Genomic DNA, 120,364 nt, shown 5'->3' with positions numbered 1-120,364 from the left:
TGTGTGTGCAGTCACAGTAAACCAAACATCTGTACTTACAATGACAATGTGTAACCACTTCAAGTCAAAACTTCATAAAGGTACAGCATATCAATATTTACGGATTATAGTCTTCTTCATCATCACTGTTGCTGCTGGATTCTTACAATTCTTAATAACAGGGGAAGTCATTGAAAGGAGTTGATATTGAACAGTTTGATTCTCTAGGTGCTGAGCCCGAGCTCTGGTGCAGGGAATAACATAGGGAAATTTGTCACGCTCGAGCAGGCAGGAAACAGGGAGGAGGACCCATGTGCAGAATATACTAATGTATTTAACAAAAAGGCAAACCAAAAACTAAATCCAAAACGTCTCAAAAAAACAAAAACCAAAATCCAAAAACCAGGAGACGAAAACACAGGGAACAACCAGAGATGACGACATATGAAAGACACTGACAACGACAATGACCCGACAAGAAACTGAGGCAGACACAGAGACTAAATAGACATGGGGTAATCAGACGCAGGTGAGACTAACGAGACAGGTGAGGAACATCAGGGTAATCACTAAGGCGGGAAACACAAGGAACAAAGAACACTGAGGACAAGTACAAAGTACAACCTGACACTGACACCACAACCAAAACCAGATATACAAAATAAAACAGGAAACACTAAAGACTAGACTTGGAAACATTAAACACCAAACTAAGAAACTGAAAACACAAGTAACAGGAAAACAAGCCTACAGACAACGTAGAAGAACACAAGGACACAGGGAAACACACTAAGGACAGAATGAAACTAGAAGAACCAGAAACAAAACCAAACCATGACAAAATTCATGCCTTGAATTTCCCTTGGGATCAATAAAATTTCTATCTATCTATCTATCTATCTATCTATCTATCTATCTATCTATCTATCTATCTATCTATCTATCTATCTATCTATCTATCTATCTATCTATCTATCTATCTATCTATCTATCTATCTATCTATCTATCTATCTATCTATCTATCTATCTAAAGAAAAAAACAAAATCAGCAGCACAATTCCAATAAACAGCAAATTTATCATAGAAGAAAGAAAGAAAAAGCAGGAGTCATTAAGAGGGATATTACATCCCGCATTGGTACCCAAATATGTGCTTTTGGGGTCTTGACAAGTAATACAGACAGAAGGGTTAACAAAGAGGTTGAGACCTTTTTTTTTTTTTTTACATGTACACTGATCGAGATCGAACACAAAAAAAACATTAGTCGGTGCAGTAAAGGTGTGAGGATCACGAAGAACATAATAACTTCCGTTACATTCTTCCTCCAGGGGGTAAGATTCACAGTCTGAGTCTGATTTCTTTTCCAGTGAAAAGGTTGAGTCTGATTTCTTTTCCAGTGAAAAGGTTGAGTCAGATTTCTTTTCCAGTGAAAAGGTGTGGAGTGTGGTTGCTTTTCCACAGTAGGAAAACAGAAGTGGAAACGTGTACTGAGGCGGGATAGGGAATCAGCAAGCAGTTAGAAGGAGTGGTTTGGGGCGATAATCCACAAACTATGCGGTTGCTGAGTGTTTCGTGTTTCCACCTTTGGTGGGAGACGCATGGACAGGGTCTCCCCAAAGGGACCCCCACAAGGGGAGGCACAAGATGGTAAAGGCAACAGCTCCAATGGTGGCCACACAGGAACGCTCTGAGCACCTCAGAGTAATTATGGGGCTGGATTAGGGTCAGCTACTGGGCTCTCCAGTGAAGAGGCGGCAGTGGCTGGCGTGAATCCACGTGGCCATCTCTGCGACCTTCAAACGGTGTGGGTCAGCAGAACCTGGTTCGGACCTAACCGGCGCTTGGACTTTCAGTGGCGGTGCCTGTGGTCCTTCACAGCAACCCACTGTCCTGGCCAGAAGGTGTAGAGCGGTCCAGAGGCCGCTGGAACGGGTAGTGCAGCTTTCACCGCCTGGTGGAGACAGAAAGGGACCGTGACAGACTTTTGCAATATTTCAACATGTTACGTTTTAATAAAGCAGCAGATGTAGGAGTTAGTTTTGTGCTGGTTTCCCTCCAGTGTTCTCTAGATGTTCAAACAATATTTCATAAAAGTTAAGTGAGGTGCGTGCACGTGTGCGTGTACGCATTTACTTGAGAACAAGCGGAAGTGCTTTCGTCTAGGATTACTTGGTGTCTTCACAACATTTAGCCAATCTGCTTTTTAAGTGCCATTTTCACGCTCACATTGCCACCTGACTGTAGATGGGAGGCACAGAGTGTTTTTAGCTTGAACCCCTACAGAGCACTTACTTCTTGTTCGGGCTTTCTTAATAAAATGGATGCCACTATCACTGGAATTAAGGTTTAGGTATGTCCCACCTTGGAATGATCTCTGTCAAAAGAGCTTTTGAGACGGCACTTCTGTCAACATGTTTAGTTAGAAATGCTTCGACACACATGGAAAACCATGTAAACCACAGTTTCGAATATGTTTACAGTCAGATTTCAGAGAACAGAGATGTTTTCATAGTGCTTCAACATCATGAACTACTCCGAAGGGATAAAGGGAGTTAGTGTAGATCATGACCGTTTTAGATGCTGATTTGCAGGCCTCAGTTAAAGCCAAAAGTTCTGCTGTTTGTGCAGAGTAATTAGATGACAGTGAGCCAGAGGCCCACACATTGTTTTTAGAGCAGACAGCGTATTCTACCCTCTTCAGTCCGATGTCAGAGCAGGAGGAGAAACCATCAATGAACAGGATTAGGTCAGGGTTAATCAGCAGTCGGTCAGAGAGGTCAGCACGAGGTGTGCAGACCTGACAGTGACATTGGGAAGGCCAAGCAAGGTGGTGGAATAGCGCAATCACCTGGCAGCAGACAAGTGTCCTGCATTTTGATCAAGCAAAATAATAAACAATTCGAGAAACAAGGACTGTAAGATCGAAGCCAAAAATGTCACGTGAAGCTAAAACAGCTTCTTCAGCTGCTGCTACAGCTCTAAAAAAAAAAACAGGAAGTTCTACAGCCACAGGGTCAAGTTTGGATGAAAACTAGGCCACCGAACGGAGTTTATCACCACACATTTATAACAAGACAGAAGAGAGAAATCCTCCCTTTCGTCCACCGTTTGAACAAAAGGGCAGGAGGGGTCAGAAAGACCCAAGGCAGGTGACGACTGAGACAGGGCTTGTTTTAGTCAAAATCAGAATCAGTTTTATTGGTCAGGTATGTTTAACACCCAGGGAATTTAATTCAGTAGACTGTGCTCTCTCTCTACAAAATAAACATTAAATAATAACAAATAGCTAAAATATAAACAATAGCTCGAAGGAGCGCTCAGCTTCAGGAAGAAACATGCAGAGAGAAACTGTAAACTCTAAACAATCCTTCCTGAGGCTCCATCAAGGACACACAGATAGCAGCCACGTGGGCGCTCCAAAACAATGTTGTTAGAGTCAGTCTGTCAGAGGATTGTTTGTACCATTGTTTTCCATAAACATGGTCGAAGTCATTAGACGCATGAGAGGTACAGTGTAAGTCAGTAAGTCGCTTGAAGTCTGAGTCAGGAGCAACTTTTCTTTTGTCATTTTAACAAGTTGCTGGGTCGATTGTCCTAACTGTATTCTCAACTCATAGATATATTTCAGTTCAAATGGGGCCCATTGTACAGCTGTAACACGTGTCAGGATCATCATCAATCATTAGGTCCATGATGAGAAACCAGAAATGAATGACGTATCTTTAGATTAGAAACCCTTTCTCTAATGGTTTCCCCAGAGGCAGATATAGAATAAATCTATCTGCCACTATATCTAATTGGGGTAGACAAAATAAATCTGTGATCTATGATCACAGAATGAGTAGCCTCAAAATCAACCATAAATTTAACCAGTTTCCCCAAAATTTCTATCGTAAAAACACAGGTTCGTTTTGAAATGCGGGAGAATCAAAATAACATAAGTACCCAAAATAAGTAAATAAACAAAAGTTCCTAAAACATAAGTGAATAAACACAAGTTTCTAAAAAATAAGTAAATAAACACATTTCTAAAAATAAGTAAATATGTTTCTAAAAAATAAATAAATAAACATATGTTTCTGGCAGGGGTTGTGTTTGTAACTCTAAGTGTGTTAATGCCTCCTGTGTGTGTAACCTATGTGAATCAGTAGAAGCAGGCGCCGTTTCAACAGAGTGTAGCAGTGTGTGTGTGTGTGGTATCTCACGCCCCTGGGCAGGACCCTCAGCAACCGGGTTGACGTCTGCACCTGGAGTCCCAACCTCCCGTCCGTCCCCACCGGTGGCTCCTCCTTCAGCTCCTCCTCGCTGCGGGCAATCGTCCCTTCAACGGTCAGGTTGCCAGCAGTAATGGTACACGTCAGAATGTCAGTCAAGGGCTCGGCCCCCTTCGCATCCGTGTCTTTGGGACAGGCCCTGGAAACGGGCAGCAGCTTATGCAACAGTGTCTCTCTTTTCTTTTCTGCTCCCTTCTCGCTCATTCACCACGTCCTGAGCGTGTAAAACGTGTCTTTGGAGCTCTCCATACCTTACACCATGACGCCATGTCTGCCTTGCAACATCCATAATCCATAATGTGGTTGCAAAGGAGGCCTGAGTGACGGTTAAAGGCTTCCGTCAGGCAATGCAGGAAATCAGTAAGCTTGCTTCTCTGGGCTGCATAACACTCCTGATATCAGCGCCGGTATCAGTGTTTCTGAAGAATTCATCTCTCAGGTCTCGGGTCAGAGTAGCAACAGCAGCTTTGTATTCCAGTGTCTGTGTTATCCCAATCCGGATGCTTTGCTCTTTGGTCTGGAGCTGGCAATGTTAGGGCTGTCATAACGTTGCGATGTTGGAGAACCGTCAGCTGGGCCCTGTTGACCACGGGGAGGAGGCTGGTCGTCTGGTTCCGGCTGGTCTGGTTCCAGTGATGGCAGGGACGGCGGCATGGGAGGGTAGGAGTCCAGGTCCAAGTCCGTCACCCTGAGGGCCTGCAATGGTGCCTGCAATGGGGCATATAAGGAGACAGGCGTGAGGTATCACTAGACCTATATGGAGGTGGGCTGAACTGTTTTTTTCTTCCAGTTACATCTCCACTTTAAACTCTTCCCTCTGCCATCCTTTTACATGACCTTTTTTCCTCTCTCTCTTTTGCAGCGAGTCTCACTGCAGTTTTCCACATTGTCATGCTTTTGCTATGACTCCCATATCTTTCCAAATCCTTAACTTTCACCTTTACCTTTTTCTTTTATTTATACTGTCTTTATTATTTATATTATTATTATTATTGTTATTATTATTATTATTATTATTATAACTGATTTAAGTTCAACGAAACTCATTCTGGAAATCCATATTCAATCATCCACTCATTCAGACATTCGAAACATTTTTCACCGTATTTGTTTTTTTGTTGTTTGTTTTTTCCCTTTTTTCCTGTTTTCTCTTTTTCTTTTTTTTTATATCATAATATTACACAATGGACTGTCGGGGAAAGGTACTTGACACTTAGTGGATCCGGACCCTCCTGTTACAGTCAAGACGTCTCTTGCTGGCTTTCCTAACTTTATAGTGCCGAAATGCTAAGGGCACTGGCTTGCCACGAGAATATTCTCACACTTTGAACATCCCTGGAAAGTCCCCTGATTCTTCACTTTTATAGTGCTCGAAATCATAAGAGCACTGAGTCCCCCGGAGAAAATCCAGAGCTCTTACCTTCATAAGTTTGAAGTACTAAGAGCACCTTGAATTTTCCACTGGGAAGTCTGATTCCTTTTATATTTTTTTAGTGCTCGAAATCATAAGAACACTGAGTCTCCAAGGAAAAATCCCGGATTTCTATTCTTTATAGTGCATGAAATCATAAAAACACTCAATTTTCCCCCTGGAAAATCTCCGGTATTTCAGATTTTATTGTGCTTGAAATCATAAGAGCACTGATTTTTCCTTGGAAAGTCCCTGATTTTCTCTCTTTATAGTGCTTGAAATCATAAAAACACCCGTCTTCCCTTTCCCAGAGAGTCCATAATTATGATTTGAATAGTATCTCACCCAGTATTCTCTCGGATCAAGTCCGTTGGATCCAGGCGGCCGTAGACGCAGGAAACGAGATTCCGGCTCCCCTGTTCAAACAGGTGGACTGAGTTTTTTTTTCCTCAGGCTGGCCAAGCACCGTTCTCCCGTTCCCCTCGTGTAGCAGCTCGCTGGATCCTGCCGACAACGCCAAATTGTTGTGGATTTTTTCCCATTACCAAAGAGTGAAAATAAAGAGTGAGAAGATCTATTCAAAAAGGAACCCCAAGATCGATCTGGTCTCAATGAACATTTATTCGAAGGCAAGAGAAGCGTTCGAAGACCCCTCTCTCACACGGTGAGGAGAGAAAGAGGCCCCGAGTAAAGGCAAACATGAAAACTTATACATTTCCATCACATTACACAGATCACTGCCCCATCACGCCACATAGAGACACTGCCCACCTGGCAGGGCACAATCTATCCCCTAGTGTGAGAAAAGAGACTACATGACTATTTACCATCTCCCAAGGCTGAGAAGGAGCTGGAGTCCAGTGAGAAAGAGCCTGGGTGACTCTTCCCACATCTACAGAGTGTGAGAAACAGAATAAAGGGAACAAAATGATGGGAAACAAAACACCCAATATGCTGTGCATGTAGTATCTTAAGACATTTCAGATACATTTTATATGACAGATTCTATGAGACCTTTGTAGTACACATGGTGTAAAATTTTCCATAACACATACATAACTGACTTTTATTTAATCTGTGTAGGATTAAGGACAGGAGACACAAGAAAGAAAGGTTTTGCTTCCAGGATAAAAGTTTGGAGAACATTTTTGGTGCTCGGTTTTGGACTATTTCTGTGGGGTTTTTTTGACTATTGGTTATGGATTACATGGAACTATCTGATGAAACACTTGCCTTAAACATTTCCTGGTTAAATGCTGATTTTTGGAAATTCTTGGACTGAAAGAACGGAGCTAAGTGGGCGGCTTGGATAACAGCATACGCATATGAAACTTTTTAAAGGGGACATTATGAAAACATAAATTAAACAGTTATTTGGTTAATCTAAGTGTCTATTGACCCACAAAAAGTGAAATAAATCCGTCCAGTCAAAAATATTAAAATGGATTTTGCTTAATTTTACTGTAATTAAGCACCATTCAGAGTAAGTGGCTGACAAAATTGATAGGTACGTAGGTAGGTGGGTGGGTGGGTGGATGGATGGATGGATGGATGGTCGGTCAGTCGGTCAGTCGGTCGGTCTAGATACTTTATCAATCCCGAGGGAGATCCCGAGGGAAATTCAAAATTCAAGGCATCCAGTTGCAATATACAAGACATGCAGGACACAAGACATTAGTTAAACGTGTTGAGAGTGTAGTGTCCATCTGTTTCCATATCAATGAATCATTGATATCATCAGACAGAATCAATGTAGGAGTGAAACATTGAGTCACATAGTTTAACCTTTGCGCCAATTATTTGCATGTCATCACAACTGACTGTTTGTTCTGTAGTTATCTTGTATAATGAATACAAAAATTGCATGAACATCCCATATGTTTCGCTATACCTCCATTAGGGGGTCCTTAGGCCTCATGACAACTTCCATATGGGGCTGTCTAGCTTTCATATAGACAGTAAAGGTTGACTTTAAAACATGCAGTGTTGAAAAACAAGGCCAATGTGAACGACTGTAGTTCTACTGGTGTCCACTTGAGACTGGCTTCAAGAGACCCCGAAGTGTCATATACACCGCAATTGAAAAATGCCTGTTTTTCAGTGAAATTAACAATTTACAGCCTGTTTCAAATGAAAACGATTGTGTTCTAGTTATAGTAGGCTATACAGCCCAGACTGTACGGGACACATTTGAACTCATTTGTTTTGATTTTATAAAGGATACAAGTTATATTTAGGCTCCTGTCTGACCTAATTGATGGGCGAGCACGGTTTGTCAAGAGGTTTTAAACACTTCTCAGCTCCAGAGCAGGCTGTTTTTGGGTTAACCATTAGTAGCCTAGACATTAAATTGAGACATCATTTCCAACATCAGGGATTATAAAGCCTCCTGCAGCAACAGTCTATGCTCTAAAAGCATATGCCTTCCCTAATAAAAAAAAGAGGAAACGTAGCCCACAAAAATAGCATGTAGAGTGAAACAGACATTTAATATTAGCATAATAATGAATTAATAAACAATGGCTGATTGAAGTGAAAGTCAACACATTGATCATAGGCTACGTCACATCAGCAAAAGGACCCTTCCAGCAAAATACCATTAAAGTGATTTTCTATTTTTTATTTTTAAAGTGCGCAGTTCGGTGCAAGGAGCTTAGACTTTTAATTTAACACTGCACATGGAGTGTCTAACTCTTCAGAGTGATTTCTGTGTGGTGGGCGGCCCTGTCTTACCATATAACTAGTCAGCTTCTCCCTCTTCCGCAGACAGACACAATGAAGGGATACTCTGAAAAGTGCACTGATCTGAAAAGACGATGGAACAGGACGACTTCATCGTGTGTGTTGTGTGAACTGAAGCCAGGTAGGACTATATAGCCTAGTACATTATAGTTTGTCGATATTATAGGCTTTAATCGCCACTATAATTATTAAAGTGTTTTATGTTAGCCTCCACCATCATCATACTTTAACTTTAGCCTGTGCTTATTTTGTTCTTCGTCGTTTTTTAAATGTTGTAGTACAGTGTCCTTGTGTTTTAAATAAAATGTGTTATTATTGTTATCACAGGATCTGAAGTCACTCCTAACTGTGGCTATGATGATAACGGAGGGCGACACGATGGTCCCTTCACACAGTGCATCAATGGGACCTTTAATGATGGTAGCGAAGCATACTGTAAACCTTGTACCTCATGCCCCCGCGGATTGATTCTTTTGAGCCAATGCAACACAACTACCGACACCAAGTGCGAAGGAACAGGGTAAGAATGACAAAGACTTGTCTTGTCCTTGACAGAGGCAGAGGTGCAGGTCTGTAAACTTTGTGTCATAAAAGTCAAAGGCTGTTCGGTGTTTTCTGATTTTCTCCAGAAACCGGACGAAGGAAGTTCCAGTCGAAGTAAGTACACTATGTGGTCTACATGGACACTTTTAGGTCTATCTACATTCCTAGAGAGATTCAATAGAATTTGTGATTACGACAAAGTTATTCTATTCTATGATCATTTTAGGAAATGATGAAACCATTTCAGCCCCCGACATTTTTCAACAGAACGAAGAAGGTAAATGTTAAGTCATTATTTACATGACCGATTACTAAGAAGAACCATGACGTTGTTTAGGCTAGAAAAGAAACACCCACAAAAAAATTCCCAGTTTGAGTCGGGGTTTTTTTTGTTGTTGTTGTTGTTTTTTAGCTTTTTGTTAATAGAAATGTTCGAATGCCTAATGAAATATTTATCAATCAAAATATCACAATCTCGTCATCTAAATATACCCCATGTATTTCCAAGTGGAAAAAGTAATCTAAGGATTGATCATGTATCAAATATGTATGTAGCAAATATATATATCAGCAAATGTAGGCTACAAGTGTTTTGGTGAGAGTTGACAGCATACAATGAAACAGAAGCAGCATGTCACAAAAACGTAACTTTTTTCCATTTCAGAATCAGACAGATCAAGGATCCACTTCATCGCGAAATACAACAACTCTTGAATCAGTACCATCTTTTCATAGTGCATTATGTAAGCAAAATAAACCATTGTTTATGGAATTAGATGTTATATATATTCATCACCTTCATCTAACCCAGACATTTTACATTTGCAGGGGCAGCCCCATTGGCTATCCTTGCTATGGTTGTAGTATTTTCTGCTTTCATCTTTTACATGAAGCGGAGAAAGGGTAAGTATGTTTGTTTTTTTATCTTTATCTTGTCCCATTGAGATTAAATTCTCCATTACAAGAGAGACCTGACCAATATAGCTGCCAAAGACTATTACAAGCTCATACAACATAACGCAACATGGACAAATCACGACATCATAAACAACACAGCAGGCAAAAAAACACAAGCAGTTCTTAAAAGTAACTGCTAAAAAATTCAACTAAAAAAAAAACATTTTATGGGGAGCTTATAGACTGACAAACTGCATACCAGCTGACCACTGTCTTTTTTTCTTCTTTTTTTTAGAGCAAATGTTATTTTTCAGAAATGTAATACTAGAGTGGAGTATGTGTGGGTTGAGTGTAACTTGTACCGTAATTATGTCGCAGTTATGTGCGTCTCTTATGTTTGGTCTCATCACAGGTCAGAACACAGCAATGAGTTACAGCAGAAGATCATCATGCATTAATGCAGGCTTCACTCCACTTTCTGCCCAACCTGGAAGCAATGATCTGGAGGATGTTCTGAGTGAGTGGAAATAAGAAAGCCTAACTCTTTAATTCCAGAGGTATCCGTGAGAGCAGTTTTCTCTGAAAACTCTGACTGACTTCTTGGACCATTTTCTGTTACATAGTGCCTTTTTGTAGTTATCATTTAGATTTTCCCTGGAGCAGTCACATTTTGTCTCATTCACCAACAACTTCCTACATTTTTTACCCTTAAAAGGTTGGCTTGGTCAGATTTGTGATGTGCTGCAAATTGTTTGCATCTGTTGGTGAATGTGTGCTGAGTTGTACAAGCTGTTCCAAAAAAGTACAAGTTTTTTGGAACAGCTCCACAATGCGAATAGAAGGTAATGAGACTGCAGGGCCTTATGCACACACGAAAGCAACATCATGAAGTGTTATAACAAAAATGAAGTTTTAGAAATGGAAAAAATAGTAGTAGTGTGTCTGGCTTCAGGAAGTTAAGGGTAAACAAGCTGACATGTTTGGTGTCAGTAAAGGATGTAGTATAACAAACAACATATTATAATAGGATTGTATTTCTTAATAAAATGCTTTAATTGGAAAAGGGAGAAAAACAAAGAATTTGAAACAAAACCGCTTATTCTCACAACAATGTTTCTGAAGAAACAGAACTCTTCTGCCATCTAGAGTGTTTTAGAAGTATTAACATTGTATTGTACTATTCTAAAATATTTAAGAACAGGACACACCAAATGTACATGATGTCTGCTCTAACACTTGTTTTGATTGATGAGCTGTATCAGTAGATGTGAAGCCTGCAACCTGGCCTCTGTGCAGCAGCGATGCAGTTCTTCTTTCCGCTTCCTCACAGCTTTTCACAGCACTGGGATGTATAAAGGGAACTTAAGGCTTGTGCCCTTTTCTTTCCTTAGTTGAGGTTCAATGGTGACGGCTGAGGCAGAAGGAGGAGCAATAGCCTCCTTCTGTCCATATTATTGATGCTGGTGTGTGTGCATGTGTGTATATGTGTGTAGGTCTGCGTGTGTGTGTTGGAGAGTGGGGTGGCTTGTGAGTATGAGTGTGATACTGTTTGTATGCGTGGGGGGTGGGGGGAGGGTGGGAATGATTTTAATGTGATTTTAATGTGATCTAACATGTAAAGCACTTTGTGCTACTTTTAAAGTATGAAAAGTGCTTTATAAATAAAGATTGATTTGATTTGATTTGAATACTCAATGGTTACAGGGTATATATAAACCGAGGCACAGTAATAAAATGAAAATAAACAAAACAAAGTGAAGAAACATGTTAGAAAGGTTGGGGTTTTAAGGCCTTTTTTAGTGAGTGTGGCAAAGGGTAAAGGGTTGGAATGGGCATTATTTTTAAACCCATCATACGAGTATGTAAATATAGGGAGCTAGACGTAACATTTGCTATTGAAAGAAGCATAACTTTACAGAAAATATGTTTCTAAAAGTTCAGCACCAATATTTAGATAAGCAGGGAAATGTGAGTGACGTGAAATGTACACACCATTTAACAATGACAGTTAAGTCAACAATAAAAGTCTTAGGTAACAAAAGATTTATTTTTTTTACCAAAATCTGTGCATTAGCACTAAGATAGGCCAATATTATAGCAATGTTTAAAGAAGACTTTCTAAAACTGAAAAATGCTTTTTAACAACTCAAGTCTTTCTCTCGTAGGTCCCAACGTCCTGTCGGCACCGTTACAGACGGTCCTGGACAACCTGGATGTTTTGGAAGAGCTGATGATTTTGTTGGATCCAGAAAGCCATGGAGTGAAAAACACCAAACATCTGGCTTCTCATTGCTCCTTCACCTCTACCTGGATCACTTACACCTACTCAATGAAGGACAGTAAGAGCCCTCTGAAAGCTGTGTTGGAGGGGGTCACCAGTAAGCACCCTGACTGGACAGTGGGGCACCTTGCCAAGTTGCTCAGGCAGATGGAGCGTAACGATGCCATTGCTGTCCTCACCAAAGTCAGACTGACTGAGATGGACGTGTAGCAATGCTTCCACCTGTAAAGGCTTTGATTGCACTTTCTGTTTACTCTTATCATTTTTGTAAGATTTAAACTGTTGATGTTTACCAAATTCCAGGGATTGACATAGACCATTTCCTGAAAGGATCAGAAGTAACACAAAGGACAAATGAAGGGGTCCTGGTTTGATGAAGAAGGGTTAACAACCTACACAATTATCTGTCTCTGGATTAGCTTTCTAAAGTATAGGGACAGCTTCAACAACAGAGAGCTCATGAACAAAAAAACTACTTTATTTAAAAAGCCAAAACTGTATCTGGAAATCCCACCCTCATTCAAAGACAAAAAGGCAGACGTTTCATCAACAGAATTCAGGTTTCAAGATCATTAAAACTTAACTTAGTGAAAATAAGGAAGGAAATCATGACATGTTCAAGGTAAGACATGTTTGATAATCCTTAACTTGCTAATTAACGTTCAACCAAATCCTACCTGAAAATACCGCACAACAGTTACAAATTATAACGGAATATTAAAGTGAGCTCGTCAGCGGTAATGTTAAATAGGAGTTAGTTGGATGCCAAGGTTAGCTGTTAATAGCTTAAAAGTCACAACACGTGTGAACTCACGACGGCAGGAAATTCTTTTATTTGGTCTGTCGGTCGTGATTCCAGACACAACATAGAGTATTTATCTGACAGCAGAAGGCCTCGATGAAAGCTGCGAAGTTGCCTCACAGGAAGTTTAGGATTCAGTGTTTTTGATAATAAAAGAGACTAAAAGTAAGGTCAGTCCATTCATTTAGAGGGTTATATACTATATATACTATACTTACATGAAGACTGATAGAACAAAAGGATCGGCCTGTACTCGGCTCCTTCATGCTTTCTAATGATTTTACACAGGGAAACAGATGAAGAAATGTAACACAATTGTCTTCTGATTTATTTTACAAAATAAGACAAGACAAATCATGACTGAAAAAGACTCTTTTAGAAGCTGCAGACCAGCTCGTCAGTGTGGTTTGGTCTTTTAATGTTTTTTTTCCTTTCTCTCAACAAGCGGAAGTGATTGGAGGTGTTGCAACAGTGTTGTGCTATTTGTGTAGTTCCCCATCTCGAAACCAAAATGTTTCCACACATCCATTTTAAGACGGTGATGCATCCTCAGTTTTAAAATCTTAACTCTTCAGCTGCTGATGCCTACGATATTATTGCGATACATTTTTCAGAGCACGTGAACATTGAAACCTGTAAAATCCACCATCACGATTTTACGATGAATCTGTATATCCTCAATTGAACCTTTTTTTGTACTTGGTGGCATTGAAATTCACAACTGCTTTTAGGAATATTAAACATTTTATGCATCATCAACTGTTTTATAACAAATTAAGACTAATTAGTTTTTAAAGTCGAAATATAAAAACAAGAAGCCATTTTACATCTATTGTTTCCAAATAAACATGAAATTGTTCAAACATCTTAACATCTTTATTAAGCAAATAACATTATAAATAAAAAAAGTGCATAGAAAATTAAACAGGTTTAGAAATATGTATACAAATATTTACAAACGCAATGTTTATTTGTACATTGTAACAAAGACGTAAATTTAAAGATCACATATTTTCTCATTTTTGTCTTTTATACACTTACTTTAAAATAACCCTACTTTATATATATTTATTTATATATATATATATATGTGTGTGTTATATAACATACAGCTTTCTTAACAGATTCTGGGAGAGATGGTCATGATAACTTAAGGTTTTAACTAGTGCTTTGCATCCTTCATTGCAAACACACAAAATGACCAACAGACGCATCCAAACACGCACACACACACACACACTCACGCAAACACACTAGTTCTGCAGGACTGTAAAACCAAACTACGCTTAAATTATCATCCTCTCTTTTTGCATCAGTATTCCCAAACATCTGTGTACACAGCTGAGGTAGAATCCTTGCAAGGAGTTGGGAGTGACTCTGCTCTTGTTGTCAGCTGGGTGATTGACACAAGGTAATCTGGGCTCCATCCCAGTGATTGGACATGCAAGAAGGAAAGAGGATTAAGATGAAAACTCAACATGATGAACATCGTTACAATGGGTTTGAAGAGAAAACAAGAACAAAAAAAAAAAAAGATGATCATGGGCTTGGAGAGGCAAACAGTGCTCACTTAACTCCTGTGGCAGATTCTAACAACGTCAATATTGCGCCGCAAGAACGAAAAATGAATAAAACGGATTCTTTAAAAATACCTGCTTAAGAACAATTTGTCATTAAGGCTTAATGCATGACAAGACTGCCCAACAGAAAAATTCAAGTAAGGAGGTGAAAAAAGGACATTATTAAAATAAAAAAGCGAAAAAATTAAAATAATAAAAAAGGATACATTTGAGGGAGATCGCGTAATACACTGGACCCCCACCTTTTATACAGAGCACAACCTTTAACCGTTAAAAATAAATCAAAACATGAATAAATAGAACTACCAATTAGAACAGTGTGGATTAGATTAGCCTCATCAATGACAGCACTGAACGTCAACTAAGAACATGTAAGATCTTTTTAGAAAGGTGCTGAGTGCATCTCTAGGCCCCGTTTTTAGACTGAATGTTTTCTGCAACATCTCGAGAAATGTGCGTTCTCAAACAGACTGCAGCCGGAGCTGAACACCCACACAGTGGCGATGCTTCTTGTTTCTTTTTCTTTTCTTTTTTTTTTTTTACCAGTGCTTTCCCTGATTAAAGATCAACTGAAGAAGGTTTCACAAAGATGGAAATAATTTCAATGTCTGATAGTGATTTATGTGCAAGTGTAGGTTAGCAAAGTCTTATTGCAATAGGTAGTCAGCATCTGCCAAGACAGTTATAAAACATATATTTTAAAAACTGATATTCACCACGACTCCTTACTTTTGGCTTCGGTAGTGTCTGCTACATACACTGTACATCAAGAAACAAACGCGTGTTCAAGACATGTCTCTGTCTTCAGAAATATGACACACTGTTATTGACTGAAATGGTTACTTTGCTCGACTCTCTTAAACCTCTAAACAGGAAGAGCATAGGTGTAAATAGCATATCATGATGTGAGGTGTGAAAGTAAGACACATAATAATCCGATGATTGGAGTACTGCTCGAGTGCATGAATTGAAAAGAAATTGCCTCATTAAAAAGGTAAATGAACAGCTAAATAGTTCCTGATTTACTTATGACTTTAAAGATGTTTCAAAGCTTAGCACCATGGTTAATTCGTTTTTCACGATATAAAAGTCGAAGAAAAAATATCTACAACATGAGAAATGTAGGATGTAAGATAAAACACAAATGAAGAATTGGATGAATGTATGGCTCAAGAACTGACCTCTAAACTGCATGGGGGGGGAGGGGGGGGGGGGGGGGGGGGTTACATTATGGACTGGAGGATGGAGCAACCATCATTGCAGACAAAGATCCCCCTCCTCAGAAATGAATTAAACATCTTCGGAATCTCTTGAAGTCCAACTCTAGGTTTTCAGCAATGATTTGAACAGATAAGGCTTGACGTGTTAATCAAATAAATTCTGTTGGTTTTGTCCATATCGATCCAGGTAACCCCTCCAGTTTTAAATAGTGATTTTAAATGTCTTGTTCTCATGAACGTCAAAACCACATCTGCTGTCGCCGTGCCGTTGCCGTGCCTGCTGCACATCTGAACTCTTAACAGGCAGAAGTACCTTGTGAACACATAAACCAGGTAAGACACTATCTCAAAAGTTAATGCATGATCTCTGCAGGATGTCGTCCTCTTCTTCTTTTGTTCCAAATTCCAAAAATGTCCACGTATCAAATTTTTTTTTTGCCAGAAAATATTACTGACTGGTCACATAGTGGCTTTTCCCCTGTTGTGCAAATGCACACTTCCTCACCAAGCCCAATCCAGTGCCACCTTGATTTAAGGCTTACTAGTAAACACGTTGCTCCTCTTTTTCTCAAAAGAAAGAAAGAAAGAAAGAAAAAAAAAAAAAAAAAGGAAGCAAAATCTCAGTTTAGGAAACGGCGACAGCGCCGCGCCCCACAGTTGCAATTGAGTTTGTTGCTGGCGTCCTCAATGGGGAACTTGTAATCATAGGTGAGCTCCTCCCCTCTGTAGATCTTCCTCAGGGCGAAGATGACGATGTGCTTTCGACCCTCCACGTTGATCACTCTGGAGTAGCAGTTCGGTTCACAGGAGTGGTTGATGAATCTCGCAGCGTTGCCGTGCATGGTCGCATCCACCACGTCGAAGTCGTCAATACGAAACATGTAGCAGCCAATACCCTGAGGAGGCGGGGGGAAAAAAAAAAAAGAGAACACCCTATCGTTACAGCTTCTGACATACAGAAGGAAAGTGGCTTGTAGGAGCGTAAAAGAGATGAAGAAAGCAGACAGACCTTGCCATCGTAGTACTTCTCTCTTTTGTCAGTGAGCACTGCTCGGATGACGATGCCAGCGTATTCAATCACCATCTCCCCTGCTTCAATGTTCCTCTTACAGAACAGGCCGCGCCCGTGGATCGCAGACCTGAGACACACAAATACACACACAGGTCAGCCCTGAACTTGCTGTTTTGCTGGGGTCATACTGAGAAGTTTTTTTTTTTTGGTTCAGAACTTAAATGGGCTGAAAGATGAGTGTAAACTGAAGTCATTTGAATTAGTGACAAGGGAAAGTACAAGAGGGATTATTATTAGAAAAACTATATTTAAAAACAAGGGCTAGAACACCAACACATCCAATAATGATATTTTTGAAAGTAGCTTTGTTTTTATTCCTCGACAAGTTCAAAGTGAACTCTTTCATCTGTCTCTTATTACGATCAAATACCTGCTGAACTATTGACATCCTGTCAGCCTCTGCTCCACGTCTTCTTTAGGGCTCAACAGATCATGTTTACGCATCATAACACTGGAAGCTACAATAATTACTCGTGTTTAAGTTTGCCTTCCAGAAACCAACATATTACAAGGTTCAATTGGGAGCATGATGGCATTTTTTACTTGGATCATGTTTCGCAGTAAGGGTGGGATAAACTATTGGCCAATTATCAGTCCTGACTCATGAGATACAATTATGAAGTCACTGAAGCGCAAATGTTGATATTTTAGTGTTAAAAATGTGGAACTTTTCATATATTTCCCTAAAAAATATGACTCACTGTCACTGTGTTCCTCATGACTCCTTGTGCTGGTGCTTATGACATCAATAAGGGTAAACAGGATCTAAAGGGGTGTTTTCGAACATATTTGAGTAATCTGAGTGTCTATCGCTCCGCAAAATGTGAAATAAATCCATGTTCTCATTTTCTCCACATCCAGTCTACACCAAACCTTTTGTGCAGGTCTGCCATTTTTATTCTCGCTACAGAGGAGTGATTCCTGACAGGAAAACTCAGGGGGCTCATTGCATTTAAAGAGACGGAGCGTTCTGAGAGAGCAGGTTTATGCAGGGTCACACACCTCTGCTGCTTGACTCATGTTGTATTTTAAACCAAAGCACAGCACAGATGTTTGCTTTAGAGCACAGGAGACTGTTTGAAGAGGGGAAAAGGGGGAGGATATGTCCTCTTTATATGGACAGAGAAGAAGTTGTCAGCAGGATAAAAAATAGAAGGAAAAGAGAGCAGGATCAAGTCTGGTCTCAGCGTTGGTCTTTATGAATTATGAATTCCTCTCTTTCAACATCTCCTTAAAGTCAAACTGTTAGCACATCTGGGCAACAGCTGTTACGAGTCTTTTCTCACCATCTCTTAAGTAATTCTGTGGAAACCACAGATGCCAGAGGCTTCTCTGTGGTTCTTAGTTTAGCTGTGCAGGGTTATACACGAGGACAGGAGTCGACCAACCAGCTCTCATGTGGCTCCTCAGTTCATATTGAATTTTGTGGGTTTTGTAACATTGAGTCAATTATTCAGTTTGTGAAACAGAGAAAAATCACTGTTGACAATGACTGACCTGTGATCATGTTGGTGTGTGACATTTACAGTAAATGTGAGCAAAGGTGTGTGGGTGTGAGAGAGAGAGAGAGAGAGAGAGAGAGAGAGAGAGAGAGAGAGAGAGAGAGAAATAAAGATGAACATGGAGAAAGGCAGAGAACAAAATTCTAATATTATTTCATATCTAATAATGTATAAATGTGTTTTATTGTTTCCACATGTTTTATTCCTCTCCTGTTTTTCCACCTAAAGATAAAACGATGCAACTTCAATATCTGCATGCAGTAACATACAAGGTGTCAATGTAGATCTGTGCTGACCTGTACACGCCTACAGCCTCCTTGGACGTTCTTTCCAGATGTCTGAAGCGCATGGCCATGGGCAACTCCAAACTAGTAGCCCGTCTACGATGAAGAGCAAATCATGATTCACAAAAAAACATTGAGCAAAAAAAACGTTTGCAATATTGTCAAAGAAAAAGGCTGGAATGTTTTAAATGTGTTTACAGTAAAACATGCAAGTGAATGGGTGAAACCTCACCTTGTAGACTTCAAAAGAACCTCATCTTCCTCGTCATCATACGGCCCGATGTCATCAGGAAGCTGTCTATGCTGAGAAGCCAGGAAGTTAAAAATATCAAAGGTGGACTTCCTGTAGAGAGGCAGAAAATGAACCCACGGTTATGATGTAGAGGAGTACATCAATTCACACTCACAAAGTGAAATAGTCCTTTTTTATGTAATACAACATTGATCTGATGAGTAAATACAAACAGATCCAATTCTTTCACTGACTGGTGTCAGTTTTACGGGGTCATTAAGAATTATAAAGCCTTCCTGTGGACTACCACCAGCAATGAAGATATTGTCCAGAGTAAACTGTTAAGCTTAAGGAGCATTGCTGTGTGTTTTTTGTACACTGCGAAGTCAATTGGTGCACATACCTCAGGTAGAGCTCAGAGCGGGCACACCCGCTGGGATTGACAGGAAGGTCGTCCTCCTGGCTGAACTGCTTGAAGAAACGGAAAGTATGCCGCTGACAACGGTGGGCTCCCTGAAGTTGCTCCAGCAAAAACAGCACTGCGTCGTGGACCAGACCGAACATACGGGCTCCAGTGATCCTCTGAAAGGTCAGCGGTCTTAACCGGGCAATCGCTCGTGCCTCCTGCACTCCCTCGATCACTGCTTTCCAGGCCACTGAAAGGAGTGAGGAGAATTAGGTGATACAGAATGAAAATCAAAACACTCCAGAAAAACCTATAAGGATATTGACTATTAACTGAGAACACATTAGATAAGTGGTTAAAAAAAAAAAGAGCCTTACCCTCGATACTGTCTGCCTCTACACTGAAACCATCATCGCTGCTTATCTCAAATCTTAAGTGTGGCATGTCTTTATTGGTTCGATAGTCCTCGTCTTCATCAGGTGACGGTGGTTCATCATCAGATGTAGAAGCAGCACCTGAACAAGACACCATTTATACAAAACTGTATTTAATAATACAGCTAAACACATCATCCAGTAAGTGCTACACTGTATGTGGCAGACCATGTGATGTTCAAAAAATGTTTCAAAGTATGCAGTTACAACTACCAGAGTATTTCTTCCAGTCGGAGAGAGCGCTGTGCCCCACAGTTTCCCACGCCTGCTGATTGCCGTGTTCCCCCTGAGACATGTAATCCCACGGCTCTGACCTGAGACAAAAAAGAGAATTCAAGTTTTACAGACAAGAAACTTACGTAACACAATAATAAAAAAAAACCTTGTATATAAACAAGGTAACCTCACGTAAAGGAGGACTCTTTCTCGTGTGCTCTCATCATCGCCAACAATGTCTCCATTTACTTTCTTTACTTGACTTAGTGTTTTCTATAGTACGTCCAGCATCTTTAAGGTTAAGGTTCATTGCTCGTACCCGTCAACGAATCAGTACTGAAAAACAACCTTAAAACATAGATGAGTCAAATCTTACCCTGAGCTCTCAGAATCGCTCACGTGCTCCTTCTTTAACTCGTCTAGGTTCAGCACACCTTTCACCGTTGGGGTCTTGATGCGGACCCCCGACGCCCTGCTGGAGATGCTTTGAAAGGTTGGCCTACGGCGTTCCTCATCCTCACTGATGGGCTCTGGTTTGAGGAAGTCAACCTTCGACTTCTTTGTGACGATGCGGTCTGAAAGCGAAGACACTCTCTTCATGCGGACGTGGGTACGAGGGCGAGGTGCTGCGGGAGCCTGTGCTGGTTTCGGCGAAGGACATGGAGGAGACACTGGGGGCTCTGGTTCAATCAATAGGCCGGGTGGCAGAACCAGTGAGGAAGGACTTAGCGTTTGAAGTCCACTCCACTTGGGTGTGTAGTTACTTGCCATGGCTTGATTGATAATTGCTTGAGCACTTTGAGCTGGAGTGGTAGGAGGATTCTCAGCAGATGGAGCAGGCTGACCTGAGGTCTTGGAGGTCTTGGATTTTTTGGATGTACTGGGCTCTTTCTTTTTCTTCGTCTTTTTCACCTCGGGAGCAGAACCGTCTTTTGGTGTTTTGGAGTTTTTCTTCGCCTTCTTCGCATTAACTGAAGCCGCCACATCGTTGCTGTTGTTAGAAAGCAGTTGTGTTATGGAGATCGGATTCTGAACTGCAGGTGTGCCTGACGGAGGACCCGCCGCTGCCACACTGGACCCGGGGAGTGGAGAGCTCATATTACCAGCTGCAGCTAGTGTGGCGGACAGTGCATTGCTTTGCAGCAAGTTGGCGATCTGAGTGACGCAGTTGTAGGAAGGGGAGTTGGGAGAGGGCAGCTGGAAGGTGTTGCTCTCTGGGTTCTTCACAAAGATCTGTCCGAGACGGTTCACCAGCAGGACATGAGGCGTGGGATCAACATTCGGTCCTCCAACCTCCTTCACAGTAAGGATAGCATGTCCGGGCAAAGCCGGGTGAACCACTGGCTGCTGTGGTTCCAAAGCTGGCCGAGGGGTGGAAAAGTTGATGGAGATGGTGTGTCCGGAAGAAGCCACCGACGAAGAGTTGTAACCATTCAAGATGACAGGGGCCGATGTGGTTTGGAGAGGGGGCTGAGCTGTTGTGAACTGTGTTGAGAGTCCAGTCAGTGAGGATATCGACGCAGATGAAGACACGATGGTGACACCTGTAGGACCCAATGGCTGCGTTTGTGTGGAGAGGAAAGGTAAAGAGACAGTCCGACAAACCCCTGCCGGGGGACACGTGCCTGATGTAGCGGATGCCACAGGATCGATTTGTGGGGCGGCATTTAGCAGCGTTTGTGTCAGATCTCCGACCGGTCTGAGGGTGGTGAGTTTGGCAGACCCTGTGGACGGGAAGGTTGTCGAGTCGTCTAAGGACGTTACAGGCTGAAGTGTGATACTTGTAAGGGGAGGCTGACTTATTCCAGGTATACAAGGAAACATCTGCAGCGAGTCTCCATTGCCTGGAGAGGGATTCTGTCCATCTGTAGACACTAAAGGGGAAGGCTGCAGAAGATCCAGGAGGGCGCCCTGACAGTTTTCAGCAGACTCTGCAAATGAGGGTACCTCTGCATCAGCCGTCACATGGTTCACTATGGTCGACCCCTCAGGAAGTGACACAAAGTTGCTACTGCTGGGCTCCAAATTCAGAGGTTTACCGTCAGACTGTTGGGCATGAGGTGTTCCCTCTAACAAAGAAACCATCTCGGTCATGTGTGAACTAGACTCACAACTCTCAAGAACGAGAGACGTTCCAGAAGGGAGTAAATGAACTGGATTAGGAAGCACATTTTCCTGATTCCCCACAGGATGCGTCAATCTCTCCTCTAGAAGTGGGGAGTTGTTGGACTTAGGGGAGGCCTGAGGGGAACTATTTGTAGAATCTTTGCTGGGAGCTGAGATTGTCTTATTTGACGATGCCTCGGGGGATCGACTCGGAGCTGCCTGTTTGCCGTTAAGCGTTTCCAACTCAGGGGCTTTCTTGTTTTTCAGACTTTTAGCTTGTATCTGAGCTTGACCAGAACCCTCCACTTTCTGAGCGTCATCGTTGGCGACTACACTTGCGTCACTCTCGGTGCCGTCGTCTATGCCGTCCAGCTGAGCCAAAGGTCGGGATGAGGGGGAGGAGGGAGACTTGGAGCGATCTTTTGAACTGGGACAGGTGACAATGGTCCTTGAGAAGTCAAAATAGTGCTCCATATCGTCATCGGAGGAGTTGCCCAAGTCATCCCTGGCTGATGCTGCGGAGCGTGGCAAGTTTGCAACAAGACTCTTCCTCTTAGGTACCTCTGGGGGTTTTGGCCAAAATTCCTCTTGATCATCCCCTTCCAGCACAATCTGCCCGCCGCAGTTCATTGCCACACCTTCATTGAGGAGCGTCTCTTCGATCTCAAGTTCTGTCCGCATCTCCTGTCCGAGACTGATGCTTGGGTCCTTGTGGAATAAACCATAGGGGAAGTCTTTGTCACCTTTCTGTTGGTTCAAGTCCTCTTGGGGTGACGTCCCATTTGCTGGAGAGACGTCTTCAGGTTCTGGGGAAGCTAAGAAGTTGTGCGGCACCTCTACTGAGTCTGGCTGGCTGAGATCAAATGAAAGGCGATTTCTGGGTAGATGTACGGACGAGGAGAAAGACAGACTTGGAGAGGAAATGCCTCCTGCATTGTCCTGCCAGCCTGACTGAGGGAAGAACGGCGAGGTACAACGGGTCATTGCATTTCCAGATGAACGGACTGAGGAAGCACTTCTGCCTGCCACTTGGCGGGCCGACGGAGGATTAATGGAGTTGTCTGCAGCACCGAGTGGGAACAGCGGGGAGGTCGGCAGGGAGGACTTTCCAGCTCGGAGGGTGATTGGTCCACTCAGGGGGCCGAGATGAGGGGGGGACATGTGACTGCGGGGGCCTGTGGGCTGAGGGTGTGGGCTGTGGCGAAGAACCCTTCGAGTCTCTTCTAGATCACTTATGGTTAAGATGTGATGGGGTTTTGCCTGGGTTAGTCCTGATAATAAATCAAAATAATGAAACAGAATTTAAAAAGTTTTTGATTGAATCACATTTTTTTTTTTTATTAGGGAAATAATTCTTACTAAAAAATAAAACAGGAATTATATTCTACCTGGGGATGGTAGTGGTCGGGACATTCCCCCAGCTGGTCTCCTGGTTTGGGGATAGCTGGGAATCTTTGGCCTTGCACCATGATCTGATTTGGCTGGAGGTCCTGGCACAAAGGTTTCCTCCGTCAGAGTTTGGGACTCAATGATATCAGTCTCTTGGGGTTCAGATTCTGCAGGGTCATAAAACATTTGTATAGAACGACTTCTAATTTGGTCTACCTTGATGTACTGTAGTGTTTTGTCGTGTATACACACCAGGCATTGGACAGGGACTGTGAGCGATGGTGTGATTGTCTCCTCGGTCAGGCATCTCCTCGACTGGCTTTTCAGGGACAACTGGCTGGACCTCTCGGACAGTACATGTGTATTTGCATCGACGCAATGGATTAACTGTACTCCAGTACCAACGAGAACACCTAAGGAGAAAAATGAGATTTTTTAAGTGCCTATTTCACACTGAACATATTTTTAGAACATTTAAACATAAGTGACTACTTACTGAAAACCAACAGGACACAGTTTTCCTTTAAATGCTGAAAGTTCAGTCAGTCTACCCAGTCTGTCAATCTGAAGGGAACCTATGTGGAGACAATGTGGATACAGCTTACTGGTTGCACACCAACAGTTCAGGAGAGTTACAGTTCGGTAGTGAGTACAAAACCAGCAGTAAAAAAAAGGCACTTACCGATCATCACGTTGATCAGTTCTGGCTCGAGTCCAGTCAAGAACTTTCTGCGGAGGCTGATCCCCTCAAAGTCCACGTACACCCTACGGTTTACTTCAAATTCTTGACCAGTAATCATCTGGAGGATAAAGGAAAAATGAAGACATTACCATGTAGAATGGCTAAACTTTGAGCCACTTAATTAGGAAACAAATAAAAGAGTCAAATTTACCCTGCCGCTGATGAGATGTCGATGTTTGTAGCAGTAAACTTTCTTATCATCCTGGAACACGCAGTGACGGGAGCGGGCACACATGAAGTGGTAGTTGCTCTGACAAGATGTCAGGCAGCAGCCCACTGTGGCACCCGTGTGGTTGCAGCGTTCACATCGCTGCGGAGAGGGTTTGGATTCAAAGTGTCAGACGCAATCAAGAATCAGACAAACTGGAAGTTTTACTATAATAAAACTCCTGATTCCTTGTTAGAAATCGTGAGCAACGAACAAGTTAATTAATAAATACGGTAGATTAATGACCAACCATTAAGCGGCCTCTTGTGACCGCACTGTGTACATGTAGTAGTGACCCGTTGTCCTCTTCAAACACCTCAGCCGACCACAGACAGCAGTTGACATGAGCCCACTCGTTCTGGCCCAAGAAGAGCAACCTGCCAGCTTCCTGTGAAGTAGAAGTAAGTAAGTATTGAGTTAATCGCAAAAGTATTTAATAAGTGATGTTTGTATAGGGTTTACAGGAAGTTCCCCTTCTAGTTTATACATTTGTAGTCAAAGTTATGAACTTTTTGTATGCTTTAACACACAACTTACATTTGGTTTAAGGTCTCCATACTTCTGGCACAATGAGCACTGTCTCTCATCATCCTTCGACCATCCAGTGTCTAGATCAGTTTTTGAAAGACGCCCTCGTCTCCCTATTCAAAACATTCAAAGTAAAAACTTTAGGGGCCAAACCTCTGCACAAGATCAGAGTAAAATACCCACAACTTGCTCCATCCTTCCCATTCAGTTGAGAACATTACCTTTGAACTTGAGCCTTGCAGCCCTATTGAACTGGCTGCGGCTTATTAGCTCCCCAGGTATTGGAGAAAGAGGTTCTTCTTCCTTGACATCTAAGCTCTGACTGTTGTCCTCTTGAAGGAGCCCGAGTGGAGCCATCGATGCAAGCTCCTCCCTCTCCTGCCACTGTGCGTAAATGTGCTCCGTCGTAGGAGGTTCAACAGCATGAGACAGCATGCCCCTATTTAAAAGAAGCATTCAAGAATTCGTGGGTTGGTTTTTTTTTTTGCATGAGACATTAAAGCATAAAGGGATTTCAAAATAATGTTTACTTGTAAAATGTCACTTACATGGGCAAGTCTTTGGTACAAGAGTTCCACACCTTTGGGTCTTGGCTGCTGAACCAATTAAATACCTCCTCCAGGAGCTGAAGAGAAAAAAAGTGTGTTTTAAATAAAGGTTCGCCTGCATTTTAAAAAGTTCTCAAAGCTTTATTTTGTAGTAACTCAAATTCCCATTAGCAACAAATAATGTAAGATACTCTAACTCTTCTCATCCATACTTTACCTTTAAGTAGTAAGAGCGTGCAAGAGCAGTGGGTCTCTGCTCCTCTGGTAGATCCTCCTCTTGCTCAAGCCTCTTTCGCACTACCTGAACCACATCTTCATGGAACATTTTCTGAAGGAAAAACAAACTTTTCTCAGCAGCCGTTCAGATTGCATTGTTGGAGTCCTACAATTATTCCTACGGAACATTTCTTATACACCTTGGTGGACATTTACAATGTAGTTCTTAGACAGTAAATCAGAGGTTGTAAACTTACCAAAGTGGTATAAAGGCCTTTGTCAAACTTCTTGCCAACAGCACGGAGGTCACAGGCCGGCTGCCCTTCCGTTCCACTTTCAGGATCTGCCAAGTTCTCACACTGGAGCAAAAAGCAAAACACAGTTGAAACACTCTAATCAATAGGAATACAAATCAAACATCAATTCAAGTAAAGTTGTTAATGAAATGTAAGTGTTCAGGGGGCTGGAACAAAAACACAACTTTTTGATTGTCATTACCTTTGAGCAGGTAACAAGGTGCTGGGTGAGAGTGGAGGACAGCAAGCAAGCGAGCACCTTTTCCACCCCAGACCTGAGCTCAATATAGAGCAGCTCTCTCCAGGCACTGGGCTGGGTCACACTACAGGGCCGACATGAATATACCACGCTCTCAGGCAAGCTGGACAAGATCTCATACAGCTCATCTGAAAGGATCAAAGAGGGGGACAGGAAGTTAGCAGTGAAATAAACTCCAAACCAACATGCATGCGAATACGGACTTTCTCTTTGGGTACTTTTGTCTTCCGAGGAGTCAAATATGAAACGCACCTGTTAGGTCCTCACACTTGGCGTGTACCCAATGGTTACAGGTGCCACACTGCATCATCTGACTGTCATAGTCATTGTCCTCGTAGCACTTGAAGCAGATTGGACAGTAGTTACCTAATAAAAAAAGGAGGCGTTGAGAATAGTACTGGTGGATGACGACGGACACGGCAAAATGTATCAAGGCTGAATTCTTACCCAGATCATAGAGCTTAGAACAATCGGGACAGAGTGCTTTGTCGTGGTTCCAGTCAGTGTCCCAACTCTTTCCCGGCGTGACGCCACAACTTTTACACCTGATGCACGTCATACAAACCTGCGCAGACAAGCTCACGTCAGGACCAGCAATCAATGAAACACAATATTGGCGCACATGCAGTTAAAACAGTTATTTTCGGTTTTAAGAAAATCTGAACCAACCCAAGCTTTCCTCTTCTTGTTTTGTTTTGGATAGTTTGGGCCCAGACAGGAGGTGTGATAACAGTTCTGGCATCTGTCACACTCCAACAATGGCTGAGAGAGACATGACACAAGTAACACTTAGAAAACTGAACCAAAGCACACCAACATAAAAATACAGCAAAACAAGCCAAATAAGCAGGTTGTACCTTTAAGTGCTTGTTTTTCCTACCACACACGTGGCAGAACTTGCAGCGACGACAGCACCAGTTTTCCTTATTGTCCTCTGAGGGACGCTCTGCTGGTTCCAGGCAAAACTGGTGGAAGGGCTCGCAGCATACTTGGCAATACAGCATCTGCACAAGGAAAGGGTTCTCCAACTTTACAATGTAGTGAAAATCTGAGTCATTAAATAATATGGTACAACACAAAAGTAAATACCTTAAAAAAATAAAGAAAAGTTAAAGATTTAGCTGACCTAAACAAACATCTGTAATAAATGAAGAGAAAGAGTGTAATGTAGTTACCTCATGTTGCCCTTTACTGGCACAAAGAAGGCAGACGTAGGGTGGCATCAGCGGCGCAGAAGTCAATATACTTAAACCACCCATATTCCAGACATTCTCCAAAGAGCAGTCCTCCTGAAAACAAGAAGACCATTTCTACAATCAACAACTGAGACTGAGGCTATAACTGCTGAGAACATTTATAAAAAAAAAAAATTAAATAAAAAAAAAAAAAAAGAAGAGAATGGGGGGATTAACAGTTTAACTTCAGTTCACTTCATGTCAAAGTTGTGGTCATTCATCATGGAAGAATTGTTGAGTTACATTTCAGAGGTCAAGCAGTACATTGATTTTTGAATAGAAGTATAACAGGGACCTCTAGTGGATAAAACATACAACTAGTAAATTACTTAAGACGAAGTCTAGGAATCTATACAGTAACAGTGTGAATGTGTAATAGTTCTGAATGCCAATCACAGCACCTGATAAAAATGTCATCCTTTACAGAAAGAGAAGTGTATTCATGAATGAACATCGTCTCATTAGGAGTGTGTCAATATCACAATACGTTTCATGTTCTGTGCTATGTGACGTACCTTGAAGTCAACCCGGATTTTGTGAGTAGGTTTAGAAGACTCAACTTCTCTTTGCTCAAATCCATGGGCCAACGCAGCCAGGACACTGGGGGGAGTCTGCTCCAAAGAACCCTGAGAGACAGCCATCACGTAAATGTTCAAACACAATTTCTCAGTGTGCACAAGGCTTGAACTAGGTCTCACTTATATGGAGGTCACCTCAGTGTTACACACCTCAGTTAAATAGAGCGTAAAGAAGAACTGCAAGGACTGGGTCTATTGAACTCATGTCCAAACCTTTGTAAAAGAAACTAGAGGAATGAGCTAGCCAGTAAGCTACACCATGCCAAAACCTTGGTTGGCAGCATTTAAACGGAACTACAGTTGGCATCTTTCCCCAGAGAGAATTGGCAGATTTGCATTTCCGGGTGTTGAAAATATATCATTAAGTGGGTTAAACAAACGCTGCGCCCATGTTTACCAGCAGCTTTTACAAAGCCTTAGCATTCAAAGTGTGATGGAGCACATCAAGTGTAGCATAGAGATACAAATTAAAGTATGTGTAGGCGAATGAGGTTGTTAGCATCGGTAGAGAAAAAAAGAGAAATAACCACCTTCTCAGGTTTACGTCGACCAGATGGTACTCGGTGTGAGCTGGACTTTCTTTGCCTGATATCATCATCTGAAATGTCTCCAAGGAATCCATCTAACGACACAAAGTCTAAGGAAGACAGGAACAATAATGTTAAATACACATATATAGGGACAGATGGCTCATATGGTGATAGATGCTAAATACGTATACAAACAATTCTAATTGTTTGTATACGTTTGTTTTTCCTCAGATGTTACCTTGACTTAAACGGGGCCCTGCACCTCTTCTCCTGGCTGGTGAGGCGGAGTTATGGACAGCTTTGTCGTCTAGATCAGAGTCGTAGTCCACTAAGTCGAAGTAGACTCTGGGCTTCACAACACGCTTTGGCTGTTTACGCACTGATGGACTGCTGCCATCACCATGGAGACCAGATGGTGAATCCGCAGCACCGTCGTTCCCTTCGTCATTACTTGAATGACCCCCACTTGGAGAGGAACGCCGTCGCTTAGAGGAGCCTAAAAAAAAATAATAAAAAAACCCCCCAAGAGGTAAGAATCTAATTTGAAAAAAGAAACAGGAAAATGGCACTGGCATGCTTCAATGAAAAATGACCTTTGGGTGCTGTTCTTCCACTCAGTCTTCGAGCTTTTCTCTCTTCAATTTGATCGCACCTCTTGTATCTTGAGTTTAAAAAAAGAGAGTTCTTTATTATTTTTGATTCATTGATGTACTCACATTACTACAAAGGGTTTAGAGTGGGTAAACTTACACACAACATTGCCGCTTGGTATTGGGACCACCAAACTTAGGCTTGTCGAGGCAGTTCATGCATCTGCCACAATCGTCCTCGTGGTTGCAGCCTTTGCAAATGCCACACCTGCGTGAGCGATACCCAAACGGCCCGAGTCCTTTGCGCTTCACAAAATTTGACGGCTTCTTGACCTTGGTGACCTTTGCATCCGACAGTCCGGGACTATCCGACTCAGAGGGAGACCCAACGTCTGCGAGGAGAGACGTTCGTCCGTCAGTCAGTTAAGTGATTTGTTCAGAATTCAACATGCAGCTAAAGACACTTCTAAAATGTTCTTAAGATTATAGTTTCAAATAGAATCACAGAAGCTCACAATAACTCAAATGTGTGGAATATCAGGATTTATAGGAAAGCCGTTTTCTAAATTCAATCTTTCAGCTTTATAAACACTCATTGTAAAAACAACTTTATCAGATAGACTTAGTTAATATATTTGCATTCTATAAATAAAGGGATCCAAATTGCTGCATACAAATCATTCACTTTAATTTTCTCTAATGACAGCGACTCCCGATGAGTCGATCAGCATGAATGTACCTTTAGCGACATCTGAGGGGGAAATGCCTGTTCGTTCATGCAGAGGCAGGGCGCTAAGCCTGGGAATGTCATCTGGTACTAAGGCCCGAGGCTGGCCCAGCACCACAGACGCAGCACGACACACGTGCTTGATGCGTGGACCTCCTGCTCTACGGAACTCCTGGCAGAGAGGGGAGATGACCTGAGGCTGAAAGAAGGGATTTTCGTTTAAATATCAAGATAGAGAGACTGATGAAAAGACAACTAAAAAAAAACCCAGACTGAACAGAGACTTATTCTTGAAGATTTTGAGTAAAAACAAAAACTTGTTATTTTATAGATTTGTATCCTAGATCCATGGGGGGTTTTTTTCCACTTACGAGTCCCTGAGGTGACTCAGTCTTGACAGGAACATTAGGATCAAGTGGAACCCTCTGCTTCCTCCTCTGTCTCTTAGAGCTTACATCCCGGGACCTGGCACCACTCGGGCCAGATAACAGCTGCAGGATCAAAAGGCAAAATCCTGACATGAATATAAACCTTACAGATTGTCTTGACAGCATGCGATTCCAGTGAGCATCAGCGACAAAATCAGCTTGATTCTATTGTTTCCAATCACAGCGTCCTGACTGCAAACGAGCTGCGACGCGCCGTTTTTACCCTGGCGCGCTGTTTCTACTTCCCTCTCTGTCGCTCGCGTAGACGGCAGCTAAACGGGGAAGGAGGTGGTTTTAAAAAGGACCTGGCACTCGCTTTCCTTTTCTCACTTAATAGAGCTTGTTAGCTTGTTTTACAAAGTGCCATCATGCCCGATGCGACACCATATCTAATGCTTGCGTGCTGTTAGAACAAGGTAGTCGAACACTCTCTCCCCCTCCCTTCTCATTTATGACAAGATAACACAAAGAATCTAAAGAACAAATGATTGAAAGGATGTGATGATCTTACCCCCGAGGACTTCAGCTGTTTCTGCTGGTCGATCTTAATGAGCTGGACCTTGGCTTTCTTGAGCAGATTGAACATTCTTTTATTTGCACCAGTGAGGCGCGCTCTTTGTGAAGCTCCCTTCTCCATGAGTCCAAGAAAATCAGCTTCTCCTGCACCAGAGGTCTGTAAGGACTGCAGCTCGTCTGTTGAAATAGTCACCAATACCAATTATTTAATAAATATATATCTTAGGGAATATTTCATGAAAAGGCTTGTGTTGCTTGGTATTTAAGAAAGAAGTACTTTTTGAAAGATTTCCTTACCTGACGGATGTCGGGCGGTGTCTTTCCCTGCTACGTCCTCCTCTTTACTTTGCTGAATTGTGATGGACTTGGATTTTGTTGCTCTCACGCACACAGAAACCTTCCTCACCACTCCAGGGGAATCAAGGTCTTCGATCTTGAGCTTGGATTTGCTCCTCTCTGTGTTGGTATTCCTCTGCCTCAGGCTGATGCTCATGGCCTCATCATCCAGCCCTTCAGCCAAATCTACGGGAGCTTGAGTGGGTTTGCTCACACAGTCGGCGTCTAGTGGGGTTTTGCTTTTGGGAAGCCCCGTGTGGTTCTTATTCAGCCTTTGATAGATCTTAAGGTGGGCCATTTGTTTACTCATCTTAGGGGTGCTTTTCTTTTTCTGGTGGTCCAGGGGGTCAGCAGGTAGCTCTGTGGGCGTGTCGACTGGTGTGGATAAAAACAGACGTTCACATTCACTCTCTAGAGTTTGGTCAAGTGTAAACATTTCCTCGCTCGACTCTTCAGGCACGTGCCAACTGAAACTGGAGTTCTTCGAGAAAGGCTTCCTCTTCTCAGCACTGCTGCTCTTTCTCTCGGATAAAAGGCTGTCAGCTAAATCGATGTCATCGTCCAGATCCTGAGCGGAAAACAAATCCATGTCCAATTGAGCTTCACTCAATATGTCCTCCTCGTCGACAGGTAGGATAGGAGATATTGATCTGCACGTCCCATCTTCTCGCCTCTTTGCGGGACGCATTTGCAAGCCGAGCTGTAAGCCCTTCTTTGGGGAGTTTCTTCGCGGCAAGACCGACATCCCGGCATCGTCCATAAACCTTTGTGGGGTCTTGATCACCCGCGAGGACCTGGCACTTACAACAGGCATGATGAAGTGTTTGATGTTTTTCACAAACTTGCTTGATTTAACAGGATGGGCTTCGACGACATCCGGTCGTCCAATGTCCACCAACGTGTCCGTTTCCTCTTCCTTGAAACTTTCTTTGTCCAGCCCAATTTCTAACAGCTTAGAAATGATTTTGGCTTGGGGTTTGGGTCTTTTAGACCCAATAAAATGAAGGCCTGCCTGTCTCTTTTTATACATTTTCTGTATCCCAATAAGTTTGGTGCTTTGGGTCTGTGGGCTAGCTGCCAATGGAGTAGGAATGTCACCCTCCCCTTCAACAATGTTTTGACTGTTTTCCGATCTTTTGAGTGGAGCAAACTTGCCGTCTCTTGCCCTGTGTTTGTGTTTCTGGCGCTGCCCAATCAAACTTTTACGCCTCTTTTTTACTTTCTTGTGAGACTTCTTTTGTAGGCACAATGTTTTTGGATCGCTCGTTGGGCACTCGGGTGGACACACCGATGGCTGACTATCTATCAACTGGATATCTGTTTCCTCTTTAACTGGTGGATGTATCTGCTCTTCTTGCACTGACACAGTGTCCTGTTTTTCTTCAGGCTGCGAGCAATCTTGTGTTAGTGACTGACTCCCCTCTGTTACTGGAGGAGGAGTATCTTCCTGTAGGACAGATTCAGGGAGAGCAGTTTCAACTGTTGTCAACTCTGCCTCTACAGCCGTTTTAGGAGAGACGACAGGCTTCTTCCTTTGAACAGACTTCTTTTTACCTAATTTATTATTCCTACATCTTCTAGGTGTGGATTGTACCGGCAATGTTTTGGCCTCTTTGATCTGCGGTTCGACCTCATTCTCCACTTTCTGTGGAGACACTTCAACTGGCACCTGTGAGGCCTCATCAGCGACCTCAGAGGAGTCCTTTTCAGGAACTTTAGAGGAGGTCAAGCTTGTTACCAGTAAGGGGTCCTCAGCCAAAAGCTGGCCCGCGTTTTCAGGAAGACTGTGTGAGCAGACATCTTCAGTTGTAGCCTGAGAAGGATCTTCAGCATGCACCTGTGGGGTCACCTCATCCAGTGGACTCTTTCTATTCCTGCGTTTGGGAGTGCTCTCTGGTTTTTGAATGCTGGGTTTTTTCTGTGGCGAATCCAAGCTTGCTGTCCTCCTTCTTAATCTCCTCGTAGGTCTGACCTCTACGTCAGGAGTTAATGACTGTTCCTCATTATCTTCACTGGGATCTTTCGGAAAAGCCTCCTTCTTTTCACTCACGGGACTGACCTGCTGAATCAAAAAGGAGGGCTTTGAGCTTTTATGTTTACCAGGAGAGGAGACCTTTTTGATCTGCAGGGGTGGAACTTTCCCACTGTCAGTTTTGGACATTTCTTGTGGAGGTGTTTCATTCATGTGTTGCACTTCATTTTCCACCTGTGAAGATAGCTTTTCCTCAAATGACACGTCAGCCATGTTTTGAAAACTCTTCTCCTTATCGTCCGGGCTTTTACACTCCTTTGGGGCAGAGTTATCCAGTTTAGATTTTTTATCCACCCCCTTTAAATTCTTGTTGACGCTGATGTCACATAATGTCAACTCCTCCACTTCACTGACAGGCTTGTCCTTTCCTTTAACAGCAACGTTGGCATCCTGTCTTTGACTTTTCCCTTTTACTAATGTCAGGGTCCAAATAAATTTTCTCCGCTTTTTCTTCCGAGTCGAGTTCTTCCCACTGGCCTGCACATCATATTTTGGGTTTCTGATCTTTAGAAACTTTAAACTCGGGACCTTCATTTCTTCTTTCTTTAAAGGCAAACCATGACCGGTTAAGTGATCAGTCTCTGTGGATGATGAACCTTGGTTCTCTGGCGCTGTGACATCCTTGTTCAGCCTCCTACTTTGCCTTCGTCTTCCACTCTTTGCAGGTGGTTTGGCCTCAACTGTATTCGAGACTTCCGTCGTCGACTCTGTCAAAATGTTATCATTTTGACTCAGACTTTGTGGTTCAGCTGCAATGTCTGAGCTCTTTTCAGCGAGAGGTTGACTGACTCTACGGCTCCTACGAGTCACTGCTTGTTTTACATCAGGACCTTGCTCTGTCACAATGTCCTTCTGCTTCAGCATCTTTGCATTTCTTTTTGGCTCGACAGCCTCGCTGTCTTGTACAGGTTCAATTTGATCCGCTGATATTCTCTCTTTTGACTCTCTTTGTTCATCCACCAAAACTTTGGCAGCTGTCTGGCCAACCGGCTCCGTCTTTGAAGCAGACCTCCCGCGCCTTCTAGCAGGTACAGTGCCTCCTCCTTTATTCTGGTTGCCATGTTTATCCTCCGGTGGTTCGGTTTTTAATTTGACGCGAGCACTTGAAATCTGGTCACCCTGAATGTCCTTGGCATTAGACTGATCCTGAATTCCCTTTTTCTTTGATTTCCTTGACGATTTTAGATGGGACTCCTTCAAAGTTTTCATTTTCTTTTTGGCCACCAACTTTATAGTAATCCTTGGTGATGCTGATGAAGCTCCACTTTTAGCAGACTGACGAACCATGGTGTTTTTTCCTTTCGGGCCTTTCCTGCAATCCTCTGCAGGCTCTACCTCCGGAGATAAAACTTGTGTATCCTCGAAAGGTTTAACATCTTTTAAAGGGTCAGGAGGGGTGATAGCTGCTCCCATTGCCGGTGTTTTAAGTGGTAGCTTCTCACTGTGTCGTTTGGATTTTGCGCTGAGAGCATCACCTTTGAAAAAAGAAAAGAATCACCGGTTAAGTGCAAATCTGTCAGAAAACAATCATCCTTTTTTATTTTGTTGCATGCTTAATTCTTCAGAAATATGTAATGTAATCAATAATACACAGTTGTATACCTTTGGAAGGATTTTGTCGTGACCTCACAGGTCCTTTTGAGCTTTTCCTCTCAGCTTCAAACCCTCTAAAGTCATCTCCCTTGAAAAACAAGAAGAAGCAGTTAACACCCAACGCGTTTGAACACCCTCCTGCTGGAGTCTGCAACAACGTCAGCACGGCCATAATCAAAATGTTTTTTTATTTGGTAAAGTGTTCATGTCAAGTTTCAAATCATCTTCCATTATATGCACCAACCAGATCTCTCTCTCTTTTTTTAATAGAAATAAATATACTGTCTTAAAATTAATAATGCATGACAATATTAGCACTTTTGATCAATATCAGTTTAATAAAACAAGGCAAGCAAAAAAAAGTTTAGGTTTAGGCATCAATGCAAAAATAACAATGACAGACAATGGACAATTACTTTCATTTATCCACATTCAAACCAAACACTTTCATTCGTCTCATCTTATTTTTAATGCACAGCAAGAATACAATTGACAGACGATTGGAAAACCCTATTGAACTTTAAATGTTAAACGTTGTTTTATGCGTGGTTAATTTAACATCGTATATAATCTATAATATTAGCTTGAACCATACTTGGGCTGTTTCCGTGAACACCTACACTGACTTAAAAAAAACAACCCTGCGGTAATTCGGTTCCCTCCAGGTAACCTTATTGAACATTATTCTCGTGCTTGAAAAACAGCTCTACTGTATTATAACACAGTTAGACATACGAGCCGGCAGGTGTGCTGCTCACGTTATTACTAGTGAGCCACTGGCTTTGGCACACTGCACCACCATTTAAACATTTCGTGCTTTGTAACACAAGCTAGCAATTAGCCATCCCCTCCTCTGTACAGCAGTTAGCCCACTCCTTCCTTCAGAAGAGACAATTAGTTTTAACCAAGATAAGAAAAATAATTGTGTTTATGTTGCCGTTAGACTAGAAGTGGGCACCTGCAAGATTTGAGTTTGCTGTCTGGCAGAGAAACGCAGCACGCATCTGGACAGCGTATGAAAACAGAGAGTTAGCAGTTAGCATGTTTGTAGGCTAGCCCTCCCGTTCTTTGTGTTGGTACTTTAAGTTGGCTGCTGCTCTGGCCTGTTACACAGCGGGCCATGAACACTATCATTACGGTGCTTGGTAACACATTGGCATACTCATTCACTGCATCTTTAAATCATCATTTGTTTTCATTATAATAGTTTAAATTACTTGTGAATAATTGCTGTGCAGCGCAGGGTTAAAATGAAGCCCACTGGTGATGTTTTGAAGAGGTATCGGGGTCCATTAAACGTCAGGGGAAAGCTGCACAGTGCTAACATAGGTTAGCATGTGATGTTAGCTCACCAAGCTTGACGCTAGTTATCGTCGGTGTTGACATTTCTCCAGGACAGTAACCAGTCACACACAGCACTCATTCACGCGCATTTATAAACGGACACACACACAAACACACATGAGAGAAAATGAAAATAAAGATACTAACTCCTGGGTCGGTTTGGGACCTCACCTCTTCACTCCCACTAGAGCTGTATCCAGACTGACCGAGAATCCTGTGGCTCGCCTCTATCCCGAGTAAGCGCAAGTGAGACTGGTCTTCGTTTAACGACAGAACCAGGTTTGCGGGCCTTGGCCCTCCGTTAGTCACATCATCAGCTTCTGAGCCTGATCGTCCAAGTTGCCACCGCTTCTCGGAGCGCAATCGACTGCGTGACGACCAAGGACGACCGGGGAAACGACCTCTGGCCGTGGCGGTTCCACCTTGGCCTCCTACGGCAGCCGCGGTTGCTGATCCGCATCCCGCTGCCGCCATCATTGCTTCAACAACAACACACTCCGACGGCTAGCAGTTTGAGGAGAAACAAGAGGGAAGGCGCGAGATGGGAGGGGGGAGCCGCAATGACTCACGGGAAACTGAGTTGTTGAGGTGAAGCCCTCAGTTAGGGGAAAGCCCGGGCGGTGGACCTCTTGTGGTGATAGTAGGCTACTTCAGCTCTCCATTCAGAAACGTTAACATGATTGAATGACTCTCCTCAAAGTCTGTGATCGTATTTGTTCATTTTTTCATGTTCAGATCTATATATTTTTATTTTTTTTAAAAAGAAAGAAAACATATATGGTCTATGGTTGTTATAGCAAGTGACGCAGAAAACAGATTGAATCGGATCTGTAAGAATCCGATTTGAATCATATTTAAAACCATCTATATACTGTATGTGGTTTGAATCAGATTTGGAAAGATCAGATCGTCCAGAGTGGCAAAAAGAAAACAAAAAAACAACTACATACAATCTGGATGTGGCAAAAAATTGATTTGGAGGTGCATAAACAAAGCCTAAGCGCTTATCACCACCTATAGTGGTACTGCACGTGTCTACACGCTAGGGGGCGCTTATCACTCAATCATTTAGAAACACTGCATGCTAATACACAGCCAAATACACTATGAATCGTATGTCAAGTCTATCAGTATTCCTTTGACATATTATTTGCTGTAAGGAAGACCATAAAATCCCAAATTAATTCAAATAGGCCTACGTCGCTTTGAGACAAAATACACCCAAGTTTTCATGATCAGTACCTCTTTAATAAATCAGAAAGCGAGATTATCCGGCTCAGTAGGGGGCGGTATGGAGCACGACTATCAGCGTTCTTACCTAAAATAACAAAAAGAGAAAAACCAAAGCAGAAGAAGAACTCCGAAGTAGGGAAGTGTTTTGTTGTTCAACCATTTCCTAGATTAGTTACTAGCGACGCCTTGGTCTTACATATCAGGTAAATCGTTATTTGAATGCTTAATGTTCCAGTCGATCATATATTTTACTTAAAATAAACTCCTTGCAGGAAATATTAATTGATGTAACTCACCACTACGGCTTGTCCTAAAGTCGGAGCTAAATCACTTTAAGCTACCAAGCTAACGACATGCTACAATTAGCCTGAGTTGTCCAGAGTCACCTGACAACGAACATCACCAAGAGACAGAAGATTTTTTTTGTTTTAAAATAAAGTTATAACCAGGCAGTACACGATGCCATCTTAAACCAGGATCAACACCTTCCGCCTACAAAGTCTGTCATCACTTAAACTAAGGACTCTATAGGTTGAAAGTCTCTAGTTAACATGTTTATTGTTTAAGTCATAAACGTGTTTGGTTTAAAGTCGCTTTGTTTGTTTACCAGGATCAAGATGAACCTTGAAAGGCTACCAAACGAGGAGAAACTCGGCCTGTGCAGGAAGTATTATTTAGGTGAGAGATGGATGTATTAGTGGGACATACATAAAATATATTCAATCACACATCCTTGTGTTTTCCTTGATAGTACTGGTCACGTATACTTGCTAACACCTAGCTCAATATACATGTAAACATGGTGTCGTCAAATTGTCATGAGCAGTAAAGATGCCTGTTATTTGCTTCTATATCGAGTGGGTCAGTCTTTACAATAATTTAAATACATTGTCATTGATTGTGTTTTTCTGTCTTGTGTTTCAGGGGGGTTTGCGTTTCTCCCATTTCTGTGGCTTGTTAATGTTGTTTGGTTTTTTCGCGAGGCCTTTGTAAAGCCGGTCTACAACGAACAGCTGCAGATAAAGACCTGTAAGTGTCAGAAGTGGTATTTTAATGCTAGGGATTATACAAAACAATTAGAGTGAAAAAAATAATATATAAAATAAGATGTTTATTCATGAACATACTTTAGACGGGTTTAATTTTAATCCAGTGCTATGGTTCGAGTAGGACTCTGTTCATTGATTGATTGAAATAATTTACTTTACCTTTTCTACTTTCACTCTAGTTTCTCAAAAATGATGAAAGCATTTGAAATGTTGACCCAATTTGTGATTTGGAGAAATATGGTTAATATATTGATGTACTATATTTACAGTAGAACAGGGGTGTCCAAAGTGCAGCCCTTGAGGCAATTTTCTTTGCGTCCCCCAACTTCAGTTGGGGAATCAGAAGATTTTGGCCCGAGGCCTCATTCTGATAAAAAAAAACAATGTATTGGATTTCCTTTTATTTAAGGGTTTCTTTTGTGAACCTTTTTGATTCTGATCTACAAAGTGTTTACATTTTTTCAAACAATTAGAACAAAATAGATTATCACTGTAATTAGTTATTGTGGTTTTATATTATTTTTGTAGAGGTCAAAATACAAAAAGTTTGTTCCAATATTACTATTAAAAATACAAAACCTGTGGCCCGCGAGCTAATTTTACACATCAATTTGGGCCCGCAAGAAAATAAACCATTTTCCATTGTCCTGTAATTTTAGCGTATCATTTCTGTCTGAAAAAAAAAAAAAAAAAATATTTATTGACCAATATTTGTCTTTAATTCCAGACGTGAAGCGGTCAGCATTGGGGTTACTGCTTTGGACAGCAGTTCTCACAACGTGGATTACAATTTTCCAGCATTTCAGAGCAGAGTGGGGGGAGGTGGGAGATTACCTCTCTTTTACCATTCCCCTGGGCATTCCCTGAGATGTTTTTGACAGATGATCTTTTAAAAACAATGATCTACTAGTTTTTCTTTTTTTAACTACAGGAGAATAACATAAACATAGACCTCGAAAGTCATTTTCTTTAAAGATGCATGCTTTGAAAATTCCTGCTTTCAAGAAATCTGAGAAGATTCTTCAGGTGAATTGTAAGCTAATCAACCCCCCTGACAATGTTATCTATCAATGTACGTTCACATCAGCTCATTAAACAATACTGTTAACAACCTTTTTTTCTTGTCTAAAATACCTTGATTATTGTGCACCCAAAAACTATTTTGTACTTGTGTATGATGAATAAAAACAGTTACAAACCTACCTAATTACATTGTTGTTACTTCATACTGTGTGAGTCAACATTTTATGTTTGTGTTCGAATATCATTATTCAGTCAATGTTTATAGGTCTGTATGGACTTTTAGTTTGGTGTCCCATCCCTAAACTATTTTCCCCCTACATACTACCAATATTTCACATAGTTATAGTAGTCCCCTAAAGGCTGGACATTGACTGGCGCCTGTAATGAAATCCAATAGCTTAATCCGGCCAATGTCCCAACTTCCCTGTCTCCTATATGAGTCATAACATAATCAGAGCCATTTTTAGTCACAACAGTTAAAGCTTAAGTGACAGGATTCACATAACCAACAGGGAGAACATGCCCCCCCCCTCTATTAACTGCTGACTTCACCATAGCGTGCCAGGAGCATGTCAGAAGTATCCACACAATCTGTACTGTGAACAACAGAGGGAGACACTTCATAAATCAGATTTATTGGGAGTGAATACAAGGAGTCCTTTTATGGATATTGTACCTTGTTTGTGCGTTATTTTTTTAGAGCGTGTTACGGGCATGATTCATTACTTTTGTACAAGTACTATAAGAAGAATATTTATCTTGTTTTTATTTCCTGATTTTAGGATTTTACAAAATAAAAGTTAACCAATCAAAAATTAGACCCATTGTATACAAAGCCAACAAGATGTAATTAACAGCTCTAGCTTGACCTCTTAAGCATTTCAAGTAATGTTATTACCAATACACTACAATTAAGTCTTCACAAAAAGAAAACGTGATTTATCAACCCGGGACCATATTGTGTATAAGGACAGCTGTAGTCTATTAATTTATTGTGACATAAAATCCCAGTTTTACTTGTAACCTAATGGTTTGTTTTAACATGAAGGTGTACTGCATCTTTGACTTTGGTAATTGATCTGAGTAGTGTTTTTATCACTGACAGTTGAGGCTTGTTGGCAGTGCACGTGCTCTGGCATGTGTTTGGGACGTTCCTGCTGTCACTGTCTGTTCGGCATCAGACCACGAGAGTCAACATCCGCCTTTGAACTTATTTTTGGACGGACCTTCCCTGACAACCGCCTATTAGGGTTACTTTATAACAAGTCTTATTTGTTACCAGTCATTTTGCATCGGCGCCATCAATACAAGGGATCAACTAGGCCTATGGGTAACGTCTAATTGACACGTTATTGCCACATTCCCGAGACAGCTGCGTCACTCTAATAACAATACACTCTTACCCTGTACGGCGAACACTCAAGGGTACGCATTAGTCCGGATCATAACAGAAGCAAGGTGCCCCACAATGAATTCCCCAACTCATTATGCAACCACAGTAGCCTATAAAACACATACCCACCACAACAGTCCCTCACGTCAGGCAGCCACTGCAGAGTCAGAGTCAGTCAGGCCGGCGCACCAGTTCATCATACTGTAGGTATCCACTGGACCTCGTTCAGAACCTGACACAAGCTGGTCAACAAAGCTGTCTTTTCCCTTTCACACACTTTATTGGTCAAGGAATTGAGGAAGAGGTAAGTAGTGAGTTGTGTTTTATGTGTTTGTGATCCAGTATGTTGTAGCCTCAAGTTCTTTAACGCCAGTTTATTTATTTTCCTTATTTCTCCCGTTAATAGATGGACTTCATCCTGCCACCCACCCTGCCAGCTGGTGATATCCAATGGGAGAAAATTTTGCCACCTCTTATTCCTCGCCTAAATGGGACCTATGGACAATATAATTGGTCTCCTAAATTACTTATTCCAGAAATTGATAATACCAGTTCTGCTCAGGTAGGTCGCTTCAAGTAATTCTATTACCAATGCATTACAATTAAGTCTTAACAAAAAAAAAAAAACTTTATCACAACACACATAACATGTTAGATAAGGTGGAAATCTACAGATTAGAAGTTTTTTCCTGAAGTATGTGATGTAATTGAAGGTCAGCTCAGAAGCCAAAATCTGATTCTTCTAAAATAAATGATGTATTAGAAAGCTTAAAAATGCCCCCCCAAATTAAAACCTAAATACTTTGTTAAAGGTCAAAAGTGTCTTATCACTAGCAAATATTACAAATTGTATGTATCATGTTTAGAGCATGCAGTCGCATATTTTATGATGCCCTTTTTTGCTGTGATTATGGATGTTATTTCCATGAAATAATATAGTTTAATTTTATTATGGCAGGTCAACTGTGATGACAGTGGTTTTACAATTCAAGTAGATGTAAAGGACTTCAGCCCACGGGACCTTACGGTGAAAGTGATCGGAGACTTTGTTGAAGTGCAAGGAAAGCATGAAGAGAAAAAGGTTGGTAATATGACAGAAACAAACTGCATTCTTCAGGTTATGTTCAATAGTTATTATCTCTGTTATCTGCTAAACTTCTGCCTTTTTTTTTGTAGAAGAATGGACCAGGATTGACCACACGACAGTTTAACCGTCGCTACCGCATCCCAAAGGGGGTAGACACCATGGCTTTGGAGTCGGCAGTCTCTCCAGATGGCATTCTTTTCATAGCTGCACCAATTGTGCAAACCACAATCCTTAACTAATGGAAACAATATCAAACTCTCAATTTATGTCATCTTCACTATGAACTATAACAAATACCACAGAAACATTTGTGCACACAAAGAAATGCTGCTTCCCCTCCAGTCTGAGCAACGTTCAGCATGTGCCAAAACATTCGTTTGTTTAGTTCCTGGCACAGTTTAATATTCCCTGCTCTCTGAGGTTTGTATATACTGCTCTGATCGTAACTCATCCTTCTTACATAATGTTTCACAGAACCATTCTTTGTAAATATTCTAACAGTTCAACGTGCTGACTTCTTTGTGCAACTTTTTGTAAAATGCACTGTGTAATGTTCGTGATTAATGATGCACACTAACATATCTCTAAGCTTTTTAATGTGGAAAATATTTCATGAAAAGAGAACAAATAAACTTTATTTCTTCATAAAATCAAAACTACTGCGTCACGGGTCTCTTCTTCTTCGTCAGGTTCCATGTTGCTCGTCCAGAAAATCATTCAACAAAGAGTCGACTTCACTGAAAAAAAGACAATCACAGTATTGTAGAAGACTGTTCTTAGATTTGATTCACATGTCTTAACATCACTGAAGGATTTATAACAAGTACCACATTTAACTGGATTTTAAGATTAAGAAAATTGACATCAGTGATAAAAGAGCAATTTAAGTAAGAGCTTATTCTTTTACCTGATCTGTTCCTTTACCCACTTTCTCTGTTTGCGAAGGACTTTTAATAAAGCATCATCTTCATACTCTTTCTCATCTGAATCTGAAAAAGAAAAGAAAACACATTTCTTCAGGTTATGGGAATTAAATGGCAAATACGAACAGATGGTCAAGACTAGTTTTTGAGTCATCCATAAAAGCATACTCGAAGTACGCACAGCAACTTCATCATGTAATAGAAATTATTCCAGCTTAACACCCAAACAGCAAGCTCACAGAAAAAAAAAGACTTTAAGGGTTTTGGAATGCTGACAGTGAAAGTTATTCAAAGGTCAGAATAGATTTTTTCACAATTAATTGCAGGGTAAAGGTTGGTGCTCTTTGCTGATGTACACTCACCTTCAGCCTCTTGCAGAAGCTGTGATATGACCTCTACAGAGTTCTGTTCATCACAGGGAAGAACTGAGGACTGAGTCCGAGCTGAAGAAGGGCAGGAGGGAGAGAAGGGGACAGGCATCCTCGGAGCAGGAGATGAATCCGTCACAGGAAACAAGACCTCGGAAACTACCTGTCAATGTCCAATAACAACACTTTACTGGATAATTCAGTTCTTTATCACCATAATGACATCTTAACATTAGATTATGCTAAAGTATGCAAATAATATAATACAAACAAAAAATACATAGAACCCCAAAAAAAGTTACAATGCACAATCAATTGACAAAAGTGGGATTAGCAGTCATTCAGTAACTTGTGATTTTGAAAACATTCTTGAATACATATCTTAATACCGTTTATAAATGTTACTTTTCTGATACATTATGTTAAAATGTAGATTTGTAATGTTAACCTCTAGGACTGCAGGATATGAGAAAATTCTGGGATGTAGAAGCTATAGCTAACAGTTTTTTGTCCACTTTCTGTTGTAAATTCAGAATTTTGTGTTTATCCAATATGCAAGTGTCAAGATAACAGTAAAATGGTGATTCATTGTGCAGACCAACTTGCGACTCAAATCTGAGTTATTTTGATACCAAGAAGAGCTATTTTGGGCTCACAAATGCTGTCACTTAAGAATTTTTTTTCTCAATAAAAATTAGACAGCAGGATGAAGTGTGGACAAGATCTCAATTTAAAACAATAAAAGTTCAATATTTTTGCATCCCACGCCACCATGTTTTGAAACTAAGGCCTGTCAAACACCAATGTTATTATATGTCAAGATCTGACTACGTCCATCTGCACATAACTTGGAAGGATCACAACTTGTTTTGTAGGATATACTTCCTGCAGGCTATCAAAATATAACATCAAGATTTATATTGTGAATACTATGCAACCAGTCTCATAGGTTGCCTGTTTTAACCGACTTCCTAGAGTAAGAATAAGTAAATAAAATAACATGGGAACAGTTGAGAATATAAAAACACTGTACAGCTTGTGTGAATGCTGACCTGTCCTAAGGCACTGTGTATTGGAGAATGTGGTGGTGCATGATCAGTAGAGCTCTGGCTGGAAAGATCCTGACGTCCCTCTTGTTGCTGCTGCTCCTTGGCCAATGGCAAGATCCTTACAGGATATGTTTGACGTGAAGATCTCCTATTTAAAGAGCCAGGGCCATCGGTGTGTTCCTTTTCTATAGTATGTCTGCAAAAACAAGTCAGTAAACTTAGATTTTTTTTGTTTGGTCTTCCACACAATGAGCATGTTTCAAAACCTGACCTTGTTGATTTCTTCTGCTCTCTGACAGACATCACTGTCTCCTTCTTGTTGTTCTCCGACACTTTCGTTGGAGCTTTCTCCCTCTTCTTCTTCTTCTCTGATTTTTTGTAGTTGGATGGCCTTTCTCCTTTTCTAGCTCCAGATGAAGCATTTGATAGGGTTGGAATATGTTCGAGAAAAGGCTCATTAGGGGCTGTGTCCATCTTGTTTTCCGGAACTTGGGCCTTTTCAAAAACTATTTTTGTCTGAGAGTCGTCCATACTTTGCAAAATGTTGTCATGTATACGAGCATGAGATGTCTGGCTGGGACACGGCATGACATCACAAAGAAAATGCATATGGGCAGGAACATGGGGTTGAGAAACTGAAGAACCAGAGACACCAAAGGCAGGTAACGGAGCTGGACCTAAAGATGGACTAAATGATCCAGGAGTTCCTTTGGGTTCTAGTCTGGCAGCAGCAATCTGAGGATGTGTCACTTTTTCTGAGAAATCTGGAGGTTGAAAACATCCCTGTTGCAAGAAACGAGACATAATAATTATCCAAGGGATTTTGGAGAAAAAAAAATACAAAATTGTGGATATACATACGCTATTATCATTATTATGATTAATATTGTACCAACCTTGTAGGCCTGTCCACTAGCTGAAGTCTGGCTTAAACTTGGTGCCTGCCTGTTAATGGTTGAACTATGAAAACCGGAGTGTAAACCTGAGTGTTTCTGAGGCCACTCCCTGGCCTGCTCAATCTTTCTCCTTAAACGCCACTGAAACAAGATATCATCTTCCGGTCGGGTGGGGGGCTCCAGTGAAGGAACGAAAGAGGGTCTTTGGTAGAGATAGGCTTGAATCGAGTCTGAGCTGACCATTTCTGTTAATTTTGAGACAAACAAAAGTTTTCACAAGCATAAAAAAGAGGAATCTTCTTTGACAGATTGCATTAACAGGAACATGATTAAGCAAGTTTAAATTTCAAGAGACCATCAACAAAACTCTACAGAAGTCCACGCTGTTGCATTACCAGCAGCAGATGTTGTAACTCCAGGAATCAAAGGTCTTCTCACTGGCTCCTCTACACTGCATGGAGAAGAGGAGTCGGAGGATGCAAGACCCTCTGAGCTTACATGGATAGATCCACCATTCAGAATATATTCACTGTCACAAAGACAAAGATCAAACTCAGCTGGAGTAATTTGTTCCATTTATCATTAATGTAACTTTGATGGTCTTCATACTCTCTCAGCAGTAGTCTGTTGGCCCTATCTTGAAGTTGTATTATCTCTGTGTCGTCATATTCCCCCCGGGAGGTGTCTGACAAAACCTGAAACAAAATATGGATAGGTAGAAGATCAAAAGGGTACAACACTCACAATGTGGTGTGATAAATGAATAAAACTGGATGAAAACATTTTCTTAGATTACTTAGAAATGTACTGAAATTCTATCCTTCTTTAAATCAGGGCAACTTAATCGACATGAGGATGAACCAGCCACATTTCTCAACATGGCTGCCAAACCAAAGCTGACTTGACACTTAGTAAACAGAGCTTTTTAAACAGATGTGATGTTTTGATGAAGTGTTAATATTTGTAGGTGTACTTAGTCAGACATACAGTATTCTCTCCTGCAGTCAGAGAAACCTGGCATGAACCATAGCAGGTTGCAAACCCAACAACCCATTATGCACGACACGTGCAAACAATTATATCCATTCAAAAAACGTTATTTGTCTACAGGGGGCAATTCTAGCACTGGAGTAACTGGATTAGTATCTGGTGGTTTTCATTAACTCATGAATGCACTCACACTTAGAGATCTTCTGCATGGGGAGAGGGATCTGTCACGTTGATACTGTACAGGACTGCAATTGAAAGCTCCATGTGCGTCTTTTAGAGGCTGGACAGAATCTGTTTAAAGCAAAGGATTTCACTGTAAAATTTCACACAAAAAAAGCTTTCTTCATTGAAATGTAGGATCCTGTGTGAAAAGTCAGGAAATATGCAATCAGTGACCATACGTACCTGTGCCTGTTTTTTTAGTTGGTGTTGAGCTGGAGGGTAGAGTTGAGGATGGTGTCCACCAAAAAGGCCCTGATTTATCGCTAATGGCAGAAACCATCTGCTGACGCTCCTCACGACTTTGCGGCCGACCATGGCGAAAGCGATCTATATACCTGTGACAAAAAAAGGTTCCTTAGGACTAGTGATTCCAATATCAAGGTTATAAAACCACTATCTAGCTTCTTCATATCTGAGGCTTCTAAGCAGAATCACTATTGTTACGTTTAGTGACCCCTTCACTTATTGCTCTAAACCAAATGAAAGTTAAACCCACTTTGCTAGCACTGAATCCTGCTGAACTCTTGGTTCAAAGGAAGCCATGTGTTTTCCTGTTCTTGCAGACTGTTTGGGCGTCACCATTTTAGATGAGATTGAAGCTCTGGCTGTAGATGCTCCACAGTCAGAGGATGACCATGACTCTTCAAAAACAAGAGGTCCCTCTGTGGCTGTAAAACGGCCGTCTTGTTTCTCAGTGATCTCTCGGTCCCCTGGGCTCAGACTGATTATCTGTATACTGGATCGCTTGTTAAAACGTTCAGGACTGAGAGTCTGTAAAAAGAATGACCACGTGTTATCACAGACTTGGAAAAGTATTGTAAAATTGTCTTACATTATATGTAGAGTTTACTTGCCGTTTGCTTCTTTTTCTGTGACCTGCTGGATGATGGGAGGTAGTTCGTCTTCATCACTTTGGATGCTTGTTAAGGAAAGGGATTTTGCCTTGTGAAAACGGGACCGCTTTTAAAAACAATACATTATCAATAGCCCTACATTTTTTAAGGGTTCTCTCAAAATGTTGTCCATATGACCTTACCTGGATATCATTGCAGCTTTAAAACAGGTGTTTTATAAAACACACAGGATGGTCCGCAGCTGATGATGCGTTAGTGAGTTTGACTTGTCAACAAAAGAAAGTTACTTTGGCACTGAACGCCAACTCGACATCATTCGTCTATGAAAAAGCAAATTCAGCCCCTAAAGTGGAGCGTTTTATAACTCTACGTGCTCGACATCCCACCTTAGTCAATTGAACATAATTACCTTGTTCTTTTTTTATAAATACACCATTTTATACACCATTATCGCCTAAACCAGAACCGAGACACAAACTGTTTTGGCGATCGTTATTTACAGCAACACATGCAGCCAATAGGTACTAAGTAAAATCTGATTGACACGTATTCAACCCAATCACGTAGTAGGACCTCCTTAAACAAGCGCCAATCAGATCATAGTAAAGGGTCAGCGCGCGGAAGAGGAAAGTCAGCAGAGACCGACGTTCAAAATAATAAGCCAGCTAGCAACCGTAGCTTAAGCTAACGTTGTGTTGTGATTCATTATTTTTACTGCCCAGTCTAAAGAGCTACCCCCTCATCAATTTTCGACAAAAACGTTGAGATCTTAGTCAGCAATTCGACCAGTGAGGTTGTTGTTATAAAGTAGCATTAACGTTATTGAACGTTAGCTTACCAACGGCCGTAAGCTCCCCGCTGTTAGCAAGCTAACGTTGAGCTTGCAGCGTCCTGGAGCAGCCGAGTCAGCTGTCGAGATCGATCATCTTATCGGTTTATAAACGTTATATAAACAATCTAAAGAGTGGAGATAATGCACCACGTCAAAATCAAGACGGAAAGACCAGGTAAGAGATGAACTTCCCCACAACAACAGGCACTATGGTTGACATAACCTTAACACCTAGCCCATTGCATTTGGTACATTTGCACTTCTCTAATTCATTAATTCATTTTGAACCAATGATGTACTCTTACTGATATCCGTACTATGGACTTGTGTTCGTTGTTCTGTTATGCAGATGTTGAAGCAGCTGGAGCACGCGGCAGATTGGATGCTGTGTTAAAAGGACTGGTTGAAAGGACGGAAAATGAGAGGTTTGCGAAATTAATATGTAATGTTTTTTTAAAACCAATGCCAATGTAATCACTCTCCTGTCATACTAACATGGCTGCATTTTGAACAGGGAGCAAAATGAGAGCGACACTGGGAAAATATCTACCGACTCTTTAAACAAGTATGTACCCCTACATCATTGAACAATATGTTATTTAAAACCTGCCCATCCAGCAACTGTTATATACTGTAAAAGCTTGTTTCATATTTATGTACTACACGTTTTCTGCAGGGATTTGTCTCCATCGTCTGCTGGAAAAAGGCAAGTGTCTGTTTTTCATCCGATTCTAACCATAAACAATTTCACGTTATGTTTTGCATACTATCATGGCTGGAAAAAACCCCAACTCAAAGTGGACCTGCTATGTCATTAATTATAAAATGAAACATTGATTGTTGGGTGTCTGAACTCTCGAACAGAATTTATCCGCAATAATGTTGGTGAATTTTCTCAGTAAGCTATAAACTGCCTGTCCTTGATCTGTTGTTTTTGCAGGCCATCAGCTCGCTTCCCACAGCATCGGAGGAAGAAACGGAAAGAGATGGATGAGGGCATACCAGAAACCAACCAGCATAAACAAAGTAAACCAACTGCTAATATTTTAACAATATTTCAGCTCGTTAGGTGCAACTATTAACATCATGGTACGTTCTTTGACAATATGTGTGATCACTTTCTCTGTCACCTAACGTTTTGTTGTTTTTCCTTCTTCTGTATTTTCCATTTTTCTAGACTCTTACATCATAAAGTTGTTTGATCGCAGTGTTGATCTGGCTCAGTTTAACACCAGCACCCCACTATATCCTATCTGCCGTGCCTGGATGAGAAACAATCCTTCTGTTCGAGAGCCCCTTGCTTCTCCGAGCCCCGAACACAGCATGGTAGAGGAAGAGGTAAGAGGCTACAAAGTTCTGTCAAACAACGTACATTTTATTTTAAGTATCCACACTTATGACATACTTTAAATAATAACGAATCTCCAAAAATATTTTGTTTTTGTATTTTGTTCTTTGGTAAGTAGGGCAGCCACCCTTACTGTGGCGTAAAACGTATCAAACAGGATATAGTAGACTGCAGCTATTTTAGGCTCTGCAGTATTGTTAAAAGAAAACACACCTATTAACACAAAGATATGTACAAAGTCTTTGTTAGATGTACAGCACAATACACTTTGTATTGGATAAACAATCATGTTGAAGCTGTTAGCCCCATTCTGCCTCTGCCTGACTGGCTTAAAGGTGCTCACATGGGGCTAAGCAAAATCAGAATTTCCATCAAGACAGGAAGTTGTATGTGTTTTGTTCCCAGCCAACTAAAGATGATGCACAAAGAAGAAGAAAAAGGTATACCATAAAAAGCTCATTTGTTCAAGTCTTTTAAATTAAGAGGTTTTCAGTAACATCAATCCGTTCATTTTATACTTTTAAAAACATGTTTACGTAATAGTTGTTTTTTCTGCACATGAGCTGCACTGAGCTGCTTATGTGTAGTCCATAAATCTTGATGTACTTCATTTCTCCTTTTGGTTAATTGTAGTTTTGCATAAACACACTCACATTCCTGAATGTGATTTATTTTCTGCCACATACAGTGAAGGAGCTGCCACTTTTAGTTTTATTGAAATCAAAGGTGACAGAAAAAAAATGGACAGACAGAGAGTGGTAACCATAGTAACTCACTGATACCTGTGTTTGCGCAGATGAGCGAGAGAGCTGTTGACAGAGATCAGAAATGGTTCTTTTTGATAAGTGGTTGCCGAGCCGTCTTAAATCTTTACTGCTACTTTCTATCTATTGTAAGGAGCACACCTTTTTTTCTTTGCCAGGTTACCGACATGATCAATGGTAAAGATCAGAATGTGTACAGACTCCCTCTTCCAACCGCCTGTCCGTTAAGCACAACTGGTGAACTCGTCAATCTCAGGATCCCACAGACAGAAAAACCCATTGTTACAAAGGTTCCGTATAATACTTTCTTTACTGTTTTTACTATCCAGACCTGTATTTCAGTATGACTTACCATGCATCTAAATGGAAAAATATGTGAATTCATTTTAGCTTAACCTTCATATTTTCTTTGCACAGTTAGAGCCAGTTCCTGTATCAGGTTCCCTCATATTTGACCACATGGAACGATGGAAAAAGATAAGACAGAAGTAAGTTCTCTCTTAATAGGCGACATAAGGTTGCACACCACCCACCTTGTGTTTAGGGTTTAGACCCTTCAGTTTGATTAAAAGTTGAGTTGACTCATATTGGTGTTTTTTCTTTCAGATGGAAGGAGTGCTCTAACAAGAACCAGCTGAGATACAGCGAGAGTATAAAGATCCTCAAGGAGATGAAGGAGCTTTATGATCACTGAATGGCTCACAGCTCTTCTCTACTACAGAATGGAAAGCATAAACAGAATCAGAATCAGAAATCACATGTTGTATCCACTGTAGATACAATTCATATTTAAGGATGTTTGGGGTTTGCTGCAATGCATTTTACATTCACAAACCTAGAGTGACTTTTAAATGTTTTTTTTTTTTTTTTTATCTTTTAGAAGTAGTAAAAAAAATAATCTCATTAGTTGTATTTTTTCAAAACACCATGAACCTTTCATCCTTAACACTAGTGATTAAAAACTAGTTTTTTTTTATTTGTTTACTCAGCAACCTTCTGACACAAATGTCTGAAAAGACTTGAGTCACACTTACAATTTCAAATCAAATAAAAAATGCAATTGCTGACTAGAAAGTGGTTACTGTTACTAGAATAAAGTAAACCATAAAACGTAAATAGTCGAGGTGGAACTCTGTGCTGTTAAAAAATGTTAGAAAAAAGATGACATATTTTCATATTTATTCAAACATTTTTTTTTCAAAACAATCATTGACGTCAGAAAAAAAAGACATTCAATTTAACTTTTTTATAATTCATTACATATGAGGTTAAATGCAAAAACATTTGTTGATAAATCTTATCAGTTTGTGTTATGAATTGTTGGTAATCACATACAGAACATATCAGGAGTGACAATAATCTGCACACCAATAAAACAACGTTGAAGGACATGTTTAACATAAGCGGTGTTGGTATAAGAGAATGTTGAGTCATCAATAAAAACAAAAAACATACATGTGGACATAAAAAAGTATTGAAATATGAACATATTTACAAACCAATTAAGCTTAAGCCATTTTCATTTGTTTTTTAATTTCCTGTCGTGTGTGGCACCTTCTATCAGTGCTCAGTCTCTCTCTCCAATATTGAACACGCTGCACTCTGTAGTTTTCAAACTAGTGGTTACAACTTTACCCTCCAGAGGTGCAGCAGCATCAGACTTCCGGCTAATCCGAGAGAGTTGTGATGACAGAGAGCGAGAGGACATAAATGACAAATGGTCCTCTGCCAGGGCGCTCTCCAGGACAAAGCAAATGGAGTGCTTGAGCTTCTTCTGGAATTCCTCACACATGAACACATAGAGAATGGGGTTCAGGCAGCTGTTTAGATATCCCAGACACACTGACAGTTGTCCTCCAATTTCTACAGCAATCAGGTGACCTTGTTCGTCACTGTGCTGCAAAAACTGGAAAACATGGAATGGCAACCAGCAGATGAAGAATGCAAGAATGATGGAGAAAATGATTTTGCGGGATCTCTTGTTCCTTGTCCTCTGCAGACGCGCTGCCCTAACACCGATGGCCACATAGGAGACGAATATTACCAGGAATGGGATGAGAAAGCCCATAACAAAGCGGAAAATCACGAGTTTGTAATGATGGTCTTTTGTAAAAGATTCTATGTAAGAGCAGCGTGTGTTTTCACCCATCCCCAGAAGATCACGAACAGTGGCAAACGGAATACTGCAGACCACAGCTGTCGCCCAGATGACACCACATATGACCTTAGCCTTGCACACGGTGCGTTTGTTTTGTGCCCACACCACCACCCAGATTGACAAGCAGCGATCCAGACTTATGGCCACCAGCAGAAAGATGCTGGCAAACAAGTTTACAGCAGCAACTAAGTTATTGAACTTGCACATGAACCACCCAAATTGCCACTGATTATTCTTAGAAACAGTGAGGATAGTGAGAAGGAGGAAGGATGTAAAGAGGAAGTCAGCTATGGCCAAGTTGAGAAACCAAACTGAGTTGACTGTACTCTTCATCCTGAAGCCAGTCACGTAGATGACCAGGCTATTGCCCAAAATCCCCAGTATGAATATGATACAGTAGATGACAAGGGAAGCTATTTTCAGAATTCTGAAAGTTTCCTCCATGGATGATTGATCAGCAGTAGCATTGGAAGCTAATGCACACAGAAAAATATTTGAAGTTAGTTACTGATACCATATGCAAGATACACAGAGAACACATTATTTTTTATGTAAAATAATGTTAATTATAACCTTTCATATTTTAATTCCTAGACATATCTTTTGTAATACACAATGCTTCTGTCTGTCTCATAGATTGCTTATTATTTACAGCATATGTTCTGTCATTTGCCTCTCAGATGAGCTGTCGTTAAAGTAGTTCCAAAATACTCTAGTCAAGTGCAGGCTTACTTTTCCTGTCACTCCTTTCTATTTTTATTCTGAGGTGTAAAACATACCTTAAATATCTATGCATGCCCTTTTTTTCCATTAGTAGAACACCTTACATTACATTCAATATAAAAAGGATGGAGAATATATTTGAGGTATCTTACCAGTGTCCATGTTTACGATGTGATTTCTTCGTTCATCTGTCTCTATCTGGTCCTGCCTTCACCCATCTAATCTCTCTGTTTCTTCTCCTTTGTTGTTCCTCTAGTTACCAAGGAGGCACTACTTCTCCTACTGCTGTGAGTTTTAAGCAAGTAATCAAGCCATACAAAGGGAGGGACCAAAAATTACAATGCAATCATGCTGTCCTGCGTGATCTTCAAAATTACTCATACAGTCATCAGACAACAAGTTTCACTAGTGCAGTATTTTATAGTATATTATAGTCTGTATTTTAGTCTTATGTTTTATATTTGACTTCATAAGTATTTTTCTAAAAGCCTCTGCTGTAACCTAAACTTTTCCTGTTCTTACACATCGAATGAAATCCTTTTTGTTTTATTTGTTTCAATAACCTCCTAATCACACACATAATCACAATTTCTTCTCCTGCACAACCACACACAATCACACACACACACACACACACACACACACACACACACTCTCTCTCTCTCTCTCTCACACACACACAAACACACAGTCTAGTCTGTTCGGCTGATAATAATATAACACATGACAACCAACATTTGAGGTTTTAAGGATTGCATTTTATGCATGATTTCTCATAAATGCACCAAACAAAATATTCCAAAGCAAAGATTTTGCTGGGATACAGAGTCAACAGAAATGTTAACATCTTTGTGTTAACTAACAATGACTATGCATGCATCACTCAATGATCAAAGTTGCAACCACGATCATAAGCTGTGGGAAAACAGCCATACAGAGTATATTTGCATGTTAGTTTGAAGCAACTGTCTGGTCGATCCAGCGGCGCAAGTAGGACACACGGGCATACACAGCAGGGGTGCGCACGTTGCAGTTGGAGGTGCCCCAAGACACAATACCCACGAGGGACCACACTCCACTGTTCTCACAGACCAGAGGGCCACCAGAGTCACCCTGAAATGAAATGATTTTTATAAATGATATGCTTTATTAATCCTGCAAGGGAAAATGCAGTTTTACACATAGGCTGAAATACACACACACATGCACATAACATGGACATGCATTAATGGAGAGATGTCCGAATGTGGGCTTCTGAGCTGGTTGGGAGGGCAGGGGTTCATGGGCACCTCGGCAGTGCTTAGGAAGTGAACTGGCACCCCCGAGCTACTAGATCAATTCTCAGACTTGGTCTGCATGGGGACATGAATCAGCAGCTCTCTAGTTCTAAACAGAAGTACCAACAGACTGAGCTGCTGCTGTTTACACAGCTGTGCAGGCAGGATACATACAGGATGTGGGCAAGAGTTCCATTAGTTTCATAAAACTCAAAAACAGGAAACCAGATATGGGGTCAGCATTGTGTAAGCACATTTTAGCTTTATCTACAGAGCTAATCTTTTGAGTCAGCAGTTTCTGCCGGTAGACATTACCCGTTAAAATACTCGATTTGTTAACGTTAAACAATTCGGCATCAGAAAGAATTTACCTGACAAGAAGACACTCCAGAAGCACCAGCGCAGATCATGGCATCAGTGATTCTGTTGTAACCCCAATACTGCTTACACTGATCAGGGCTGAGCAGAGGCAGGGCAGTCTGCTGGAGGTAGCGAGGGCTTGCTGAAATGTAAGAAAATTGGAGATGGAGATCACCACATCATTCTTTCTAAGGTATGTTGGAAAATCCTTTATTTATATTCTCCCTTCATAGATATAAACCTTTTAGTATCTATAAAAACCCTCTCACTTACAGGTTTGGCCAGTTTTGCCCCATCCAGAGGTCACACACTTGGTTCCAGAGGGAATGCTGGTGCTGGAGGACGCCAGGCACACAGGAGAGATACGGGATGTCATCTGTGCTGGGGAGGACAGCTTCAGGAGGGTGATGTCATTATTGAAGTTCTGGCTGTTGTAGTAGGGGTGAGTGATGGCCTGGACAGAGAGGTGATTGTATTTGTTAATCCATAATTGAATTTCAATGGCATACAAAGATTTTAATAGAAAACAGGAAGCTGTAATGTGTTTCTTACCCTGCTAATTGACATGACCTGAATTTGCTCGCTATTGTACTGACGGTCATGCTCTCCAAGGATAACACGATGGCTTCTTGGACTGGTGTGAATAAAAACAAACAAAACAAAATAATTTAAAAGAAATATTTCGATTATTCTTCGGTGGTCGTGGGTAAATTAAAAAAATTCTTACGACACACGGCAATGAGCAGCGGTGACAACCCAGTACTGGCTGATCAGGGATCCTCCACAGAAGTGAAATCCTCTACCATCCTACGTGTGACAATTTGAACATTTAGAGTCCGATCTTAGTAAGTTAATTTAAAATCTTAATTAGACAATATCATTAAAATTGTGTCCAAGTTAAATGGGCATTGGTGCATACATGACTTAACCTACCTGAAGTGACACCTGCCAGGGCCAGGACCCAGATACAGCATTATGTCCATTGACAATCTTGTTGTATCCACTTACTTGTGGCTTGATAGTAGGTACTCCACAGCCTGCATCCAGATCATGCAATAAGAAAATCTGCTATACCTAAGGTAGCTATACTATAAGGAAGGGCCCCTTATATATCGTTTTTTTGTTTTTTGTTTGTTTCTTTTTTGTATTTATCACAATATTTAAAAGGATATCTCAAATGTACTGACAGATTTACCACAGATAAATGCATCATCTTCAGCTAAACCACCAGTCACTCACCTAGTGTGGAGGCCACAAGAGCAAAACAACTGACAAGCAAGAACATGATCAGGTCTCAACAATGAAAGTCTTCCCTGAAGGCTCAAACAAGTGGGACTCTGGCTTTTATATGTGTATTACACACACACAACCGAACCCAACATCCACACATACACACACACGTACACTGTGCTTTGATATGTCTGAGAACAAGACATCTGTTGATAAGCACCTGCGATAACTTACTTTTACAATTTCTAAATACTAACAGTACTACTCCTTGTTATCATTAAAATAAAGATCCTGCATTGTGTTTTAACCCCTCCATAAGTGTTTTGGCCTCATGTTCAGACGATATTTGTACCACATTTAATATGTCAAGCTAGCTAGATATCCTGTACTAACAAGACCTTTTTTATATGACTACAGGGGAAATTATATTGATCTAAACTTTTGAGGTGTGCCAACATGAAATTGTTGGCATCTACAAGTTTCAATAGTTGCAGCTGCTGTTACAGCATAAAATAATAAGCATCATAAAAAGAAGTCACACAGTACAATTTGAGAATCTGAATCTCATTGGTGAACTTTATTGATTTAATGTTTTGACACCGATTAAGCAAGATAACCTTTTATCGTTCATGCAAATAATCCCTGGGAGGATAAATAATAAGATATTAAACAGACAACAAGAAAACGTTCATTGAGTCTTCTTAGATTGAATATAAAGTTTCTATTTGTTAAAAATTAACATAAAGCTAGGGTGTGTGGCATTGGCACTTTTTCAAATTTATTTTGCTATTGTTGTTTTACCCAAGGTTGCAGACCCCGCATTTTGACAGAAACAATATAACGAGGATTAAACTCTAAATGCACATGTGTACCTAATGTAACTTGGATGTGTAATCTGGTTAAGTTGTTAAAGACAGTAGGTGAATTGGGGTCTGAGCTAAATATGCTGGTGAAAAAAAGCTTAGTCAACCTCTTCAATTGTGGGACCAGAGGAGGAGCCACCTCCAGCTCCACCAGGGAAGCCACCAGGCATTCCTCCAGGCATTCCTCCAGGCATTCCTCCAGGCATACCACCCTGGTATAGCTTGGAGATGATGGGGTTGCAAACTTTTTCTAGTTCCTTCTGCTGGTGATCATATTCTTCCTTCTCTGCAGTCTGTGTAACAAAAGTGGTCATTTTGTCAGGAAAGGCAGGAACATTGAAGCACAATATAAACACTATGTAAATGTTCAGAAGGCTCCCTCTCTGATTTCACAACGTGAATTGAACAGGCACTTTTAGCAATAGATATTTACCTGGTTTCTGTCCAGCCAGGAAACTACTTCGTTGCACTTGTCCACAATGGTCTTCTTGTCCTCTGGGCTAATCTTGTCTTGGAGTTTTTCGTCTTCCACAGTACTCTTCATGTTGAACGCCAGAGACTCAAGGGAGTTCTTGGCTGTGACCTTGTCTCTCTGGGCCTCATCCTCAGACCTGAACTGCTCTGCTTCCTGCACCATTTGCTCGATGTCCTCCTTGCTCAATCGCCCTAGAAGGGATGAAAGACAAAGCTCAGGTTGCCTTGTGAAAAATATATTCATGGTTCATGTAGAGCACTTTAGCTTTTGAATGATATCTTTCAAATTGTATCTAGAGGAGGGACTCAGAATTAGGATCCTAATCATCATCATCTTTTATTCATGTATTTCTAATCTAATTTTACAGAGTTTTTGTAACTAATTAAGCAACACAGCAAGCTAACATAAAAACATGCAAACAAAAGGTGAAATCCACCTGACAGTGTTTGAAAGGTTCTCTGATTGGATTTTGGATGCTTAGCATTTGATTGCATACATTAATATACCTTTGTCATTGGTGATAGTGATCTTGTTCTCCTTCCCAGTGCTTTTGTCTGCTGCAGACACATTAAGAATGCCATTGGCATCAATGTCAAAGGTCACTTCTATCTGAGGAACGCCTCTGGGAGCAGGTGGGATACCGGTCAGCTCAAACTTGCCCAGGATATTATTGTCCTTTGTCATGGCTCTCTCACCTTCAAAAACCTGAAAATGACAATTTAATGATGCTAATCATTTTCTGATACAAAAGTTAACTCATGCGGGACTCATTTTGATACATTGGCAATAGTGAGTGGACTACTATTTGTCTAAAACTTTACTTTAGGGATAGCTCTACCTGAATTAGCACACCAGGCTGATTGTCTGAATAGGTGGTGAAGGTCTGGGTTTGCTTAGTTGGGATAGTGGTGTTCCTTTTGATAAGGACAGTCATTACTCCCCCAGCAGTCTCAATTCCCAGGGAGAGGGGTGTGACATCCAACAGGAGCAGGTCCTGTACATTCTCAGACTTATCACCAGCCAAAATGGCTGCTTGCACAGCTGTGAAGAAATTAATGTGGTGAAACTAATACCATGACAACAAGGCAGCACAAACACCATTGAAAGAAGCCATTTTATACTCCAAACATCAATACGACTTGAAATGTATAACCTTAAAGTAAAAAAAACACACCTGCACCATAGGCTACAGCCTCATCAGGGTTGATACTCTTGTTGAGTTCACGGCCATTGAAGAAGTCTTGCAACAACTTTTGAATCTTGGGGATACGTGTTGAGCCACCCACCAGAACAATGTCATGAATCTGGGACTTATCTATCTTGGCATCTCTCAGGGCTTTCTCAACAGGCTCAAGCGTTCCACGAAACAGGTCTGCATTGAGCTCTTCAAAACGAGCCCTGGTGATGGAAGTATAAAAATCTGCGCCCTCATAGAGTGAATCGATCTCAATGCTGGCCTGTGTGCTGCTTGAGAGGGTGCGCTTGGCACGCTCACAGGCTGTGCGTAGACGACGCACAGCTCGCTTGTTGTTGATGATTTCCTTTTTGAACTTGCGCTTGAACTCAGCAATGAAATGGTTGACCATACGGTTGTCAAAGTCTTCCCCACCCAAGTGAGTGTCACCAGCTGTGGACTTAACCTCAAAGATGCCATCTTCAATTGTCAGAATGGACACATCAAAAGTACCACCACCGAGGTCAAAGATTAGAACATTACGTTCACCACCAACCTGTAAGAAATGGTCGAAATTACTTACAAGAACTTAAAATCGTTTTTTATAGATATGGTTCATTCATATTATTAATTTTTATTTTTATTCGATTTAATAACCTTTTTATCCAGGCCATAGGCAATGGCTGCAGCTGTAGGCTCATTGATAATGCGCAGCACATTAAGCCCAGCAATGGTTCCAGCATCTTTGGTGGCTTGACGCTGGGAGTCATTAAAGTAAGCAGGAACTGTGATAACTGCATTGGTCACAGGCTGTAAAGAAATGTAGACATAGAGTCATAAAAAAAGTGTTTTTTGAACAGTTCTGTTTTATAATATCAGTCTGAGCATGCCAAAAAGTCTAGTAGTTTGAGGCTACAAGGCACAGTGCTTGCAACAACTCTGATGTGTTAGATTTAAGATAAGGTTTTGAGAAATGTAGCAGGTGGGAAAACTAGCTTTCTGGTGTGCAGCGTGCAGCTACTTTTTCTATATAAACGCAAACCACAATCTGTCAGATCACTGTCAAGAAAAACAAGAAGTTGTTTGAGGACACAAGGCAAAGTACGTGCTACAACTCCAATGTATTAGATTTAAGATAAGGTTTTGAGAAATGTAGCAGGTGCTAAGACTAGTTCCCACTTGTTAATTATAGTATTGTACAATCCTTTTTCATCTACCTTGCCAAGATAAGCTTCAGAGATCTCCTTCATCTTGGTGAGGACCATGGAAGAAATCTCTTCAGGATAGAAGGTCTTTCTCTCACCCTTATATTCAACTTCCACCTTGGGTTTAGTTGAGTCATTCACAACATTGAAGGGCCAGTACTTCATGTCTGACTGCACCACAGGGTCGTCAAACTTTCTACCGATGAGACGCTTGGCATCTGAAAAAGATTTAAGTAAAGTTAAGGGCAATGCTAACAATTTGTTTACATTTGTTTCCTTTCCTGCAAATCGAGTGTGAGAGAATAATAACATTGGATGTTGTCTCTTGGGTGTTGTGGTCTTTACCAAACACAGTGTTGGCAGGGTTCATGGCAACCTGGTTCTTGGCAGCATCTCCAATCAGTCTCTCTGTGTCTGTGAAAGCTACATAGCTGGGTGTGGTCCTGTTTCCTTGGTCATTGGCAATAATCTCAACTTTGCCATGCTGGAAGATGCCCACACAGGAATATGTGGTGCCCAGATCAATGCCTACTGCTGGTCCTTTAGACATCTAAGATGAAAGAAGAAGAAGCAGATGAGAAAAATTCTTTGATTTTGGAAATTAGTCCTTGTTTATTGCCCTTTCAGACTTGATAATGGATTCTTATTCATTCTGATAGTAATGGTTATCCATGTTTGTACTGAAGTGAATTCCTCAGTAAAGTAGTTTGTGTTCTTGGGGTTTAACATCAAAGAGAATGAATTGGTATATTAGGGGTCACTACTTGGGAATGTGAAGGATAACAATTTGGTATTGAGTAAAACAGGTGTTGACCCTTCGGATACACAGGAGGAGATAAGGAAGTCACCCCCACAGTGAATTGTAACCTTTGAGGTCATAGGTCCTGAGGAAACACAAGGAGGGCAAGATGTAGGAGAAGATGCTGACCTGAATGACATTTGTTGACCTAAGCCCAAATAAGGACATACATGTTCTGATGTTGCTTTGACCAATGCTGTATAAATACCAGTCTCTTTCTTTGTTTGACAGGGATCACCATTGACTGGTGACTCTCCCAGGTACCATGGCTAAACTGGATTAATGCTCTTTCTTGACTTTGTAAATAAAATTCTTATATTACAGGCAAGTCAGTGTCAGAGGATATTTCTTCATCATCTACACATCATCATCATCAAAGACGGAGTAACTACAGTACTTGCTTACTTATCATTACAAATATGTGCATGCACCTGCATACTATGTAATCCCACAGACACCTTCTGCAGGTGATTCTACAAAGGTTCTTTTACTAGTCTAGATGCATGGCCATATGTGGATGCCATTAGTGACGAAAGACCAAATCACCACTGTCCTTTCATTCCTCTGCACATTGCCTCTCTCTCCCTCCCACAGAAACATGATTCGACAGTGTCTCAGTCAAGCTGATGAAATATGATGTACTGATCCAGGAGTAGTGATTGGGGAGTCTATTTTCCGACAGCTGGTTTCAAATAGCTTACACTTACTATAATAAGATTCAGCGTATCTACATGGCAATGAATGGAAGGTGGCTATAAACTAAGTGATCATTTAACAAGGCTCAGTCAAATTAAAACGGACTTATTCACCAAAAACCTGCATAGAATATAAAGTATCAGGTGTCGTAACAAGCTAATGTGAGAAGTGAACTCAGCAAAAGCCTCTTATTGCGTTGGACTGTGAGCAGCAGATTAAACTAGCAAAATTGTGCAGTTAATAAAACTTATTGAGAGTCAGTTTAACAAACTGTAACTTGTTCCATTAAATCATAGAGCACATCACTGCCTTGACTAAAAGTTAGACTCTAAAACTGTTTTCCTCTATATGAGGAAATGCAAAATTTCAACCCAGCACTGCTTCAACTGGAGGAAATTGACTTCTCAGCTGTTATCATTTATTATGCAACACTGAGCAGAAAATGTTGACATAGCTCTGTTGCTTCACTGCCTGTTCAACACCCACAGTAGAAACTTTCCATGCTAAGTTCAAAGATGATAATAATCATGATAATGACCTGATTATACCAGCACGACAGGGTTCATAGAATATATCAGAAACTGCCAAAGCCATACTAAATAGTAATTGCAATTAAGTTGAGAATGTGCTTGTATAGTTTTATTTGCAAGGCATTCACTGAACTGTATTTGTCTACGGGATCCGTCCATGCTTCAGCTTGTCATGCCATTTTCAACAGTCACCATGCAACCTTATATGGAAATACTTCTCACATTTTGTAGTTTGTCTTTAAAAGCAGTAATCAAGATATTCTATAAAGCTAGGCTAAGTGCAATGCTACCTATGGAAGGTGTTACCTTGATCCGTCAGACTTTCAAGACTTGAGAGTTTACTGAGTTAGCAGTGCCTTCACCCTGCACACAACGCTCCTCACCCTCTCCTGGTAGGTGGACTAAGAGGGCGAATGACTCTACTCCTGAGAGTATATAGAGCCCTGTAGGGAGAGCCCAACAGGGTGTCAGGTGACTCCATCAAGGAAAGTTCTAGGCCCATGTGTCTAAACATGGAATGGACTTCATTAAAATATTGCTTTAGCCATCTGCTAGTGGAGCAAAAGATAAAACAAAAACAAAGAAAATCAAAAGAAAATCCAATCTTAGGGCTGTGACTTGGCATCTGAACCAAAGATTCTCCAGATCATGTTTGTGGATCATGTTGTTCACATGGCTGGAACAGTGCAGTGTATTTCACCTTTTAAAAAAAATCTCTTTTAAATACTAAATTCCAGGAATCTTGTGCAAATTCGCAAGCAGTTTAAACTTAGTCCAAAACAAATGTTAAAGTAATAAGAACATGAAATGTTAGCCAGTCATGGCTGCCATTCGTAGTGTTAAAGTCATAATAGAAAAATCTACTCTATTAACTTACTTTTGCAATACATGAGCATGTACATGTGCATTCTGTGCAGCTCAGGATTGAGCAGTTCATCTTTCCACACAAATAGACTTTAGAGTATATGTTCTGTATTTAACTCCTGAGGGTGGAGAACAACTGCACTTGGACCATGTTGTGCACTTTGGTGTATTTTCTAGATGGCGTTTGTCAATGGGAAAATGTTGCTGTTGTTGTGTTTAATATTTTACCAGTTGATTTGATAATCCACTCGCAACGGGTTGTTAATAACTTCAATAATCTTGATCTGCTTCAATATTTCAGGAACATGAGAAACTGTATACATGGTAAACAATCTTCAGTTGTTTTATTGAGGTATTGTTTTCATGACAACTATTGTAAAATTTCATTCTCTGTTGAAGACACAGTTGTGCAGCTATCATTCCCCTTCATGTATGGTCCCTCTGCCAGAGCCCAAGAACTGGACATCTATTCTTGTTACATAGGCCTCTCTGACACATAGGCCATCTGGCATTACATATAACTGTGTTTCGTTACAGACACCACCTGTTGCGACACCAGATGAGTATTCAGTGGTGGGTTTTTTAAGAAGTGAAATACTTCATAACTTGGAAAACAAGTCCTTAAAAGAGGTGACTCTGACCTATTCAGATTATCAAGCTTCAGCTTTTAAATTCATTGCATTTCTGCAAAGCCACCAAAAATTGTCACAGTTGGTGTTTGTCAGCTTTCACAAAATAAATACTGTACATTTGAAATGACCAGCAGTTCTTGATAGAACTTAAGGTCAGCAGCAATCACTACAGTAGTGTGTTTCCCTCAGAAAAAAAAACTAAGATAAAAAATATGTTCCATCAAAATTAAAAAATAGGGATTATATGTCCCGCTAGAAATTACAGTATCATAGCAGTCTTTCATGTCAGATATTCAAACAGTTACTATCACTTTAAAACAAGTAAACTCCGCAGCTGACAAAGAAAGTCCTCTTCTTTGCTCTTGTGTGTTCTGCAGTGCCCGTTCATATAATCCCAAGCACAGCGCTTGCAGTAGTTGTACAGATGATGCTCTGCTTTCTTCAGCGTGCTGTTCAGGTCCAGTGTTCCCTGAAGGCTGTCAAAAAAAAGTCAAAAGGCTGAAGCAAAATGTTCACACAGAATGATACATACAGGATTATCTTGTTTTAGCATACAGACACACCTGCTAGTAAACTGGATAAGTTGTACATCGTCTCGACACTTGAGCAGAGCGTCTCGGTTCTCCAGCAGAATGGCAGCACAGATGAAGAGCTCGAAGGTGAAGTCAGTGTTGATGGCCTGAAGATTTGACTCTGAATTCTCCTCTGCATAAATCACAAGCAAAACACTGCACAGTATTTAACAAGTCTTACACATAAACATACAGTATCCCTACATATTCTATCTTTTCATTCTGCCAACCTCATTCTTGTTTTTACCTGTGCTGTATTTTCGGGCCAGTCTCTCCTGATAACGGGCTCGCTCTACTTGTTGGGAGATGAGCTCCAGATGGTCACAACTCAGGATCTCAAACAAACGTAAAGCATCACTGTGTTCAAACTCCCTCTGGAAGCCCAGCAGCAGCCACCTTAAGAGGAGGAACAACACATGCATACACACAAATGAAATTCACATATGGAATAAAACACATGCAGACCTAAAATAAGTATAGAGGAGAAATCTAAAGGATTTGTGCAGATTTACCTGTGACAGAAGGTGAAGCTCTCCATACTGTCTGTGACTAAATGAGCATAAAGCTGAGGATCCAGTTCTTTCAGCAGCGCTGCCTCCAGCTCTGAAAGATAGAAAGTACAATTTTCTTTAAAAAAACATTTATGTATGAAATATGACAGCTTGGATTTTATTTGCAATGAGTTTGAGATTCTGTTTTTTATGTAGAACTTTTTGTTTTTTGTTCCATGTAAAGTGATTTAAAGTGAAGTATTTTTTTTGTCTTGATTCATTGTTGGAAAATGATTGGAAATTCAGAAAGTCAATCTTACATTTCTTCGTAATCTTATCATATCAATACAAAACAAGTACATACATACTCCCAACATTTTAATGTGTTTGATTGCATTTACCAAATTCTTGCACAATGAATTACACAATACCCTTGTTTTACCACTAGATGTCTCTTAACTTTTAAACATTTAAATTTTAGTTTGGCAGAACCCTTCCTCACACACATCAGTGAGTTCAAGACTGCAAACGCTTATTTGATGTTCTCTTAAGAGTTGGCAACAGTATTAGTGATGTCACATCATATTTGTTATCGTCTTTATGACACATATACATCAAGAAGCATCTATGTTTGCTAATCGTACCTATTTTTCTGTGAAGACCATCCGCCCTGAAGTCCTTGGAGAATTTCTCCATGTAGCAGGAAAAACTCCAGAAAGTGTCAACCTCCGAGTCAAGAACCTCAAGGAACCGGCTGCACAGGTCGTTCATGCCTTGAGCGTAACTGACCTCTGGGTAAACAAAGATAAGTAATGTACACACAAACATTTAGCTTCACACACAGCCTCTGATGCCCTCTGATCAAGTCAGTGTCAATAATGATACAACAGGCTTATTGTTGGTGGTTCACAGTACCTGGATGAAAAGCAGCATATGTGATGAGGATATCTCTTAAAACCAGCAGATTGGCTGAACCTTCACCCCTGGAAACACATAAGCGAGCAGAGTTGGTTCAAAAGCTTATTTGATTGCTCATTCAAGTTGGCAACACCATAAGTCAGAATGCGTCTGTTCAGTTACAGAACATAGGGTATGAACAGTTCGTTCTATGTATTCAAGAGCAGGTTACAAAGAACTTTGATAGTCAATATATTTTGAATGAATTAAAAACATTAAATTAGTCATGCCCTTTTAGTTGGATGGCTTTGACTCAGTAATCTACTTTTAGCTGATTAATATATTGTTTAATAACATAAAAGTGATTGATTTCCATATTGTACCATCACAGCTTTATCTATAAGTAGCAGTCAAACAGGTTGAAGCACGGAAAGGCAAGAGACACACACCTTGGTAGGTCCATATCAAGTTTAGTTTAAAGAGACACTATCTTAAAATTGGCGCTAACCATTAAGCAATCATATGGCATATGTAGTTCTTGTGAATATTAAAAGGTTAATGTAGCTTCAAAGTGAAATCTGATTTTTGGTAAAACAATACAAACTGACTTTTCAAAGACTGTTGTTATTGTTACTATTTCTGGGTCGACTGAGGAAAAGACGACTAAATGTATGGATGTTTACTCGAACCAACTTCATGTCATGGATCACCAATCAAATTCCACACACCATCTGTTGACACACATATGTTGACTCATATCCTAAGTGCAGCAAATAAACCCATAACAATGGCTCCCAGTCACTCACTGGTAATAGCTCAGGTCTCTGTTAGTTCTCGGCACATCCTTGTCAATGATTCGTATTGCTTCCCGCAGCTCCTCCTGGTCAAACGTGGCTCGCTCAAACAATATCTGGTGGTGAGAAATAAATGTAAAAAGAAAGATATTTGACCGATATTGTTGGGGTTTCACTTTTAACTGGATATAAGGAGTCCCTAAATTTGTAAATCCATTTTAATTCTCTCCTTTTCATTGACAGAATTTGCACGAGCTCTGATAAGGTTGTAGCCTGATTAGTTTACATAGCAGCATGTTTCTGTTAAAAACTGCTTGTCAAGTCTAACTATCTGAAAGCACAGATTAAACAGGTTGACTCGGTGCACACAGAGGTGCTGAACACTTGAGCGAGTGCAAACAGGTAAAATGATGTCATATGTAAATAAAAGTTTGTTAAACAAAAGTAGATCCTGTTGTAATTTCCTTAAACTGCACAGTTCTCGCTTTCATCAGGAAATCATTTCTCTTTAAGAGACAAAAAAAAAGAGTCACTCCTCTAACCTGTGCTTGAAGTTCCAAAAAAGCCAGTCTTTCCCAGACCTCCTCCGACTGGTCCTGGGTCTGTTGCTGGGCCTGTGCCTGCCTCTGGTCAAAGTAACGGACTGCTGCCACTAACTCAGCTTGAATGGATAAAAGATCATATGGTATTGGTATTTTGACAAAGATATAAAACAAATTGGAATAATAAAAAAAGAGAGAGAAAAGTTTATGCATGAGTGCTGGGCTTTTACCATCAGTGCCGTTGAGGTGAATGCGCACAGCTGAAGGAAGGAGCTGCTGCCACTTTCTTTTCATGACACTGTAACGTACAACCAGCTGCTCCTGCAGAAGGGAGCGCTCTAAGGCTGTCGAGCTGCACGGGTACATCCCAAACAGGAAACGCCACACAAGTCCACGCTCAGATGGAGACACGCCGCCTATAAAAGTTGAAAAAAGTCTTTTGATCATTGAGCTGTCAATTATCTGATTTACCAGTGTTTCAGGAAAAGAGGTTATGCGAGCTTTTATCATTCAGTCAAACTCTTCTCTACAAGGCCGAAAGGAAAACGTGTGTCGAATAGATCACGTGCAAGAAAAAGTAGCTTTTCAGCTGAGAAACTAGACATCCTCAGGACAAATCGGTCACCTTTCCTCTGTTTCTCCTGGAATTTGAGATGAGGATTTGTTTTTGTCTTATGTAAGTATTTGCTCAGTACTGCAGGTCCTTTAACAATTGGTTTCCAGGTCAAAGATCAAATTTAGTGAGACGTGTTTTCCAGAGAGGCCCTGTGTGTGGATGTTTACAGCTGAAACCTTAAGAATTGTCAGTTTTATAAAGAAAAGCCCCCTCATACTGCCAGACCATGATAAACAATCTTTTGAGGACTGTGTTTAAAAACTATTTTAACACACACTTCTGAAACATACAGTCAGAAGAGATAGTCTCATTTCTTAGCACACAAAATTGAATATTTTCTTTCCTCTGACTAATGAATCTCATGTGACTTTATTCAGCTTCTTAGGAATCTTACCAACTCTCAAATAGTATCTGTTGTTTTATCTCAGAAGTCACGCTGGAGTTCTTTGCTCAAGGCGTTGTGCTGTGCAATAAAACGTCACTGTTTTCACTGTTGTTCACGTCCTGCAGCAAAGCATCACTTGACTTTCTGTTTGGCTTTTAGCAATGGTCCTTATTCACTGATGGCTTTGATACTTCACAACACATTATATGGGTAGAATTATTGACCAGAAAGTAAAGTATTGCATATATGGGCATTTTGTTTCTAGAAACCTGAGGAAAGTGCATTTAAATCCACTGGGACAACATTCCTAAAGGAGGAAATGAAAAACAAATTTTAAGGAGATATATGAAAAAATAAAGTTCAGTTACAGTAGGCCTATCAGACCACATCAAAACAGTGTTCAATGTGGAAAAAAAACATAAGACTTCTTTGTCATGCCATGCTGTATTAATGCTGAAATACCAATCTTTCAAACATGAATTTCACTGGATTATGTTTCTAAATGGGTATTATAGGATTATCTAAGATTTGTGTATTGCCTGTTTCTACCTCAGGAACGAGTTCTACAGTTTCTGCTGCGTTAGGCTACATTAAAAGTGTGTCACGAACAAGTGCAAATGCAAGTTGTGATTCTACAATGATGCTCATGGAAAGTCAAGACAGACAGACAGACAGACAGACAGACAGACAGACAGACAGACAGACAGAAACAGATACCGTTTTTAAAGATATGCATCCTTAGTCTTGACTCGTCCACCCTCCCCTCGGCGTCCATGACTCCAGGTAAGCTGAGCCGTGCGGCGGACAGAGCAGGGGTATTGACCGCTGCTACTTGTCTCTGGAAGCCGACATGTGACTGCTGACTGTCTGGGAAACTCGTCCCTTCTCCTACAGTCTGCAGTGGACGCCAATTCCTAACTTCCTCCATCTGAACCTGCAGAGTACGCGGTCACCTCCACAGGTGAAGAGCAGCTGCATCCACAAAGCCTCGACAGACAACAACAAGCTGTCATCCTCCCGCAGACTACAGATACTAAAACAACGCGTCGCTTCCCATCTCTGTGTGCTGACTGGAGTTCAAACCAGCCTCAAGCGTTTTTTTTTTGTTTCGTTTTGTTTTGTTTTTACAACAAATCCGTCCAAGATCAAAAACTTCAGTAAACCAACTCTAGCCGCGTTAACTCTCATTCAGCAATCTGGGAGTCATATGACTGCACCCTCAGATCTGAGTTTGCCCACATTCCAGGTGGAGTCTGGATTTCAGTGCTAAAGTTCACTATTATGGGATTTGGGAACATGTCTCGCTCCACCTAGTGGTTTAATTTTGCAACTCACATACACACTAAAAAAAAGATATGGATAAATGAGTATTTCTCGGACACACATTTTAGTTGCACCCTTACTGGAGCGTTATTTAGAAAATAAAAAATAAAAAATTCTTCTGTAACCTAGTCTTTTTTTTTTTTGCCATTGCAATGAAGAGGGACAAAGTATTCTAAATTTGCCTAAACATTGGCAAACAACGAATAAGGAGATGAAGGTTGTCGAAGTAGATGATTAATGAACACATATTTAATTTTAATGTAAGAGTAGCTGTTATATCAGGGATTATTACTGTACAACTTGGTAGCATGTTCTGTTAGCAATAATAATTGAATTTCCTGCATGCATGCATGAACTCCTTGGAAAAGGGAGGAAGGATGTGATGGTCCATTAAATGAGTCGTTACCTAAAAAGAACCTTGTTCAAAAGCCTTGTTAAAACTTAAAATACGGAAAATTAAAAGTTTTGGCTTGAACATAATACTCTATACTAGGAGAAAAGTTCCAACATGTCCTCCAACAACAACAGATGCAGACATCATGCACTCTTCCCTCTCTAACTGAGTTCAAGAAATAAAGGGTTTATAGTTTAAGCTGCAGCACAACAGAAGAAGCAGGCAGGACGGCCCGTGGCATATAGGCAGTAAAGGCAAATACTTAGGGCGCCTGTCGTCCATAGGGGGCACCCTGGCACCAGAAGGACAATTTGAAGATAAGAAGAAAAAGAAAGAAAGCGTCTTTTTTACACTTCTGAGCTACTGTTACTGGTGTGAAAAAAAAAACATGTTGGTGTCTCAGAGGTGTTCAATTACCTTCAATTAATTATCTTTCTTTAGGGCAGGTTTACAGTACACAGCTGATGTGACACGGAGCATAAGGGTCAGTCACAGGGTTTATCCACTGTATTCCCAAAGCATGTAATATCTCAAACTAAATGAGAAATTCATGATGTGGTCAGTGTTCTTTTCTCTGTACTAACTTCCCTATTTCTTTGAATATACTGCAGCTGAGCAACACCCAGAAACTTCACAGACTTCACAACTTCACATCATCGAGTTTTGTGACATATTAACAAAGTACAACAAAGCTCTACAAGCTCACCTAGATCTCTCTCACAGTAAGTATTTACTTTACACAGCAAATGTCAGAAAAGTGCCAGCATCCAGTTGTCTGTTGTACAATAATAAAAGTTATTGCAACAAACCAGCCTTATTTTGTTGATTTGATTTTGTTTTTCTTTCTTTAGATGAAGCTACGTGGCCCGCTTGAACTCATGTTCTTCTTAATTGTGACCTCTTGTGCAGAAGGTGGGTAATAGTTTGATTTGATGTGTTTGTTTGGACTCTTAATGCACATTTTAATCAATAAAATGTTGTTTTGCTTTGGACACAGGTAGCTGGACAGTAAGAGTCAACAATGACATTACAGCAGAAAGGGGCTCAAATGTGACCATAAATTGTACATTTACCTGTCCATCTGCAAATTGCAATGACAGCAATGTGTTTCAAGTTTACTGGAAGAAGAATTTGGAGAGAGGCCCCTCAAAGGAAGTCAGGGACGAATATGCATATGTTTATCATGAGAATGATACACATGTGCAGGCGAAATACAAAGGAAAGACGGAGCTCTTAAAGAATAAAGGCAATAGAGACTGCTCCCTGAAGATCAAAAATGTTACGGATGATGATAGCAGGCTCTATGTGAGAGTTATCGCAAAGTCTGCGAAATACAGTTTCTACAACAAGGAAGTCGCTATTCGTGTGTTTGGTAAGTCAAACAGCAAAACATTTAACTGTTTGGAGTTTGTATTTAGGTTCTTGAAAAAATGTACTCTCTCATAGCATAATATCTTGAATTAGTTTGAATGAAGGAACTTCAATTCTGTAGCAGAATGTATCTTATTCTTCAAAAATACTAATATATTTAGATACCACAAGATGAAATGGAGCTAAAGAAAACAGTCACAAATGTATTTCTCTTTCAGATGTAAATAACACAAAAACTGAAGGTACGTATATTGTTCACAATTTGTTTTCAAGGCAGTTTCAGGCTCATAGTTGATATTACAAATGGTAATGAGGTTCCTTTATTTTATTGACTCATCCACAGATTCTTCAAATAATTTCCCACCAATATATATGGCCGCCATCTGTGTGTCCGTTGCCGTGCTTGTGATCATCATTTTTATCTTAGGAATTTTCTGTTTCATTAAAAACAAAAGGTAACTTCAGTTAAAGCTTTCCTAAAGGTCGATGTGAGATTTGCAATCAGCAATACTGGACACTTGTGTCTCATACACAAACCACAAGTATTTCATACTAGAAATCAGTTTTATATTCATCTGTTTAAGGGAGAAAGTTAATTTCTGCTCCCCTTAATTCTCAGTTTAAAACATTTAGGCTATACAATCAAAAGCAATTGTGACATTACGTATAGTTTGAAGGTCTGTTGTCTGATCTAGGAAAGAAAGAGTAGATTTAGTTATAAAGCTAATTAGACATTGAGTCTTTGAAAATTTGAACAGTTACGTTTTGTAAGCCATCAAACAAGCTCGCAAGGGGAGTTTCTATCTATACAGTTATTATAAACACAGTTCAGGTAGAACTCCATATACTTGATGATGAGACTTGTTTTAAACTTGTATTACATTTCATTACCTCTTCATAGCAATCAACTTTTTATTTCTGCAGGACAAAGGCCATTACTCGGGAGGAATCAGGGTATTATGCAAATTTTAGCAGAGCCTCATCAAATGACGCCAAAAGGTTTGTTTTGCTCTACAAAGTTGAAATTAAAGGAGAATAAAACGTTTTTTTCATCACTAGAGTTGGTAGAGACATGTACTGTATGTGGTTTCCAATTCTGAGTTTCTGTATATTAAAAGACAAAAAAACTATTGATAACAGGAATTTTATTGATATTCATATTTTGTTACAGGTAAGCTCAATGTGCTTTACATTGAGATGAAAAACAAAGTTTAAAAAAAGCATACAAAAAGATAATGATAAAAACAGATGTTGAATGTATGTGAATCTTCAATTACTGACATAATGACACTTTTCTGTTCATGTTTTTTGTGTATATAAGATTCAAAACATCTTCTATTTTGTATTTGCAGTGAATTATCTTGCAAAAAAATCGATACGCTTCCTGAACTGAAAGACATTGAGGAACCTGTATACGCCAACATGAAGGTAGCTGGTTTGGTTTTTATTAGGTTTTCAAGTTGTATATCTCATAAATTAAATTAAATAAAAAAGAGACCTACTTATGTAAAAAAAAAATCTTTCTTTGCAGTACCCACTGGATCAAAGTATGGATCAAACTAACAATGTGTATGGAAATGTTGATTATTCACGATAGAAGAAGAGGCGTGTGTCAGGGGGGAAATCCATCCCATTGTAATCACAATCGTCTGTGTTACTCGAGGACAATCGTACTGATGCCTATACGTGCGACTATGTGTCAGGTGTTTGAGGCATGAAAACAGGATTATTGTGTCATGAAACTCAATAAGATATTGTATTGTTTCTTAATCATGGACATGCTTTGTTCATATCATTTTATCTAAAGGTTGTTATAGATTAAAAAGCCAACTGTTATGATAAAGCTTGGGTTGAAATTAGATTGTATATCAGTTGTCTGCATGGCTCAAATGCAGACTCAGAATGAGAATCATCAGAAATACTCCAACAACAAACACAGGTTAACTACAAATACTCCCTGGTAGCTGGAGCTTCGTGGCTATTTCCGCAGGAAGAAGATGCATGTCAGCTGTCTCCATGGTGCTTTCACTGCTGTCTGAAAGTTTGGTGCAGAAAAGCCCTGAAGTTGGGGTATGCGCTCGTGTCTCTGTCCTTACTGTGTGACTGTGTGCAGGTGTACGACCAAAATTTAAACATGCCAGAAATCTGGGTGCAGCTGATTGGGTCTGATTGGCTGTTGACCCAATCTGATGGGTGTGCAATCTGGCTAAAGTTTGTCCTGATATCAGAATCAGTCATTCAACTCAAAATTGCATATTGGGATTTCCCCACAGACCTTAACTACTAGACTAGCTATGTTGGGAAAAACACTGGGAAAAGCTCTAGCATGTGTTTGTGTATGTTATTAATAGGTCTGATGATGATGATGATGATGATGATGATGATGATGATGAATGTTTAGTTTGATAATGATGATGACAATGACAATATTTACGATGGTTTTGATGCAGAGTAGAACTCTCAAGAACAGCTGTCAGGGTTGTAGCTTGCCTCTGAGCACTGCATTTTCGCACCTTTGATATATTAGATTTAAAGGAGTTTGTTTGCACATACCTAAATTGCTTCCTCCTTCCTAGATCCTATTTAGTCTCTTTGCATTCCTAATTAAAGGAATATAAAGATAAAGTAATTTATCTGATTTTACTTATAGATATTTACTAACCTTTTTCTTTGTTTGTTTTTGTTTACTTGTCATGACCGGACTATGTAAATTTTACTTTTTAAGGTCTTGTATAATTTATTATTATTTTCTTTCAATACAGACACATTGTTTGTTGTTCCTGTCCTGTAAAAAAATAAAAAAAAATAAAAAAAAGAAGAGGCGTAACACACGGTCATACTCTCTTTTTCAACCCCGATAAAAAAAGATCAGGACATCTTCTGTGCAGGAGCAGGAGATCAAATCCCTGACACCTTATGACTCAACCACTGAACCACAGCCATGCCCCTATACATCGACTTAAAATAAAGAAATACCTTCAGCATTATTTAAAATCTGTCGTTTTTGTTTTTTTTCACAGTATGCCATGTAGGAAATAGTGTATAAGTTAAATATGGTTCAAGAGCTCATACAGACCTGAAAAGTTCATCTTTTAAGTTAATTTACAATAGTAACAAAACAATGTCATTACTTTTTTGTTTTCATGAGGGAAACCAGGCTTGTAGTCATGCTTACATGTATGTGTCCACATAACCAACCTAAATATGTCACTATTGAGCTGGTGGGCAGAAAACCGATTGAAACACAACTTGTTTATTTAACATTTGCCTTGAAGAATATAACTTTTTTTTTTTTATGTTGCTTTAAGCACCTGTCATTGTAATTATTTCACCACCAAGAGAGGAAGGAAATGATATGAAACATTATGGCATCAGTTTTGTAAGTTTTTTGTAACATCCTTTTACTGGACTTCTGTTTTCTGTACAATAATTTAATCTAATTGTAAACTTCTCACAGGACTCAGGAAGGGAACTTTTTTTTAATGTCCCTTGACTTTATAAATATCAGGTCAAGTAATAATATTGTATCTTTCCTTGTCTTTCATATATTTGTAGACTTTACTTCCTGTTTCATCTCTCCTCAGACTTCTGTTTTTCTGATATTTATGTGTTTCTTGCAAGTCACATACAACCTGAGAACTGTAAAATACAAAATAAATGTTTAAATGTGATTGTTATTGTCTGTTCTTAAAGATTGACTTTTTTTTCTTTTATTGCAAGCTGTCCGCTACTGGCACACTAAACTCAACAGTGTTAGTTGGCTGTTTTACAGCCTGCATTAAAAAGAGGAAGTAAGCGAATCTGTTCATGTTTTATGTCTCTTGGGGGTGTAAAACAATTTGCATACTCTCACTCTCCAGGAAATTGTCAGACTTTTACTGAAACTTCACAGACACAAGTGTTAAAACTGTGGACTGTCATGCATTTATATTGCTGTACTGCTAAATGATCAAATGAGAACATTTTATTAATCTGGCACACGCTCCAACAGATTAAACCATGGGAAACTATTTCTCTCAAATTTTAAGTTACACCAACAAAAAGCTGTCCTTAGGAGGCACATTTAGTTTCTCTTTATAAAGTTTATAAGAATATAAAAACACCAAACAATGGAGGCTGAACACTTGACCATGGTTGTTTTAGTGTCCTGCTTTCTTGACACAGGCAATTAATTACAAGTATGAAATTTGCTCTTCATGCATATCTATTTGATTGTTCTTTTTTTTTTTTATCATTAAACAAATGCTTTACGTCTTTTAAAAAAAAGTTTACCTGAGCAACTATTTCTAGAGTCCCATGTTGCAACATACATCATTCATAGAAACTGAGTTTTCTTTTAACCAGAAAGCTTCTTTAAAACTGTACTAATTATAAATAGTCCCTTTTTTAAACACATTGTTAGCGTTGCTACCAATAGCATTAAACTGAATGGAAAACTGATTAAGTCTTATCTTCTTTGTGAATATGATGATCTCATTTGATGGAACATCATATGACCTAAAATGCAGCTGTGTATGCCTGAACAACAAAACTGTTACATCTAATCTATTTCCCAAGTATTGATAAAGTCGTATGAAACTGTTTAATCACAGAAACACTCATTAGAATGTGGGTTTGTGGTACTCTTTAAACTGCTTGGATTCTCTGGCTTGACCTTCATTTGTAGACTTGAGGGCTTTTAAAAATGCCTGTGTTAAAATCATGTGATGATTTGTCTCCACACAACACTCCTTTGTTTCTGAAAATGTTTCTTTATCTCATGCTTTCTTTTTATCTCGAGTCCAAAAAGTGTTGCTTCTGTGCTTTACTGGAAGTCGCAGCAAATTATGTTTTTTTCTAACTTTTTTGAAAAATCATAGCTACAATAGAGGTCAAACCATGAGAAAACTATGACTTATTGAAACAATAGCTATCTCCTGGGCTACTGTTGTAACTGTGTAAATGCAAAATCCCACAATGAGCTAAATGTTTTTGATAACATTTTGTAACACCTTTGATTTTGAAGGGCAAATCCAGGCTATAAATATGAAACCCAAAGACAATGATCAAATCTAAGGAGTTTTGGGAGTGATAAAGGATTCAAAGGTGAGTAGTTCTTTACAAGCAAACAATTAGAAAGACAGATTCAAATGTTTTCATTGTCCTAATGCTGATTTAAGTCATAACATTATTTTTCTTATCAGAGATGGAGCTAAAGCTGGGGGTTTCCTTTCTGTGTTTACTTGGTGAGTCCTCAATAAAAAATATTGTGTCGTTAAGAACATCAGCATCATCTGATATTTATATATTTAATTTTCTCCATTTGTTTTTCAGTGATCCTTAATGTCCAGTCCTCTCATGGACAATGGATTGCCAGTGTACCACCAAGGATCTCTGCCGTGCAGGGCTCCTGTGTGGTTATTCCTTGCTTCTACACTTACCCCAAGCTAGTCAGAAAGCCATTGCTGAACAGGTTGAGAGGGTTCTGGAAAAAAAAAGAGACCATCATCTCCACCAATCTCCCACGTTGGAAACTGTCTTCTGAGTACAGAAAACGGACTCAGTTTTTGGGAGATTTGAAAAGACGTAATTGCACCATGTTGCTGGACGTTGTGAGGAGGACTGACACTGGCCCTTTCTACTTCAGGATTGAAATGCCGCAGTACAGAAGCTTCTCCTACACAAAAAATGAAGTGACCATTAATGTCCTTAGTGAGTGTTGTTTATTTAATGCAACTATCGTAATTGTGTTTGGCCATGATATTTAATCCACTGTGCAAGAAATGTACATCAGTAATAATTGTATAATAATTCTTCTCTACAGCGGATGCACCAGTACCATCTCTGTCTGTGCAGGTGAGAGATAAAATAACTGCCTCCTGCTCTGCGTCTCATTCCTGCCCCTTGATGCCTCCTCAATTCATCTGGAGTCACCCCGGAATCGTCACTGTTCGATCGAAGAAGCGGAATATTTGGGAGTGGGAGACTGTATCAACCGTGACTCTTAACTCTCTGCCCATTGGCTCCAATAAGACTTTGGTGTGCACAGTGAAGTATAGAGGAGGGAAGCAGGCCAGAAACTCCACCATTCTCAAAGTTTAATAGTAAAAAAAGAGACACAATCAGGTTGTGAGAGAATACAGAAAATGGGACTTTACTCTAACATAATCACCTTGATCGTCTTAAATTGTGACACTTCATTTTTGCTGTAGTTAAAAATCTTTTTTTTTCTTTTGATGTGATATTTTTGAGTCTGATTTATATTGTATTAATAGTATATGATTTTGCCTGATTAAAATTAAATAATCCAAATTTAACTTTTTTTTGTGTATCCTTTTTTTGAGTTGGTGTTATGTGGAAGCAGGGGCTAAGGTGGGGAGGGATATCGTTTGACATCACTATATTAAAAGTGTACAATGTAGAGTACAATATAAACATACAGTATATCACATGATCTGTAAATTTCTCTTTTAAATTTCTCTAAAAAACTACATAGTGCATCTTTATAAAGGAACCTTGTATTTGAGTGATGTAATTGTGGATGTACACTTAGCTTCTGAAGTTCAGTCATACCTCTTAATAGACATAAACAGACATGCAACTATTGCAGTGAAGGAATTGGAAACTGGACTCAATCACAGATTGAACAAAAAATATTTTGATACAGGGCGAAAAAACCCACACAGTCTAAATACCAAGAAGTAACAATATCCAACAAAAAAGTCCAAACAGGGAGGAACAAAAAGCTACACTACAGCATAAAAAAATGGACAAGGACACACAAAGAAGGTTTGACATGTGAAGAATTGACGAGGAAGACAAGGCACTAAAGCTGAGTTTCATCAGTTTAGCTGTGGAAATAGATGCCATACCTGTCATGGAATTTCTGTAATTCCTCAGTTAATGTGTAATGTTAATTCACTGTTGCTGATGTCAGTCAGAGCTCAGCTTTATCCAGACACCAAGGACAGCGGAGAGAGTTGTCGGCTGTTCCTGATATCTGCAAGGATGTCTGGGAGAGTTGTTGTTCGCTCCAGGGTTCTTGACGTCATAGATTAGTCTACGTGGGTCAATGTGGCACGACCCTGATAATGGTAAAGTCTTTTCAATATATGCAGAGTCTTTGGAAGTGTCTGGCAGTTATGTTTGAGCATGACACTGAACCACAAATGTGATGTTGAATCATGTCTGTTCGAGTATTCATCTGATGTATAAACTTTCATCAACGTGAGCCATGTGAGTCTAAGGAGTCTTATTGTGTGGAGTCAACTTTTCATAATTTCCTCAACAATACCATCTGCTGATCCTACACAGGGGTAGCATCTATAGTAAAGTAAGGGTCCTCAGATTGATCCTTGTGGTACCCTACAGGTTACCTCAGGATGTTAGAAGAAGTGGTCGTTAATAATACGAAAGACATCCCTTCATTAAGAGGAAAACCAGTTTTAAACATTTCCAAACAGCTGCTCACTTAAATAACTTGTTAACTTTGAGATAATATATTTGGAGAAGTTGTGTATGGCTGTAAGCTACAGCTCCTAAAATGAATTTGTGCTTGAGCAATTGGGTTTGTGTCAAGGACAGTGTTTGTGGCTTTTGAAAGTGTTCTTATCTATCAGCTTGGATGGTAAGCAGCTTCCTCTGTGCCTTCCTGTCCATTGACACACTTTGAAGCCAGCACACACAACACTTTTCACTTTTAGCTAAGTAGTGAATACATTAGCTTATAGGATACGTGAAAGTGCTGCTGCCATATGATCATAGCTTGATTATACTGTATAACATTTCTTAAATTTGTGAATTCAATAAAAATGGCTTTAAATGATTCTTTATGATACCATGATTATTTCACAACAGTGTACAAAAAGGTTGACACCTTAAAGTTGCTCTTTGTAGTGTGGCCCGTGTGTGTTGATATCAAGTGATGGATATTGCATGAAAATGAAGAGTTATCAAGTATATTTTAAATTAAAACTTAACCATTTAATGATGGTTGTCACAAAACGTATAAGACACGTAAAAGATGTGTACAAGGGGAACAAAATCAAAAACACAAAATTGCATAAACAACTGAATAACAACAACTATTTCCTCATTTATGTAAATTTCAGGAGACAGATGATAATGCATAGATAACCTTTACAGAAAGGAGTATATCAACCACGTCAATAAGTTTCTTCACCCCGATCACTTAGACAACACGTTGCAACTGAGGCTGTTCTTCCAGTGAATTCTGTGTTCTTGTTCCTGTTACATATTGGCGTATATTGCATCATCCACCTAAGGATAAACGTCATAAAAAGCATCAAAAGCAATCGTCAAAAAGCAGCTATGAGCATGTTTACAATAATAAGATACAGGAAGGAAAATACAATAGAATTACATTTTACCAGGCATTTAAAACTTAAATCAATTATCTGTTTTTACAAGTCTGGAAATAATATGGAAATAAGAAAAACTTTACAAACCTCCATGTTACCATAAACATGTTCATCGGCACAACCACCTGCGTCATCATAGGTGTTCTTATTTCTTCGGGCAGAACTAAAAAAAGTTTTATTTATTATTAAATTCTTATTTATTTCAACGAAATGGAAATAAATGCACTAAAACTTAGTGCTAAAAGATTAGCTTCCTTATCATTTCACATTGTGTGGAACAATTATGTTAGCATAGGTCAATAACTCAAACCTCATAGTTGTAGCATATTGAGGGTGCTCCACTTCTTTATCTGCCTTCATGGTACTCAAAGGAGTTGTTGCCACAGCTTCAGACCGCCCCCTGCTGGCAGAATAATGCTTTACAATTGTCACGCAACCACAGCGATGTGATGTGCTCAGATTTATTCAAACTAAAAGATTTAAAAAAAAATGTGTTCCTGTATACTTTCAATTACAGTAACATGTTTTTGATAACTTACCATTTTTTCACCCCCACTGCTATCAGAAGTACCACCAAAATCGCTCCTGCTCCAATGGCTATGGAAATGTAAATATTCTGCATTTTACCTGTTCAAATAATTCAACAAATAAATCAACATATTTCATGCTCAAATCTTCAGTTGAGGATGAATATCAGACTCAATGGATATACCTAATGCATGCTTACTGTTAACTGGGAAATAGAGAGTGAGGTTTGTGCTGCCCTGCGAGTTGTTTGCCAAACAGTGGACAAACCCAGAAGATCCAAACTCTACCTGTAGAGTACTGATGGTAATAGGGCCGTGTTTCTCTACCTTTGATTTTGGCACGACTTTGTCAGAGAGCACAAAATGAACCATGCTTGGAGGTCTTGACTCTGCCATGCACACACACTTTACCATGTCTGCCTCTGTGGAGCAGGAAGAAATGCTCTTAATCTCAGGAGCATCTGTAATTATAAGGAATATCACAATTAATAAACCATATTTTCATTTCCTAATGTTAATTAATCTTATTTTTACATTTGTTTTTTCAACAAAGTGCTTCACAAACAACTTAAAATTAGATCAGGAAAAAAAACAGAACACACATTTAGACAGAGGTAAACGCTTTTTGATTCAAGTTTTGAGAAGAGATTCTAAAGTGACTGATTTAGCAAACTGGATTTGAGCTGGCAGGTCATCTCCGATTTCTAAACTTGCATCAACAAAACCCTCAATCTGCTGATCTTAGAGGATGTAAAGCCTTTAAGGTCAGCAATCAAAAATGTTGATCATCCAGATGACAGAATGCCAGAATGTGAGTTATCTGATCACATTTTCTTTAATCAGTAATTATTAGAAGCTAGTTAGAAAAACAACTCCATTAGCAGCTACAAGTATAAATGTTATATGTTTGTTGTCCATTGTGATCTTTAACTGTTGACTTACGTAACACATTGAGCTGCACAGGGCTTGACTTGCTTCGTGCTATCGTATTAATGGCAGTGCAGTAGAGAACTCCTGTATGTCTGGAGACATTGTGCAGCATGTAGACGTTCCCATGAAACAGCTGAGCACCAGTTTCACTATGCCACTCATAGCTGCTGGCTGGGGGATTAGCAACACTGGAGCATTTCAGCTGCACAGATTCTCCCTCCTTAACTTCGGACTTGTACTCCACCTTCACATTCACCGGGGCATCTGCATGAAAACATGCACGTTTACTGGTGTAGTTATCATGAAAAAAGTACTATCAATCCTGAGCTGAAAAAGGAGGTCATTGACACTAGCATAACAAAACTAACTCAAAACAACAACTAACTCCTTTAACTCATTGTTTACGGAGAAACTCACTGGATCTGGTTCACCTGTAAGAACAAGTCATGAAAATCACAAATGAAAAAATGTAAAGCTGTCGATGGAATTGTAGGTTATTCTGGTCTCTATTGTTTCTATAATAAACCTTTTTATTTATCCAAATAAAAAAAAGAAAAGAGTGATTTCATGTTTTAGAGGAGTGTTAGGTGAAGGTTTAGAGAAAGAGTTCCTGTTTCATTCATGTGATTTTGGTGCTTAATGCAACTGAATTTAAACTGCTATAAACATGGTTATGATAGAAACTATTTAAAGAGACTTAACGATTGGAACCAATTACCAATTATAGATAAGGACTTGGGAATCACATAAAAGTTAACAGCAGTTTCGACCTAAATGACCTCTGTTACCAACTCAGTTTTATCATCTGTAATTATAAGGAATATCACAATTAATAAACCATATTTTCATTTCCTAATGTTAATTAATCTTATTTTTACATTTGTTTTTTCAACAAAGTGCTTCAAAAACAACTTAAAAGAAGATCAGGAAAAAAAACAGAATACACATTTAGACAGAGGTAAACACTTTTGGATTCATGTTTTGAGAAGAGATTCAAAAGTGACTGATTTAGCAAACTGGATTTGAGCTGGCAGGTCATCTCCGATTTCTAAACTTGCATCAACAAAACCCTCGATCTGCTGATCTTAGAGGATGTAAAGCCTTTAAGGTCAGCAATCAAAAATGTTGATCATCCAGATGACAGAACGCCAGAATGTGAGTTATCTGATCACATTTTCTTTAATCAGTAATTATTAGAAGCTAGTTAGAAAAACAACTCCATTAGCAGCTACAAGTATAAATGTTATATGTTTGTTATCCATTGTGATCTTTAACTGTTGACTTACGTAACACATTGAGCTGCACAGGGCTTGACTTGCTTCGTGCTATCGTATTAATGGCAGTACAGTAGAGAACTCCTGTATGTCTGGAGACATTGTGCAGCATGTAGACGTTCCCATGAAACAGCTGAGCACCAGTTTCATTATGCCACTCATAGCTGCTGGCTGGGGGATTAGCAACACTGGAGCATTTCAGCTGCACAGATTCTCCCTCCTTCACTTCGGACTTATACTCCACCTTCACATTCACCGGGGCATCTGCATGAAAACATGCACGTTTACTGGTGTAGTTATCATGAAAAAAGTACTATCAATCCTGAGCTGAAAAAGGAGGTCATTGACACTAGCATAACAAATCTAACTTTCCATTATTTTTGTATTATTTAGTCAAAGACATTGTGTGGACTGAAGAAAACATGAGACCAAATGATTGTGCTACTGGTGAAGTCAAGTACCGCCAAGTTGCTACAGTTCAACCTGAAGGGGACGTTAATCTTTGCAATCAATTCAGTATTCTGACACTGAGATATTCACAATAATCAACCTCATGGTAGTGTAAGAGGGAAATACAAGGGTTAACCATTGTTGTAGAGCTCATCCTCTGAGATTCATTAATTTTTTTAACTGCCTTAAACATGTTGTCGGACTTCCTATTATGACGTAAATGAAAGTGAGAAAACTGCTAAATCAGGAAAAAAAAGGTAAAAGTGAAATGTTTCATGTCCTGGTTTAAAGTGTTCAACTATTTTTTACTTAGATCCACTTCACAGGATACTTTGTCCTTCAAACAAAGTCATCTGATATAAATGACAGGATGAGACAGTTAGATTCTCTTTTTTCAACACAATGACTGTAGCAAACAACTCAACCTGATTTGAACGTTGAAAAGTTCTATATTTGAATGCGTAGTGGTAAAACCTTCATCAGTCCTTCCTGTTTGGGGCCTGAGCCTGTGGTTTGGTTTTCATTTTGCATTCATTGTTTTTGTGTGCATTTGTTTTCTCATTGATTTAAATGCTTAAAAAGATATTTCTGGCAGTGAAGAATTTGTGACCAATAGATAGATAATTCAAGGCATCCAGTAGCAGTATACAGACACACACACCCGCTGTCCCCCTCCCCTCTGTATACAAAATCCCCCAAACAAGATATAGGAGCCCCTATGTGACTAAGAGTAAACATAATTACGGGTTAAACCTGTGCAGTTAGCATTAGCATTAGAATAACACGTTAAAAAAAAAACAACTTACATGCCACGTTGAGCACCTTGGATGCGGTCGTGTGCTTCCCTCCCTTGTATGTCACGGTGCATTTCAAAGTCATCTCATGATCAGCGCGGGCAGGGTTAAAGGTCAGAGTAGAAGTTGCTTTCCACTGGCCAGCATCGAGCTGCTGCTGTTGGAGAAGTTTCTCTCCTGAGTGACTCCAGGTAAAGACAGGAGGAGAAGCAGGGCAGGAGTGAGACACAGAGCAGGACGCAGACACAGTCTCACCCTCCTTTAACTCATTGTTTACGGAGAAACTCACTGGATCTGGTTCATCTGTAAGAACAAGTCATGAAAATCACAAATGAAAAAATGTAAAGCTGTCGATGGAATTGTAGGTTATTCTGGTCTCTATTGTTTCTATAATAAACCTTTTTATTTATCCAAATAAAAAAAGAAAAGAGTGATTTCATGTTTTAGAGGAGTGTTAGGTGAAGGTTTAGAGAAAGAGTTCCTGTTTCATTCATGTGATTTTGTTGCTTAATGCTGCAGAATTTAAACTGCTATAAAAATGGTTATGATAGAAACTATTTATAGAGACTTAACGATTGGAACTAATTGCCAAATACAGATAAGGACTTGGGAATCACATAAAAGTTAACAGCAGTTTAGACCTAAATGACCTCTGTTACCAACTCAGTTTTATCATCTGAAGATTTTCTTAGAGGCAACAGAAAAAACCATAGACCTTAACATTGTGTGGTGAAATGTGTAAGTAAGTCTGATATCTTTGGACTCTTAAACTGTTAAAGTACCGGTAAGTATTATATTGCATACAAAAATTAATTGATATGATTCTGTCTTTCTGTCTCTGTCCCTCTCTAGCCATCTCTCTCTCAGCCCATCCCAGGTTTCTGCTTGTTAAAAAGAAATGTTCCCATCCAACTGCGGCCAACTTTTTGCTCATGTTGGATCAAAGTGGTGTTGCTCTAAATAATCTAACAAAATGTGTGATCGAGACCAGCGCTTTAAATATGGGTATTCATGAACATTTTATCGACATTTGGGGATATATGATGAAAAGTTGACTTTAAAAGTACAAGTCTTTGACCATTCATGCATTACAACCATGACTTCTCAAAAACTGCAATTATTTACTGCACAGTGAGAAGAGATTAGGGTTTTTGATGCACTTACTTGTCATTGCAATGGAAACCGAGTTGTCCACGTAAGAATATTTTTCATAGTTGACCATTTCAATCCTGAAATTAAAACGGTCCTGGTCACTTTGTTGGATGGGGTCAATCATCAGAGAACAGTTCTTCAGTCTGACGTCTCCCAGCAGCGTTGTTCGGCCCCGATACTGCTGAATTACTTTCGATTGAACTGGGTGATTGATGAGCTGCTTTGCCGCATTGGTCCACATCCCTGACAATCCAGTGAGAGTCCTCCCTGGATCTGGGTAGTCGAATGTACAGGGGATCACCACACAGGATCCAAGGAGACCTTTAACTGAGGAAGGGACTGTAGCGGTCCAAGAGGAGGCTTCACTTTGAAAAGCTGCGAGAAAAAGAAAAGGGAGAGGGAGTAAAGAAACACACTTCTTTGAACACAATCCCACTTGCACAAATGATCAATCTCTTTGTCTGAACATAAATTCAATAATAAGACCAAAATCTAAATGAACTGTATGTGAACTGTAAAATGTGGTAGAACTGGATTTAAAAGGGTTGGGAACATACCTTGAAAGCATAGTAACACAAAAAGTACTGGCCATTTTAAAGAAGCCATCCTCTTGAGGTCTGCAGATGAAGTGACAGATATTTCCAGGCTCGTGCTGCGCTGCTGTCATTTCCTCTGGTGACAAATAAAGTCTAGTTTCCATTCCATTTTTAAAACACCACACATCCATCGTGTGAAACACATTTATATCATCACATGTATATTTGGGAAGTTCATTGTATAAATCATTGAAATTATTTAAAACAGTAAGTGACCAATAAGCTTTCTCAGTTACATGTTACACTTTTTTCATCAGCAAAAAAACAAAGAAGAAATTTCTCAGATATAATACAAGGGTTTAAGACAATGAAATGTTCTCCTTATTATGATCTGTGGTCAAATTGTTTTGCCAATACGTTCACGAGCACACATCAGACTTTTTTGTTTTTTTGAAGTCAGAGGATTTTTTTTTACCCTCCTTATCTGACAGGAAAAGAACATTTACTCTACCTAACACTGTGTTGCATGGATGCATTTCTAGAGAAAAACAATCTGGTATCCTCTTGCTCATTGAAGCCTGAAACTAAAGACAGGGCAGAGATGGGTCATGCATGGTTTCTGCTTGTAAAGAGACTGTAAGCCCTGAACATTACTTCTCAAATGATCACAATAAAACATGGGGCTTTTTCTATTTCTACAACTGATTAAACACATTAAAGTTAAGAAAAATAAATCTTCTCTCATGTTTCACATTAAAAGGGTGTTGTCTGGCCTCACCTCCTGTTTATGTATTCACACCTCTAGTTGTGGTTAGAATAATAAGTCCTTGCAGAGAGCCTTTAACAGCACAGCACCTGAGTGTTGTTTCCTCTCCGAGCGTCACATCTGAGAGGAACTTCTTTCTAATTTGTATTTGTCCACTGTAATTCATTTTCCCGTTCATGGACCCTGATCTCCAACAAAAGCAGGATTCAGCATTTCACCCATGTTAGGATAGCAACTGTCACCATCTTGAAGAGCCAAATTAATGTAGCTGATCCTGCAGGTGATGTTGACCTTCTTCACAGACATACTCTGCTTTCTTTTTACTTTCCAGATGTCCTCGTCAACTTGTGTCAGGAAGTCCTCCAGCTTGACTGTGTCCTCTTTCTGGCGACCCAAAGACAGTCTCTTGGGAGTGGAAGTAATGAAGCCAGTGGATGCAGAGCTACCCATGCTGAAAAATGTGCCTTGAATGAGATGTTAGCAGGATTCTCATTTTTAAAGACAGTTCTGGAGGTCTGACCTCATCAGTCATCAAAGGAACACATACCTGGTATAATCTCTGTTAAAGGGATTAAGGATAGCAGGAACAATACAAGTTAATCACTTCTGTTTTCATCAATCAGTCTGTTAATCAAACTGTTCCTGCAATCACAAAGACAGTCATTTACTGCCTTTACATTTCAACATAAAATAGGCTAACTTATTAACCATCAGTGTTTGATTCTGATGTCTTTGGTTTCAGGTGTCAATTAAAAAATTAACAATGTGCTATCCTCTTTTTGACTTTGTTGAGAGGAATTAACCAGAACATTTTGAGGAGCCTGTTGAGTTCACCCCATTATTTATATTCTTCTGTATCTATCTACTATTGCTATTTTTTTTTTTAATTGTCATTATGTTACTATTCTATTCTTTTCTATTCTGCCACATTTAAAGCTAAACCTTCATCTTTTTTCTATATTTTGATTAAGGCCATGTTAACTTTTTGGCTCTATCAGATGATGAGAAATCATTGCTATTGAGAAGGTTCTTGAACTTTCTATAACCCTTCTCAATTAACTCAGTTGTTTTACTCACACTCAGTTAAGTCAAAAGGCACCACCATGTGGTGAACATGACTCCACAGCAATACGTCTCTGACAATATATGGTCAAAACAAGGTTTTTGAAATAAGTGTATGTGTGTGTTTTTTGTATACTAGTATAGTAGTATTCAATGATGAAGGTTTTTATTCATTATTCATTCCAGTCAAATTAAAAAAAAATAATAAAAAAATAATATATATATATATATATACACACATACAGTACATATATATATATATATACATACATACATATGTATGCATGTATATTATATATGTATGTATATGTATGTGTATATATACATGCTCAAATAAATATATAATATAATATATAATATGATATACATATATGTATATATATATATATAGAGAGAGAACTTAAAGGATTGAATTTAGGTTGCAAAACAACTTTGTTATCATATTTTCACACTGGTAAAAAAGATATAAATAGTTCTGATCACATAATACATGAACACAAAATAGAGAGTCGTGTCAACGCATGCTTTATTGATCATATGAGGAAACCAAACAGTCAGTACATTGGAACTAATGTAAAAAAAAACCTCTTGTGTGTGCTCAAAAAACTAGCAAGTAAACATTAAGGAATATTATTAGAACAGTGACCAAAGCAATGATGACTATAGTTTTACATTAACTTGAAAAGAGGACATTTTGAGTTCACGATGGTAAAATACAATAATAAGAAAATGGCTGTTCTTATTTCTGAAGTTCCTTTTTCTCATCTCCCATCTTCAGTCCTGGCTCTAAATAGACAAAAGGAAGTTCAAGGAGTAAGGAAAAGAAGAAGTTATGATGACATAATGAAAAATTGAAAACAAAAATCATTTTCATGTCTGCATGAGTCACTTGAATATAACACATTTGAACACATTTATTAATAAAAATTAAATGACCTTACAGCTTATGTAATTACTACAGTTTGTCCTTTCAATATGTATTTCCCGAAAGACTTTTTAAGAACTTAACAAGCATGTAGGCCTACATATCATGTTACCAAACTCCAAATAATGACATGTTTCTCTTACCTGCGAGACAGTCTGGAAAGCCGGTTCCACATACTAAATTTGTGTAATAAATACATAAATATCTTCATCACAGAACTGAAAAAATCTCAATTAAACATCAGCTTAGCACTACAGATCAATTGTGCATTTTTACACTTACCTGCCTTCCTGAGATTGCAGTTCTGCAATGCGGCTCCTCAAGAAGACACAAATGTATTGCTTTACTGATGTGCACAAACAAACTCTATATAATACAGAATATGTTTAAACATTAAGAACTGTGTTCCTTAATGAGAGTCCGATATTAACTCACTTGTATTTTTTGACCATGAAAATGATAAAAAGTGCAAAGATCAGAGCTGTACCAATCGCAGCCACTGTGGGAATGATAATGTGACTGTAGTTTTCTGTACCTGCAAGAAGACAGAAGAAAACATCCAGTTTGTATCCCTCATAAAAGGACACCTTCGAATATTTCTTTAGGTCATGGTTTACCACTATAACTAATGCATAATGACTTTAACAAAACGACTTTAACCATAAGTTCTCACGTTTTACATAGAGTGTCAGTTTCTCAGATGATGTTCTGCCTCCATTAAAAGTGGCTGTACAGGTGACATCACTGTGATCGTCCGTCTCCTCAGGAATGAATGTCAGGATGGACTGTAGCTCCCAGTTTCCTCCATGAATTTCTCTGTGGAGCTCAGTGATCCCGTCTGCAGTGCCCCTGTTCCATGTGAGTTTAGGGGCACGAGAGGGGCAGGTGTGAGCGACTGTACAGGTGGCAATGAAGGGGAGTCCTTGAACTGCAGATTTTAGGTGAGTCAGTTTGGGTTTTGGAGGATCAGCTGTAAATGAAAATACACAGATAAAGTTTAAAGGCAGATCATTGTGACATAGAAAATTGCTCTTGGTTGGTAAAAATCTTGACAACATACGGAGCATCTTCAACTTGGCACAGTCCTCAACAAAGGAGAACTTCTCCACCGGTTTACCAACTAGTTCAATCCGGAAACAGAAAGGGCCGTTGTCATGATCTTTGATATCAGTTATTTCTAAGGTGCAGTTGCTTTGACCCAGATGTCCCAACAGCTGTGTGTGTCCTTTAAATTTGTCTAAAACGTTCCTGTCATCCTCATGATAGACAAACTGATCTTTTTGGTCTGAAATATGCCAGATCCCTCGGAGTCTGGAGGTGGGCAGGTTTCCTTCCGGATGGGTGAACGAACAGGGAATCACAACACAGGATGAAACCAGTGCATCAAGGCTGCTCACAACACTGGCCTTCCATTCTCCAGTGAACACGGAGCTGGTGAAGGCTGAGAGAGAAAAATAATGGCAGAAGGAACAAAATGAGCGACCTTCACAAGGTTTTTTCATTGAAATGTATGTGAGATGTACAGGATTTAGATGTAAAAGGGGCTTATTTATGGTACCTGCCAAAAGCAGAGCAAACATCATCATCTTTCTGTTTTTGTCCATAGTGCTCTGAGGTTTCCTTGGTGTGATACACTGTGGTGTTTAGTAAAAGGCAAAACCAAAGAAGTGGTAAGAAATGATGCACAAATAAAATGTTTCACTTCAAAGTTAACCTCCATTTACTTGTGCTTTTCTGACAAACACTTTCTCATACACAAAATATATTACAAACCAGGAAGATATATTTTTCATTTCATTTTCCTTTAAAAGCAAGACAAATAAACACGTTTAAAAATGGATAGTCAGCTTGAAATCAATAATGATAGAGTAAGTATCAACACTAATTTCAAATGTTTAAACAAACTAACAAAGCCTATAAATTGGATAATCTGCTTCATTCAAAGTGCAAAAAGTGTAATCAGAATCGTACCTGATCCGGAGGCTGATCACAGCTGTCTGTTTTCTCTCTTTCAGTTTAGTTTGTTAACAAGTGAACTGTGGGGGCAACCGAAGACAGTGAAGCAAAAAAAAAAAGAAATGGAAAGAAACGCTCACTTAGTTGTTTTTTGTGTGAAGGTGTCATTTGTTGAAGCGAGCAGTGAAGAGTGGTCTTTCTCTCTCTGCGTGAGAATACAGACACTTCTGTTCACAGTATATGTGACAGATGAATGTGTTATACGCCTCACCAGTTACCAAAATTCAGCACGTTAGTTTTCTATCACACCTGCAACATGCAATAAAGCAACATTTGTATTAAAGAGTTTTAGGGGGGTTACAGTCATTCAATTATACTTACACTAAAATGATCATTAAAAACATTTGAGGCATGTATAGCTAAAGACTTTTTAAATGAAATGTCATGCTCTCCATCACATGGTCTTACTTACAAGTGTTTACCAACCAAAGCAATAATATAACATATAACTTTGTTTACACTTTTCAACATTGAAATCAGGATCACATGAGATATTTGTATTTATATCCCAAGACCCAACAAAGACAACACATAAAAGGAAACAAGTATAGGATTTAAAAAATATGTAGACATTAATGTCCCATTCATTTGACTTACACAGGCCTTTCTTTTGTTACTGCATGTAAGTTAGTAAAAGAGAAACGGTGAAGCTTTTTGATCAAAGAAAAGTGAATTTGAACAGACAGGCTCCAGCTGACAGGGATAGTAGAGTCTTAAATGTAACCTAGAGCTAGCTCATATTTTTCAGCTTAAAGATTTAAACAAACTTGAATCTCAAGAAAGAAGAATAATGAGTAATCTGTGTAGACGTTTTTCTCTGTTTATAATGCACAGGATCTGGGTTCTGTTGTTAGTTCACTTGCTTATTTTTTGTTATGATGAAGACATAAGGTGATGAAGGACACAGAAACAGAGTGGTTGACTTGTACTGAGGTTTATTGCAGAGAAAGGGAGATGAATATGAGTTGATGTTACCGGAGGTTTGCAGAATGAAGGTGAAGAAGGTTAGAACAGAGTAGGGGTGTGAGCATGGCTAATGCAGTGGATTTAAGTCCAGAGAGCAGGAAGGAATCGGGAGAATGGTGATCCTGAAGCAAAAGAAAAACAGGCGAAATCAGAACAAAACCAGAACAATATAAGCCTGGTCTACTGGAGTAGACCATGGCAATTTGTAATGTGGATTGTCAGTCAGTTAGATCGGTTTCTGATTTGGGGAAAATTAGATTTGAGTGGCAGTCTGAACAAAGCCAAAGACACACAGGTTTTGTTCAGACTGCCGCCCAAATCTGATTTTTCCCCAAATCAAGGTAACGACCAAAGCCATAGTTACATTTAAAAATCCTGTTTGCTGGAGTGCAAAAATAACTTTGTTACTGTCACAATAGTTTGAGACTTCACTGTAAAATGAATGATACAATGAAAAATGCATTTATAGTGTCACACATAGACACACACACACACACACACACACTCACACGTAGCTCTTCAGCACCTAATATATAATTAGTTCTGTGTGTTTCAGTTCTTTATTTTTTGGTGCCCTCTTAACACATTTTGTCACGCCATTTACTTATCTGTTCATCACTAAACAAAAAAAATCCAATTCTGCTTTTCTGTCTCAACCAAAGTTCTCCTTACTTTAAAACATATAAATGCAGGCAAACAGAAAATATATTCAGTGTGTCATGCACATAAATAAGAACCACTTCCTTTTCCACAGCACATTGTTTTCTCACCCACACAGAGATACTATGAGATGGTCTTTAAATTGACCCGGAGTTCCTTCTTTTGAATCTAGAGTTTTTATCAGGGTAAAGCTAGCTGCAAGATCGCGCGCTCTGAAGACACTGATTTCTTTTGAAAACAACAATTCTAAACAGACAAACAGCAGCTTCATCAGGTAAGTCTGAAGAAAAAGTGTTTTACTGTGGTTCAACACTACACCTTGTGTCATCTATCTTTCTTTGAATTTTTCATTTGGAAAGTTTACAGTAAAAAATGTTGTTGTGGTTTTAGAAATCCTACATCATCGATGATTTGGTTTGATATGTCTCAAAAGGATTTTTTCCCCAAAGCTATCTACTAATTATCTATGATTTACTGTTTGCCTGTATGATTATTGTGTTACTTTAAAGTGTGTGTCACTTTGTTGAAAATACATTTTATAATGAATTGAAAAGAGAGTGTAAGAAGTGCCGCCCATAAAACTGATTATTTTTCTATTTTGGCAAAAAGTGTCTGATAATTATGTGTTATTACAGATGTGTAAGCTCAACAAGGACATAAATGATGATAGTATTTGTATTTTGCATGAACTAGTATGAGGAACTTTACTCAATTTCATGATTTTATTAAAAATTTTATCAAATACCCCACAGTCAATCAAAACATTCAAACCTCATAGAACAATGGAGACAAGCAAACACATGATGTTAATGGGTCTACTTCTGGCAGGTATTTAACTTTTCCTTCTGCGTTTCTATTTACAAAAATAACTATGTAAAGAGAAGCTGTCGATAAGTTGTTAACAATGATGGGTTTTTTCTCTCAGCCTTCACCAGCTCCGTGCTCACTGGAGAATGGAAGGCCAGTGTTGTGAGCAGCCTTGATGCACTGGTTTCATCCTGTGTTGTGATTCCCTGTTCGTTCACCCATCCGGAAGGAAACCTGCCCACCTCCAGACTCCGAGGGATCTGGCATATTTCAGACCAAAAAGATCAGCTTGTCTATCACGAGGATGACAGGAACATTTTAGACCAATTTAAAGGACGCACACAGCTGTTGGGACATCTGGGTCAGAGCAACTGCACCTTAGAAATAACTGATATCAAAGATCATGACAACGGCCCTTTCTGTTTCCGGATTGAACTAGTTGGTAAACCGGTGGACAAGTTCTCCTTTGTCGAGGACTGTGCCAAGTTGAAGATGCTCCGTATGTTGTCAAGATTTTTACCAACCAAGAGCAATTTTCTATGTCACAATGATCTGCCTTTAAACTTTATCTGTGTATTTTCATTTACAGCTGATCCTCCAAAACCCAAACTGACTCACCTAAAATCTGCAGTTCAAGGACTCCCCTTCATTCTCACCTGTACAGTCGCTCACACCTGCCCCTCTCATGCCCCTAAACTCACATGGAGCAGGGGCACTGCAGACGGGATCGCTGAGCTCCACAGAGAAATTCATGCAGGAAACTGGGAGCTACAGTCCGTCCTGACATTCATTCCTGAGGAGACGGACGATCACAGTGATGTCACCTGTACAGCCACTTTTAATGGAGGCAGAACATCATCTGAGAAACTGACACTCTATGTAAAACGTTAGTATCTCTTCATTTATACACTTGTTTGTTTTATGTCATTGTTCCATAACACAAAGAATTTCCCATAATTCTGTGCATTCGCAGGTACAGAAAACTATGACCACATCATCATTCCCACCGTGGTAGGGATTGGTACAGCTCTGATCTTTGTATTATTTAGTGTTCTCATGGTGAAAAAATACAAGTGAGTATATGCAATATTCTGACAATCACTAAGAAGGATGTCCGCATTAACAACACATGTGCACTGAATTATTTCCCTCTGTTTTAGGGCTCGCATTGCAGAACTTCAAAATCAGGATGGCAGGTAAAAATGTTTGGAAATGACCTTTATTCCTTGTACTCTGATAGCCCATCAAGTTCTGTAAATTCACCCCTTTTTTTCGTTATCTTATTTGAATCATTTAGCGTGTGGAACCGGCTGTCCAGGCTGTCACGGAGGTGAGATGAAACTTAAAGCTTGTGTTCTTTCTGCTTCTGGTTTGTTTTGCACACTGTGAAATTGGCAGAATACGTTTAATTAACCACGTTTTTATCAGTGATTGCCCTGATGTGTTATTAAATCTATGAAATCTTCAGGATTCGCTCTGATGGCCCAGGACCATCTCGATCCGAACAAAGGCAAGATAATTGTTTATTCTGGCCTCTTTATCTCCCTTACAGTTGTATCTCTATAGTGACTAATTCAGTAAGTTCGCTTTTCTTAGGCAAACACAGAGATGCTTGGCCAAGCAGTAATTTGCATGTACAGAAATATTCTGCGTTCCTTTTGATAAGATTGAAGAATTTATTTTTACTCCTAACAAAATTTGCATGGTTTCTGTTCTCCTTTTTTTTTTTTGCAGAAGGTCAATGTGGAGCAGATTTTCCAGGTAAAACATTAGATCGAAACAGATGTTGACAGCACATTGCACATCGTCACTTCTTCTTCATAAAACATCCTGTTGATTTTACAGTTACATCTAATTTTAACTTTGAAAATTTGTCTTTGTCAAACTGAAACTAGCACATGCTTGTCGTATTTTACACATTAAAACGTTAGTGCGACTTTGTCTTTTGTGAACAGGAGGAGGCCTCAAGTGGACATGATGAATCAGATGTAAGGTTTTTTTTTCACATCAATTTGTCCTGTTTTTAAAAAAAAAAAAAATTCTATAAATCCAAACGGTTTTCAACTTGTTGTAGAGTGCTTTGTAACCTATCTTACATAGTTTTATTATTATAATGAGTGATTTCAAGGTGAAAAATGTAAAACTGTTAATTTTCCTCAATTATGAAATGACATCAAATTTTATCCACAGGCCAAGTGATGTGAATTCTAAATCCTCCTGCTCCAACCAGAAAATCTCTAAGCCTCGTTTCCCGTCCCCCAAAAGGTGCTCCTCCTTAACCTTGCTTTTAAATAATAGCTCATACATTTAATAATGTTATAGAACACAGTCTTATGCTATTCTTTTCTGTTTTTTCCTCTTATTTCTTATGGAACTCAGCCAACAGAAATCGTACAACAGCAACCAGGTAACAACAGCTCCATAGTTATTGCAAACACCACACAGGACCTATAACCAACATCTGTGATAAGAATGATCTTACTCTCTTACAGGGCTTTGACGGTGGAGACGACTACATGAACTCTGAAGATCTCAACGTCTATGGAAACGTTTGAAATATTGCCCCAGCTGAGAGAGCTCAAAACAACAATCCTCACGCTTCATATAATTATGCATGACCACAGTGGTAATCAGTTGAATATTGTCACTGGTGATTTTAATGTTTGATTTGGAATGTATTCGCTTGTATTTTGTATAATTTCTGTAGCCTACAATTTCATTTTGTTATGATTCTTATGATAATTTCATCGCATGTCGTGACACACACTGTGCCGTAGTGAGAGTCAAAACCAAAGGCAATAAATGAAGCCAACAAATATGAATAAGAATGTAATTAAAAGTCATTTTTGGAAAAAAAAAACATTTGTTTGTCAATTTTTTATTCCATTGAGTGTTGAAAGATTAAATAAAACTGAAGACGCTAGCATATTAGCATGTTAAAGAAAAGGTTGATTCTATCCACTTCACATAACTTTCTTTTCATAACTTCTTTTGGGCCAAAGGTTAGAAAGCCTTCAAACTGACCCCTCACGTATAACAGCTCCTGTGAGAAGTTTATAGCTGTTTATGAAAGATCTTTGAATAATCATTGTTAACTCTTCATGAGCTATAAAACAAACGTGAACATCAGCAAAAAGATTGATTATTTATTTTTGACAACAATGACATTTATATGATGATGCTGATGTTGATAAGAATAACTGATGTTGTTGATGATGATAACGACAAAAGTCTGTGCACTGCCTGTCAGCAGCTGTGTCTGATCTGACTTAAAGCTGTTTGTTAGCACTTAACTTAGCGTTGTTTCCTCTAGATGAATTGCACGGCAAGTGATTAACAGCATACTGCAAAATCAGCCTTATTTCGTTCTTTTCTATTTGACAAGATTGTCATGTTTCTCACTTGTCCCGTACAGTCCTGCATCACTATACATATATATTGCGAGCACTTGCTCATGCAGGCAAACAGAGAAAATATATTGTGTATGTCACGCACACTCCTTAGGCTACTTCCTTTTCCTCAACACTGCTTATATCTTCCCCAACACATCTGTTTTCTCACTCACACAGAAATAAGATTCTTTATTGAGACGATTTCACTGTTAAAATTACCACAACAATTCGAAAGTTTCTCACATGACTTTTAAAAAGCATATTGCATGTTGAAGATACCAGTGAACTAAATATAGGAACATAACTTAACAATACTATTTTGAAAGAAGTTCATAAATGAATAAACCACAGGGCCTCCTGGAGACATTGTAGCATGTTTGCTCTCTTTACTTCCACATTCGAATGAGACATAACATGAGGCAGTCCTGCTGAGTCCGCCTTTGTTTAATAAACATGGATCCGAGTGTCAATGAAGAGGAAGAAAACATGTATTCCTTTACATATGATGGTCCACTGGCTTATAATATTGAAACTCTTGTGTTTGGTGTGATAGAGAGCAGGAACAGGGCAAGATTAGAAGGAATAATGGCCACTGAAGAGTTGAGTTGTGGTGTGAGGAAAACAGGGCTGGTGTTAGGTAGAGCGATATGTTATGCTGTGTTAACATCAACATTTGTAAAGTTTGAAATCAAATGTAATCACTTAAAAATGAGAATGCAAATGTGTCTTGGAATCAAATTACCTAAAGGTTAGAGGACTCAAATGAAGAGGCAGAGTGAAACATGTCACAGCACTAAACTTTGCTTAGGTTGAATAAATAAATACATACAGTACATACATACAATGCCAGTAAACTTGGCAAACCAAAGAGAAAAAATACAACTATATCTAAACTATGTAATATTGTCTATCTTTCACAATAATGTTGTGCAAAGGTTTTAGAAATGCTAGACGATAGATTTAATAAATGTTTGAGACAGGGTACTTTCTGATACAGTTTCCTTCCTGATCTGTCCTGGCTAATCATGTGCTAGTTTTAAAGAATCTGTTTGTTTGTTTTTTAGAGATGAATCTGTGGTTCAAATCTTTCACAGAAAGTTTGATCTGTATACCCTCTTTGTGATTATTGCCTTGAACGTTGTAATGAAAGGTCTAGTGTTAATACTTTATCTTCATCTTATTTATTTGTATAATGGAATCATTCCAGTCTGTCATCTAAAGTATTATTTCTTTTTTTATTTTTATTATTTGTTTTAGATAGATAGATAGATAGATAGATAGATAGATAGACAGATAGATAGATAGATAGATAGATAGATAGATAGATAGATAGATAGATAGATAGATAGATAGATAGATAGATAGATAGATAGATAGATAGATAGATAGATAGATAGATAGATAGATAGATAGATAGATAGATAGATAGATACTTTATTGATCCCGAGGGAAATTCAAGGCATCCAGTAGCAGTATACAGACACACAACTTCCTCAGACAATCTAGTCATGACTTCTGTTCCAGCAAAAGTTGATGCCAGTTCAAGGAGTCACATCCTCCTTTGTTCTCATGGAGTATCCGTAACATCACAAATAAGATCACCCACACAATGACACAGCAGGGAATCGGGGAGAAGACTTCTACCATCACTTTCATGGCTGCAGGAAGAGATAGAATCAAAAGCCTGTAGTATACTGCCATCTCCTGGCGGGGCAAGCAACAGGCCAGCACAGTGGAGCTGACTGTGAAAGGTAGGAGCCCAAAATATTTGCATCAGCTCTTATATCTTACTGAGTTGTGTATTTTGCTTGATATCGTTTTACACATATCTAATGTTCCAACATCTCCAGGATCAGTGATGGACCAGTTGAGAAGCTGTCTCCCAGTAGTGATCCCAGTCTCAGCTCTGGTTTTAATTTTAGTCATAATAGCTGCAGTGTTTGCAGTCACCATCTGCATTTATCAGCTTTTAGCATAGACTTTGTGATGTTTGATTAAAACAATCAATCAATTCAATTAAATTCATTCTAATCAATTAATGTGCTTTTCTCAGATTATTTGATCAGTTTGTTTTGTTGTTTCAAAATGTTAAAACTTAGAGATGTGCATCTCATTAAAGGGATACTTGGAGCAATATGACGCTTTTTGCATCACATGAAGAAAACTTTCAAGCAAAGAGAAACACATTTTTCTCGTCTCAGGGCGAAATGAGGGCTGGATTCACCACCATTCAACACTACTACCATGTCTCTAATAATGCAAAGCTTCATGCAAATGGGTGAAGTATCCTTTTAACATCTGAGAGGAAAGGGTTCTGAACTGTCTCTGAATGAGAAAACATTTACATCCTCTTAGTGCACATGAACAGACATAGAATAACCCTTGATGTCTCTCTATCCAAACACACTCTGCAGTATGTTTGTGGGTGTTCACACTGATAATAAGCCTAATTGATTTATTCATTCTTTCACATCCATCAAAAATGATGACCCTCGTTAAAAAAAAATCTACACATTTTATTCTGATTATTTTTGACTCTCAGTCTATGTTAATAACAGGTGCCAGCACTTTTACTTTAACTTCTATATTTGCTTATTGAACATACCCATTTCAACGGTGGAAAATAAAATAAAATAAGTACATTAACAAATCTGGACTTAATCTAAAATCACATACGACCTTTGGTGGCCTAATTCTTATTCTGATTGAGTAGGGCCATACCCTTTAGTCCACTGACTGTATCCAACACTGCATGATGAAAAGTAGTGCACAACTTTATCCAATCATTACATACCATCAGGTAATAAAATTCAAAGCGTTTTGCCTGCAGAAAGTGATGTTTGACTGCTCTCAGACAGACTAAAGAAGCGACTAGCGTAAACGCACACAACACATAAAATCAAGTATACAGTGTTGGGGCATTTTTACTGAAATCTTGACACTGTTCTAATAAAGATTAAAGGATTTCAGCAGAGTAACGTTATTTTTTAATGATGATGCAGGCATGAGACCATATCTGTAGGGTCAGTAAAATCAAATAAATGGTGCAAATATGTTTGAATAAATATTCAGTATTTTATAGTTAGTTATTCATTGCCAATCTTTTTTAGGTAAATACACTCAGTACAATATTAGTTTGAAACTTGTGCAGTTATAAATTTAAAAAATCTCTGGAATCAGCAAATACAGAAGCAAGAACCTGATTTCTGTAACTTGTAATATAAGCACCGTAATCTCGATTTACTGTGTACTATCTAACTAACTAATATTAGTTATAAGTACTGTAAATGGTTGAATGTCACAAATGTCAGCAGCACATGAACATTTCTTCACAAACCAGACCTTTAATCAATTGAGAACACTTAACACTCAAAGAGAACAGAAACAGAGTAGTTTGAAAAACGGCTTGATAAACGTTTTAACAATAACATCTTAACATTTCTGACAAGGAAAAGACTGTAAATGTTACAACAACATTCAGAAAACCATTTTTTTCTTCACAATGACACTATCATTTCTTCATTTATGGGAAACAACAGAGGGCTGTTGACAGATATTTAGTGAAAAAATAAAAATGACTATGCAACCACCAAAAACACAGAATGAGTGAGTTACATATTTTTCAGAAAGCAAATCAAAGTTCAAGCACTACTAAATGATTAACTCCCCCTGCTTAGCTTTGAACTCTCTCACTCCTTAATTGAAATAACAAAAGAGGCAGAGGTGAGAGAAGAAATGAGATGTGTTTGGCTGTGTTCTGTTAACACAAAATGACAAATGTGAGCAGTGGCACCAGCAGCAGCAGCAGCAGGAGACCAGCTCTTAGTGCAGTGGCGCTGTTGCAGAGGTCGCCTTGACAGCAGCTCACATCTTTTGCAAACTGTTCTATCATCTTTGCATGGGTTGAGCAAAGCTGCTTGGAAGCACAGCCCTTCTTGGACACCGTTATAGGTCCAATGTCCACTGAAGGAATGAAAACAATGTTAGTGTGCAACCTTTGATTTATCATACCTCCGACAATTACTAAACAACCTGAGCAGAGGAAATACTATGAACAGAAATGTTTGAATTCAGGACTGTTACCTGAGGCTGAGATGCAGTGGTCCTCACTCCCCAGGCAGTTTAGAATGGCAGTGCATGTTGATCCAAAGCAACCAAAGCACTTCTTACCGTTGGGGCTGGATTTGATGGGAACAGCTGGTTTGGCAAATATTGAAAAAAAACTGGCTGATTATACTTTGATGACTTTGAGAGACAGAAGTTTCCCTCCCTCTGTTAACTATCCTTACTCACACACAAACACACACCAGCTAACATTTTGCTATGTGCATCTCCACTGTGGCAATTGGTGGTTTCATGCCCCTGGGCTTCGAAATAGTCGATGTTAGAAGGGAATGTCATTTTTCTCACTCGTCTGGGAATTTCAGTCTTGTATCCCTGACCATGTCGACTTTAAAATTAAGGTCTCAGATTCTGATAAAAGACAGTACATGCAAAGCAACCCACAACACTTTGGTGTTTTTTTACCACTATTTTAAAGCTCCTGTGTGGAGTTTGTAATTGGTTATGGAGAGACTGAGATTAAAATTGATTGTATTATGAGCTACAAAAGCAAAGACGCTATCAGCAACAAGAATGGTTATAAGGTTTATAGATATTTTTCAATACTTCAAACTGCTAAGACTGACTAACAGCACGCTGCAGAATCAGCCTTTTTACTTCTTTACACATTTTTCAAGGCAGATATTGTGGATCAAAGAAAATCTTTGCCTTTTAAAAGAAATTCATTTTTTCTCATTTTGTTGTAAACTCTACTCAGTCATGTTCTGGACCAGATCATCAACGAGAGAGGAGGTAGGCCTACTGCTTTCTCCACAGGGAGTGCCACTATCAACAGAAACTAAAGGTTCCTCAAAGGAGCTTTTAATATGAAAAATATTCAACGCAAAGAGGAAAAAAAATGTAGAAGTAATAACCTGGGGCGGGCTCAGTGTTGCAGAGATCAGTGTTGCAACACTTGCTGGAGATTACGGTCCTGATGAATCCATAGTTGAGTGAGCCTCCAACACACTGATCAGCCGAAAAGCATGACGTCATGTTGACGTCACGTTGTGAACTACCTGTTGAAAAAGCCTTTGTTAACGCTGCAGGAATTAAATATATATATATATATATCTATATTTTTTTTATTTTATTTATTTATTTATTTTTTTATGTGAATTTTTTCAATGTACAAAACAAGTAACAAATTGCCAATTTAAATTGTTTTCCAATTTTATGAATACAACTGACCAATGTTTCTTTTTTAAAACCTCAAAGTCTAAGCGGACAGATAAGAACTTTGCTTTTGTTAAAACAACAAAAAAAATTAAAAAAAAGCCCTACAGTCGAGTGCGCTGTATGCCTATGAATTAACATTCACAGGAAAGATGTCTTTATTCCAACAAACAAATGAAGCTTTTTGGAGCATTTTGAGATTAGATCATGAGAAATAGGGATCTTGTTTTGATACCAAATAGGACAGGGGAATAAGAAGCCTACTCTGTTCTGGAAATTAAGCAGTCTCTAGCAGCTCATAGCAATTCTGTTACTGATAGTATTACACTTTCAGTAGTGGCCCTGACTGATATGAAGATTCTGCGCGACTTTTTCCCTGATGGAAACCGACTAACCTCTATGAAATTGACGTAAATCTGTCGCAGTGACGGAGAACTTTAATCCCTGAGACATTGTCATGAAAGTAGTTTTATAAAACAAACAAATAACATACCTGCGATGTTGAGGATCCTCAGTGCTCCACACTGTTGTCCCTGAAAAGGACAGTCTATCGTCCTGCAGGTTTCTCCCAGAAACCCAGACGAGCACTCATTACACTTCAGAGTGTAGGCTACAAAACACACAAGTCAGAGACAAAACAAATCAAAGAGGGATGGACACAATATATTTAGACCCTAACTAGAGAACATTTATCCAAATTTAAAGTGAGCCAAAATAATTATTATATAGCGAAAAGCACACACTGCAGGGACTATAGTAACACAACAACAGCAAAACAAAGTTAAAAACGCAACAAACGGAACAAAAAATTGCCTTCATGCAGAAGCATAATCCCAAACACCAGTGTGAGGAGATGCATGTTTCTGATAGTTGGATACAAGTTAGTTGTATTTTTTTGTCATGCTCACCTTTAAGTAACCCTCACGAGGAGGTGTCTTCTTCAGCCTCAGACCACACCTTCATTTTCTGTTTCTTGCTAACAGCCACAGCATGGCTGTTGCTAGTGAAATATATTATTATAATAATATATTATATTATAATATTAGTCGCTTTCTCGTTGGTGGATTAATGTCGTTTCTCCATCAATATTATCACAAAGAGTACTTAAGAGTAGTTCAAGACCTGATTCAAAGGGACATGACTAAAGTGATTTGGCACGATTCATAATAAAAAAGATTTAAAAAAACAAAGATATCAAGGCCTTGTCTTTAAAAGGCCAAAATGCGTTTAATTTGATGGCCTGCTCATGTAAGGGTTTCAAACCTGGCATTGGCAATGTGTCCCGACTGTTCCTATCACAGCTTCTAGCAGAGTTTGTTTCAGGGATGACTTCAGATAGGATCCACATTTCCTGATCTGCACGCAAATTAACACAGAGCACATTTCACTAGTTTCCTTCTTTGAACTGTATCCCTTTTATGTCATTCAAAGCATGTCAGGACATAGTTTGCATTATTCAGGGATCTGCACAGAAAAAAGGTAAGTAAAAACAACAGTACAATCTAACATCACACTTTGTAATTAGTATAAACATATTTTTGTAATGATACAATTTGATGAATGTTGTAAACCTATACAATTAAATCCACAACACTTTAGTGTTGTCGCTATTTAAGAGCACAACTCCATGTTCAACTAGCAGAGTGGTATGAATAGGGACTATTTTCTTTACAATGAAATACAGCATGTAGGATGGTTTGGACTAGGTCCTTGCCCTGTAAAGACAGACTGTTGCATGAAAGAATGAAAAACCAACACACATAAAAAGGACCACTTACAACATAAGCTGATTTGTCTTTGTGTCTGAGAACATTTAAATTACTCTCTTTATTGATTGTTAAAAGAAACAAAACAATAGCTTACAGAGGACAATATTTTCATCTCAGTGTGCATCAAATCTTCAGTTCCAACAACACATACGCCTGTCAGTAATGTCCTGTGATGAAAAAATATTACATTTTGCTCTTTCTTATCCTCACCACCGGTGTAACTGAAGGCTGTACCTTCGTTTTTTTAAACTCTGCACTTCCTTAGGACAGAGATAGTGAACTTTATGACTAGAATTACAGTACCACCAGAGTCTGCAGAAGACGTCTTCTTGCAATATATCTGACTTGTCACCGACAGGGCTTCCTGTCCCTCGAGCACGTTGTACACATCGCTCTCCACTTTCATGGTCACATCTTCTCTATGCCACCAGTGTGAGGGACATAAGAGCTTTCACAGCTGTGTTATGTATCAGCAGTTCAGCGAAAGTGTTAGCTGAGCAGGCGGCTGTATTCAGAGAGAGCAGAGGACTTTTTTACCCCGTCCCAGATACGAGCTGCGTAGTGAAACCTACAAAAAAAGAAGAAAAAAAACAAAAGCAGATGTTGTAATCGCCTTTCTAAACGGAGAGCTTTAATTTAATTGGCAAAAATGAATTCTCTGAGATTTTGACGTAACTGCTCTGGAGCGCTCGCTGTGGGCAGCCCCCTCACTCTGAGACCTCTTTATTGATGCATGTCTCTAGGATCCTGTTCGTGCATGAGTGTGTATTTCAGCCTGTGTGTGTGTGTTCATGTCTATTAAACAGAGTGTTGATTATTAGAGTGTTGGCAGGCTTTTTTCTTGGGCGGTGCCTTATTTGTTTATTAAACAAACAGAAGATGTTTAGTGATCACCACACGCTGTGTGACCGCTGCCGACCTCTACCAGCTCTGTGCTGTAAAATCAACACTTTCTAAAACAAGAGTTTTTTTAACGTTAACCCCGATGGAAATGATGCCCATCAAATTATTTAAAGAAACTTAAAGTTTCTCTTTTCTAGATTATTAGAGTTTAAGTAAGCACACAAAATGAAATTGTGAAAGTGGATAAAACTTTGAGATGCATCTTAATAGTTGAACTGAAGCACATTACCATGACTCCTCTCACAGATCATTGCTGCATGCCAATTCTGTCCTTGTCAAGTCGTGTTAACTGTACCGCTCTATTTTTTAACTATATAAACATCAACATTAACTGTACCTCTCTATGTTTTTAACTATAAAACATTAATAAAAAAGAATCCATAATGGCACATCAGCTTCAGTGCAGATGAACACTTGACAGAGAAGGGAATGATCTTTACCAGTTCTTCTCAGTGAGGATGGTGTGGGAGAGCTGACAGCGGGGCATGGCAAGTATTTGGCTACGGAGTTTTGAAACCATGGTGGAGAAGGAAGGGTGTCCTCTGTAGCCGGGGAGCAGAGAGAAGAGCGGGTATGTTCCTGACCCTAAACATTATCAAACATTTAGTTCCAGATAACACAACATAGAAAAGGACAATCTAGATCTGCTTTTTGATTGGACACATTCTCTATAACCTGCTTTGGTGAGGTTATCGTCCCCATCAGTCTCCTGCACAGGAAGGAGGAACATGTTGACCTCAGCTGTCAGATAGTCCTGCCTTAGGCCAGGGAAGATATTGCTGTCTAGCATGGACAGTGTACCTTAAGACAAACCACATTTGAAAGGATGACTGTGGGTGTGACGTTGCAAATGGACAAACTATTTCAATAACCAAATCTCTGCAGCAAATACTACAAATGATATGCAAACTGCTCCACTGGTTTTCCATGATATAAATATTTCTTGTCTTAAAAAAAACATGAAGAGTTTGTTTTTTTACCTTTGTATTTGAGATGAGAGTGGGCCATCAATTTGTCCACCACCATATGCATGTTCTTCAGATTTCTTGGGCAGAAATCATCCCGTCTGGCTTTATTCTGGAGGAACACTGGATAAGGCAGGAAATTAAAGAACAGACACTTTCATATGAATTCCTTTAATCTGCTTAGTTTGTCAAACCGTGCGTCTCTGCGATCAAAAAGTCACCTATATGAGGATAGTACTCTGCTCCATCATCAGTGCCTGAAGAGCCGGTGCTGTCATGGCCTGCAGATGGAGTGGACGGTTTCAACATCTCAGCAGTCTGAAGAAACCTATTCACAAACATCACATTGATGTGATACCAACATCTTTATTTGTGAAGGTAAAGCTTTAATAAGGTTGGGTAATTTCAACGGTTCATTGGAAGACAACAACTTCTCCAAGTGTAAAACACAGGAGAATCTAACAGGATGTTGTAGCCGGTCAGTAGGTAGAACTGCATGTGTTTACTGGTACCTGTGGGAGAACACTTATGTCTATGTCGGCAAAACATTTTATCAAAGAGTCGAGTATCACTGATTCTTCTCACAGTTCCCAATGTTATAGAAGCAGCTGTATGTTCATAACTTGCCAATCAGTTTAATCTATTAGCCAAAAGACAACTAGGCCAACTGCCAGGGACAAACATATGAAATACGCTGCATTCAGCTCTTTGTGTTTGGTGTAAGTGAAACTCTATATGTATCTATGTATCTGCTTGTTTTCATCATTTGGTTACATAACAGAAAAAGTGAGATAACATTGTGCTGTCCTCACACTACATGTCTGTGTACTGCTAGACAGCCAGCAAACCAAAAAGAAAAACTCCAGACACAAGGCTTGCTTTTCTTGCTTCGGTGAAGCTTTCTTGTAATCACATGAATATGCGTGTGTGTGGTAACTGTAACGTACAGAAAAAAGGCAATCACCATATTGATTACATGTAACATGCTAACACAATTAGCCAGGCAACGCACATGAAATACAGCAGTGACTCCAACATCAAAATGGCAAACTTAATAAAGTAACATCTAAGAATCATTTGTGACTTCTAAATAAGTGCTTAGAACACGTAGATACTTACAAAGACGAAAATTTCCCAAGGCTCAAGCGTTTAGAATCTAAACGCTTGAGCCTTGGGAAATTGTCTATACGCGAAAAGAGTACTCACTCTGCAGCAACCAAAAACGATCCTTACTGGAAAAGATGTATCACTCTGATAGTTTTTTCCTTTTTCTTTTAACCATGTGTTTTTAACACTTTTAACATAGATTTTTAACTAACTTAAACCTTATGAAATTATATAAGTCTTTAACCTAAAGACGTGACAACATTATTTCTTCAAAACGTTTGTTTCCATTAAATCATTTACTTTTCTTTGAAAAAAAAAGAAGAAAGAAACCTACGCTAATACAAAAACAATAATAAAAAAATGTGTTTGGTCTGTCAAACTGAGCAAGATATCACATCATTTTTGTTTAAAATTCATTCTTGTGCCACCCCTATCATTGTTTCCATGCTTAATTCAGTCATGTCTGTCATTTCTGTACTCCCTAAGACTTTGAAATCTACATCATCAACCAACAACTTCATTACAACTACTACTTTTCAACCACACACTCTTTAAAGCTCTGTGATATTGAGGAAAAAAAAACCCGTTGTTATGTTGTTAGTTTAAGTTGAGAGCTATGTCCTCGAGGAAAGATTCACGAAGAAATAGCCACAGCACATTGTTTTCTCACCCACACAGAGATACTATGAGATGGTCTTTAAATTGACCCGGAGTTCCTTCTTTTGAATCTAGAGTATTTATCAGGGTAAAGCTAGCTGCAAGATAGCGTGCTCTGAAGACACTGATTTCTTTTGAAAACAACAATTCTAAACAGACAAACAGCAGCTTCATCAGGTAAGTCTGAAGAAAAAGTGTTTTACTGTGGTTCAACAGTACACCTTGTGTCATCTATCTTTCTTTGAATTTTTCAGTTTTCAAGTTTACAGTAAAAAATGTTGTTGTGGTTTTAGAAATCCTACATCATCGATGATTTGGTTTGATATGTCTCAAAAGGATTTTTTCCCCAAAGCTATCTACTAATTATCTATGATTTACTGTTTGCCTGTATGATTATTGTGTTACTTTAAAGTGTGTGTCACTTTGTTGAAAATACATTTTATAATGAATTGAAAAGAGAATGTAAGAAGTGCCGCCCATAAAACTGATTATTTTTCTATTATGGCAAAAACTGCACCTTAGAAATAACTGATATCAAAGATCATGACAACGGCCCTTTCTGTTTCCGGATTGAACTAGTTGGTAAACCGGTGGAGAAGTTCTCCTTTGTCGAAGGACTGTGCCGATTTGAAGATGCTCCGTATGTTGTCAAGATTTTTTACCAACCAAGAGCAATTTTCTATGTCACAATGATCTGCCTTTAAACTTTATCTGTGTATTTTCATTTACAGCTGATCCTCCAAAACCCAAACTGACTCACCTAAAATCTGCAGTTCAAGGACTCCCCTTCATTCTCACCTGTACAGTCGCTCACACCTGCCCCTCTCATGCCCCTAAACTCACATGGAGCAGGGACACTGCAGACGGGATCGCTGAGCTCCACAGAGAAATTCATGGAGGAAACTGGGAGCTACAGTCCGTCCTGACATTCATTCCTGAGGAGACGGACGATCACAGTGATGTCACCTGTACAGCCACTTTTAATGGAGGCAGAACATCATCTGAGAAACTGACACTCTATGTAAAACGTACGTATCTCTTCATTTATACACTTGTTTGTTTTATGTCATTGTTCCATAACACAAAGAATTTCCCATAATTCTGTGCATTCGCAGGTACAGAAAACTATGACCACATCATCATTCCCACCGTGGTAGGGATTGGTACAGCTCTGATCTTTGTATTATTTAGTGTTCTCATGGTGAAAAAATACAAGTGAGTATATGCAATATTCTGACAATCACTAAGAAGGATGTCCACATTAACAACACATGTGCACTGAATTATTCCCCTCTGTTTTAGGGCTCGCATTGCAGAACTTCAAAATCAGGATGGCAGGTAAAAATGTTTGGAAATGACCTTTATTCCTTGTACTCTGATAGCCCATCAAGTTCTGTAAATTCACCCCTTTTTTTCGTTATCTTATTTGAATCATTTAGCGTGTGGAACCGGCTGTCCAGGCTGTCACGGAGGTGAGATGAAACTTAAAGCTTGTGTTCTTTCTGCTTCTGGTTTGTTTTGCACACTGTGAAATTGGCAGAATACGTTTAATTAACCAAGTTTTTATCAGTGATTGCCCTGATGTGTTATTAAATCTATGAAATCTTCAGGATTCGCTCTGATGGCCCAGGACCATCTCGATCCGAACAAAGGCAAGATAATTGTTTATTCTGGCCTCTTTATCTCCCTTACAGTTGTATCTCTATAGTGACTAATTCAGTAAGTTCGCTTTTCTTAGGCAAACACAGAGATGCTTGGCCAAGCAGTAATTTGCATGTACAGAAATATTCTGCGTTCCTTTTGATAAAATTGAAGAATTTATTTTTACTCCTAACAAAACTTGCATGGTTTGTGTTCTCCTTTCTTTTTGCAGAAGGTCAATGTGGAGCAGATTTTCCAGGTAAAACATTAGATTGAAACAGATGTTGACAGCACATTGCACATCGTCATTTCTTCTTCATAAAACATCCTGTTGATTTTACAGTTACATCTAATTTTAACTTTGAAAATGTGTCTTTGTCAAACTGACACTAGCACATGCTTGTCGTATTTTACCCGTTAAAACGTTAGTGCGACTTTGTCTTTTGTGAACAGGAGGAGGCCTCAAGTGGACATGATGAATCAGATGTAAGGTTTTTTTTTCACATCAATTTGTCCTGTTTTTTTTTTAAATAATTCTATAAATCCATACGGTTTTCAACTTGTTGTAGAGTGCTTTGTAACCTATCTTACATAGTTTTATTATTATAATGAGTGATTTCAAGGTGAAAAATGTAAAACTGTTAATTTTCCTCAATTATGAAATGACATCAAATTTTATCCGCAGGCCAAGTGATGTGAATTCTAAATCCTCCTGCTCCAACCAGAAAATCTGTAAGCCTCGTTTCCCGTCCCCCAAAAGGTGCTCCTCCTTAACCTCGCTTTTAAATAATAGCTCATACATTTAATAATGTTATAGAACACAGTCTTATGCTATTCTTTTCTGTCTTTTCCTCTTATTTCTTATGGAACTCAGCCAACAGAAATCGTACAACAGCAACCAGGTAACAACAGCTCCATAATTATTGCAAACACCACACAGGACCTGTAGAAGCTTAATCCAATACTAAGCTTTTGTTGTTTTGTTTAACTCAGGAGTGACCTGGATGACGCGCTGTTTCCGTGTGTGTTGCGTCAAATAACTTTCCTTCAGACGTGTCATTCTTTCGTTTCCACGTTACATTTATTAATAAACACCTTGTGCAAAGAAAACACTGTCCAACAGGTTTGTTACCGATCATTGGTGATGTTACGAGATGTGCCGAGGCTTTGAAGCGTGTGTCGAGTAATGGAGGGGGCGGTTCTGCGAAGCGCGTATCGAGGCTTGCTTCATTTAGGGGAGGAGCCGAAAATGATGACGTCTGAAGCCTCGCTGCCCGGCTGTACCACGTGACTGCTTCGGGAAGTGGTTCAGATTTTGCCGCGAGGTTTGACAGCAATATAAACCCCTCAGGCTCCATTCAAAATGTGGGTTTTTGAGAGAGAGTTGCGGTCAGTTGATAGTTTGGATACTAGAGTTTGGATAGCGTTGATATAGTTTGGAGAGTTAGGATAGATACAGAGAGAGAGATAGATTGAGGATTTAGGAGAGTGGAGAGAAATCTAGGTTGCCTAGGGCAGGGTTTCTTAACCTTTTTGACCTTGGGGCCCAACATTTTCAGGGCAAGGTAGTCTGGGGCCCAATCGAGTGAATGGTTCTGATTTAACTTTTGCGGTCATTTTTATTTAATAGCTATTTGTGTCACTATGTTGTAATAATGAATACTGTTCTTCATTTGTATGTTTTTTAATCAATATATCAACCTATACATAGGCTAATTATGCATAAAACCTTGCACAAGTTAAGATCATTTAATTAATTTTGCTCATATAAAACCATGTTTTAGTGCATGTTTGTCAAATAAGTAACCCAATATAAACTTAGCAACAAAAGCAATAAAATTAGTTGCTCAATGAAGTTAGGTAGATTTGGTGAAATTAAAAAGGGCATTCTGTTTTGTGTAGCGCTGCCCCCGTTGCCGTCATTATTTTTTCATTTTAAGAACCTCTCCATTACGTTTCCATTCAGATTCAGGCCCCGTTTACACGGAGACGCTGTGACAGTAAGACGAAACATTTGGACATGCGCAGTAGTCGACAACAAACAACAATGGCGGCGGCTATGTGCAGCAGCTATTCGCGTTGTATCGTCTTTTAAAACAGAACCTTGATATGATACATCGTGTATGTCGCCGCCAAAAGAGCAACGAATACTTGCGGCAAATAGTTCAACCTTTACCCAAGCACAGGGCGACCATATGCAGCATTTAGATAAGACCTGGGAGAACTAGCCGCTAAACAGGATGTTGTGGAGGAAGTGGTTATACTGCTGAGTGTCGCGCGTGTCGCGTTGTAAAGTTCCACTATCGTGGCAGTATCATCTAACTGATGATACTGCCTCTGGTGGTCGGAGAGTATACTGCAGGCCAACGATCACGGCCCTTACGGCCCACAGATGCAAACATATTATCCCCTTGCGGCCCTGCAGGTGGCGCTCGCGGCCCTTCGAAGGGCTGTTAAGATACAGCTGCCTGGAATTATAAATCTGGCCAGTAGGTGGTTTTGTGTGCACATGAAGCTTCGTGAGATGAACCCTTTCTCGAACCAATTGGCTCAAGTGATTCAATGCCTCGTGAGGCTTCATCTCACCATCACTACTGATCATAAATCCATACACACATAAATCCACACACACAGATCCAACGCAGCCGGTCCTTCAGCGGTCAAAAACCATAAGCCCTTCCGGGGTCAAACAACAACATCCTGTCTGATGACAAACGTCATAGACTTAGACTTAGACTTAGACTAAACTTTATTGATCCTTTGGGATGACTCCCTCAGGAAATTTAGCACAGGTTAGTTGGGACACTTGGGATAGGATACATCCCAAGTGTCTTATTTGCAGTCTCCTCAGTCCTCTGCCGAACCGGAAGTAGTTCCAAAGCCGCCATGTTGAGGATCGTCCCAAAGCTCTTATAGCGAACGGAGGAGAGAGGATCGAGGAGAGAGGAGGCTGATCCGAGGAGCGATGACCGAGGAGACACGAGAGCCGACTTCACGGAAGTCTTTTCACTGACAGACAGAACCCCCCAGAGTTCGTTGTCTAAATCCAGGCTAGGTTAAGTCAAAACGGTTTAATAATAATAAATAATTATAGACAATTCAAAATTAAATCTTTTAGTCAGTAGAAACTGTCCTTTTGGTTATGAGTAGACTGCAGGTTGTTCTTCAGGTGTTTTTTTTTATCACTAAAGACACTAAACACTGTAACTGTGTGTGTTTGATGAGAAATAATACAGTGCGTGTTTGTGTGGACAAACAGCTGTTCGGCTGATTGACAGCTGAACGTGATCAGCTGATGTCACGTCATGTGACGCTGTCGAGGAAACGACGTCTCATGTGTCTTAAAGCTGATTTCCTCGGTCCTCTCTCCTCGGCTTTGTTTCCTCCGTGCATCTCTGGTGGGCAGGACTAAGACGCAAGTGGAGGAGACAACTTGGAGGACACTCGGTGCAAATAAGACACTTGGGATGCACCCATACTCATATAGGCTGCGTTAAGCAACCCAACAGTGACACCTAGTGACATGAAAACCACAGTTCATCCTTAACACAAAAAATGGCTCTTACAGGACCTATAATCAACATCTGTGATAAGAATGATCTTACTCCCTTACAGGGCTTTGACGGTGGAGACGATTACATGAACTCTGAAACGTTTGAAATATTGCCCCAGCTGAGAGAGCTCAAAACAACAATCATCACGCTTCATATAATTATGCATGACCACAGTGGTAATCAGTTGAATATTCTCACTGATGATTTTAATGTTTGATTTGGAATGTATTCGCTTGTATTTTGTATAATTTCTGTAGCCTACAATTTCATTTTGTTATGATTCTTTTGATAATTTCATCGCATGTCGTGACACACACTGTGCCGTAGTGAGAGTCAAAACCAAAGGCAATAAATGAAGCCAACAAATATGAATAAGAATGTAATTAAAAGTCATTTTTGGAAAAAAACATTTGTTTGTCAATTTTTTATTCCATTGAGTGTTGAAAGATTAAATAAAACTGAAGACGCTAGCATATTAGCATGTTAAAGAAAAGGTTAATTCTATCCACTTCACATAACTTTCTTTTCATAACTTCTTTTGGGCCAAAGGTTAGAAAGCCTTCAAACTGACCCCTCACGTATAACAGCTCCTGTGAGAAGTTTATAGCTGTTTATGAAAGATCTTTGAATAATCATTGTTAACTCCTCATGAGCTATAAAACAAACGTGAACATCAGCAAAAAGATTGATTATTTATTTTTGACAACAATGACATTTATATGATGATGCTGATGTTGATAAGAATACTCAGGAGAAGCCGTTGATGTTGTTGATGATGATGACGACAAAAGTCTGTGCACTGCCCGTCAGCAGCTGTGTCTGATCTGACTTAAAGCTGTTTGGTAGCGCTTAACTTAGTGTTGTTTCCTCTAGATGAATTGCACGGCAAGTGATTAACAGCATACTGCAAAATCAGCCTTATTTCGTTCTTTTCTATTTGACAAGATTGTCATGTTTCTCACTTGTCCCGTACAGTCCTGCATCACTATACATATATATTGCGAGCACTTGCTCATGCAGGCAAACAGAGAAAATATATTGTGTATGTCACGCACACTCCTTAGGCTACTTCCTTTTCCTCAACACTGCTTATATCTTCCCCAACACATCTGTTTTCTCACTCACACAGAAATAAGATTCTTTATTGAGACGATTTCACTGTTAAAATTACCACAACAATTCGAAAGTACATTTTATATGACAGATTCTATGAGACCTTCGTAGTACAAATGGAGTAAAATTTTCCATAACACATGTATAGCTAAAGACTTTTTAAATGAAATGTCATGCTCTCCATCACATGGTCTTACTTACAAGTGTTTACCAACCAAAGCAATAATATAACATATAACTTTGTTTACACTTTTCAACATTGAAATCAGGATCACATGAGATATTTATATTTATATCCCAAGACGCAGAGAAAAACATGTTTACAGCGGTCTCAGGCACATCCTTGTTAACTTTTATTTAGTGAGGAAGCGGGCATCATGGCTGGCACGACTAAGCTTGTTTATGTCACAATAACTTAAAAAAACACATAATTACTGTGTCGGGCTAATCCTTAAACCGTGGTTAACTAATCAAAACTGTTTATATGCGTTAATCGGTTCATTCACGACCCGGCTCCTTACGCAATTCACGTGTGTGACTGTTAGGTCCAAAAATGACACCCGCAGCACATTAGTTGTCTAGGTTAGGTTTTTGATTAGTTGTCAAAAACACAGAGACATCAGCTCAGGTTAAAATACTTGCAAGGAGGGAAGTCAGAGACAGTAGAGTTACAATCTCCAAACCTTCTCTGCTGTCTCTTTCTCCGTCCTTTCTTTTTATTGAGAGGATACGCCCTGAATACAAAGTAAGAGTGAGCATAAAGGAAGGGGTAAGCGTGAGGCTGCTCTTACTAACTAATACATTGTTGCTATGTGTGTATGATTGTTATGAAAGTTGTGTGAGTGCAGTCTTCTTTGTGCATGTTCCATCTGGGTTGAGACACATGCTTGCAGTTTTATCAGCTTGCGAAGTCATGACAGCAGGACGTTGGGCGCAGTAGCGCCACACAGTCACTCTGCCTGAAGTCCTGAAGCAATTTCTGCAATAAACACAACACTGGAAAAGTACAGAGTGTTCTCCTCTGCACATTATGAAACATTTGTGATACAAACAACTTTATGGCACTTCATGATAACTTATGTACAATTTATTCCAACATTTCCCTCCTGTTTATCATTAAGGACATGTATTATCATTATTCCCATGTAATCATTTCCTTGTGAGATTTTCAATTACAGGTTCATCAGTTACAGTCTCATTTAACTTACACTCAGAGGTGAAATGTGGTTAGGCTTTTACTCTTTGTCAAAGTCTCCTATTGGAACAACATCATCGTATTTGTCTTCCAATGCACACGTCACTACCTGCTGCATTGCCATGTACTCATCATGCTTGTCTGCCACAAGAGCCAGTTGTTGATATACTGGAGCGGTAGCTGAGCTGATGGTTCTATTTATTATTCCACGTATCAAAGGAAAACCACAACATGAACAACATATCATGATCATAATAACCATAAATATTGTGGTCAGTGCTGCAATTACCATGGCCTTATACTTTCCAAAGAAATTAGCAAAGATGTCCCATTGAGAAGTATCAACGCCTGAGTGTGCCTTCATTTTCTCGCTAAGTGTGCGTAAGCCATCCAACGCCTGACTTACTGTCCCATCAGGATTCGTGTTGTTAGGTATGAACGTGCAACACTGGTCTCCAAACATTGAGCATACCCCACCTTTTTCTGCGAGGAGCAAGTCGAGAGCTATGCGATTTTGGAAGGCCACTAGGGAGGTCGCTGACAGTTGTTCTGCAAGGCCACGGAGGCCGTTGTGTGTTAAGTTAGACAATCTTTGCACGTTGTAATGTATATAATTGATGCGGTCAACATTCTTGTTAGGAGTAACTGGAAACAGTGCAGACAACAGAGGTATATTCTCAAACCCTGCAGCAACTTGATCTGCTAGTTTATATTCATCAGGTACTCCACGTGGTATACTAATTCAGTCTATGTAGGTTGGGTCAGGCCCTGGTGAGTCTACATAATAGCCCTCACTAGAGCGTTGTGTTCTTACTAGCCCTAAAGATGCTATGCCGCTCAGTGCGATTTGGATATCGCTGCTGTTAATGGGTAAAATGGTGATTGGTAAGATCAGAGAGATAAGTGCACAGAGGCTTGTCCTGTTATATGGTAGAGCATTTTTGAGTGTACCATCTCCACAATGCCACCAGAGGTCAACCCTTGGCAGGCTGGTCACTGATCTATTCCATCCTGGGTTCTGCAATGTGGTGTTACACAGTGAACTATTGAATCTCAACTGTAGTCTGATCTGTAACTTTCCTGTGCTATTTACGCATACATATATCTTTTCTTGTGCCAATATTGGTGAAAAGATAGGTTTAGTTTGTACTGAAGTTGTGCGTGGGTACAAATCTTCATATCCTCTGGAACAATTGGGTGTGTTGGGGTCACTCAGATTAACCATTAGAGGTATCACACACTGTACTGGACGAGCCCCTGGCACTATTCGCAATAGTGGCCGTGGTCCCATACAGACTATGCATGATTGCTTCTTAACCTTGGCCCCTTCCTCCGCCATCACCAACCAATTGTTCATGTGATGTCCAACAGTTGTTATACCCATTTCAAATTGGATCTCCTCTTCCTTTGTCCATCGTTTGCTTGGCATTACCACTACACCTTTTTTCTGTGTCTGCGGAGCTGTTTGTTGTGTCTTTATTTTAGCTCCTAGGTTTATATACACTGTGAAACATGGGTCATTTCCACTAGACCATGCAAAGAAATTGAATGATAAGGTAGGCGAACCTCCTTCTGATAAATTACTCCTGTTATAATGTCTTCCTGTTGTGTTGACAATGAGAGTTAGGCCTGTTTTTGAGGCTGTGAGTTTAACTGACTTTCTCATTAACTTCACGTTACTGTCTGTGTTATAGGAGCTCCAATCACGTCCTCCAGTCTCAGCTATACAGTTTTCCCACTTCCATATAAAACCAGGTATCAGACACCAAACGTATGCTGCTCCCCACGTCACTGCTTTTTCCCCATAGTTAATAACCACAGCTGAGAAGGGTATGACGACGGTGGAGGCTTCTTGTGGGGGGAGACAAACAGCCAGAGTGGTTTTAGCTAGATTACTTCCCTTGGAGTATGAGCACGTAGTCATGTTTTGTGAGTTGAAGATGCTAGGTGCGGGGGCGCTTCCCCTGCTGCTCCCCGCGAGAGCCAGCAGGCTGAGCACCGCAAGATATAGTCCCCACAAACGCATTTTATTGCTGTTGGGTCAGTGTTTTGCCGAATTAGTCTTCACTAGCGTTTGGGTCTACCCTTTCGAGTCCACCCTATTAACTAGACAGTTTTTCGGACCTCTTAATCAGTTTTAATTATGCATTTGCATTGAGACAAATGTATCCATGTGCTTCTTTCTCCTATTTTTACTGCTGTTGGTGTGGTCAGTAATACTTGATAGGGTCCTTCCCACGTAGAGTCAGACCAATTCTTCTTTTTTATTCTCCGGACTAGGACCCAATCTCCTGGTGAAACAGGGCTTGTTTCCTGTTGGGCGATAGGGTCAGTGGGTACAGTTAGGTTGTTATGTTTTGGTTTTTGTGTGCCTACACGTGTGTTTGTTTTGGTTTTTCCCCTGTCTGTCACTCCCTCTGTGTGCTCCCCACTCTTCCCTAATTACTCATTGCTTGCAGGTTAGGGCACAGGTGTTGCCCATGCAATCAACGCAGTATTTAAGCCGGCTCCCTACACACTGCCGGCGCCAGACTATTGTTGTTCATCCGTGGTTCGTATCCTCCGTGTCTTTATCCGAAATTCAGTGCTCTGTAATTGCTTGCTTGATTCCCTGTCGTGTATTTTGACCCCTTCGTGTTTTTTCTCCCTCTCGCCCAGTTCCCAGTCCTGCCCGTCCTGTTTCCTGTGCGTCTCACCGTTCATCGTCGTCTGGCTTCATCACGCGTGTTTTTTGAGTCACATTATATTCCTTGCTTCACATAGTTGAGTGTCACATTTATATCCTGTACACATTTGAGTCACATTAGTTTATGCATCACATTAGTGTCACTTACATTTCATATTGTATTGTAGTTCACCGTGTCACATTTTTGTATAATAAATTATTGTTTTTGGTTAAACTGTCTCTGAGTTGTGCGTTTGGTTCCAGCTCATTCTGAATCGTAACATAGGTTTTGTCTTTGATTGTCTAGAACTTTTCTCATATAGTCAGCTAAGGAGGTTTCGGTTTCGCTTTGTTCTATGTCATTGAACAGTGGTAATCTGTATGGCCTTCCCATAAGCATTTCATATGGTGACAGGCCAGTGCTACTGGTTATGTTAATATGGAGTTGCACTAGCTCTACACATTTGGTCCATGGTCTTCCTGTTTCTGCCATACACTTTTTTAATCTATTTTTTATTGTGCCATTCATTCGTTCTACCGTCCCTGCACTCTGGGGGTGATACGCACAATGGTTTTTTAGTGTTATGGATAACAGAGAGGACACATGTGAGACTACTTTATTTACAAAATGTGAACCATTGTCACTGGATATTTTCTCTGGTATACCATATCTTGATATTATTCTTGTACACAGTGCCTTTGCTACTGAGATGGCATCTGGATGTTTTGTTGGTATGATTTCTACCCACTTTGTGAACTGATCCACTATGACTAAGCACCATTTATACCCCTGGCTTGGGTTTAGTTCAATGAAATCCATATTTAGATATTGGAACGGATATTGTGCAGTTGGAAAGGCTCCACGTTTTGGGTGACAGTTTCCTTGCGGATTGTTTTTTGCACAAATGAGGCATGCTCTGCAAAAGTTTTTTGAGTATTGGTTAAAGCCATATGTGGTAAACTGTTGTGATATTATATGTACCATCCCTCCTGTTGAGACATGGCTTGGCCCATGGCTCACTAAAGCAGCCCATTTGAACATATTTTTTGGTAGGATAGGTTTTTTATCTAGTCACGTGAAAATACCATCTGTTTCTGTTGCTCCTTTATTGATCCATGATTGTATTTCTATTTTTGGACTCTGGTGTTGCATGTCCCGCAGGATTGTATGATCTATACTACTGTCTTCCTGTAGTTCACACAGAAAGTCTTGTTTTTCAGCAGCTTGTTTTGCTGCAGCGTCAGCAAAGGCGTTTCCTTTAGATACCGCATCTGTGTTTTTTGTGTGGGCGGCACATTTGCATATTGCTACTTTCGTAGGAAGTGAAATCGCTTGTATCAGTTCTGTCAGTAATTTAGCATGTGTTACTGGTTTGCCTGTGGCTGTGACCATTCCTCTGCGGTGCCAGTATCTAGCAAAGGTGTGACACGTCGCATACGCATATTGGCTGTCTGTCCATATTGTTAGTTTCTGTCCTTTGCCTAATTTGCATGCTTCTGTTAGAGCTATTAACTCTGCTGCTTGCGAAGACAGTGTGGGAGGGAGTGCTTTAGCGAGCACAATTTCATTTTGAGTTGTTACTGCAAAGCCTACTAATGGTTCTCCTTTTTGTCCTCTTTTTGCGGAACCATCGACAAACCAGGTTTTTCCTTCTCCTAAAGGTGTATCAGTTAGGTTTTCAGTGCATTTAGTTTCTTCCTCTACTTGTTCTTTACAGCAGTGGGGTGTGCCTTCAGTGGATGTGAGCATTAATGTGGCTGGGTTCAAAGTTGTGCATCTCACAATTGTCAGGTTAGGTTGACTCAATAATGTTGCAGTGTATGTTAAGTATCTGGATGGTGACAGAAATGACATGTTTGTCTGTAACAGTAGCACTGAGACTGCGTGTGTGACATGCAGAGTTAGAGGGTGATAGAGTACTATCCCTGCAGTAGCTTGCACAGCGAATAGGACACAAGACATTGCTTACAATACACACCCGCTGTTCCCCTCCCCTCTGTATACAATAATCCCCCAAACAAGATTTAGCAGCCCCATGAGACTAAGAGTAAAGGTTAAGCCTGTGCAGTTAGCATTAGCAATTAGACTTAAAACTTATATAGCATAATGTACATAACCTGTGAAGGAGAGAAAAACATGTGCTGATTAAAAGAGACCTGTAAACAGTTAAAGAGCCTTAGAAACAAAGTGCTGGCCTTCTAGAAACTAGTTACATGTGCATGTACAGAGGTCTTTGAGGTAGAGCCAGAGGTGTGAGTACAGTCATTAGGCAGTCAATGCAGGAGTGCAAATTGGGCTCAGCAACATAGAGGAGCAGTGATTAGCATTAAGTGTCCAAAACAATAAGGTGAAACCAGGAGTGATCAGGGTGATTGCCATTGAAGTACCCAACTATTGAGGAGCAGAATAGCATTAAGTGTTGGAGACAATAGAGTGAAACTTGACCTAGTTAGGGTGATCATGTCAACCATTACAGATGTAGCATAACACAACAGTAGGATGAAACCAGACATGATTATCATTAAAGTGACCGGTGCTCAGTAAGGTAACTATCAATATGCATTAAAGTGTCCAACTGGGGGCTGACTCTGAGGTCAGCAGTGCAGATGAGGAGTGAGAAAAAAAGTGAAAAATGAGTCCAGGGTTCACCGTGTGCTTCTTCCCTGCCGTGACAGTGAAGTGTTGTACAGTCTTATGGCCAGGGGGACAAAAGAGTTCTTGAGTCTGTCCGTGGAGCACGACTGTGACAGCAGTCTGTCACTGAACATGCTCCTCTGGCCGGTGAAGGTGCTGTGCAGAGGGTGGTGTGTGTTGTCCATGATGGAGAGCATTTTGTCCAGAGACCTCTTCTCTACCACTGTCAGAGTCCAGCTCTGTACCCACCACAGAGCCGGCCCTCCTCACCAGTCTGTCCAGGCGTGCTGCGTCCCTCTTTTTGCAGCTTCCTCCCCAGCACACCATGGCGTAGAAGAGGACGCTGGACACCACAGACTGGCAGAACCTCTGCAGCAGCTTTTTGCAGATGTTGAAGGACCCCAGCCTTCTCAGGAAGTACAGACGACTCTGTCCCTTCCTGCAGGTAGTGTCCATGTTAGGCGACCAGTCCAGCTTGTCATCCAGCTGCAGCCCCAGGTACCCGTAGGTCCTGACCACCTCCACGTCGACCCCCCCGATGGAAACAGGTTCTAGATGTGGTTTGTTCCTACGAAAGTCCACCACCATCTCCTTGGTCTTGGAGGTGTTTAGCTGCAGATGGTTGGCACTGCACCACGTCACAAAGTCCTCGATCAGGCTCCTGTACTCCTCCTCCTGTCCATCCCTGACACAAGCAACTATCGCAGTGTCGTCCGAGTATTTCTGCATGTGGCAGAGCTCAGAGTTATACTGGAAGTCGGAGGTGTACAGGGTGAATAGGACAGGGGAGAGCACAGTCCCCTGTGGTGCTCCGGTGCTGCTGACCACAGTGTCAGATGTGCAGTCCTTCAGTCTGATGTACTGTGGTCTCTCTGTGAGGTAGTCCGTGATCCACCTCACCAGGTGCGAGTCCACCCTCATCTCGGTCAGCTTGTCTCTCAGTAGGAGGGGATGGATGGTGTCGAAAGCGCTTGAGAAATCAAAGAACATGATTCTCATCACGCTGCTCCCTTTGTCCAGATGAGAGTAGGCCCGGTGTAGAAGATAGAGGATGGCATCGTCCACGCCCACCTTTGCCTGGTATGCAAACTGCAGGGGATCCTGTGCGTGTTGGACCTGGGGTCTGAGGTGTTGGAGCAGCAGCTGTTTGAAGGTCTTCATAACGTGGGATGTCAGAGTGAAGTCGCCTGGCTCACTGGGGTTTTTCTTCTTGGGGACCGGGGTGAGGCACGAGGTCTTCCAGAGCACAGGAACCTTCCCGAGCCACAGGCTCATGTTGAAGATGTGCTGAAGTGGCTCCCCCAGCTCAGCAGAGCAGGCCTTTAGCATCCTGGGACACACCTTGTCCGGGCCTGCTGCCTTCCTGGGGCGGAGTCTCTTCAGCTCTTTGCTCACCTGGTCTCTGGTGATGGTGGGGGGGAGGGGGGATGGTTTGTCACTGGAGAATGAGTTTCTCCTTGTGGAGGTGTTGGGGGGGGTGAGAGGGGGGGGAGGGGGTGTGTGGAGGGGTGCTGGGGGGGCAGGCACTGGCTGCAGCGACGGGGCTGTCAAACCTGTTAAAAAACAAGTTGAGCTGGTTTGCTCTCTCAGGGTCCCCGTCTTCTGCGTTGTTATTTTTCTTCTTGCAGCCTGTGATGGTTTTCATGTCCTCCCAGACCTCTCATGTTGTTCTGCTGCAGCTTCTGCTCTACCTTCCTTCTGGACTCCTCCTTTGCCTCTCGGAGTCTGACCTTGAGTTCCCCCTGCACACGCTTCAGCTCTGCCTGGTCTCCCTCCTTGAATGCCCT

General features: G+C 39.8%; 18 protein-coding genes and 3 long non-coding RNA genes across 25 annotated transcripts; 10 read left to right on the top strand and 11 right to left on the bottom strand.

Annotated features, from left to right (window-relative positions):
• The first annotated feature begins 8,184 nt into the window (after nt 1-8,184).
• igflr1 (IGF-like family receptor 1) lies at nt 8,185-14,672 on the top strand. Its single transcript, XM_079343148.1, has 8 exons — nt 8,185-8,528; nt 8,735-8,927; nt 9,037-9,064; nt 9,177-9,227; nt 9,615-9,693; nt 9,779-9,853; nt 10,260-10,364; nt 12,013-14,672. Exons 1-8 carry the CDS (start codon nt 8,441-8,443, stop codon nt 12,336-12,338), a joined length of 945 nt encoding a protein of 314 aa, XP_079199274.1. The 5' UTR covers nt 8,185-8,440; the 3' UTR covers nt 12,339-14,672.
• kmt2bb (lysine (K)-specific methyltransferase 2Bb) lies at nt 13,785-36,735 on the bottom strand. Of its 2 annotated transcripts, none has more exons than XM_079343146.1 (36): nt 36,225-36,735; nt 34,743-34,821; nt 31,070-34,615; nt 30,768-30,949; nt 30,200-30,319; nt 29,841-30,027; nt 29,262-29,493; nt 29,105-29,172; nt 28,750-29,007; nt 28,512-28,618; nt 27,919-28,029; nt 27,344-27,457; nt 27,026-27,172; nt 26,838-26,930; nt 26,616-26,733; nt 26,421-26,534; nt 26,112-26,296; nt 25,871-25,972; nt 25,615-25,725; nt 25,398-25,474; nt 25,071-25,288; nt 24,859-24,962; nt 24,572-24,709; nt 24,265-24,423; nt 24,054-24,171; nt 23,868-23,946; nt 23,624-23,784; nt 23,371-23,538; nt 20,253-23,253; nt 19,874-19,974; nt 19,604-19,741; nt 19,224-19,476; nt 18,821-18,931; nt 18,601-18,684; nt 16,740-16,869; nt 13,785-16,626 (listed from the first exon to the last, which is right to left on the bottom strand). In XM_079343146.1, the coding sequence occupies exons 1-36, from the start codon at nt 36,552-36,554 to the stop codon at nt 16,351-16,353; spliced, it is 11,520 nt and encodes a 3,839-aa protein (XP_079199272.1). In that variant the 5' UTR covers nt 36,555-36,735; the 3' UTR covers nt 13,785-16,350. The 2 variants fall into 2 exon arrangements, with proteins under 2 accessions (XP_079199272.1, XP_079199273.1); XM_079343147.1 differs by having other exon boundaries at nt 36,249-36,735.
• A 664-nt stretch (nt 36,736-37,399) lies between these two features.
• Nucleotides 37,400-39,561, top strand: psenen (presenilin enhancer, gamma-secretase subunit). The gene is made up of 4 exons (XM_079344807.1): nt 37,400-37,513; nt 37,921-37,988; nt 38,235-38,339; nt 39,087-39,561. Exons 2-4 carry the CDS (start codon nt 37,928-37,930, stop codon nt 39,224-39,226), a joined length of 306 nt encoding a protein of 101 aa, XP_079200933.1. The 5' UTR covers nt 37,400-37,513; nt 37,921-37,927; the 3' UTR covers nt 39,227-39,561.
• Nucleotides 39,562-40,528: 967 nt separating this feature from the next.
• Nucleotides 40,529-42,518, top strand: hspb6 (heat shock protein, alpha-crystallin-related, b6). Its single transcript, XM_079344108.1, has 4 exons — nt 40,529-41,079; nt 41,182-41,337; nt 41,734-41,856; nt 41,952-42,518. The coding sequence occupies exons 2-4, from the start codon at nt 41,182-41,184 to the stop codon at nt 42,099-42,101; spliced, it is 429 nt and encodes a 142-aa protein (XP_079200234.1). The 5' UTR covers nt 40,529-41,079; the 3' UTR covers nt 42,102-42,518.
• proser3 (proline and serine rich 3) lies at nt 42,442-47,642 on the bottom strand. 3 transcript variants are annotated; one of them, XM_079344103.1, is made up of 13 exons: nt 47,347-47,642; nt 47,165-47,270; nt 46,807-47,081; nt 46,494-46,645; nt 46,279-46,379; nt 45,708-45,793; nt 45,494-45,627; nt 45,099-45,343; nt 44,474-44,985; nt 44,206-44,398; nt 43,148-43,316; nt 42,770-42,851; nt 42,442-42,599 (listed from the first exon to the last, which is right to left on the bottom strand). In XM_079344103.1, the coding sequence occupies exons 2-13, from the start codon at nt 47,216-47,218 to the stop codon at nt 42,548-42,550; spliced, it is 2,055 nt and encodes a 684-aa protein (XP_079200229.1). In that variant the 5' UTR covers nt 47,219-47,270; nt 47,347-47,642; the 3' UTR covers nt 42,442-42,547. The 3 variants fall into 3 exon arrangements, with proteins under 3 accessions (XP_079200229.1, XP_079200230.1, XP_079200231.1); XM_079344104.1 differs by having other exon boundaries at nt 47,165-47,252; XM_079344105.1 differs by having other exon boundaries at nt 47,165-47,229.
• Nucleotides 47,643-47,791: 149 nt separating this feature from the next.
• Nucleotides 47,792-51,182, top strand: lin37 (lin-37 DREAM MuvB core complex component). The gene is made up of 9 exons (XM_079344107.1): nt 47,792-48,171; nt 48,346-48,421; nt 48,511-48,561; nt 48,673-48,702; nt 48,937-49,022; nt 49,174-49,334; nt 50,267-50,398; nt 50,526-50,596; nt 50,715-51,182. Exons 1-9 carry the CDS (start codon nt 48,138-48,140, stop codon nt 50,800-50,802), a joined length of 729 nt encoding a protein of 242 aa, XP_079200233.1. The 5' UTR covers nt 47,792-48,137; the 3' UTR covers nt 50,803-51,182.
• Nucleotides 51,183-51,324: 142 nt separating this feature from the next.
• On the bottom strand, nt 51,325-53,367 carry LOC306824114 (chemerin-like receptor 1). The gene is made up of 2 exons (XM_079344106.1): nt 53,142-53,367; nt 51,325-52,739 (listed from the first exon to the last, which is right to left on the bottom strand). Exons 1-2 carry the CDS (start codon nt 53,149-53,151, stop codon nt 51,676-51,678), a joined length of 1,074 nt encoding a protein of 357 aa, XP_079200232.1. The 5' UTR covers nt 53,152-53,367; the 3' UTR covers nt 51,325-51,675.
• A 325-nt stretch (nt 53,368-53,692) lies between these two features.
• On the bottom strand, nt 53,693-56,155 carry LOC306823405 (chymotrypsin-like protease CTRL-1). The gene is made up of 7 exons (XM_079342892.1): nt 55,866-56,155; nt 55,560-55,663; nt 55,354-55,433; nt 55,179-55,260; nt 54,900-55,080; nt 54,638-54,768; nt 53,693-54,102 (listed from the first exon to the last, which is right to left on the bottom strand). The coding sequence occupies exons 1-7, from the start codon at nt 55,909-55,911 to the stop codon at nt 53,941-53,943; spliced, it is 786 nt and encodes a 261-aa protein (XP_079199018.1). The 5' UTR covers nt 55,912-56,155; the 3' UTR covers nt 53,693-53,940.
• A 257-nt stretch (nt 56,156-56,412) lies between these two features.
• hsc70 (heat shock cognate 70) lies at nt 56,413-62,029 on the bottom strand. The gene is made up of 9 exons (XM_079344913.1): nt 61,905-62,029; nt 59,919-60,123; nt 59,586-59,791; nt 59,026-59,178; nt 58,369-58,924; nt 58,033-58,235; nt 57,701-57,899; nt 57,153-57,385; nt 56,413-57,012 (listed from the first exon to the last, which is right to left on the bottom strand). Exons 2-9 carry the CDS (start codon nt 60,121-60,123, stop codon nt 56,818-56,820), a joined length of 1,950 nt encoding a protein of 649 aa, XP_079201039.1. The 5' UTR covers nt 61,905-62,029; the 3' UTR covers nt 56,413-56,817.
• Nucleotides 62,030-62,780: 751 nt separating this feature from the next.
• Nucleotides 62,781-68,632, bottom strand: LOC306823333 (TBC1 domain family member 16). 2 transcript variants are annotated; one of them, XM_079342791.1, is made up of 11 exons: nt 68,109-68,184; nt 67,401-67,469; nt 66,621-66,806; nt 66,391-66,509; nt 65,861-65,964; nt 65,073-65,140; nt 64,802-64,948; nt 64,179-64,269; nt 63,914-64,062; nt 63,658-63,799; nt 62,781-63,570 (listed from the first exon to the last, which is right to left on the bottom strand). In XM_079342791.1, the coding sequence occupies exons 3-11, from the start codon at nt 66,754-66,756 to the stop codon at nt 63,402-63,404; spliced, it is 1,125 nt and encodes a 374-aa protein (XP_079198917.1). In that variant the 5' UTR covers nt 66,757-66,806; nt 67,401-67,469; nt 68,109-68,184; the 3' UTR covers nt 62,781-63,401. The 2 variants fall into 2 exon arrangements, with proteins under 2 accessions (XP_079198917.1, XP_079198916.1); XM_079342790.1 differs by lacking the exon at nt 67,401-67,469 and having other exon boundaries at nt 68,109-68,632.
• A 751-nt stretch (nt 68,633-69,383) lies between these two features.
• Nucleotides 69,384-74,150, top strand: LOC306824479 (uncharacterized protein). Its single transcript, XM_079344653.1, has 9 exons — nt 69,384-69,630; nt 69,720-69,830; nt 69,960-70,020; nt 70,106-70,480; nt 70,698-70,721; nt 70,823-70,934; nt 71,404-71,478; nt 71,832-71,907; nt 72,011-74,150. Exons 3-9 carry the CDS (start codon nt 69,960-69,962, stop codon nt 72,074-72,076), a joined length of 789 nt encoding a protein of 262 aa, XP_079200779.1. The 5' UTR covers nt 69,384-69,630; nt 69,720-69,830; the 3' UTR covers nt 72,077-74,150.
• Nucleotides 74,151-75,491: 1,341 nt separating this feature from the next.
• On the top strand, nt 75,492-76,775 carry LOC306824058 (myeloid cell surface antigen CD33-like). Its single transcript, XM_079344018.1, has 4 exons — nt 75,492-75,564; nt 75,663-75,704; nt 75,793-76,170; nt 76,283-76,775. Exons 2-4 carry the CDS (start codon nt 75,665-75,667, stop codon nt 76,558-76,560), a joined length of 696 nt encoding a protein of 231 aa, XP_079200144.1. The 5' UTR covers nt 75,492-75,564; nt 75,663-75,664; the 3' UTR covers nt 76,561-76,775.
• A 1,625-nt stretch (nt 76,776-78,400) lies between these two features.
• On the bottom strand, nt 78,401-84,576 carry LOC306823323 (myelin-associated glycoprotein). Its single transcript, XM_079342780.1, has 10 exons — nt 84,524-84,576; nt 83,979-84,341; nt 82,827-83,117; nt 81,583-81,834; nt 80,309-80,560; nt 79,552-79,827; nt 79,379-79,466; nt 79,150-79,242; nt 78,927-79,002; nt 78,401-78,738 (listed from the first exon to the last, which is right to left on the bottom strand). The coding sequence occupies exons 1-10, from the start codon at nt 84,570-84,572 to the stop codon at nt 78,709-78,711; spliced, it is 1,770 nt and encodes a 589-aa protein (XP_079198906.1). The 5' UTR covers nt 84,573-84,576; the 3' UTR covers nt 78,401-78,708.
• Nucleotides 84,577-86,980: 2,404 nt separating this feature from the next.
• Nucleotides 86,981-88,322, bottom strand: LOC306823322 (uncharacterized protein; the record flags this gene model as incomplete). The annotated part of the gene is made up of 6 exons (XM_079342779.1): nt 86,981-87,116; nt 87,399-87,431; nt 87,538-87,573; nt 87,691-87,790; nt 87,929-88,225; nt 88,316-88,322. The coding sequence occupies 6 exons, from the start codon at nt 88,320-88,322 to the stop codon at nt 87,092-87,094; spliced, it is 498 nt and encodes a 165-aa protein (XP_079198905.1). The 3' UTR covers nt 86,981-87,091.
• Nucleotides 88,323-88,487: 165 nt separating this feature from the next.
• On the bottom strand, nt 88,488-89,325 carry LOC306824626. Its single transcript, XR_013779164.1, has 3 exons — nt 89,227-89,325; nt 88,814-88,889; nt 88,488-88,696 (listed from the first exon to the last, which is right to left on the bottom strand). It is a non-coding gene; the product is annotated as an uncharacterized lncRNA (long non-coding RNA).
• A 1,648-nt stretch (nt 89,326-90,973) lies between these two features.
• Nucleotides 90,974-91,984, top strand: LOC306824297. The gene is made up of 3 exons (XR_013779126.1): nt 90,974-91,171; nt 91,650-91,725; nt 91,823-91,984. It is a non-coding gene; the product is annotated as an uncharacterized lncRNA (long non-coding RNA).
• A 212-nt stretch (nt 91,985-92,196) lies between these two features.
• Nucleotides 92,197-94,511, top strand: LOC306823320 (uncharacterized protein; the record flags this gene model as incomplete). The annotated part of the gene is made up of 10 exons (XM_079342777.1): nt 92,197-92,590; nt 92,678-92,777; nt 92,865-92,900; nt 93,002-93,034; nt 93,173-93,214; nt 93,439-93,465; nt 93,660-93,692; nt 93,895-93,969; nt 94,084-94,111; nt 94,197-94,511. The coding sequence occupies 10 exons, from the start codon at nt 92,197-92,199 to the stop codon at nt 94,257-94,259; spliced, it is 831 nt and encodes a 276-aa protein (XP_079198903.1). The 3' UTR covers nt 94,260-94,511.
• Nucleotides 94,512-98,541: 4,030 nt separating this feature from the next.
• On the bottom strand, nt 98,542-101,262 carry LOC306824606 (urokinase plasminogen activator surface receptor-like). The gene is made up of 5 exons (XM_079344791.1): nt 101,187-101,262; nt 100,867-100,983; nt 100,073-100,216; nt 99,180-99,293; nt 98,542-99,059 (listed from the first exon to the last, which is right to left on the bottom strand). The coding sequence occupies exons 1-5, from the start codon at nt 101,230-101,232 to the stop codon at nt 98,857-98,859; spliced, it is 624 nt and encodes a 207-aa protein (XP_079200917.1). The 5' UTR covers nt 101,233-101,262; the 3' UTR covers nt 98,542-98,856.
• Nucleotides 101,263-102,160: 898 nt separating this feature from the next.
• On the bottom strand, nt 102,161-105,159 carry LOC306824618 (nonsense-mediated mRNA decay factor SMG9-like). Its single transcript, XM_079344809.1, has 6 exons — nt 105,130-105,159; nt 104,232-104,338; nt 104,026-104,133; nt 103,721-103,846; nt 103,486-103,630; nt 102,161-102,710 (listed from the first exon to the last, which is right to left on the bottom strand). The coding sequence occupies exons 2-6, from the start codon at nt 104,317-104,319 to the stop codon at nt 102,632-102,634; spliced, it is 546 nt and encodes a 181-aa protein (XP_079200935.1). The 5' UTR covers nt 104,320-104,338; nt 105,130-105,159; the 3' UTR covers nt 102,161-102,631.
• A 1,236-nt stretch (nt 105,160-106,395) lies between these two features.
• LOC306823319 (uncharacterized protein) lies at nt 106,396-108,414 on the top strand (the record flags this gene model as incomplete). The annotated part of the gene is made up of 11 exons (XM_079342776.1): nt 106,396-106,414; nt 106,506-106,802; nt 106,890-106,989; nt 107,077-107,112; nt 107,214-107,246; nt 107,385-107,426; nt 107,648-107,674; nt 107,869-107,901; nt 108,101-108,175; nt 108,290-108,317; nt 108,409-108,414. The coding sequence occupies exons 1-11, from the start codon at nt 106,408-106,410 to the stop codon at nt 108,412-108,414; spliced, it is 684 nt and encodes a 227-aa protein (XP_079198902.1). The 5' UTR covers nt 106,396-106,407.
• A 7,231-nt stretch (nt 108,415-115,645) lies between these two features.
• Nucleotides 115,646-116,177, top strand: LOC306823772. Its single transcript, XR_013779048.1, has 2 exons — nt 115,646-115,828; nt 115,936-116,177. It is a non-coding gene; the product is annotated as an uncharacterized lncRNA (long non-coding RNA).
• Nucleotides 116,178-120,364: the final 4,187 nt, after the last annotated feature.

This window comes from Symphodus melops (genome assembly GCF_947650265.1).
Source record: "Symphodus melops genome assembly, chromosome: 5".
Taxonomy (NCBI): domain Eukaryota; kingdom Metazoa; phylum Chordata; class Actinopteri; order Labriformes; family Labridae; genus Symphodus; species Symphodus melops.
The sequence above is the reverse complement of the archived record's forward strand: the minus strand, read 5'-3'. Positions and strand labels throughout refer to the sequence as shown.

What these genes read in the sequence shown, in the direction of transcription:
- igflr1 (XM_079343148.1), top strand. Translation starts at nt 8,441, where the DNA reads ATGAAGGGATACTCTGAAAAGTGCACTGATCTGAAAAGACGATGGAAC. An exon ending in ACCAAGTGCGAAGGAACAGG is followed by an intron (nt 8,928 to 9,036) that starts GTAAGAATGACA and finishes GATTTTCTCCAG; the next exon opens with AAACCGGACGAAGGAAGTTC. An exon ending in ATCTTTTCATAGTGCATTAT is followed by an intron (nt 9,694 to 9,778) that starts GTAAGCAAAATA and finishes TTACATTTGCAG; the next exon opens with GGGCAGCCCCATTGGCTATC.
- kmt2bb (XM_079343146.1), bottom strand. Translation starts at nt 36,554, where the DNA reads ATGATGGCGGCAGCGGGATGCGGATCAGCAACCGCGGCTGCCGTAGGA. An exon ending in CCCCTCAGATGTCGCTAAAG is followed by an intron (nt 29,494 to 29,840) that starts GTACATTCATGC and finishes CTCTCCTCGCAG; the next exon opens with ACGTTGGGTCTCCCTCTGAG. An exon ending in GTCGACGTAAACCTGAGAAG is followed by an intron (nt 28,030 to 28,511) that starts GTGGTTATTTCT and finishes GCTGTCTCTCAG; the next exon opens with GGTTCTTTGGAGCAGACTCC.
- psenen (XM_079344807.1), top strand. Translation starts at nt 37,928, where the DNA reads ATGAACCTTGAAAGGCTACCAAACGAGGAGAAACTCGGCCTGTGCAGG. An exon ending in GTGCAGGAAGTATTATTTAG is followed by an intron (nt 37,989 to 38,234) that starts GTGAGAGATGGA and finishes CTTGTGTTTCAG; the next exon opens with GGGGGTTTGCGTTTCTCCCA. An exon ending in ACAGCTGCAGATAAAGACCT is followed by an intron (nt 38,340 to 39,086) that starts GTAAGTGTCAGA and finishes CTTTAATTCCAG; the next exon opens with ACGTGAAGCGGTCAGCATTG.
- hspb6 (XM_079344108.1), top strand. Translation starts at nt 41,182, where the DNA reads ATGGACTTCATCCTGCCACCCACCCTGCCAGCTGGTGATATCCAATGG. An exon ending in ATAATACCAGTTCTGCTCAG is followed by an intron (nt 41,338 to 41,733) that starts GTAGGTCGCTTC and finishes TTATTATGGCAG; the next exon opens with GTCAACTGTGATGACAGTGG. An exon ending in GAAAGCATGAAGAGAAAAAG is followed by an intron (nt 41,857 to 41,951) that starts GTTGGTAATATG and finishes TTTTTTTTGTAG; the next exon opens with AAGAATGGACCAGGATTGAC.
- proser3 (XM_079344103.1), bottom strand. Translation starts at nt 47,218, where the DNA reads ATGAAGACGAACTACCTCCCATCATCCAGCAGGTCACAGAAAAAGAAG. An exon ending in CACAGAAAAAGAAGCAAACG is followed by an intron (nt 47,082 to 47,164) that starts GCAAGTAAACTC and finishes TTCTTTTTACAG; the next exon opens with ACTCTCAGTCCTGAACGTTT. An exon ending in TACACAGTGCCTTAGGACAG is followed by an intron (nt 43,317 to 44,205) that starts GTCAGCATTCAC and finishes GGACATTGACAG; the next exon opens with GTAGTTTCCGAGGTCTTGTT.
- lin37 (XM_079344107.1), top strand. Translation starts at nt 48,138, where the DNA reads ATGCACCACGTCAAAATCAAGACGGAAAGACCAG. An exon ending in TCTACCGACTCTTTAAACAA is followed by an intron (nt 48,562 to 48,672) that starts GTATGTACCCCT and finishes CGTTTTCTGCAG; the next exon opens with GGATTTGTCTCCATCGTCTG. An exon ending in TGGAAAAAGATAAGACAGAA is followed by an intron (nt 50,597 to 50,714) that starts GTAAGTTCTCTC and finishes TTTTTCTTTCAG; the next exon opens with ATGGAAGGAGTGCTCTAACA.
- LOC306823405 (XM_079342892.1), bottom strand. Translation starts at nt 55,911, where the DNA reads ATGTTCTTGCTTGTCAGTTGTTTTGCTCTTGTGGCCTCCACACTAG. An exon ending in CCTGGCAGGTGTCACTTCAG is followed by an intron (nt 55,434 to 55,559) that starts GTAGGTTAAGTC and finishes TGTCACACGTAG; the next exon opens with GATGGTAGAGGATTTCACTT. An exon ending in AGGTCATGTCAATTAGCAGG is followed by an intron (nt 55,081 to 55,178) that starts GTAAGAAACACA and finishes CTCTCTGTCCAG; the next exon opens with GCCATCACTCACCCCTACTA.
- hsc70 (XM_079344913.1), bottom strand. Translation starts at nt 60,123, where the DNA reads ATGTCTAAAGGACCAGCAGTAGGCATTGATCTGGGCACCACATATTCC. An exon ending in CTGAAGCTTATCTTGGCAAG is followed by an intron (nt 59,179 to 59,585) that starts GTAGATGAAAAA and finishes ATTTCTTTACAG; the next exon opens with CCTGTGACCAATGCAGTTAT. An exon ending in GGCTGTAGCCTATGGTGCAG is followed by an intron (nt 58,236 to 58,368) that starts GTGTGTTTTTTT and finishes ATTTCTTCACAG; the next exon opens with CTGTGCAAGCAGCCATTTTG.
- LOC306823333 (XM_079342790.1), bottom strand. Translation starts at nt 68,319, where the DNA reads ATGGAGGAAGTTAGGAATTGGCGTCCACTGCAGACTGTAGGAGAAGGG. An exon ending in TTTTGGAACTTCAAGCACAG is followed by an intron (nt 65,965 to 66,390) that starts GTTAGAGGAGTG and finishes TCTCACCACCAG; the next exon opens with ATATTGTTTGAGCGAGCCAC. An exon ending in AGCTTCACCTTCTGTCACAG is followed by an intron (nt 64,063 to 64,178) that starts GTAAATCTGCAC and finishes CCTCCTCTTAAG; the next exon opens with GTGGCTGCTGCTGGGCTTCC.
- LOC306824479 (XM_079344653.1), top strand. Translation starts at nt 69,960, where the DNA reads ATGAAGCTACGTGGCCCGCTTGAACTCATGTTCTTCTTAATTGTGACC. An exon ending in TGTTTCATTAAAAACAAAAG is followed by an intron (nt 70,935 to 71,403) that starts GTAACTTCAGTT and finishes TTATTTCTGCAG; the next exon opens with GACAAAGGCCATTACTCGGG. An exon ending in TCATCAAATGACGCCAAAAG is followed by an intron (nt 71,479 to 71,831) that starts GTTTGTTTTGCT and finishes TTGTATTTGCAG; the next exon opens with TGAATTATCTTGCAAAAAAA.
- LOC306824058 (XM_079344018.1), top strand. Translation starts at nt 75,665, where the DNA reads ATGGAGCTAAAGCTGGGGGTTTCCTTTCTGTGTTTACTTG. An exon ending in TTCCTTTCTGTGTTTACTTG is followed by an intron (nt 75,705 to 75,792) that starts GTGAGTCCTCAA and finishes TTTGTTTTTCAG; the next exon opens with TGATCCTTAATGTCCAGTCC. An exon ending in AGTGACCATTAATGTCCTTA is followed by an intron (nt 76,171 to 76,282) that starts GTGAGTGTTGTT and finishes TCTTCTCTACAG; the next exon opens with CGGATGCACCAGTACCATCT.
- LOC306823323 (XM_079342780.1), bottom strand. Translation starts at nt 84,572, where the DNA reads ATGGCTTCTTTAAAATGGCCAGTACTTTTTGTGTTACTATGCTTTCAA. An exon ending in CAAGGTGCTCAACGTGGCAT is followed by an intron (nt 81,835 to 82,826) that starts GTAAGTTGTTTT and finishes GTTTTCATGCAG; the next exon opens with ATGCCCCGGTGAATGTGAAG. An exon ending in ATGTTTATGGTAACATGGAG is followed by an intron (nt 78,739 to 78,926) that starts GTTTGTAAAGTT and finishes GTTTATCCTTAG; the next exon opens with GTGGATGATGCAATATACGC.
- LOC306824606 (XM_079344791.1), bottom strand. Translation starts at nt 101,232, where the DNA reads ATGCATCTCCTCACACTGGTGTTTGGGATTATGCTTCTGCATGAAG. An exon ending in GATTATGCTTCTGCATGAAG is followed by an intron (nt 100,984 to 101,186) that starts GCAATTTTTTGT and finishes TGTGTTTTGTAG; the next exon opens with CCTACACTCTGAAGTGTAAT. An exon ending in CCACTGCATCTCAGCCTCAG is followed by an intron (nt 99,060 to 99,179) that starts GTAACAGTCCTG and finishes TCATTCCTTCAG; the next exon opens with TGGACATTGGACCTATAACG.
- LOC306824618 (XM_079344809.1), bottom strand. Translation starts at nt 104,319, where the DNA reads ATGTTGAAACCGTCCACTCCATCTGCAGGCCATGACAGCACCGGCTCT. An exon ending in CTCTCATCTCAAATACAAAG is followed by an intron (nt 103,847 to 104,025) that starts GTAAAAAAACAA and finishes GTTTGTCTTAAG; the next exon opens with GTACACTGTCCATGCTAGAC. An exon ending in CGATAACCTCACCAAAGCAG is followed by an intron (nt 103,631 to 103,720) that starts GTTATAGAGAAT and finishes GATAATGTTTAG; the next exon opens with GGTCAGGAACATACCCGCTC.